At 32.8% G+C, this 111,983-nt stretch overlaps 12 protein-coding genes, 1 long non-coding RNA gene and 1 other non-coding gene across 21 annotated transcripts; 5 read left to right on the top strand and 9 right to left on the bottom strand.

Annotated features, from left to right (window-relative positions):
• Positions 1-2,142: 2,142 nt before the first annotated feature.
• Positions 2,143-4,778, bottom strand: LOC103839646 (heat stress transcription factor A-4c). 4 transcript variants are annotated; one of them, XM_033280959.1, is made up of 3 exons: positions 3,648-4,778; positions 3,159-3,399; positions 2,143-3,095 (listed from the first exon to the last, which is right to left on the bottom strand). In XM_033280959.1, the coding sequence occupies exons 2-3, from the start codon at positions 3,372-3,374 to the stop codon at positions 2,289-2,291; spliced, it is 1,023 nt and encodes a 340-aa protein (XP_033136850.1). In that variant the 5' UTR covers positions 3,375-3,399; positions 3,648-4,778; the 3' UTR covers positions 2,143-2,288. The 4 variants fall into 4 exon arrangements, with proteins under 4 accessions (XP_033136850.1, XP_033136851.1, XP_009114396.1 ...); XM_033280960.1 differs by having other exon boundaries at positions 3,697-4,778; XM_009116148.3 differs by having other exon boundaries at positions 3,159-3,408; positions 3,697-4,776.
• Positions 4,779-15,820: 11,042 nt separating this feature from the next.
• Positions 15,821-17,146, bottom strand: LOC103839649 (peptidyl-prolyl cis-trans isomerase FKBP13, chloroplastic). The gene is made up of 5 exons (XM_009116149.2): positions 16,747-17,146; positions 16,582-16,674; positions 16,427-16,487; positions 16,130-16,198; positions 15,821-16,021 (listed from the first exon to the last, which is right to left on the bottom strand). Exons 1-5 carry the CDS (start codon positions 17,080-17,082, stop codon positions 15,957-15,959), a joined length of 624 nt encoding a protein of 207 aa, XP_009114397.1. The 5' UTR covers positions 17,083-17,146; the 3' UTR covers positions 15,821-15,956.
• A 247-nt stretch (positions 17,147-17,393) lies between these two features.
• LOC103839650 (GDSL esterase/lipase At5g45670) lies at positions 17,394-20,005 on the bottom strand. Its single transcript, XM_009116150.3, has 5 exons — positions 19,273-20,005; positions 19,039-19,163; positions 18,298-18,543; positions 17,913-18,168; positions 17,394-17,824 (listed from the first exon to the last, which is right to left on the bottom strand). The coding sequence occupies exons 1-5, from the start codon at positions 19,505-19,507 to the stop codon at positions 17,601-17,603; spliced, it is 1,086 nt and encodes a 361-aa protein (XP_009114398.1). The 5' UTR covers positions 19,508-20,005; the 3' UTR covers positions 17,394-17,600.
• A 12,374-nt stretch (positions 20,006-32,379) lies between these two features.
• Positions 32,380-39,197, top strand: LOC103839651 (subtilisin-like protease SBT5.6). Of its 2 annotated transcripts, none has more exons than XM_009116151.3 (10): positions 32,380-32,579; positions 32,765-32,957; positions 33,050-33,268; positions 34,011-34,122; positions 35,858-36,425; positions 37,187-37,281; positions 37,369-37,726; positions 37,810-38,023; positions 38,132-38,838; positions 39,100-39,197. In XM_009116151.3, the coding sequence occupies exons 1-9, from the start codon at positions 32,508-32,510 to the stop codon at positions 38,671-38,673; spliced, it is 2,373 nt and encodes a 790-aa protein (XP_009114399.1). In that variant the 5' UTR covers positions 32,380-32,507; the 3' UTR covers positions 38,674-38,838; positions 39,100-39,197. The 2 variants fall into 2 exon arrangements, with proteins under 2 accessions (XP_009114399.1, XP_033136825.1); XM_033280934.1 differs by having other exon boundaries at positions 38,132-38,841; positions 39,103-39,197.
• A 244-nt stretch (positions 39,198-39,441) lies between these two features.
• LOC103839652 lies at positions 39,442-50,224 on the top strand. The gene is made up of 5 exons (XM_033280935.1): positions 39,442-42,437; positions 42,936-43,003; positions 43,203-44,474; positions 44,563-44,715; positions 44,791-50,224. The coding sequence occupies exon 5, from the start codon at positions 45,941-45,943 to the stop codon at positions 48,008-48,010; it is 2,070 nt and encodes a 689-aa protein (XP_033136826.1). The 5' UTR covers positions 39,442-42,437; positions 42,936-43,003; positions 43,203-44,474; positions 44,563-44,715; positions 44,791-45,940; the 3' UTR covers positions 48,011-50,224.
• LOC117127696 (uncharacterized protein At4g04775-like) lies at positions 48,639-49,190 on the bottom strand. The gene is made up of 2 exons (XM_033278320.1): positions 49,017-49,190; positions 48,639-48,917 (listed from the first exon to the last, which is right to left on the bottom strand). The coding sequence occupies exons 1-2, from the start codon at positions 49,188-49,190 to the stop codon at positions 48,639-48,641; spliced, it is 453 nt and encodes a 150-aa protein (XP_033134211.1).
• A 4,905-nt stretch (positions 50,225-55,129) lies between the features above and the next one.
• Positions 55,130-61,918, top strand: LOC103839654. The gene has a single exon (XM_033281000.1). It carries the CDS (start codon positions 55,367-55,369, stop codon positions 55,709-55,711), a length of 345 nt encoding a protein of 114 aa, XP_033136891.1. The 5' UTR covers positions 55,130-55,366; the 3' UTR covers positions 55,712-61,918.
• Positions 61,919-63,470: 1,552 nt separating this feature from the next.
• Positions 63,471-68,956, bottom strand: LOC103839655 (protein ENHANCED DISEASE RESISTANCE 2-like). The gene is made up of 22 exons (XM_009116154.3): positions 68,819-68,956; positions 68,590-68,664; positions 68,169-68,222; positions 68,025-68,090; positions 67,758-67,861; positions 67,206-67,273; positions 67,005-67,121; positions 66,752-66,792; positions 66,545-66,645; positions 66,137-66,232; positions 65,856-65,920; positions 65,693-65,764; positions 65,453-65,608; positions 65,110-65,336; positions 64,993-65,032; positions 64,755-64,903; positions 64,580-64,681; positions 64,441-64,485; positions 64,229-64,369; positions 64,056-64,151; positions 63,880-63,981; positions 63,471-63,792 (listed from the first exon to the last, which is right to left on the bottom strand). The coding sequence occupies exons 1-22, from the start codon at positions 68,954-68,956 to the stop codon at positions 63,691-63,693; spliced, it is 2,157 nt and encodes a 718-aa protein (XP_009114402.1). The 3' UTR covers positions 63,471-63,690.
• A 578-nt stretch (positions 68,957-69,534) lies between these two features.
• Positions 69,535-71,879, bottom strand: LOC103839656 (MOB kinase activator-like 1A). Its single transcript, XM_009116155.2, has 7 exons — positions 71,671-71,879; positions 71,205-71,253; positions 71,011-71,119; positions 70,790-70,883; positions 70,310-70,443; positions 70,041-70,204; positions 69,535-69,855 (listed from the first exon to the last, which is right to left on the bottom strand). The coding sequence occupies exons 1-7, from the start codon at positions 71,691-71,693 to the stop codon at positions 69,781-69,783; spliced, it is 648 nt and encodes a 215-aa protein (XP_009114403.1). The 5' UTR covers positions 71,694-71,879; the 3' UTR covers positions 69,535-69,780.
• Positions 71,880-77,321: 5,442 nt separating this feature from the next.
• LOC103839657 (cyclin-dependent kinase F-4) lies at positions 77,322-81,281 on the bottom strand. Of its 3 annotated transcripts, none has more exons than XM_009116157.3 (13): positions 81,048-81,281; positions 80,616-80,780; positions 79,877-80,304; positions 79,710-79,788; positions 79,557-79,625; positions 79,389-79,478; positions 79,159-79,297; positions 78,938-79,040; positions 78,779-78,831; positions 78,621-78,687; positions 78,428-78,536; positions 77,888-78,332; positions 77,322-77,808 (listed from the first exon to the last, which is right to left on the bottom strand). In XM_009116157.3, exons 3-13 carry the CDS (start codon positions 79,882-79,884, stop codon positions 77,600-77,602), a joined length of 1,371 nt encoding a protein of 456 aa, XP_009114405.1. In that variant the 5' UTR covers positions 79,885-80,304; positions 80,616-80,780; positions 81,048-81,281; the 3' UTR covers positions 77,322-77,599. The 3 variants fall into 3 exon arrangements, with proteins under 3 accessions (XP_009114405.1, XP_033136837.1, XP_018510416.1); XM_033280946.1 differs by having other exon boundaries at positions 78,428-78,506; XM_018654900.2 differs by lacking the exons at positions 79,877-80,304; positions 80,616-80,780; positions 81,048-81,281 and having other exon boundaries at positions 79,710-79,838.
• Positions 81,282-81,955: 674 nt separating this feature from the next.
• On the top strand, positions 81,956-84,999 carry LOC103839660. Its single transcript, XR_004451795.1, has 3 exons — positions 81,956-84,300; positions 84,421-84,491; positions 84,798-84,999. It is a non-coding gene; the product is annotated as an uncharacterized LOC103839660 (long non-coding RNA).
• Positions 85,000-86,832: 1,833 nt separating this feature from the next.
• TRNAF-GAA lies at positions 86,833-86,905 on the bottom strand. The gene has a single exon. It is a non-coding gene; the product is annotated as a tRNA-Phe (tRNA).
• A 1,603-nt stretch (positions 86,906-88,508) lies between these two features.
• Positions 88,509-90,277, top strand: LOC103839662. Its single transcript, XM_009116162.2, has 4 exons — positions 88,509-88,727; positions 88,938-89,066; positions 89,164-89,436; positions 89,508-90,277. Exons 2-4 carry the CDS (start codon positions 88,944-88,946, stop codon positions 90,150-90,152), a joined length of 1,041 nt encoding a protein of 346 aa, XP_009114410.1. The 5' UTR covers positions 88,509-88,727; positions 88,938-88,943; the 3' UTR covers positions 90,153-90,277.
• LOC103839661 (replication protein A 70 kDa DNA-binding subunit C-like) lies at positions 90,275-93,483 on the bottom strand. 2 transcript variants are annotated; one of them, XM_033280932.1, is made up of 3 exons: positions 92,639-93,483; positions 92,466-92,565; positions 90,275-92,393 (listed from the first exon to the last, which is right to left on the bottom strand). In XM_033280932.1, exons 1-3 carry the CDS (start codon positions 92,929-92,931, stop codon positions 90,441-90,443), a joined length of 2,346 nt encoding a protein of 781 aa, XP_033136823.1. In that variant the 5' UTR covers positions 92,932-93,483; the 3' UTR covers positions 90,275-90,440. The 2 variants fall into 2 exon arrangements, with proteins under 2 accessions (XP_033136823.1, XP_009114408.1); XM_009116160.3 differs by having other exon boundaries at positions 90,275-92,565; positions 92,639-93,482.
• Positions 93,484-111,983: the final 18,500 nt, after the last annotated feature.

The following is a 111,983-nucleotide window of genomic DNA, read 5'->3' as shown; positions in this document are numbered from 1 at the left end:
ACCGATTCAAACCGAACTAAAGTTTATTTCAAACCATTCGGTTGAAGATTTTCCCAACCCAAATGGTTCGGTTTGGTTTAAAACCGAATCGAGAAACCGATGTGTTTTTGTAATTATTTAAATTAAAAATATTAGTAATACCAATATACTAAAATTCTAATACCAAACCACATATTTTCTATTTTTTATTCATTGACATATATTCTTCTAACCGAATATGTAATCATTAAAATATTTAATTTAAAAGAAATAGAAAAATCTCTATTTTTATTTTCTTATATATGTAAACGTGAATGTTAAATATAAACCTAAAACCTGAAGAAAACTTTATTAAAAATAAAAGTTCTTCTCGAGAACGTCACATGGAAGATGATTCATTGCAGACTTTCAAATAATAATATAAAAGATACTGATGATTCATTGCAGACTTTTAAATAATGATATAAGAGACGTTACTAATGATGTTGGTTTTTTTTTATTTTTAGTAAATTTTCATTTGTTTTAATTCTTATATACTTTTTATGACTTTTTAAAAGTTTTTGTTATAGTTTTATATTCAATTTAGCTCACATAGTTTATGTTTACATAATTTATGTCTTAAAACATAATTTTTCTTTAAAAAAATTAAACTAAGGAGAACCTAATTAAACTGATCCAACTGAACACAAACCGAACCAAACCAAACTAATAACTATGGTTTATTTCAATTTAAAAAATACTAGAACTGAACTAACCAAACCAAACCAAACCAAACTCGAACAAAACCGAGAAAATAACGGAAGTGCCCACCCCTAAAAATAAGCATTCTAAGTTTTGGTTTTAACTTGCTAAAATTTGTTATATCCATATATAGGAACCTTCTCATTTTTTTTGTAATACTCCATGTATAGGAAATCAGGAATAACAATGCCCTAAAATTTTAACCACAAACTTTTGTCGTCTTTTTATCATTTGCAAATAACAAACTAGAAAATTACATTTATTTAATTAACATTATAATCTTTGCTATATTTAAGCAATTTCCTTAATTTACCACTTAACTTTTTTCTTTGCATCAACCTCTTTTTTTGTGGTCAAACTACGATTTCACTGAATACAGAAAAGTTTCGCCTCCTCTAGGAAAGGATGAGTTTACAGATACAAGCTCTGACTTTGCCACTAAGTCAGCCTCAACATTACATAAGCGAGAGATATGAAAAAAGGAGCAGGCCTTTAACCGGCTGCTATAGTAATAGATATCGGTGAGGATATTGTTCAATTCCGTCCTAGAACCCTTAGTCTTGAGTAGCTTCACTAGTGTCTGTGAATCAGATAAAACCAATAGGGAGTCCGCATTAGATATAAACGCTTCCAGCACCGCCTTCCGGATCGCCAGAGCTTCAGCAATCATGGCTGAATCATATCTCCTTGAGTCTTTAAAGCTCTGAAACTTGCCTTGCTCACTCCCTTTGAAAACTCCTGCAATACCACAGTTTCGCGTAGATGCATCCCAAGCAGCATCAACAAAGCACACCAGCTTCTCATTCTCAAAGGTTGGTAGCGATGGAGGCCCTGCGGCGAGGTTACATGCTGATGAAGCAACAACAGTCTGAGCTGATTGCCATTAGCCGGATTGATCACTTCCTGTGCCGTTACCTGTCTATTTTCAAAGACAAGAAGGTTTCTAGCCTTCCATAGTCGCCATAAGATCCACGGCCAGAGTGGGTTTATGAGCCCGACTGGTGGCAAGACGGTAAATTGTGGACCCATCTTCAAAAGCCGGTAGAAAGAAGGTATTAACACCTGAGGTTTAGGTGAGATAGGAGCCAACGTCCACACTTCCTGAGCGAAGGGGCATAATAGAAATGTGTGGAAGTCATCTTCTATCCCACCGCATTGTTTACATGGGAAAGCTGGGAGGCCTCGAGTCTCTAAATTAAGAGCTTCTTTTAACTGTCCAATCGAGTAAGATATCCAATTGATTCATTGAACTTCGTAGGCAACCACTAAATGCGTCCACAATAGCTTTCACCCAGGAGACCCGGGTTCAATGTCCGGAGCCTTTTTATTTAATTTTTTTTGTCCTCTCTCTCTCTACCCCTATTTGACTCTTTGGTCTTTATACTAAAACAAGTCACAGCTTTATAGGAAAGGTCGTGAAGGTAAAATCAATCCAGAGCCAATATGCATCTATATTACTCTTCCCCCAAAACAATAGCGTACAGAAACAGAATAAACAATGAACCACAAGACAGTGATCTCAGAAGTAGTAATAAAAAAAAAATCTATTTTACAAAAGAGCTTAAATATCAAGCTCTCTCTGCAATATCATTTACATTCTTAGCATTCCACCAAAACGTCCTTCCATCTCCAATCTTATTTGCATCAACATCTCTTCTCTCCGACTGAACTTCCTGCTGTTCAATCGATCCCGGATTCTCTGTCAAACACTGCTCCCAGAACACATCGTTAACCCCTGTCTTTGGAGCAGCAACAGCTATGGTAACAGGCTCTGCGTTCATATCAATCTTTGTTGACTTGGCTCTGTTATCTCCATTGCTTAGACTCTCCGCACAGCTAGTTGACTCGTTCACATCAATATCCATACCCTTGTCGCAAGATTCCGTGACAAGATTCTCCAAGAACGTTAAGGAAGACTCCAACTTCTCCACCTGCGCTGCGTGTGACCGGCTCGGAGGAAGAGAAGTCTCTGTCTCTTGCAGCTTTCTTTTCCTTCTCTCGTGGGTTTCTAGGTTCAGAGAAAGCCCTGGCTTTTCCAAAACCTGTGAAACGAATGTCACTATCGATCTCTGACGCTGCTCCATGTGCTGTAACCGGTCTTTCAACGCGGTTACTTGCAGCTCGAACCCTTTACGCTCAAGCTCTTGGTTCTGTAAATCCGCGAGAAGGACTTCTTTCTCCCTCTTCAGCCTCTCGATCTGATCCTTCATGCTCTGTCTTTCTGATTCAGACAAAGGACTCTGCGCTTGTAGGTTCTGTAACGAGTGGCTGTGAACCGGTTTTCGCCTGTGGATGTTCTTCATTAGGTAAGGCTGGCCTCTAACGAAATCTTCGTTTGCGAACTCCCATTTCTCCGGATCGACTTTTCTGAAACCCTATAACACACGCAAAAGGGTTAAGGACGAGCAAAAGAGATGATAGAAAGACAGGAGCTTTACATATGTGTTGAGCTGGCGGATGAAGCTGGAGAAGTTCTTGTGTTTGAAGAATCTTGGAAGAAGGTCTTTCGAAAACTCGGCGGGGCTCTTGACGATGAAGCTTTTGTTGTGGTCGCTCCAAGATATGATTGAGTCAGAGGAGGAATCATCTACCATTTCATATGTTTTGGTGAGGAATGGTGGGAGTGAGGTTGAGACTCCATTGTTTTCATCCATCTTATTAACCACTTAAAATCCAAACCTGAATAAACTAAATAAAAAATGCAAAATCTCAGTTCCTTGATTCCAACAATAAACATTGAAATAAAAACGAAAACTTTTAATTTACAAGCTTCCAAATTCGACAAATGAAACAACAAAACCAAATCTTTAGATGAATTCACATAAACCCTTTTAACTAAAAAAAAAACTCATAATTTAAGCCAAAATCAGACACAAGCGAATCAAAACCAAACAAAACCCCAGACAGAACCAATCGAAAAATCTTACAGCAACTGATTCGATGTTCTTGTCCTCTCGAATTCCTGATCAAACGTACCAGATGACTGGAGAAGACTAGGCCGATCCCGATGGGCGCAGATCGGAAAACAAAAAAGAATATTCGAAGCAGAGAGATTGATTGAAGATCAAGCAGGGATCCCCCGTGAGACTAAAGGAATCGAATTATCGAAGAGAGAAGAACGTAAAGCAAAAGGGGTGGGTTTGAGGATTAGAGAGGCTTCGGCTATGGCTTTGGCCTCCTACCAAAGGTATGAAATGGCAACACAACAACTCCACGGGTTTGGTGGTCTTTTTTTTCCTTTTTTTTTTTTTTTTGGGTGATATCTCCTCCTTTGTACTTGTTTTTGGATTTTTTTTTTTTTGTAAATGTATATAATAATTAATTTTGAGTTCAATAATTAACTTGTTAATTTGTACTATATATACTGTATTAATTTCAGGGATTTTATATTTAGAAATACTTCAAAATATTTAACTAATACTGTTTACTTTAAGGAATGGTTAACTAAATATTTAACGATATTTTTGAATATATATTTTGATTTGGAATATAATTCAAGTAACATGTACTAATTTTACCTTACAAAGTGTTAGAATAAATTTGCGTACTTTTTTTTAGTATCACGTGAAGTAAGCAATAACAGGCATCAACAATGATCAAAGCTAATGTTTAATTGATCTTTAGAGGAAAAATTGTCAATTCTTCCCCCATGAACTTATTTCTTCAGGTTTATTGATACACGGTTTATTGAAACAAGCTAAAAACCGCATGAACTAATTAACTTTTTAAAATTTAGTCATAAAATTTTAAAATATGGTCAAATGCACCAAACTGTAAATGATTTTGCTTTAATTACTGATGTGGTTCCTATGTGGCTGCCAAGTGAAAAAAATGGTTTATCTTATATATTAAAACAGAAGTCACAACTTTGATTCATGTATGATTTTTAAAAAAATGGACCCTCACTAGAAATCAGTTATCATTCATTTAGTACTAATAATATGGATTAATAATATATCATTCTTAATATAACATCGACTCCTAAAAACTCGGATTGGTTAACAAATTCACATTTATTCATGTGTAATATTTTTATTTGGATCATCATTTAATATTTGTATTAAATGTATTTCTTTAATGCCAATATATAATATTTTAACTACTTAAATCATAATATAATTTGATATATTTTAATTTAAAATATAAATATATATATTTAATTTTCTTAACAAATTTGTTGAAAAACATTGTAACAATATCTTAATTATCAAAAATTGTATATAAATATTTTCACTAATTTTATAATTAGTAATGAAATTAATGTTATTATGCATTTATATATATATATATATATATATATACTCAGTTATCTTTTATAAAATGAAAAAAATTATATCAAATTTTATTATTTTATAGTTATATCTATCATTTTAAAAACAAACATTGTATTTAACTAAATATGATAAAATTATCTTAAACTGATAAATTAATATAATATGTTGGTAGAACGGGTTAACATTAATAAATTAGATAATGTATGTATAAAATTAACTTATCTTAAACTTTATATATATATATATATAGTTATTATATTAAATGAATAAACATAAAAAAAATATTGATAAAAAGAATTTAGCGCTTTGATTTACGGATCAAGATCATAATAATTGAATAAAACAATTTTAAAATATATATAATAAAAATACCAAATATATGTGATGATTTGAAATAATCAATTAACTTACAGCATGAAAACTATCAAATTATTATATTTAAAATAATTATATATAAACATTTAAATATATAAGTAACTTTAAAAATATATTTTAATTATGTAAAATATATATATAAACATGAAAATTAATATCCGCACGGTTGTGCGGGTACAAATCTAGTTTTGGTTTTAAAAATCGATCAGATCATTAAAACGACATCACTTTGTGATCTTTTTGTTTTTGTTTTAATATATGTCATAAGGCTACTTGATTTTTTTATCGTTTTTTATATTTTATTTTAACCTATTTCGATCCGACATTAAAAGTTTAATGGTCTCCATCGTTCTGTTCCTTGCTGACTCTGTTTCATCCCTTACTTTTAATTAATATCTACCAGTTGGAGAGAAACAGATTCAATGCAAAGTTGCAAACAACGCTTATTAAATCGTCGGAGAAATCAGATGGCTTAACGGCGGCAACGAAACGCTATTCTGGCGATGGTCCAGAGGTTTAATCCTCATCGAAAACAAGCGAAGTTTACATATTCTCATTAGTCGATGAAGACCAATGTTTTTTAAAACCGGACCTACCTGATGGTTGAACTAGGTTCGATCATGAACCGGTTACATAGCCGGGTTGGATCTATTAATTGGTTCGACTATGAATCAGTCACGTAGCAGAATTGGATCTCAAAATTATTAAACTGATAAAAATTATTAAAACTATCAAAAAAACTAATAACCATCCATATGAACATAAAACTAGTTTATATGGATGATGTTTTATATTTTAAATTTATTTATATTTTAATTGTGTATCATACTTACTAAAATTACTTTTAAATTTATTTGCTAGAAATATATTAAACCAGATTATTAGACTAAGTTTGATACGGTCGAACCATATTGAACCATGATCCAAAAATTATTCGGTTCAACTTCCGGTCTGGTTTTAAAAACACTGACGAAGACATAAAGATCATCGATCCCGGAAAATTTTAACGACACTGGAGATATTTTCTTACGACGGCGCACCGTTAGTTGGTTCCGGCAAAGGTATTCGTTACCAGGAACGGAGTAGTGCTTACATTGAAATATTGTTTAAATATTTGTCTAATGTTAAAAACTTAAAAACTTAATAGCCTAGTGGACATGTATTCTTATGTCACTCTTTTACCAAGGTTCGACTCCCCTAGGTCACATTTACAAAAAGATCACATAGTTACGTTATATGATCGATGGAACAGCTTATGAAGTTCTTTACAATCAAAAGTGGTTGTTCGAATCAAGCTGAATTTAGATGGGATAGTGAATAAATTCAAAGTTCGTCTTGTGGTCAAGGACTCAAGGGGTTTAATCAAGAAGAAATCATTGACTGTCTAGAAACTGAAAGTTTCAGCAAGAAAACTGCAAATCTTACGTTAACACATTACACATCCCTGATATTCAGTTTGCTAAGAATTTCATTTGTCAACGTATGAATTTTACTATCTATCAGACGTGGTCTTCTGAAAAGAATTATGTGTTACCTAAGAGGTACAAGTTCACTTGGGATATCTATCACGAAGTCTTCATCTCTATTGTTTCTAAATAGTCCATAACCTCTCTGCCCGTTCCTCCTTTAAGGCAGCTAAAGCACAAACTTTAGACCACATAAATTTTTTAAAAAAATTTGGGCCACATCTTAAATTTTGTGTACATGCAAGCTTTTTTCATTTGTTTGAGTTGATATTAATACCAAAACTGCATGATCTTCCTTCATTTTTACAAGTTTTCATTTCATTTTGTAATGTTATAGCTACCAAAATGACATTAAAAGGAAATTTAACTTATTTGACAAACAAAAGAAATTTTTCCCAGCCGTGATTTTTAAAATACTTTGATCATTTTGATGGACACACATAATTTTGTCTTTGAGACGATGTTTTAAAGGAGACAAAAAAATTCTATAAATGTCACATTTTCTTCAAATGCTTTAAGCCACCTAATGGTTTGGGACGGCACTGTCTCTACTGGTGGCAGTTTCAACAAAACCTATTACTGTTTGTCTTCTCAACGGTAAATAGAACCAATCTCAATCCTCTCAAATCTTTATGTACTAATGATAAGTTTTCCAACTGTCAAGTGAAGATAGTGTGAATTCTGCTATATATGATTCTAAAGCAGCTTACTATAGTGTATTCATAATTGTATTAATCAAAAGTATCATTCAGAAATCATTATGTTTTTGCTTTCTTATCATCCACGGCTTCGCCGTTAAAAAGAGTTAGAGGATGATCATCGCATTGTTTGCTTATAACAACTACAATATACTAGCCGCAAATCAGTATTTTGCTTCTTTTTTTTAGAGCTAATCAGTATTTTGTTTTCAATAAAGAAAATCATATTGTTTGACTAATATAATTTACACGACCATATCTTAAAAGTTGAACCAAAACTCATTAATTATTGATATGACACGATCACACGAAGATATAAAAATAAACATTGGAAAATTTTACTAGTTGAACCAAATTTCAAGCAGTTAATAACATACGATTGAAGACATATTGAAGATAGATAAACAACACATTTATATCAGCGACAAAAACAGGATAGCCATACTCCTCCACCATCTGCTTCCTTCTGAATCTTATCTAATTTCTTCTTAATTCGATCTTCATCAAATCCATCTCCCTTCACAATTAGTGTGACGCTTCCCTCGTCAGAATTTACGAAATTAACTCCTAACAAAACAAAGAAACATTTGTAACAATTGTTTGAATTGGTTGGCTAGCGTGTTTTCATTTCATGGTAATTAGTAAAATGGTGGAAGCTACGAAAATGGTAATGACTTTGCGTACTCACGTAAACAAACTGAGTATAGAACAGTTTTTTGTATTTTTTTTTTTTTGCTAACAAATTTTTTGTATTTTTTTACACATTCGATTTAAACATAATATTCTTGACCATATTTTTAACGTGAATACCTAAATTTTTAAGACTCCACAGTGGCATTTACGTGTTGCGTATTATTGCATTCATCTACAAAAAAGACTCCACAGAAAACCATATGTTAGACGTAATTTAATAAAAACTCGTATATCTCTAGTGAATGATTTATTTTGCGTAGTATAACCATTGAATTGTGTTGGTACCTTTACAACGAGCGATAGATCGTACTGCGTCATGTCTAGTCTTTTCTCCAATATATCCAAGGTTAAATTCAACTTCCTTCTTCTGCAAACAATGAAATTAAATGAAAAGGTTTTAATAATTCATCATATAAGCCCTAGCTTCTTCGTTCAGTATGTATAATTAATTTTATATATCTTTTGTTCTGCATGGTTCTTACAAAAAAAATAGCCATTGTTACTGAAAATTGTATAAAGTTGGGAAGTTAAGAGTGATGATATATAATGTGAACTGCTCATCAACCTATAATTATATATTATTATAAGAACATTTTGGATATTTCTAATTACATAGTTGCTGGAGGTGGGTTATACCCTCCAAAATCTGGTCTATAATACTGTCCAGAAAAGTTAACTGAGGACCCATCATCATAAAAATTGATGAAGATCTAGTCTATTTCTCTTAGTCAATATATTGTTTCAAGGTCTTGGTTAAACTTTGGTCAAGGTCTTGATTAAAACATTGCTCAAGATCTTGTTGAATGGTATTGAATGGTGACAATGGTCATTAATGTGGTAATTTAGTTTTACTTAATGACCATAAATTTTGTTCATCCCTCTGTTTCAATACGTAGGTAATTAAGTCAACGGTGTTAATATCAAAAAAATTATTACATTTGAAAACAATATTTAATATATAATTTTAACCAATAATAAAAAAGCATGTATTAAAGAACATGTATTATTTGATTGGTCACACAATATCCAATTAATGTAAAAGTTTCTTTTGATTATGTACACACCTTATATTGTGAAATTTTTTTTTTTCTAAAACTAATTACATAATGAAACAGAGGGAGTATCTTCACCTAGAAATAAAAAAAAGAGGAGAGGCGACGCTAGAAAAGGAAGAGATTCCATGAGAGAAAATAGGCCTGAGCATTTGGAGTCTCAATCGGATTTCAATTTTGTCCAATCGGGTCTTGATATTTTGGGTTTATCAAAATCAATCCATCAGATTATATGAAAGTTCGGTTCGGGACAGGTTCAGGTCGGGATTAGTAAATCTTCAAAGAACTGGTACAACTGATATATTTTTGGATTCGGGTCCCAAACGGTTCTTCATTTTAAAAGTACATGATTTGTACCTACTTTGTGACCAAAACATAAGTGAAATCGATTCTTCGGTTTTAAAGTACTTTATTTGTACCTATTTGGTAACCAAAACATAAGTAAACTCGATTCAAATATAAGAAAAGAACATCAAACGTGATCATTCAAAATCAAACGAAAGGTAAACATAGTTATTGATAGAAACAAAACTAAATAAATGAAAGCATTGCAAACTAAGTTCTCATGAAATGGGAAACATTATTCAATGAAAACAGAACCAAAATCTAAAAATTTCTAGCTTCAACCGTAACCTTCAACCATCAACCTTCATGTAATAGATAATTATTTTAGATGTTCAATAATATTTTAGTGTATTTTAGATACATATTAGGAATTGATATCATGTTTGGTACAAGTTCTTTGTTGGATTTTGAATATTTCGGGTTCTATCGGACATCCATTTAGGTTCGGATTCGGTTTGGATAATATACATAACCCAAAATACCATAAAATAAGATCCATTCGGTATTTATGTCGGGTTCGGATCGGTTTGAGATTCATTTTTATCGGATTGGGTGCGGTTCGAGTTTTTGGGTTCGGTTTATTTATCTAGCTCTAAGAGAAAATGAAAAAATGAGAAAAAGAGAAAAAATCCCATGAGAAAATTATTTTAAATACCATTTCTAAATTCCATCTTGAACGAAATTCTTGAAAAAGGTACAAGAGATCAATACAAGATGGGTCTCATAAGCAGTCAGCCAATCTCCATAACCTCTCCACCAGCATCAGCCTCAACAAAACCCATTACTATTTTTTTTTGTCTTCTCAACGGTAAAGAGAACCAGTCTCAATCATGTGCAACTTCCGCAAAGTTACTTTTTCATTTTATAACAAATTTACTCTTCTCAAATCTCTATGTTGATAAGCTTTCCAACTGTTGAGTGAAGATAGTGTGAACTCTGCTATATATGATTGTAAAGCAGCTTACCATAGTGTATTCAAAGTCGTATAATCAAAAGTATTTTTCAGAAATCATTATGTTTTTGCTTTCTTATCATCCACGGTTTCTCCATTACAAAGAGTTTATTCAAATCCACGGTTTCTTATCTTCTTTTTTTAGAACTAATCAGGATTTTGTTTTCAATAACGAACTTAATTCAAATCAAAGTCAAACAACATGAATCAAACCATAACACTGTTCCCGGTACTGGAGCCTGTTGCGGGCACCAAAGCAGTAGAAACGAAATGACATTCCCGGATAAAGGAATGACATAAGAAGAAGACAGGTGCAAGACATGAAGCCCATTGTCAGACGGTGAACCTTCGGAACCACCGGGAGACGAGAAGAAAGGGAGCCTCCTTGAGTTTCTTCTCACCAAAGGCTCAAAGGAGAGTAAGGAGACAAAAATTTCAGATGAGTGGAATAATTTATAAGGAAAGTAACTTATAACAACTGAAGTTACACTCCTTCCCATCAAAATGACGCAGTGGCAGTAAACTGTAGATTTATATCAAATCTTCAATCAAATCAACATTTAAAGACAAGAGAACAAAAAGTCAAGCATGGTCTTAAAACTCCTAAATAACAGACGACCTCCAACACACCGTCCAGCTCAGAATCTGCGTCCAACCTAGACGACGAGACATATCGGTCTTCAGGTCTTCGTGGGGGTGGGGATGGGGCTATTGTTGGAGGCGGATTTCACTTCGATTCAGACTCGATCTAAGAGCTCAACCCAGTGTCACCAAGGCCCCGAAGAAGGTCCCATGAAGATCAAAGGCCCATCTCGAGCTGAGGGGACCCCATATCGAGTTAGCACAATCAAACCAGAGTTGAACTTGAGTCAAAGCATTAAAGACAATCATTAAGACCCCCGATACTTGCTAGTTATAGCACAGCTGTTATGATACACCTTTCAAGACATGAGAGAGAGAAGAAGAACAAGAATAAGGGATACTGAAATCTTCCTAAACTATAATGGTTCTTTAAGTCTTCCCAAAGTTCTTTCCTCTCCGACCCAAGATTCTTTGCGTAGACCACAGTGTAGAAAAACATGTCTGCGCATCCATTGATCTCCACTGAAACTGTGATCAACTGATCACTTTTATAAAAAGGAGTAATTCTCACTTCAGGTCTCCACACCAGCCAAATTCGACCTAAAGGATTATAGTCATAGTTAGACATCATAGACCAGCCTGGAAAAACTGAATCTGATATCCTCTCACTGCTACCTTCCTTCACTCTTGTTTCCAACACAGCACCAAATAAGAAATCTTGGTTCTGTACCCACTTCTTCATTACGGAATGTTTGATTTTCTTGTTGAATCCTCTTACATTCCAGAAGAACCCCGACATCAATAATGCTTGCCACTGATCCTATCTTATATGAGATACTAAATATGGAGGAACACTCTCTACATGCCACTGATCCTATCTTATCGCAAGGTATGAGAGATTTTCAGACTGTAGCTGTTCATTGCACTCTGTCTGATCTTGCTTGCCATGGGCCATTGTATACATGGACAAACAAAAGAGCAGAAGGTGTTATATCAAAGAAGTTGGATAGAGTGTTGATCAATGATCATTGGCTCAGATTATTTCAGCAATCATATAATGTGTTTGAAGGAGGAGGGTGCTCAGACCATTTACGGTGCAGATTTCATCTAAGGCCAGAAGTTAATCGGCCAAAGAGGCCGTTTAAATTTGTGAATGCTATCGCAAAGCTGGAGGGGTTTAAGCCAATGATAGAGAAGTTCTGGCAGCAAACAGATCCGATCCACATGTCTACGTCTTCCCTCTTCAGATTCTCAAAGAAGTTGAAGGCTCTTAAGCCAGAGATTCGGGTTTTAGCAAAAGAGAAAATGGGCAATTTATCTCTGAAAGCTGTAGAGGCTTATGATGATTTATGCACCAAACAGGAGGAGAATTTGAGGAACCCGTCTCAGCAGAATCTGGACAGAGAAAACAGAGCTTTCACGCGTTGGGAGCATGTCGCTACGTTAGAGGAGGGGTTTCTAAAGCAGAAATCAAAACTCCATTGGCTGAACGTGGGAGACAACAACAATAAGACGTTCCATCGAGCAGCAACACTTCGAGAGATTAGTAACTCCATCAAAGAATTACACTGCAGAGATGGCCGGGTTGTTCAGCAATCAGAAGATATAAAGACAGAAGCTGAGGGTTTTTTTCGAGAATTTCTTCAACATAAACCAGTGGACTTTGAGGATATTGAGATGAGCAGTCTGCAAACTCTCTTACCCTACAGATGCTCTGCTGCGGAACAGACAGAACTGCTGAAAGAGGTAACACCAGAACAGATACAGAAGGTCTTATTTTGTATGCCTAATGATAAGTCACCTGGTCCAGACGGATATACAGTTGAATTCTTTAAGTCAGCATGGTCAGTCATTGGGTCAGAGTTCATCATCGCGGTCCAATCTTTCTTTGTGAAGGGTTTTCTACCTAAAGGAATTAACTCTACAATCTTGGCTTTGATACCTAAGACAACAGTGGCCAGAGAGATGAAAGACTACCGTCCAATCTCTTGCTGCAATGTTCTCTACAAAGTCATCTCAAAGATAATTGCTAACAGGCTCAAGGCTACTCTCCCAGAGTTCATTGCTCTGAACCAGTCTGCATTTGTGAAAGGTAGGCTGCTAATTGAGAACCTTCTTCTTGCGACTGAACTCGTCAAGGACTATCATAAGGACACAATTTCCTCTAGGTGTGCTTTGAAGATAGACATATCCAAAGCTTTTGACTCAGTACAATGGAGTTTTCTGCTTAAAACATTGGAAGCAATGGATTTTCCTGCAACATTTATTCACTGGATATCTCTCTGCATCACTACTCCTTCGTTTTCTGTCCAAGTGAATGGGGAGCTAGCTGGATATTTTCAGAGTGAGAGGGGTTTACGGCAAGGATGCGCCTTATCTCCGTATTTGTTCGTTATCTGCATGAATGTGTTGTCTAAACTTCTAGACAAAGGCGCAGCAGATCGTCACCTTGGCTATCACCCGCAGTGTAAGAACCTTGGACTTACTCATTTAAGTTTCGCGGATGACATCATGGTTTTCACAGATGGAAGAGTTAGATCAATAGAAAGTATTGTCGAGGTTTTTAACTACTTTGGTAAAGTCTCTGGACTGAAGATAAGTATGGAAAAAACGACAATCTATTATGCTGGGATCTCGGGTGACTCGCTTCATCATCTTGAGCAGCAGTTTGAGTTTGCTTCTGGCAAGCTGCCGGTGCGATACTTGGGCCTACCTCTGTTGTCTAAGCGAATGGGAAAGTCTGATTATAATGTTCTGATTGAGAAAATCAGGAAACGTATTAGCCTTTGGACGAATAGATTTCTCTCCATGGCGGGGCGGCTGCAACTCATAAGATCTGTGCTCCTAAGTATTGTTAATTTCTGGATGGCTGGTTTCTTGCTACCAGGAGAATGTATTAAGGAGATTAATGGTATTTGCTCAGCGTTTCTATGGTCAGGTCCTGCCTTAAACACTAGGAAGGCAAAGATTGCTTGGGAAATAGTCACTCGGGATAAACGCGCAGGTGGTTTAGGGCTTCGATCTTTGAAAGAAGTTAATAATGTTTGTTGTTTGAAGTTGGTATGGCGCATTGTCTCAGGCAAACCTTCTCTCTGGACCAAGTGGATTCAAACCTACTTGATAAAGCGAGGCAACTTCTGGTCTATCAATGACGCTACCACAGCTGGTTCCTGGATGTGGAGGAAAATATTAAAGCACCGAGATAAGGCAAAAGAGTTACAAAGGATGAAAGTTGGAGATGGAAGCACAACCTCTTTCTGGTTTGATTCATGGTCGCCTATGGGTAGACTACATGATCTTCTTGGACCTCGAGGATGTATTGAGATGGGCATTCCAGCTAACTCAACAGTCTGTAAGGTCATGACCAGTAGGAGACGGCGGCGACATCGCATAGATGTATTTAATGAAGTTGAAACTCTCATTGATGCGCAAAGGGGGAAGATGACATTGGTGCAGGATCAGACTCTCTGGAAACAGGGCACTGATAAGTTCAAATCTATTTTTGTGACAAAGTTCACATGGGAGCTAACACGAAAGCATGAGGCACCAGTCACATGGTGGAAGGTGATATGGTTCCAACACTGCACTCCGAAGTATGCTTTCTTACATTGGGTTGCAATTCATAATAGGCTGTCCACAGGAGATAGAATGCTTGCTTGGAATGCAAGTGTGAATCCATCTTGCATATTATGTCATGACCCTTTGGAGACTCGGGATCACCTGTTTTTCGAGTGTGCTTACTCATCTGAGGTTTGGTCGCTTCTTATGTATAGTCTGCTCCAAGGGAGGTACACTACAAAATGGTCGGAACTGGTGGACCTGAGTATGGAGACAAATCAAGGTTTTCTTATAAAGTACACTATCCAAGCAACAATATATTCGTTTTGGAAAGAAAGAAACGAAAGGAGACATGGGGCTACTCCCATTGCAGCAGTAGCGCTTGCAAGAATGGTGGATCGCCAAGTTCGGAATAGATGCTCAGCTTTTCGCCAACAAGGGAACTACAAATTTGCAGCGGCGCTCTCTTTGTGGTTTGCCACAAGATAACACATATGATTTTTTTTTTTAGAAGATTTGTAGTATTTTTTTATTCTTTAAAAAACTGATGCACTAGTTGTAAAAAGGTATTTTCTTTTGAATAAATTTAATATATATTCAAAAAAAAAAATCTTCCTAAACAAATCTATACTTTTAATATATTCATATTCTCTTGTTCTTCGATACTATATGTATTCCATAATTGTATTATATTCACATTATCAATCAAATACACATTTCTCATACGTAACCACCAATACATATGCTTTCCTAGATTTCTTCTTCTATACGTAATAATAATATAGAATTGTGTACTCTGTTTCAGAGTGGATTTTGAGATCTATTAGAAATCATTGGAGCAAAATTCAAAATTATGAGTTTACATCATTTTGAAAGAAAAAAATGAGGGTTATTATCGAAGATACCCAAATAAAATAATGAAAATTTGCTCCGTTCCCCTAATAGTGTGTAACGAACAATACAAGTTCGCATGTCCTGCGTAATGCGTAAAGCTGTGTTGACTGTTGAGGTATGTTTTTTTTTTTTACTTGGACGTCTGTTGGTGTGTTTGTTTAATGGATAAAGTTTAATTTATTTTATTTTATTTCATTTCTTGAAAAAGGGCTTGGATAAAGCATATATGAACGAAACAACTTTGAAAAAGAGCCAGAAAATATTCACTTGATTACAAATAGAGTATATTTTTGTTTCTATAAAGAAGATGGTGGCTCAGCAAAGACAAAGAAAAGCAGAAAGCTCTCTCAAGCTTTACCTATGAACTCAATGTCAAAGAGAAGAACAGAAGCTGGTGGAATGAGACATGAGCCTGCGAAAAGCAGGGTTTAGGTATAATATAACATTAATTATTTAATTATCAACAACTAACATAAGATTTCGTGTAGTAATTAAGGAAGGTCTTCAGTTTACTGTTTACCTCCTTTGCAACCTGCGCCTCGATCACCATACGCGAGTTCTGGAGGAATCTTTAATGTTCGTTTCCCTCCTGAAGTAATAAACCAAAATAAAAACTTAGTCAGTCAATGATGAAAGCATAACAATGTTTTTGTATATTACAACTAAACTCGATTTTTGGCTGTTTAATTATAGGTCCAGTGATTCAATTAGCCATAACTCGACCGTTCTAAGATTACTATCAAGCAGTTTCACGTATGCAATAAAAAATTTGTGTTCAATCCTTCAAGTATCCCACGTGAACAGATATTGACTTTACCAGTAAGCATAGCAGGAACTCCATCAGAGCCAATGATTCCCTGGTCCCAACCTTTAATCACCTGTAATATATATGTCCACAATTGATTCAGTTTATGTGTTTCTGAACTTCACATAATATTAAAGTTATAATCCAAACATTATTTCCTTAATTACCTCACCAACACCTATTCGGAAAGTTAGAGGCTTTCCCCGATTATAGCTACTATCAAACACTTTCCCATTCTCCAACTTCCCAACATAATGTGCCTACATGCGATATATTCAATATCCATCTAACATCATAAAGTAATGGTAAAACTAATTTGAGATATAATTTACCTTGATTAGCTGCCCTTTAACAGCTGCAGGACCATATCCAACTACCTTATCACAAAAGGCAAGACCAGAAGGAGAAACAGAGAATTCACAAGAACTTGTTTCAGCCAATGCTGAAACGTTATCAACAAGACCAATACAGAAACCAAAACCAATAATTGCTTCTCTTCTACCACAAGAAGCTGGTTGAACAAAACTTAACTCATGATCAGAGATTTTTTGCTTGCTTCTCAAGTTAATAGCCTCTGCTTTGTTTAAGCTGCTGCTCACAAAACTTCTGCATTTTCTTTGCTCACTTGGTGGAGAACAAGTGCCAACAGAAAATCCTAAGGAGCTCATTATCTTCTCTATCCAGAAAATTTTCTGAAGGAGATAATAAATGGTTAGTGTAAGAATGGCATCTTTGGAATATCAGTCATCCTTGCTGGCAAACAAAAGAACCACACAAAAATTGGGTTTATCTTCAGCCCATTTTCAACATTCGAGGCCCAATATGAACACAATACAGAAGAGTTTTAGATTTCATATTCTAGACTACTGTCTTGACTCTTGATGATTCAAAACGAGACTAAAATTGTCCACTCTTGTTTCTTCTTGGTTTAACCTTCTTACGTTTTAACATATAGGGCAAAAAACTAATACCTTTGAAATGAAAGAATCAAATGCATAAAAGTTTTTAAAAGAGGTAAACACAGTGACTCATAATCATTACATAAACACTTATAACATCAAACACAACACAAACGAAATTAGACATCACCTCTTCTTCATGAGTCCAAACTGAGTTAACACTTAAGAACTACCGAAACACTTATACAAGCAAAACAACAGGTTTCTCTCTTTCTCCCACTCTCTACTTAGAGAGTTGCTAGCTGCTGAATATCATAAGGATGAGCATCAGAAGCAGCTTCCCGCCTAAAAGATCTTCTTCCAATAATAATATTGGCAGCTTCACCAGGATGAAACGCGTCCCAAAACACATACTCATTCCTATTCAAACATGGAGCTTGACCAGGAAGACAAGTTATCTGACCATTGTTCCTCCCAACTCCACAACATCCTGCATTTGTCACTCTAAACCCTGCCAAAAAAAAAAAGTATATAAAAAAAAAAAATCAAATATTTGAGAAAAAATATCATGAAAGAGTTTTGAAGACTGGGTGCTATACCGTAGCGACCAGGGTTTGTAACAATGTCTTGGAAGATGCCGTATGCGTTGATGTAAGTGAACTTGGCGTCTGGTGTGTTCTGGTTAAAGTGGTCGACTATAGTTACGAGCTTGCTGTTGAAGAGTCTGTTCGCGGAGTTGATCCTCTCGTCACATGTTTTTCCATCTCTACTGTTCTGAGCTAGCTCGTTTGGGCTGCAACCGATGGCTCCAACTCCTATTAACGCAAACTTCCTGGCTCCATTGTTATACAATATCTTCTCCACCAGAAACAAACATCAAAAACTTCAGTCTCACTCTAATAGTAAAAACTACCAAAACAGAGTATAACTAAAGAAACAGAGCAAAAACAGAGGAGTTTTAAAAGAAGCAGAGAATATACTGACCCGGAGTTGTTCGGTGTAACGGGCAATGAGATCGTCACCAAAGGAGTCAGGCGTGAACTGGTTACCGGTAGAGTAAAAAGTGGGCATGAAGTAGTTGTTGAGGTAATCGTTACTGCCTAATCCAATAGAGTAAATGCATTTGCTGAGGTAACTCGAGGCTTGGTTCTGATCACCGAGTATGTTCACTACTTGTGACACAGTGTTCACGTGATTTGCTACTTGACCTGCAAATGCTATTCTACCTCCCTAAAGAAGAAAAACAAATAGCTTTTTGAGAAACTCTAGAACAAGATGCTTAGGAAACTAACTATGGACATATTTAGCCTAATCCTAACCAGAGATCTTAAACGGTTGAACGGAAATTGTTGTAGAGCCGATTGGTTTATATTTTGCTGAACAAATTGAACCAAACCCAAACAAAAGTAATATAATATAACTAAACCGAACCAAATATGCTAAAACAGATTTTTTTTTTTTTTTGAACACATCTAAAACAGATCTTTTATATACATCTCGACGACTACTAAACATAGATGATAGTGAATCTTATTTATTTACAAATTTTTAAAGTATATTTTGAAGTTCTTTTTATCAGAAACAAAACTAAATCAAGACCTTATAAGTTATAACCAAATTAAACCGGACCAAAATTCTATAAAGAGAAATAACGGATCTGAAACAGTCCGGTCTGAACGAGTCCAAATTACCGAATGGCTAATCTCTAAGTGAACTAGTTAGTACCAATTGTCTGCCGGTTTCTTCTCGGATTCCGGCAGCAGCAGAAGCATAGTTAACTCCACGGAGGATGTCTTCTCCTCTCGCGGCGGCATACGGTGTAATGTAGTTGTCGAACCCCAAGAGCTCAGCTATTTTTTATTTTCAATATTACGATAAAGGAAACATAGCACTTTAGTTTCTTGTTTCAAGGAAAAAAACAGAGGAAAAGCAAGTAAAATGTAGTTAGTTAAGACTTACTGATAACATCCACTGTAGTTTTGCCGTTGCTAAACCGACCGGTTGGACCGAGAGAGAAATCAATACCGTAAGGAAAGTAATTTGCTCTAGCCAGTGAGTTAAGCTGATTATTGTTGCCATTATCGACCAAAGAGTCGCCAAATATGAAGTAACACGGTGCAATTGGATCACTAGCAACCATGTTAATGGCTATAGATACCATAATCAACATCATCATAAAACACATTTTCGCCATCTCTCTTTAAGAACCAGATTACGAAAAGGGATATGGTTTGGGAATATGAAGAACGTAAAATGGGTTTATATAATATAGTTTGAAGAATATGGGAGGACGAGAAAATTATAATATAAAGTTTTTAACGGTTGAAGATGAATTAAATGTTCACGCGGCGAGGATGCGTGGATGTGTAAATGTAAAAGTAAATGCATGTGTGTTTATGGGTGTGATTGGTAGTTATAGCTGAGCTTAGAGTAATAAAAAGTAGAAGAAATGTGAGTAAAAATTGTAGAGTAAGAAAGTGGAAACCAGCTCAACGCTTTTCCTCTACCAAAACTGTAAGGAACACATATGTTTTTTCTTTTAATGTTTTGCTTTGGAAATCGAGATGTTGAGTTTTACTAAAGTACCAAAGCTCGAAAAAGTTAAGCTTGTCTCGAGATGAAACCTGAAGAAACTTATCTTCAGCCAACACTCGGATTATTCTCAAATGACATAATTATTCTCCTATTCTATTTTTCTTTTAGTAGTATAATTCATGTAACTTTAAAGACTAGACAAGGGCATTCATGCTAAACTTGTTTGACTTATTTGTAGCACAATGCATGTGGAAAATGCAAAATGATGAATCCTTTAAATGAAGTTGGCATATTGTAACAAACATGACGACATGAAATGAAGGGTCCCAAAAAAAAAATGAAGGGTCCACACTATGCATTACATGATCCCCTCTCTTAACATATACTCAAATCGAATGGCTGAGATCAATCTGCTTGGTCAATGATGAAGAATGAAGTTGAAGCTTTGCCATGTCTTAGAGCATCTCCAATGTATTACCCATTTTTTATTCCAAAATGGTGCAACACCAAAATAGAGTAAGATTTTATTCCAATGTATTATTCCATTTTTTACTCCAAAAATAATATTTCTTAAATGATTTCATTTGTATTTTATTAATAATTTCAAATAAAATCTTATACTTATAAAAATTTACCAATTAACCCCAACTATTTTATGTTTACGATAACTAATTAAAATATAAAATTATTTGAATTAAATATTTATTATTAAAAAATACAAGAAATCATTAAAAAAACAACATATACGTGGGTTCAACAATGAGCATTATAATATTTTTTCCACAAATGATCAACTAATGCATTTCGTAATGAAAAATGAGCTTCTTTATCTTTGATATTCCTAAATCGAGCAAGAAAATTTTAAAATCGGACATTTTCATCTTCTGCAATTTCGATACCTGGAGGTGGAGCTTCTCTTCCAAGTTCAATTGGTGCATCGAGTTCACGCTCATCCATACAATATCCAAATGTTCGTGCGTATATTCAAGCTCAACAAATACAAATAATATCAAAGCGAAATGTTGAATCATAAGATCAACAAGCTCTTTCTCAGACTTCTCCGTTTGGGCAATATTTCACCGACCTTATCGGATCCGGAATGGATTTTCCAGATTATTAAATTACTTATTTTATGTTATTTTTATTTTAATTATTTATATTTTCTGTTATTTTATGCATTTATTCAAAATTATTAAATAATCCTTTGTGGAATATACTATTTTCATGTTATTGTATCATTTTAAATATTATTTAAGTAAGAAATAAAAACATTAAAGATTCAAAAGATCATTTCATAAATAAAAAAAATTCAACTTCAAAATGGAGTAATAGGTAAAATTATTCCATAAATGGAGTAACCCTAGCCATTACTCCATTTTGGAGTTGAAAATAGAGTGGGGTTGGAGAAGCTTTTACTCCATAATGATGTTTGGAGTTGAAAATGTAGTAGGTTTGAAGATGCCCTTAGGACGGAGGTACCATTAAATGAAAAATGATGGTTATCACTTAGTATCACTTATCAAGACATGACCTTAAGACCTAAATGTGAGTAGTTGAAACTTGAAAGTAACATAAATTCTCACTTGTTCTATTTTACATATGTTACTTAAACGTAAAATCTACTGGGACCCAATAAAATTGATCATAGCCATATTAAGAATTTTCTGATACAAGCAGCAGCTACACCAAAAGGATTAATAATAAGCCATGGATAACAAGACGAGGGAAAGTGGAAAACAGAAATACAATAAATATTGTACTATACAAATTGATGGACCTTCATCAATAAATTTAGTTATGACAGAGTCCATAATTTAAGCAAACATGTTCCAAAGAAAAAAAAGAAGAAATATTCAGAATAAAAAAACTGAATTTTCAAATCTATTCCACCGCTCACCAACAACATGGTTGTTGTATTTATGAACTCTTGTACAAACACTATAGAGTCAAGATTCCAGCAACGAAAGCCTTAAAACACATATAATTTCAGTCATTTTATCAATAAAATACTCACTATGAATGGAGAGATTTAACCAATCAAATAAAATGTTGGATACCTACAGTTGCTCTAGGATGTCAACAGGCTTGTGTTTTTCAAAGATTCTTCTCGTGATCTTGTCCTTTTCAATACTAATAAATAGGCTTAGATTGATGAAATCATTATGATGCAATGGGGAACAAACATCACGTTTCTACTCAACGAATCTCTTAAACTCATATAACGATTAACGAACAAACAAACCGAGTTACTTGCCTATGAATCTCTTAAACAGATATATATAGAACGAACAAACCGAGTCTCTATAGTTCTCTTAACTTAACTAGCGAAACAAGTAATGAACAAAATGGATCCTAGAGGATTTCAGCTATAATGCCTACGTTCATACATCATGCCGAAATAGTCACGTTAGATGTATATACCAAAGTTGGAAGCAACTCAGGAAGGCTAACGACTAAACGCAGCTTACGTGTATAATCTAACTAATGTTTATAAGAGAAAAGGGCGTACGTGAAAACTCTGTTATTTGTAGCCAGTACCGGTCCGGAGTAGTATGGTGCCTAAAGCGCAGTAACAAAATAATGCCCCTAACAATTTCATCAAAAACACTCATAAATTGATCTTCTATATTAATAAAACAACGATTCTTTGGTGTTCTTCTGCATTTAACAGATTATTTGATAATGTCATTGGTTTCAGATTACTCTAGTTCATCTTATATTCACCTAACTGTTTTTTTCCAGCAACACTTTATATAAATGCAAAAATTAGAATAATTTACTTTTAGTGAAAAACAGAACAAGACATGTATTGGTAAATACAACGATCACTTTGAATTCGTTTTAGATTAATTTTTCTTTACTGAATCCTTGTTGAAGTAGGAGAGAGTGGAAGAGATAGTATTAGAACCCAACAATAAACCTCATGTATGTTTTTAGTTTAAAAATACAGACAACAAAAATAATTGGTAGAAAATAGCATAATCAGTAAAACGTAAAGATATATTGACAATAGAAAAAGAGAGTACGGTCGAATTTGTTGGAATTCTGTTACAAATCAGTGTTCTAGCAAAAAAAAAGAAGAGGAAAAAAGATGAATCAATTGTTTTAATAAATGTCATCGATATAGAAAAGGAAATTAGTTGATTTATTTGATTTTATATGACTAATTTAATAGTATCATTTAATGAAAAGAATATATAAAACGGGAAACTAAGACTGGTCAATACGAAATAAAAGATTCTTTCAGTTATTATAAAAAAAAGGAAAAAAGGATGGCAAAAGCGTATATTGAACCGAACATCTCTCATTAGGAATTAAATATCTCAAGCCACTAGACCAAAAAGAACTGATACAAGTTGGCGCCCCTAAAATTTATATGATATTTGGCGCCCAAAGCCCTGGCTTTATGGGCTTTAGCCCAGGGCCGGGTGTTTGTAGCTATAAGCCTATAACTCATCTGAAGAAAGGGTTCTTCAATTTTACAGTAAAAAAGAAAGAAAGAACGGGCCGGGTTCGAGAAGAAAAGTATTTGAGAACCATCAACCATGTCCTTTGCTATATGAAGCAAACTCTTAGATCGTTACTGCCCACTTCAAGACAGTCTTGTAATAACTATCCATCGACCACTTCAGCTTGCACCATCTCCCAAAACTCCCTCAGTGCACCTTTACAATCATTACACAAGCAACAAAACAATCAACTTGTGATCTTTCAGGCTATATATAGAAACAAGAATGGCAGATGATACAACTAATTTCGGCCCATTTTATTATACTATCATCTTCTTTTCAAGCTATTCCTTCGTATTTATGATTTTCCAATCTTATTAGGATATTACCAATTCTCCTATATCGATAGTATTATATCAGTTCCCCCACAAAATTCAACAAAATCCGTAACTGTTCTTTTTCTTAATTTCTATAATAATATAAGAAATTATGAATCATGAAAAATCCATCTGAATACTCAAATCCTGTGTTTTGAATACATGCCATTATATTAATCAACAGTTTGTTCTTTTTGTTAACCTATAACATTTTTTGATTTCACCATACTTCTCAAAAATAAATAACGTGGAAACTTCCAAATTTCAGTTATAAGAAGATGAAGGTTCGCAGATAATAATGAAATTTTGTTGATGATAATCGTTTAAGATGATATCAGACTTTTAATTAAAAAAATTATGAATTAGCATTATTAACTAATATAATATACAGCTATAGATAAAGGCAGAAAACATTACATCCACAATTGAATATGGTTAGATGCACAAACTGAATATGTATAAAAAGTGAAAACAAAAAGGAAATATTATAGTATCAAAGTCAACCTTATATTCTGTTTTATCTTGTCAAGTAAACATTTCAAAGATTCAGTATGTCAATAATTGGACCAATCTAAAGATTTAAACTTTTGGGAAGTCATAACCTAAATTGGGGCATACCTATACCATCCACTATTAACAACTTGGCCCAAAATAAACATACTCGCTTACTCTACCCAGTCTAAATTTAAGCCCCGTTGTTACAAACCTAACACAAGTGTTGGATAACATTTTGATAAACATGTAAAGATTTTGTGTTCTTCTTTGCAGGTGGGTGACATATCGATAATACTAACACAACCACTAATTTGCATTTTATGTTATGATAAATAATGTATTTCAAATGTTTAGATTTAACTACTACACATATACGTTGACCGTGAATACCATTTTGTGTGCAAGTGGAAAGGTCAAACATGATTCTGATTTTTTAAAAGATAGTTTTTAGAAAAGAAAATATAAATTAAGGATTAAATTTTTAGTTTTTGATAATACATATAAATTTATGTCCTAGGATCTTTTAAAAAAATTGAACATATAGAGATGAAACAATTAACTTTTAAATTATATTATTACTTCTATAAATATACCATTAATAATTTTTTGAACCGGGTCTATAAATAATTTGAAGCACACTGTAGAGAGTTTTAATATTTACAGTTCATAATTTTCTGGCAATGGTTATTAGAATGATTTTAAAAAGAGAATAATAGTAGTTGCAAACTAGATCAGCCATACAAAGTGGCGGTTCTTATCATAAGGTCATCCAAAAATCTCTAGCTAACCTCTTCAAAAAGGAATCGTATTATTACATATCAAATTATTACTTTCTGGATATATGAAAAGAGTAATGGATGCTTTTAAGATTGAGATATAAAGGTCTCCCTTGCTTGTTATTTTGACAAACCACACCCAGTGCCGGCTTATTAGGGGGGACAAGCGGTGCGACCGCCCCGAGCCCAAGCCCGTGTCCCCCCGTATAATACTAATTAAAGGGCCCAATTTTTTATAAATTTATATTTTTATATACAAAAAATTATAAATATAATAAATAAAATTGAAAAGAGACCAAATTATTTGATATAAAGATAGTTTTATTTTCATTACAAAATATTACTGATTAAATTTTAAAAATATTTTAAACATTATCTACATATAAATTTTAGAGCGTAAAAAAAAAATATTTTTCGCCCTAGGACCCTTAACACTATTGAGCCGGCCCTGACCACACCCAACACCCATCAAAGACCGCATATACCGCATATTTACGGACTAAACAAGGCAAAAAATACTACGGTCGGGTGATACAGCGGACTTGGAATACAATAAATATTTCAAATTTAAAATGTAGCATTAAAATTTATCCATTTAAGTATTTACTAGACTTTAACCTGTACGGATAAATTTTCATTTTAAAAATACATAATTTTTGATATTTCAAAAATATTTTTAATATATAATTATAATTTAGTATTATATATTGTGTATAATTATTGTTAAATAAACTATCATTGAATATGTTCTGATTATTGAATATGTTTTGTTATTATTATAGTTTTCAAACTTAAAATGATAATATATTAGAATACAATGACCAACCTGATGATTAAAATATTAATATAAGTGTGATTTTAACTTATACAAATTTTAGTGAATTGCATCAAAAGATAAATTTATTAAATGTTTCATTTTTGGCGATTTTGGAAAGTCTTTTATGATAATAATTATCTAAAAATTACAATTAACTGATATTCCTTAAATATAGGTGTATTTTTGTTTTGAAACATATTTAATATATAAAAATAAAAGTTTATATAACAGATAAATGAACACTATTTTAAGAAAACAGATTATATCTGATATTCTATATTAAAATAATTAATGTAAATTATAAAATAAGACATGTTAAACACTAATTAAATGGTTTTATAGTGACTGCTAAACTGTAGATAAAATTAGGACCATAAATTAATAGATTAGATATACCATAAATATCTAATTCTCACATATTGGCTTTGGGCGTCGCTGATAAACCAGTCCTCTAAAAATTAATTTGGGCTTCGGCATAGGGCGCCCATGTCCGTAAAGAGAAGAATCAGTTTAGTGGGGTTTTAAGAGTGATCATTCAAGATTTCTAACTATATTTAATTTTTGAAAAGATAAGTTACACCTAATGTTCAGAAAAAAAAGATAAGTTACAAAAGGACTAATTATTAAAAAATCTTGATTTATTAATACATTTGCAGAACGAGATATATTATATCTAATTATACACGAATTCCAAGTAAAAAAGAATAAAATGCTCGAACATGGGGCGTAAGGATTTGGGACCTATAGCTTGACGGTGTAGGCTTCGGCAAGTCCCTTGTAAAATACAAACATCTCTATATAAGCACTAGATATATCAATTATATTTGTCCAATTAAATAGTTTTTGAAATATAATTAAGATGAAAAATCAAAGGCTACTCTAGCTTGATTGGAAAGTACTAATTAGTAATTAAGAACTAAAATTAAAAAATGCAATGATTGAAATGAGCGAAAATCCTCCAAGTAGTTTTCTTTTGTAATCTTACAGTCCATTTATAAAAATGCAAACTATATATCTTTTAAAATTACTTCATTTGAACAAACTTTTAAAACAAATTGATGATACAAAAAAATGAATTATAATTCCGTATTACAATAATTTATATACATATATTAAGAATAGAACAAAGATTTACACGATAAAATAGTTTCTATAGAGACCAAATATTTTAACCAGTAAAGTTTTTGTCTTTTAATTTGTTTTCCTTCAGAACAAATTCCTTAAACATCAGACTCCATCCGTTTCGATTTAATTATCAATGTAGGGAAAAAATCGTTTTAAAAATAAGTATCGTTTTAGAGTTTTAATGCAAAATTTATTAATAAGATTCTTCACTTTATTTTTCTATTGGTTGAAATATAGTTAGGTGCGTAATTGTGTTTTTATTTTGATAATATACAAAATTATATGTTTTATTAATCTGTGTGCATAAACCTAAAACGAACATTAAAATAAAACGTATGGAGTATTTACTTTCTCTTCAGCTTTTGTTTTTAAATTCTAAGCTATTATTTTGCAACTCCATCCCCTTTAAAACTAAATTCTTAAATTTTGTATCTATTTTCAGCATATTTCATATAACTTGTTAAATCTTTAAAATTTTGGGTTTAAGTTAAATCTTAAATTTATGATAATTTTTGATACACATGCATATACAAATTATTTAAAAAAAATATACACATAAGAGTTATATTGAGAGCTAATTGTTATTTTTTTGGGTAAAAAAGCTAATTGTTACTTGATATTTTTTATTTTTTTTTCTATAAATAAAAAATAAAATTGTAATACAAAACCATATAAAGTATTTTTATTTTGCAGAAAACACTTATGATGACACTTGAAAAGAAATCATGTTACATACACTATTCCCAGCTTTGCGAGAATGTACAAACTCAGTTCAGAATTTATTAGTCATAATAACAAATAATAATAAAAAATCTTATGCTTTGTGGAAAGAAATAGCTGTAAGATTTTGTTTAATCTACTGAAGGTTTGGTAGCTCAACCAAGAAATGATAATAAGATATTGTGACTCTTCGAGATGACAAAAATCAGTAGAGAAAAGAGATGTACAATATTCTAAGGTAAGGACAAATGAGTATGGTCTAATGAAATCTCTGATTCTCCAAGAATAAACGTGCAAACATAAGGTTTTTGTAAAAAAAATATCGTCTACACAAAGAAAAAAAATCTGCGAACTGCCATAAAATAATAAGACATTGTTCGTTTTTGATATTGGATGATTTATCTAGATACACATGTTCATATGATGTTTCTTTGGATAATATTGATCAGTAATTAAATATTATATGTAGATGCAAAATTCTTAACATCTAGAACTTGAGAGGCAAAAAGTAGAATTTACATATAATTTGCATATCAAAATTAAAAGGATTTAAATACAACTTCTATATAATATAAAATAATTAGTTAATATTAATTATTAATCTTATATCTAACTATAATGTTTTTCGTCAAAACTAGAAAATTAGTTTTTTTCGCCAAGATAAAAAATATTGGATTTTCTTGCCAAAAAGTAAATTTAAGTTTTCCACAAAAACTGCAAAATCATGTTATCCGCCGAAACCACAAAAGCAAAGTTTTCCGTCAAAATTACAAAATTGAATTTTTTACAAAAACTGCAAAATTATGTTTTCAGTAAAACTGTAAAATTATGTTTTTCACCAAAACCATATAATCGCCAAAACCATAAAATTGGTTTTCTCACTAAAATTTGAAAAATTAAAAAAATTTCACCAAACCTTCAAATATCAAAAATTTCCATTAAATCATAAAATCGGTTTTACTGCCAAAACCGCAAATCACATTTTCTATCAACCCGCAAAATTAAGTTTTCTAACAAACCCGCAAAATCATAGTTCCATGTCAAAACCATAAAATTATGTTTTCTCACCTATATAAAAAATATGTTTTCCCGTCAAAATCTCCAAAATCACTTTTTTTTGCCAAACCGAAAACTCATGTTTTACGGCTAAAATCAAGTTTTCTGAAAACTTACAAAATCACGTTTCCCACCAAAACTAGAAAATAATTTTTTTTGGTGAAAATCGTAAAATTTTGATTTCCCTTCAAATTGAAGCCATAAAATTGAATTCTTGCCAAAACCTCAAAATTGATTTCTCAACAATTATTTTTTCAGAAATATAGTAGACATATTTATTCAAATACAATAATTAATTAATTATAAATTTATGAATCATGTCTTTTATAGTTTTTAACTAGCTGTGTTTAAATTAAACAAACGAACAATTTGACATCTAGATGTTGTATCTAGATGCAAATACATATTATAAAAAGAAACACATTTATAAATAACATCAGATGTTTTATTCCAATACTGAATATCAATATTGCAATCAAATACCAAAATAAACATGACCTGAGCATATTCTGTAAATATGAAAATTGTTTCTACTAACATATATAATTTCGTCAGTCAATATATATATATATATATATATTTCAAAGATTCAATCATAGCACCAAATATACTTCAACTACACTTTATTATTTGGTCATGATTCATAAGGTAGATCCATAGCCAAAACCAAAACTAGATAATGCTCGCGGACTTGTTAAAATAAAGTCAAATTGTATCCCATATACACAACCTTTTCCATGATTAACTCAATATCCTAAATCCCACACCATGGTATCTTTGTCCATAGACACACAACTTATCACATCATGTGCATTTACTTAATTTCTAACTTCTTTTAGATTTTTTAACGAATTGACTCTAAAATAAAACCCATGTATTTTTTACCTTGTAAAATACTCTCTTTAGTTTTGAATAAACGTAGTTTTAAATTTATGCATTATATACTCTCTTTAGTTTTGAATAAAGTTTTAAATTTATTCATATATATTAAAAATATTTAGTTTATATATTTTCTTACAAAAATCACTAGCAATCTTCTGAATTACAGTTCAACCAATAAACCATATATTAGACACAAAGTATCCCACATCGGTAGTTGGAAGGAATCCTAAGTAATATATAAGATAGATGAACCACTCTATTTATCACCAATTGGTTTTAGGTTGGGAGTCCATCTAGCTTAACATGGTATCAGAAGTCGATCCACGAAGTCCAACCCGATCCATCGATCTGGCCCAAAGTTGGTCAATCGATCCTTGTCCGAGTATTCCGAGATTGACGCTCAAAGAGCCATCATCTCGAGTGAGCGTATTAGACACAAAGTATCCCACATCGGTAGTTGGAATAAATCATATGTAATATATAAGATAGATGGACCACTCTAGTTATCACCAATTGGTTTTAGGTTGGGAACCATCTACCTTAACACCATAAGTTCTTGATTTCAATGAATTTTGACAGCATTTAGCTACCGTTAAACTTGAAAATGTAATAATAATTAAACTTGAAACTATAATAATAATTGAACTTGAAAAATACCAATATATATATATAAACATAAACAGATGACTTAGGGTTATACCAATTTAAATTCTGGATGTTCTCTGTAAGTAGTGTAAGGTTAACCTGTCGTCTCACCTCCCAAAACGAAAGAAGATAATATATAAATCATATTATCTAAATATCAAGTGAAAAGAAAAATTGAAAGTTTCGCTGGTAGAAAAGTTCAGAATTCTCTGACGAGAGTTGGCTTAGCAAACAAAAAACGGCCAGAAGAGTTTTTCCCAAGAAAACAGAAGGCATGGTGAGCTGAATCTCCCCAATCAAATACTTTATCGTAGTCAAATTACATACGTGGATCCCTCATTTGTTATTTATTTCCCTACTTTTCTTCGTCATTTCTTGGAATTATAAATATTTATATGAAGTGATGAGTGTAAATAATGCCTATTAGCCAAGAAAAAAGTATAATATGATGGATTTGTTTTGCTAAATCATCAGGGAAATAGTTTAAAAAAAAACTATATATCTTTAAGATATTGTAACTTATTCACCAAACAATTCATGAAAATATTGTTTCGGATAACTGTTAGAGTAAATTTACATCAAATTATCTTACAACTAAAAGTTTATAAAAAATATATATTATATTATAAAAGTTTGTGAGAAAATATATTACGTTTTGAATGCACAGATCAATATCTAGTTGTTGTTATTTGAACTAAAGTTCTATTTTCCTTTGTCCTAAATTATACATTTTATGTTAAAAAATGTTCACCTCTATTAACTATTTAAAATATAAAAGTATACTTTGAAAATTCACTATCATCAATTGACAAAACAAAGAATAGATTAATTACTAATAGGGACGTGCCCGCGCTTCGTGCATGGTATTTTTTTATTGTTGTTAAATATTCCCTCTGTTTTAAAAGATGCATATTCTAGACTTTTCACTTATATTAAGAAAACTCATTAAATATGCATTGTTTTTTGTGAATAACAATTTTTCATAATTTTTAGCCAATAGAAATTCAATAAACACCATTAATTTTTTCGAAACTTACAATTTTTCATAAAATCATACATTAAAAAGGTAAAAAATGTATCGTTTTGAAACAATTTTTTTTCCAGAACATACATCTTTTAGGAATGGAAGGAGCATGATTTTTTGTGGTCAGTTTTTATTTATGAAGAGTATTATTTGGTGTTTTAGTAGGTAATATGCTAATATATTATGTGTTTTTTCTTTCTATAATGTGTTGTGTATATAATAATACTTGTTACCGGTGGTTGGCTTCCATTCTCGCTCCCTCATGTTGTTTATCTTCTCTCTTGCGTCCCTTGGTGTAAGTGCGCAGAGTTAGTCTTTTAGAACTTTGGTTCTTTCTCTGACCCATTTTTGGCTTTTTGCGTTGGTGTTTGATTGCGCTCCTTTGTGTTCGGGGGAATGCTTTGTCCCATATTTTATATTTTTTTGTCATCTGTTTGTTCTAGCCAAAATATCTATGGTAAGATGAGGTAAGTTAGTCTTGTTTGTTGATCTCTTTTCAGCTCTAAACCTTTATTGAGTTAGTGTTACTGTGATTTTTTTTTATCTCAGTTATTATGGAAGTTTTAAGTTTAGATCATGTAAAAAATATATGGAGCATGTGTCATCAAACCCCCTGTCACTTATCATAAAAAGAGAAAAAACTAACTTTATATATATATATATATATATTATCAAACTTCATACAATAATGTTTAGTGCGAAAATGATTAGATGGTACACATATTGAAAGTACTTGGGCAAACTGAAATAGTTTAAAGGAAAAAACACTTAAAATGTAAAAAAAAAAAATACATGAAAAACACGTGTCATCAAACCATCTGACACTTGCCGTAAAAAGAGAAAAAAAAATTATATATATATATAGATGTAGTTTTACATTAACGTAGTTAAATTCACATTGTTATGTTTTAAGAAAAGTTTTTGATCTTATTTTCTTTTAAGAAATGTGATGAACAAATTTTCAAATCCATTAATTATTTTGATTACTATATTGGAACCAACTAATTTTAACAAGTAAAAAGTGAGTTTCCTAACCATTTGAAACATTTTTAGTGGCCAACAGGCCCAACATGGAGTTTCAATGAGTAAGACTTATCCTTGACTTCGACAGATATGGTGAATTTTCAACCATTAGATTACCACGGTTAGTTAAAATTGTTATCTTCTAACTTTTTCTTTACATGATTTTCTTAGAGTTTTGAAACTTGCTGCTCTTTGTCTTGTATAAATAGGCTATCAACCCCCTATAAACCATTAGGTCTACAACATTCCACCAAAAAAAGGTTCAAGGCCATGAAGCTAACTTCTCTCGTCCCTCTCCTCTTTCTTGTCCCCCTCTTAGCTTCTTGCTCTGAACAAAAACAGGTTCTTATTAATTTTCTATTATAAACGTTAAATTAATCATTCTACAGTCCAAACTTTAATTTGCAGTGATTCTGGATTCCAAATATCCATGCTAACATATTGGGTTCAAATTTCAAGTATTTTCTTGATCAATTCCTCTCACATTTCTATTAAATATATTGATAGTTTTTGGGGTTTACTTGTAGGTGTATATAGTCTATTTTGGAGAACATAAAGGTGATAAAGCTTTACACGAAATTGAAGAACACCATCAATCTTATCTTCATTCGGTTAAAGAATCCGAAGAAGGAGCCAAATCATCGCTATTGTATAGCTACAAACATAGCATCAATGGCTTTGCAGCTGAGCTAACTCCTGATGAAGCCTCTAAACTAGAAAGTAAGAAGAAAACAAATACTATTTTGCTATGATTGGAAAATGGTATTCATTCAAACTCAAATTTGTTGACTTTTATGTATTTTTTATATCAGAACTGGAAGAGGTTATTTCCGTAATCGAGAGCCACCCAAGAAAATATGAAACGCATACTACACGGTCATGGGAGTTTGTAGGACTGGAGGAGGAGGAAACCGATGGAGATGAGGTTCAACGCCCCAAAAACGATGTTGACGATCGGTTTCGCGTTGGAAGAAAGTTCTTGAAGCAGGCAAAACATGGAGATGGAATCATCGTCGGTGTCCTCGACAGTGGTAAGTTAAGCTGTCTCTACTGAATATTTAGAATATTATTATTTTCTGTTAGTTACAAAATATGAAAATAGGTTTCTTTTTAAGCTGTCAGTATTTTATTTTAGCAAAGAAAAGCGAGACCATTTCCGTTAATATATTCTTTACTTGTTATTTCTGATAAGATAGTATCATAATCAATTGTCATTTGCAAAACGAACTAAAAAGCATAATTATTGACTTAATTAAATTAACACGTTATGGTTTATAGATATTTTCAGTTTTCCCGTTAACGATTTTAGGATAAAATGAATGGTAAAGAATCAAATTCATGTGAACCTTTGTCTGTGTTATATCCTTGCTTTGTATTTTTGCTTTTGTCTCCTGTTTCTTCACGCACGCACATACGGATGTAGGCGCCGAGATAACAGCCATAAGATGGGTTTTCGATATTTAGATTAATATATTTATTGAATTATGAGAATAATCACTGTTTTCATTTTGATGGAAAACGTATACAAAACTTAACTGGACCTAACTCCAACGTTGATATTTGAATCTTTACGTGACTAGAACATAAAGAGTTGCGTTATGATCAAGAAATTCAAGATTCAAGGAAAATTCTAATTTATTTTCTTACATCTTTTGGTTTCATATCATTATAATATTTAAACCATATTATTAATCCATCATTGCCACCTTGTTGAGATATAATCGGAGAATAATGTGTTTTTCTTTTCTCATATTTATTTTGGAAAAATAAAAGGGGTCTGGCCGGAATCAAAGAGTTTCAGTGACAAAGGAATGGGACCCGTTCCAGAATCATGGAAAGGAATCTGCCAAACCGGAATTGCCTTTAACTCTTCTCACTGCAACCGGTAAGATAATTTCTCCAATTTCTCTAAGCAAATATAAATATCTTCACTTTGATTATAAGTAAAATATTATTTCGTGACAAAATTAGAAAAAATATCTTAACTAAATTATTGATCGTTTTAAATATTCACTCAATTTTACTTTAGCTACATATATGTAGTTTCTTTATTTTGACTGTCAAACAAATAGATGTAGTTCTTTTGAGATACAAAGGATGTTGGCATCTGTATATCTATTATACAGACTGTAGAGTATAGATACACATACGTGGCAATTTATATCTAGTTCTATGACTTGAATTAGTCAAATATTTAAACCCCAAAAATCCAAATATGTAAAAACAAAAAAAAAGGCAAATCTTTTTGGCAAGAATTAGAAATGTATTACACCAAAAAAAAAGAATTAGAAATGTATTAATAAAATATTACACGTCCATATCATCTTTGGTTCTTTAGCAAAGATCCAATGAACCATATGCTCAGTGCGAGAAACTTCTTTCTATATATGATGTGATGTATTGTTCCGTATTGATCATCAAGGTCCTGTGCATATGAAAATCATGTATGTTTGTGAATAATGATGTTAGTTGTGACGACTGGTGAGCTTTGAAATGTAGAATCCTGAAACTATTTCACGATTTTTCAGTTATATATAATTATAAAAACAGTACGTATAATTGGCATAATAGCATCGTCGTTCCACCCATGCAATAAAGTAGACGAATATTTTCTTAAATTAGTCAGGTTGATATATTCTTAATAGAATCATCAGTAAAAAAATGGTGAAATCTAAGAGACATTAAGAACAATACATCATTCAACATAATTTATTGTTTTAATTATACAAACCATTCTGCAATACTGCAAATCTAATCACCAAATAAATTGTTTAAAATGAATTATTTCAATATTTTACAATTAAGGTATATGTAAGGATTCCATTTTTTTTGATAAAGGGTTTAGGATTCCATTTTATTACAACATGCATTTTTCCTTTTTTCAAGATATAGCAACATTTCCCATAGAAGGTATAGTTTTGTGACTTGCACTGTCCAAAACATTAGGTCGCTGTCTCAGTGTTTTGTTCGGTTGCTATAATTGATCCCAACTTTTAAGCTTCTGCGACATCGTTCACGAGTCTCTATTCTTACTTTATTATCTTAAATAATATGTAACATAAATATATGTATATATTATAAAAATAAATTATTAGAAATATTTACTCTGCAAAGTCTTACTGTTCACTTATGTAAGACTGCCATAAAATCGTACAAATAAAAAGACATATATATTGGCTATTTTGTTACATGAAATTGAAACTTTGGTATCTAGATAAGCTCTGGTTCTTTTATAACAAACTTTGGTAATATATGTAAGGGACAAAAACTTATTTGATTCTTTCTAGATAATCTTGGACACCCGTGACTTCTCCCTTGTTTGCTTTATAATCATATCTAATGTTTACAATATCAATGTGTTCCCGGGTTTACATGTCTATATTTTTAACATATCATTCATATATTACTTGTTCAAGGATTCACTATTTGTGTGCTTGTGCATAGTAAATACTACTTATAAAAACATTTATTTATCTACTACTTTTTTATATATATCCCGGTTTGGTTGTAGTTGTATGTCATATTTTGTTTTTAAATATTTTAATTATACAGTGATTTGGATTTCACACAAAAGAATTAACAATTGCAACTTTGCATGTTTTCGTTTTCACTAATTACAGGAAAATTATTGGAGCAAGGTATTACGTGAAGGGGTACGAAAAATATTACGGAGCGTTCAACGTTACAGCAAACAGAGACTTCTTGTCTCCACGAGACCCCGACGGACATGGATCCCACACAGCCTCTACCGCGGTTGGCCGCAGAGTCAAAGGTGCATCCGCACTCGGTGGTTTTGCCATGGGCTCGGCATCAGGTGGTGCACCGTTAGCTCGTCTAGCCGTCTACAAAGCCTGTTGGGCCAAGCCCAACCAAGAAAAAGTTGACGGAAACGTATGTCTACAAGAAGACATGCTTGCCGCGATTGATGATGCGATCGGCGATGGGGTTCACGTGATCAGCGTCTCCATCGGGACTACGGACCCTTTGCCATATTCCCAAGATGGAATCGCGATAGGAGCGTTGCATGCGGTTAAAAGAAATATCGTAGTTGCGGCTAGCGCGGGGAACTCAGGGCCGAAACCGGGGACTTTGTCGAACCCAGCGCCATGGATTATTACCGTCGGAGCTAGTACTCTTGATCGAGTTTTCGTTGGGGGTCTGGTACTTGGTAATGGATATACAGTCAAGGTAATATTACCCCACAATTAAAAAAGTCATTTATATATATATGCATTATTGCATATGGTATTCTTTTGTATAACACAGAGTCGTGCTTACGAGCTTTTTAAAAGGACATTTGCCTAGAGCCCCCAAAATTTGTAGAAATTTCAGGACCCCTAATTACAAAATATATTTTTACATGGTAGTTAACATATTTTCTTAGTTAGATTTTTATTTTTAATTGATTTTGAATTTGACTTATGTTTAGAATAACTAGGTTTGCGATCATTTTTGCTCTATTTTAAATAAAACTATAAAGATTTTACTTCTAAAGAACTGTAAATATTTGATCCATATTGGTCTTCTTTTTATATGCTATAAATTAGATTTATTTTATATATGTATGAGAATTTGATAAAAAAAATTATAACATTTTGAATATATAGTTTATTATATTTAATTTAAGTGCTAAGATTTACTTTTTTGACAGATACCAACATTTCAGTCAAAAAATTGTATCTTTGTTTTTATATTACAAATTCATACTTTTGATCATGATTTAATTTTTTTTTATAAGATTTTGGTGAAGAAATTTTAGAAAACGTTTATGTAATAATTCAAATCTTTTTAGTGTTATATATATTAAAAGTATTTTATATAATTTGAATTTAAATAGAACTATTATTAAAAAAGATATCATGTAAAATGTATTTTTGAACTTGCTTCGAACCTCCAAAAACCTTTGCACGGTACTGGTATAACATATAGTTTTCTTTTGTGTTATTTAGACGGAGTCGATAACAGCATTTAAAATGGATAAATTTGCGCCTCTGGTGTATGCTGCTAATGTGGCTGTTCCCGGTATTGCATTGAATAATACATCGTAAGACTTGCTCTCTTATTAAGTTTGATAGTTAATCTTATTTGGTTTTTCTATTTTAATTTGCTGGGTTTTGTTTCTTTGGTGAAGGCAATGCTTACCGAATTCACTTAAACCGGAGCTTGTGAATGGTAAAGTGGTTTTATGTTTAAGAGGAGCAGGTTCAAGAATTGGTAAAGGTATGGAAGTAAAACGAGCCGGAGGAGTTGGTATGATTCTGGGGAATTCTCTAGCTAACGGCAATGAAATTCCTTCAGACTCTCACTTTGTTGCCACTGCTGCCGTTACCCCCACCGTGGTCGAAAAAATTCTCGACTATATCAAAACCGATAAAAACCCCATAGCTTTCATCAAACCAGGGACCACTGTTTACAAAAACCAGCCAGCTCCTTTAATGACCGGGTTTTCTAGTCGTGGTCCGAATGTGGTAGATCCTAATATTCTAAAGGTAACTTTATAAGTTCTTTTAACTTGAGCAAACAAAAAACTACAACGAATAAACCGGTTTAATATATTTTACTATTTTTACAGCCGGATATTACTGCACCAGGACTGAATATACTAGCTGCGTGGAGCGGAGCTGATTCACCGAGCAAACTTTGGGTAGATCAAAGAGTTGCTGATTATAATATCTACACAGGAACTTCCATGTCTTGTCCTCATGTTTCTGGTGCAATTGCTCTTCTTAAAGCTATTCATCCTAAGTGGAGTAGTGCTGCTATAAGATCTGCTCTTATGACCACTGGTAAACAGAAAAAAGAACTTGATTATTTGGCTGGTTTTGTTTACCTAACCCAACTCTTGTTCAATAGTCTTTAAGATGTACTTAATGTGTTTCTTGTAACTGTTATAGCTTGGATGACCAATGATGAGAAGAAACCGATCCAAGATATTAGTGGTTTACCTGCAAATCCATTTGCACTCGGGTCAGGACATTTCAGACCTACCAAAGCTGCTGATCCCGGTTTAGTTTATGATGCATCATACCGAGCTTATCTTCTCTACGGTTGCTCAGTTGGTTTTACCAATATTGACCCGACATTCAAATGTCCAAGTAAAATCCCCCCTGGTTATAACCTTAATTATCCATCAATTTCGATCCCAAATCTCAATAGGACGGTGACTGTTAAAAGAACGGTTACAAATGTTGGGAATGGTAACTCAACAAGCACATATATATTCAGTGCTAGATCGCCATTGGGAGTCTCTGTTAAGGCTAAACCGAGTGTGTTGTCATTCAACCGGATTGGTCAAAAGAAGCGGTTTAAAATCATGGTCACGATACGGAAGGACAAGATGAATGTGACTGAAAAGGGTCAGTACCAGTTCGGATGGTTTAGTTGGACAGATAAGTACCATGTTGTGAGGAGTCCGATTGCCATTTCCTTAGCTTGATTGTCGTTTGCCTATTGGGGTTGTGTATTGTTTGGGTTTTAGAGGGGTCAAAGTGAAAGAAATGGGGGACCTTTTTCTAATCACTCTACGGACTTCTTCATGTGTTCTAATCAAAGAAGTGTTCTCATAGCTTACTTGTTTACTTATGCTTTGTGAAGGTGGGTGTAATTAGACCATCTCCAATGGCTTACTCTATTTTCTTACTCTAAAATAGAGTAACTCTATAATAGAGTTTGAGTTTGCTCCAATGGTACTCTATTTTAGAGTAGAAAATAGAGTGATGAACAAAAAAAAAACAAGTTACTCTATATTTGGAGTAAACCTATTTTTCACTCTATTATAGAGTGAGAAATAGAGTACCATTGGAGCATTTTTTACCCTAAACTCTATTTTAGAGTGAAAAATAGAGTGGGGTTGGAGATGCTCTAAGAAACAACACTATAATTACTTTGAATTACTTGGATTGGCCTACGAATATGATTAAGGGCCGCATTTTAGTTGACCAAGAAGCATAATTATAATTACTTCGTCACATGACTCACCTTGCATATGTATTCCATAGATTCTCGTAACAAATTATATAAGATTATATATTCTCTAAAACAGTGTTTTTTTTCTTACATTAAAGAACTCCTACATTAAACTATACTGAAATATCTTACAATATTCTTACACTCATACTCTTACTAGTGTACTCAATCTAAAGTAAAAATATTGTATGATGACATATGCTCAAAATTCCAGTGTGAATTATCAAAATTAGATATGCAAAACAAAAATAATTAGACAAATTTTAGATATGTACTAACATTATTTCTTAATTTAATCGATAAGACTAATTTAAATCGATTTTAAACCGACTGAATGGTTTAAACTGATTAGAGTTATATAAATCAGATTTTATGAAAATCATTTCAGCTATGACCAGTTTGCCGTCTAGATAATTTTTTGGCTTTAATTAGAAATTTTATTTTAATGAATTATATTAATTAGATATGCAAAAAAAAAAATTAGACAAATTTGTGGATATGTACTAACATTATTGCTTAATTTAATAGATTAGACTAATTTAAATGTGTTGTTAAAAAAGACTAATTTAAATCATTTTTAAATCGGTTTAAACCAATTAAGAATGGTTTAAACTGACAAGATTTATATAAATCATATTTTATGAAAAATCGTTTCGCCTATGACCAATTTGCTGTCTAGACAATTTTTTGGCTTCAGTTATAATTTCTTTTTAATGATTATCAAAATTAGATATGCAAAACAAAGGAAATTAGACAAATTTGTGGATATGTACTAACATTATTTTTTAATTTAATAGATTAAACTAATTTTAATCGATTTAAACCTATGAAGAATGGTTTGAACCAATTAGAGTTATATAAAGCATATTTTATGTAAATCGTTTCGGCTATGACCAGACAACACCTAAACCGATTTTTAAAACCATGGATATATCCCATAAAGCACTTGAAAATCATTAGGGTTTTAACATTTTGTTAAACCCAAAAAAAGATTTAAAAAAAAAACATGAAACAAATTTCTCTCTGACTTCTCTTTCTGCCTCTCTTAGCTTCATGTACTAAAGAGAAACAGCAGGTTTCTATATTTTCTATCGAAAACTAATTTGCGATGGATCTCAACTCCAGTTTTCAACTATGCATCGACTTTTTACCTTAACATGTTCAGATCCATATCATTTCTAGTATTATTTGTTCAAATTATTTCATAGTTTCTTCATTCACTATTCCGCACACCTTTTTTCTTTTGGGTTTTGTAAGTGTATAGCCTATTTTAGAGTCACAAAAAGATGATAAAACCAGAGGCGGACAAAAGGTTTAACGTACGGGGGCATGAGCCCCCATCTAATTTATCTTCTATCTGCCAAGGAATCAAGGAAGACGTCAATTTTTGCTATTCGATTGCTACAATCATACAAATACAGCATCAACGGTTTTCCGGCTGAGCTAACACAAGATGAAGCCTCTAGACTCAAAAAGTATATAAATCTTTTCAAATTAAAATGAAAAAAAACAAATGACACCAGATTTTTGTTTTCTAAATATTGGAAAGGAGAACTACTTAAACAAAATTTTGGGATTTTACCATGGTTAAAGTGAAAGAAAGAAATAACTTTTTTGTAACTCACTCTCTAGTATTCCGTATTTTCTTTGTCAGAAAAAATCAAAGAAACACTTTCATTGTCATCACTAAGGCTGGACATAATAACCACACCAAAAAACTGACTTAGAACCAAAAAATAAGATATCAAATTCGATTGGACCCGGTTTCAGCATGTTCTTTTTCAAAACCTGAAAATCGATATCGAATTTAACCTACATCGAAAACCGAATGAGTATCCAACATATTCAAACATAAATTTTAGTCATAATTATAATAATATTAATATCTAAAATTAAATTACAATAAGATATATTAGTTGTTTTAAGTATTTATGGATAAAATAGATACTTAAGATGGTGGAACCGTGGAAGCATCCTAACTTATTGGTTAAGGTTTAAAGGCTTCTACATCCAGGTCTGGGGTTCGAATCCCAGACTATGCAATTTATTGCAGATTACAGGAAATCCAGGTTTCAAGTTCCGGAGAGAGCGGTTTATTAAACAATTATGCAGACTACATAAGAAAAACTTACAAGGAATCTTCAACATGGTGCAAATAAATCTGGCCAGGCGTGGATCTTCATAGGACGGCTCAGGTGATGCAGTTAGGCGTATGAGAGTATTGTCGATTGTCGAATCGTCTATGTAATCTTTTTCATATCATAATTGTAATATCTTAATAAATCAGCGTAAAAAAAAAAATACTTAAGATACAAAATATCTAAATCAAATTGTATCCATGTTTCCTTTCACATAAAATAACCAATTTGAAATATGCCTAATGAGTACTTTTGTTATTTTGGTTAAGTACACGAATCCAAGGCGGGCTTAGGACATGGGGGCAAGGGGGCATGAGCTTCGGAGCCCAAACATTTTTTAACAAAAATGAATGCCACACTTTCCTCTCTTCTAAGAGCATCCACGTATGCATTTTTGATGATTGTGGGGCCGCCTACTTTTTGGTTTTCTCGGCCGAATGATTTGTAGTTTGGTCTGATTATCCATGTTTTGGTTTGATAAAAATAAGAAAATAATAGTTTGGTCTGATTCTCCGTTCGGTCCGATAAAAAGGTAAATCAAGTAAACGCCGCGTTTTGTACTTTCGTCGATTAGGGGCTTCATCGTTTTCCTTCTTCCACAGCTGAACTTGCCGTCCCCGTTTCTCTTAATCTGCAAAGTTTCTCTTCTCATCTCTTTACCTCCCCTGTCGTTCAATGTTTTCTTTAAATTCAACAATAATTGTTATTCACATTAAACTCTGTAACGATTCCGACCTCTTCGTTTCTTGTACGTAACAATCAAAATGCATTCCGTCTCTTCAGTTCCCCTCCTTTCTCCTATATATTTCAGAGGCTTCTACCTCTTGACCCATACACAAAAGAGAAGCTGAAAAAACACGATGATTGCATGGCAAAGAATCGCTAGATCCTTCGCAATGGCACATTCATCAACGGCTCCGGCTATTCTCCTTCTCAACGACATTCTTCCCGGAGGCGAGCTGAGAAGACCGAATCTGGAAGGCCTCCTAATTGGTCTTGAGATGATGTTGATAAAAAGAGGAAGATATATAGAAGCTGGTGCTGCTGATTCATAGATATTAACGATCAGCTTCGGCGCTCCATGCTTATCTCTCAGGTACCTTTTTAACCTTCTATTTTGCTTTTAGTTTTTTGATTAATATAGTTTTGTCCCATTGAATACACGTTTGAATTATTGACTGAAAAAAAGAAAACGCCTCTGTGTAGTGATTGTTTTGTGATGAGTGTTTTGATTTGATGAAATCCGCTTGGTCTGATTTGTTCATGGTCAATTGTTATAATTTTATTAGCAAAACAAAGTTACAATTCATTGTGGGGTTGCATGATTAAGAAAAAGTATATGAACATGATTCCTTGAAATTTTAAGTCATGTACTAAAAAGCTGAAGCCTTTGATGTGCTGATGGAATCCTTTAGTTGCTGGATGTTAATTTTATAAAACAACTCGCTTATGATTTGGTTTCTATATCGTGATGGGTAATATTTGATGCAGAATTTGTGTGTCAGTAAGCGAGCTACACGATAGTTTAATCTGGTTATGTGATGCATCACTGATTGTGAACTATTTTTGACAAACTTACTTATTTTATATTCAGCTTGGGAGTTGGAAGCTGCCATGGAATTGTTACGTCATGAGAGCTCCATTCTTCACCATTTACACAAGGTGAGTGGGAAAAGTTAATAAGTATATCTCTGTTATTCTACGGTTTCAGTCATGTTTTGCTTTCATAATGTAAAAATAAATAAATCGTTGATTTTCCTAACAGTTTCTTGATCTCGACTGAAAAATTATAAGAACCATAAAGCCCTTTATGTATGTTTGTGATCTTCTAACGACTTGACCCTCATCTATGGCTGTGCAGAAATTCATGCTGAGGAAGTTTGACCATCTCCAAGCTTTTGCAACCACAAACTTAGAACTCTCAGATTTGTTTCGTATTTTCGTTTGGTTATTTTTTGTATAAATTATTATAGATGATTTATTACTGAACATAAAACAAATCAGCTATACTATCCAATTTATTGTTTGGTGAACAACTCCCACAATGCTTTGAAGAACATGCTGGAAAAAAATTGTTTTCCAAATATGTGTGACACCGTTAAATTTCATCCCACACCACCGCACTTTCACTGTTGCTGGTATCAGTGACCACATCAACCCCGAGGTATTATGATATAATTCTCAGGAATTTTAATCATAAAATTCATGCTATACTAACACATGTTCATATGTTTTCCAGACTTTCAACACCAATGAAGCTCCATTTGTTGGAGGGGAAGCTGCCAAGCATCGGCTTCTGCCAGCAACGAGGTTTAAGGTCAAGGCGATGACCCAAATCCATCCGGTGTTAAGGGAAAGTAGGGTAGCCGCAAGCACCCCCGTGAGTGAAGTTACAAAACTGTGAAACCGTCAACCCAACTCTGCTTCGGTCTCTTTGCAATTCTTTAAATTACTATGCATTTCTTATTTCGGATTTTGCAATATTTTTCATGTTTCCAAGTTTTTGAAAAAGCCATTTACGGCTACATACCTCATAGGAGAGGAATAATTTCTATAATTTAATAGTTAAAATGTGTTAACGTTATATTATGCATGCTTGAAACAAAATGCAGAAGATGTTAAGGTAAGGTTTTGGACCATGTATAGGAAGGATATTGACTTGGTGTTGTTTAAAGGAGTCAAATGTAGTTGATGGTTAGATTTTGGTAGTAGTGATGAGTTGTTTTCCTGCTGGTGCAGAAGAAGATAATAATCTAGAGGGTGAAATTATGGAAGAGACAAAAGAAACAAAAACATTGTGGAAGAAGGCAACAGAGAAAAAGACGGAGCAGTAGATGTGAAGAAAGATTGAGGCTTATGTTATGCTAAGATTTTTCTAATACTATTTTTGCTTGAAAATGGTTTGTAATGAAATGGTATGAAGGACATAGTTTCAGTTTCACTTCTCTTTATTTGAGATTTTTACAGAATTAACTTGCGTCTCACAGGGAACATTCCAAGGAAAAACAGCAATATTCTACATAGTGTTATCAAGAAAATTAATGAACATAAAACAATGCCACTTTTGTGGTCTTCGACAGAAAAATGCTTAAACTCACAAAAAATAAATGCAGCTGCTTTGACTCTAAATGAGGTATGTTTTTTGATTCACACAAACTTAGTTTAAAGTATAGCACTGTAATAACCATTTTACAGCTAATTAATTCTTACACCCGCTGCAGATGAATGGTGGTCTCGGCGAGGAATTCCAACTATGCCTTGTGGAACTTGCTGGGAAATAATTTGTTTTCCAGATACGTGTGACACAATATAATTTCAAACAAAACCACCGTACCTTCACTGTTTCTGGAACCAGTGACCACATCAACCACGAGGTGTTATACTATAATTTCTCATGACCATTATCATAAAATCCATGTTAGACTAATACAAGTTTAACTGTTTTCCAGACTTTCAACACCACTGAAGCTCCATTTGTTGGAGGGGAAACTGGCCAAATATCCGATTCTGCCAGCAACGAGAATGAAGGTCAAGGAGATGACCCAAATCCATCCAATGTTAAGGACAACGAGGGTGGCCACAAACGCCACGTGAGTGAAGTTACAAAGCTTTCAAACCGTCAACCCAACTTTGCTTCTGTCACTTTAATTTTTTTAAAATTACTTACCAATTCCTTATTTGCAAGTTATTAAAAACCCATTTACGACTAAGTACCTCATCAGGGGAGAACTATTTCTATGATTTAATAGTTTAAAAAAGGTTGACGTTATATTTACTATGGTTGAAACAAAATGCATAACATGTTATATACATGATAAAATCATAACGCAATCAACATGAAGGAATGAGATATTCTTTGCCTTGGCGGCCGTTCTCTTCATATATATTTGCGTTTAATGAGATATACAAACTTAAACATTCTACACACACAATTACTCATTTCCCTCTTTTCCTCACATTTCATACTAAACTTTGACTTTCTCACATACAACAGCCTATTATATTGTTTTTCCATCTTCAACAATAGAAGAAACTTAAAGGGTCGACGACCTATTTCCACACCATAACTATCATATAGTAACAGATCCACACAAACTTTCAACCTCGTCATAATTAGACACAATTAAACTTTCTCAACCTATTTCCACCCAATTTTAAAGATCGAAACTCGTTTCCACACAAAATTAAGAAATGATCTAAAATCCACACAAAACGGTTTACTGTTGGTTAATTAGGCTTTGAATAAAACATTAACCAATAGTTAACCTAATTATACCAAAATGACCCGATTAGAAAGGGTTAACCAATATAAAGGATCAGTTAACCCAAATTTCGAATTAAACCCTCTAACCCGACCCGGAAACCCTAGAATTAAAAAAAAAAATCCCAAATCGTGTATGTCGTTGTCTCTCTCCCGACGAAAAGAAGCGCCATTGAAACAGAAGATTAAGCCACGCCATCCCTACTCCGGTTGGTTCCAGCCGTCGAAACTGAAGAAACAAGGTGAGTTCTACACCCTTCTTCTTCGTTTGTCTCTTTTGGTTTCGATTCCATACATTAACAATTGTGTTCATCATCTTCTTTTTCCAGAAATTAAGAATGGAATCTTGTGTTGATGTGCCTGTTGATTGGCATGACGTTCCTGAATTAGAGTCAAAGAGTCCCGAAGTTGAAGTTCCTGAATTCCGGTCAGAGAGTCCCGATGTTGAAGCTCCTGATGTTGACTCTGATGGTGAAAATAGAAGAGAGCGCAATGACTATGAAATTGAGAAAGAAGTAATGACTTGGGTTGATGAACCTCGAGTGAAGCATAATTTCTATCCAGAGACAGAGGATGATAGTGAAGAAGAGGGAGAGGAAATTCAAAAGACGGTATATCAGCGTAATGATATAAAGAGAGGCAATGGAGAGCTGTATGTAGGGCAAGTCTTCATTAGTGGGATTGCGTTTAAGGAGGCAGTGCTGGACTATGCTCTGAAAATGGGTCGGAACATCAAGCAGAATCGATATGATAAAACAAAGATTGGGTTTGTGTGTGAAGGTAAAGGCTGCTCATGGCGTATATACTGCTCAACCTCAGGAAAGTCTCCTAATAAATGGCAGGTGAAGATACTGAAGAAAGATCATAGCTGTGTTCCTACTGGCACATGTGAGATGCTCAAAGTACCCGCAATAGCTCGCTTGTTCGTTGATAAGATCAGAGAAGAACCTGAGTATTTTATGCCGATGAAGATTGAGGAGCTGATTATGGAGAAATGGAAGATCAGAGTAACAAGGCCGCAATGTCAACATGCTAGGAATAAAGCGCTCAGATGGATTGAAAGAGAGTATGATGAGCAGTTTGGAAGGTTGCGTGATTACTGCAGTGAGATAAGGGAATCGAATGTGAATTCTTCTGTTGAGCTTGACTGCGTGCGTAATGACGATGAGGTTGATGTCTTTAACAGATTTTATGTCTGCTTTGACATCATTAGAAGAAATTGGAAAGAAACTTGCAGGCCTCTAATAGGAGTTGATGGCTGTTTTTTAAAGTCTAGGATGAAGGGACAGTTGCTGGTGGCTTTGGGACGGGATGCTGATAACGCGATTTACCCAATCGCATGGGCTGTGGTACAAGTTGAAAACAAGGTTAACTGGTTGTGGTTTGTGAGGAAGATCAAGGTTGATCTAGGATTAAATGAAGGAGACGGCTATTTCATGGTTTCTGATCGTCAAAAAGGGTTGATTGCGGCTGTGAAGACAGAGCTGCCGCTTATTGAGCATAGAATGTGTGTGAGACACATCTACGGTAACTTGAAAAAAAAATATGGGAAGAAACCTGAGATGAAGCCAAAGATTTGGAACCTTGCTTGGAGCTACAACGAGGGAGACTATAGAGCAAATCTGTTGGACATATTTAGCTACGATCGAGACGTTTATGATGATGTGATGAAGTCAAAGCCCGAGAAGTGGTGTAGGGCATTCTACAAGCTCGGACCCTTTTGTGAGGACGTCGAGAACAACTCAACTGAATCATTTAACAACTCAATAGGTAAAGCTCGAGAGAAGCCTTTTGTACCGATGTTGGAAACAATTGCTCGATTAGCAATGGTTCGAATAGCAAAAAGGGATGTCATTGCCAGCAGCCACGAAGGTCTTTGCACACCATATGTGATTGACATGCTGGAGACTTTGCATGAGAAGGCTTCGGCATGCACGGTGAACCCGTCGACGAACATGACATATTCTTCGACTCTTCATGGATGTGCACATAGAGTGAGCTTGGTAAATAGAACTTGCAGTTGTAGGAGATGGGAGATTACAGGGATTCCTTGTGAGCACGCATATGGAGTGATGACGACAAGAGGATTGGAAGCTCAAGACTTTGTGGTTCACTGGTTTAGGACAACTACTTGGAGGCAAACATATGCTGAAGGGATTGTTCCGTTGCGGGGAGCAAAGTTCTGGCCCGTGGGACCAGAACCACCAATCATTGAACCTCCGCCACCAGATCAACCAGGCCGAAAGAAGGAAACCAAAGCAGATAAAAAGAGAAAAAAAGGAGTGAATGAATCACCAGTGAAAAAGAAGGAGAAGTTCTTAAAGCGAATCATGCATTGCGGAATATGTGGTGAAGCCAATCACAACGCCAGATTCCATAAAAAGAATCCAAAAAAGGTGAGTTTCTGATTTCTCTTGGTGTATGTCGTTTTGTGTTTATGGTGTGTGCTGTGTTTGATTTCTCTTGTTTATGGTATGTGTTATTTCAGCCTTTTTTAAGTGGTGACTCTTCTCAGCCTGAATCTTCTCAAGGTGTTTCCACTCAAAACACTCATCCTAAGAAGTTTTGAAGTGAAGAAGGAATGAAGTGAAGTGAAGAAGTGGAAATTCTCGGATTAATGTGAAGTGAAGAAGTGAAGGAAATATTTTTTTTTGTGGTTCTAGGGCCTTGTTTCTTGCTTTTAGGTACTAGGACCTTGTTTCTCGGCATTGTGGTCTTACTTTTTCCGGGTTCTAGGACCTTGTTTCTCGGCATTGTGGTCTATTATCATGGTTTTTAAACTCTCTTTTGGTGTGTTCAAACTCTCTTTTGGTGTGTTCAAACTCTCTTTTGTTAGGTTTGAAATCAATGTATGATATTTTAATTGCTTTTAGATTTTGTTTCTCGAGATTCTTATGACATAAAAATAACTAGAACATCTAAAATAACATACTTTTGTCTTCCAACATCTTACAAACACACACTTAACAACAAATTCATGGTATCTTTCATTCTTGGAAACGACATCCTAAACAAAGCACATTTATCAAACTGAAGCTATATTAGCTTAGATACCACAACCATGCTCAAGCATCCTAAAACAACAATCCCCATCACTTTCTTGTTCTCCCATTTGGCTTGAGTAATGGCATCTTCCATTCTGTTAAAAACCTCTGTCTCTAACTTCATTTCAAACTCTGCAAACCTCTTTCTCTCTTCTTCTGCACGCTCATGAACTATTGTCTGCTCAAGTCTGCCTAATTGAATTTTCAATGCTTCTGCCTCATCAACCAACGCCTCATCAACCCATTTGTATGTGTGATTATCGTTACTCAGCTACAAACAAAGACATAAGGTCTGTCACTTTATACTTTTTGATTCTATTAACCCACACATGAACAAGAACAATGGCGTTCATATAAAGGGTAAACTAACCCTTTTCTCAGCCGCAAATGCACATCGATAGTATTTCCTGTAAGGATTTGCTGTAGACTTGGACATCAACGACACCACCAATTCCCCACACCAACATCTCTTTGGCACACCAACGACCCTACCTCTTGCTCGACCGGCAGAGGTTCCACTCGAATTTCCAGATTCGTTACTCATCTTTTCTGGGTTTCTCACTCTGTTTTGTTCTCTATTTTTTTTTTGATTCTAGGGTTCCAAAAGGGAAAATCGATGTGGAGAAGACTAATAGTGGTTCGGGTCGGATACTATTCGATTTTAAGTTGGATCTTCGTCTGGGTCGCGTCGTACCAATATCAACCGATACCATCGGGTTTAATATCGGTTAACGTTATAAACTATCAAAACCAACCTCAATCTTCGTTTGTGTGGAAACGAGTTTCGATCTTTAAAATTGGGTGGAAATAGGTTGAGAAAGTTTAATTGTGTCTAATTATGACGAGGTTGAAAGTTTGTGTGGATCTGTTACTATATGATAGTTATGGTGTGGAAATAGGTCGTCGACCCAAACTTAAATTTCAAAACTACAACTACATATGTATTTGTCAACAGGGGCGTACCCACACACATAGTGGGTGTGGCACGTGCCACATGCTCAATAATATAAACTTTTGTGTAATTATGAACATGAAGAAAGTAATAGCTCTCTTGCATATTCATGTCTAAAGATGCACCACCCAATTCAAGTTCGAGCCTCCCTTTCTCATCTTTTTTTCCTTTTTTTAAAAAAAAAACACTTTTAATCACTTTCACAAACTATATTTCCTTTTTACCTTTGTTTTTGTGTTACCTAAACTATTTTTCTTTTTATAATTGTTTTTCTTTTCTTTTTTTTTTTGTATAAGTTTCTTCAAAATATATCATTTATGTAAAATTTACTCAAATTATTATTTTTATTCAGTTTGCTTTTAACAATTAGACTAAAATAAAACACTTTTAATCACTTTGTCAAGAAATATTTTTCCCTTTTACTTTTGTTTTTGTGTTTCCTAAACTATTTTCCTCTTTTAACTTTGTTTTTAGTCTTTCAAAATTTTAAACACTTTAAATCACTTTGTCACAAAATTTTTTTTTCTTTTTTTGCTTTTGTGTTACCTAAACTTTTTTTTCTTTAATTTTTTATTTTATTTTATTTAATATATGTTTCTTCAGAAATATAAAATTTATTTAAAATTTACTCAAACAATTATTTTAATTAAGTTTAATTTAGGAATTAGACTTAAATAAAAAAACTAAAATTTTATATTGAATTATTATGTGAAACATATTATTTTTAATATTCATTAAAATTAATATTTAAGCTTATAAATGATTTATTGATTTTATTTGATACATTATAATTATATATAAAATTTTAAAAATTAATTTAATTTTCTATAAATGATTGTAATTTTTCAAAATATGTTATTTAATTTTATTTAATAATATATGTATTTATTATTTATATATGGTGTTCCATGTTTTATTGTTTTCTAGATCCGCTCCTGTTTGTCAACATCCCCACAATTGTGCGGAGCCACACCCCTAGTAATGTTAAAGAAGAATCTAATTTTTTTTTTAAATAATTAGTGATAAAGGTCCACAAAAATTAAATTGCCTATATATATATATATATATAACTAAGTGTTTTTCTGCACCATGTGCAGTGATACATTTTTTAAAAGTTAAATTATATTTAAAATAAAATTTATTTATATTATATATTTTATTATTTTTGACTAATATTTAATATAACGTTGATTATTTAAGCATAAAATTAAGAAAAAAATAATTTTGTTTATTTTAAATTACATTTAATAATATATATATGTAATATATTTAAAATTCGAATCTTAGATAAACATTTTTATCCATTTATTTTGGTTAAATGTATTAAATCAATTTGTATAAAATTACTAAAAATCATATAGATTAAAAATTAGAACTAAACAATATTTATAAAATTTGTAGATATCTAAAAGAAACTAATGAAATTATGATTAACAATTTTTTAATTTTTTGAAAAAGATGTAGAAAATTTTGAAAATATTAGTAATAAAAATTGTATAATTATAAAAATAAAATTAAATAATGTATTTCAAAATTTATAATGCATATTTCAATATATTTATTTTAGTGAGGATTTATGAACTATTACCATATTTTAAAAAGTTTAATAAAAATATAAATCAATATTAAATGTAATGTATTAGTTATTGTCATATTCTATAAAGTTTACCAAAAATATATGTCAGTAATAAATGTGATTATCCATGTCATATTAACTATAAGTTATGTCATCAATCTTGTTAGCCATGTCATCATTTATTTTGTAAAAATAAGTGTAGAAAGGATATATGGCAAAATTACTTCACAAATATAGTCTAGAGATTTTTTTGCCTAAGAACACGTATATACCTTGAGCTGGCCCCTACCCGTATCAAATGGTAGTTTGGTTATTTTAGTTAAATTATGAACCTCGTATCCGGGAAGACCCAACTTTTATAATATTTGAATATGATTTTTTTCAAAACCCAAAATAATTGATATTCAAAAAATCCGATGTATATATATATGGATATTCGAATGTGCATGCCTAATCATCACTATTGTGTTTCATCAGCCTAAAGAAGAAGACACACATGCAGTAAGTGGAGTTGGCCCATGAAATGGAATTGGGCTTGGTTTGAGTTGATAAAAAAACCCGACAAATATTGTACCGCGTAACAAAAATCATCAGAAAAAGAAAAACACGTCATCCATAAAGTTATACTAGGTTTCAAGAAACTTTCTTCAAAATCAAAATTCCGCTAGGCACGCAGGAGAATGTTCAAAGCAATAAGAGAATATGGGGCTGTTCGTTTCACCTTCTTTCATCTTCATCTAAATGATTCATTTGTATGATCTGTCCAGATGATTCATTTAAATTTTTGTGACTCATCCAAATGATTCATTTGTATGATCTATCCAGATGATCCATTCAAATTTTTGTGACTGTTTATTTGTCCATCCAGATAGCTCATCAAGATGAATCATCTAAATGGATCTTATGTTTGTTTTTTTATCTTTATTTCCATCCAAATGAGTTTACTAAACAAGTTACCAAAATACCTTTGTGTTGATTTAATCATATGTTAAAATTTTACTACAATAATAACTTCTAATAAACAAAAAAATTGATAAACATGTATTTAAAAAAAAACTTTAGTTTCAAAATAAAAATAGTATTAATAATAAACCGACTATAACTTCGGTTTTGGCGGAAAACGAAATTTTTCAGTTTTGACGGAAAATGAGATTTTTCGATTTTGACGGGAAAACGAAGTTTTTTCGATTTTGGCGGAAAATGCAATTTTTGGTTTTGGCGGAAAAAAATATTTTTGCGGTTTTGGCGAGAAGACGCGATTTTTCGGTTTTAGCGGGAAAAAAAGATTTTTCGGTTTGGCGGGAAAATACAATTTTTGGTTTTGGCAAAAAAACACGTTTTGTGGTTTTGGTGGGAAACGCGTTTTTTGCAGTTTTGGCGGGAAAACAAAATTTTTCGATTTTGGCAGGAAAACGACAATTTTCGGTTTTGGCGAGAAAACACGTTTTACGGTTATGGCGGGAAACACGTTTTTACGGTTTTGGCGTGAAAACACGTTTTTGTAGTTTTGGCATGAAAAAACGTTTTGCGGAAAATGTGTTTTGGCGGTAAAATACGTTTTTGTGGTTTTTGCGAAAAAGTTTTGGCGGAAAAATATGTTTTTGCGGTTTTTGCGAGAAAAATTTGTTTTGACGGGAAAACACGTTTTGCGATTTGGGGGGGGGGAACACGTTTTGCAGTTTTGGCGGGAAATGCATTTTGATAAGAAAACACATTTTTCGGTTTTGGCGGGAAAACACATTTTGTGGTTTTGGCGAGAAAACATGTTTTTGTGTTTTGGCGAAAAAATGTGTTTTGGGGTTTTGGCGTGAAAACGCATTTTTGTGATTTTGGCATGAAAACACGTTTTTGCGATTTTTTGCGGGAAAACAAGTTTTTGCAATTTTGTCCGGAAATGCGTTTTTAGGGTTTTGGGCGTGAAAATTTTGTTTTTAGGTTTTCGTGGAAAAATGCTTTTTGTGGTTTTGTCAATTTTCGTGTGTGACAAAATGAAATTATGTTTAGGTTTATAATTTGTGAATAACATCAGGGGCATAATAAACATTATACCATATTGAATGGACGATCTCCATCCAAATTGTCCAAATTGGTTCAGCTGAATGAACTTTAAAATTAAGCTTAAATTTCTGAAAGTCATCTGGATGATCCATCAGGATGAGTTGCACTTTTAGTGGCTAAACGAACAAAACTCTCATCTCCATCCAGATGGCTCAGCCGGATGGAGAAACGAACATGCCCCATGTCTTTTCAGAGAAGCTCTTGCCACTCTTCTGTTAGAGCTCGTTAAAACTTCTCAACATTAATTTATAATCGTTTCCCACTTTTTGACTTGTCCTTTTCTAAGTTTGTGTTGAACGATTTGTTGGGATCGTGAAATCTCATGTCCAATTCTATATTATCTGATTAGTACGATATTGTCCACTTTAGGCCTAGGAGGCTGGTCCGCATGAATTTACTTTTGGTTTCCTTTCCAAAAGGCCTCGTCCTAATTAGAGTTGACCATCTCTTTATATATTAGACACTATTTGTCTAATTTTTCAATGTAGAACTTAGTTTGTTATCTCACATTCTCTCCCTCAAACTAAGAATCACATTCATCTCGTGTCCCACAACTGACTTCTAGGATCTTTTGACTTGATCTCTGCCACACACACCTCCCAATCCTAACTTGATGGGTCTCATTCCTACTCGAAAGGTATTTTGGTCTTCTTGCAGATTTTTTGTTAACCGCTCTGATACCAATTGTTGGGATTGTGAAATCTCATGTCCAACTCTATATTATCTGATTAGTACGATATTGTCCATTTTGGACCTAGGAGACTGGTCTGCATGGATTTACTTTTGGTTTCTTTCTCAAAAGACTTCGTCCTAGTTAGAGTTGGACATCTCTTTATATATTAAACACTATTTGTCTAATTCTCCCATGTGGAACTTAATTTGTTATCTCACACGATTTGCCGTCTGTGTTCTTTAAAAGCACCAACATTCAATATGCAAAAATTTCATGCAACAAAAAGAATAAGCCGTTAACTAACACCACCAAGTAATCGCATAAGGAAGTGACTGTTGCGAAAACAAACACGTGTGGACTAGAGAACCCAAAGCTTGACTATGTTATTTTTGTGGGACGTTTTAGATAACTTAGCTTGTGTTATGACAAGTGTTGGAATAAGTGTTGGATAGAATTGGATTAACGTGTAAACACGTACATGCGTGAGCCATGAGCATGACCTTGAGATGGAAAACGCGTAATGCGTTTCCTGCGGACGCGCCGCGCGAGTTTCGTTTTATGGCTTCACACCGACTCGGCTTCTTTCCTAATCATTGTGATTTTGTTGTTGGAGATACTTAAATATTGTAGCTTTAATATTCATGAATAGTTAAATAAAAAAATTATTCTCATTAACTAATTAAGATTCTCAACTGAAAAATCCATAAAATGGCAAAACAGCTCCAAGGTTCGATAAGATTTAAACAACCACACCATTTTAAGAAGCCATGTTTAGACATTCAACATTATATTTAATTAATAACTATATAATCAAAATTAAATAAATTATACTATTTTCTCTTTTCTGTACTTTAAGAAATCTATTTAAAAGATTTTTAAGTTAATTTATATGAATCAGAGCATTCTCTTAAATGTAAATCGATGTACTAATATTTACTTATTTTACAAATAGGTGTAACTTAGCCTAGTTGTTCTTCTAAAATATAATAACACTCTGGAAATCATGAATAATTAGCCAATAACCCCAAAGTAATTAATTATTAGCCAATTAATTAGTTATACATGGCAATGAGGTGAGTGATGATGAAGCTTCATGAGGATGATGAAGCTTCCACGTATTTCACATTGAAAGATCGTATCGTGACGACGTCATCACAAGCCACACTAGATTTAACTACACCTACACGTATATATTCAAACACATGTATATAGATACACATTAATATACGTAGATCATTACGTGTAAGACATAAGATTCTCTTCTTTTGACAAACGTCTCAGTGACTCAGTCTATAAATTTCATTTAACCCATTGCGATATTCGCTTCTCCATCTTCATCGATAATCTCTCTAACTTCTTTCTCTCATCTTCTCGGGGAAATATACTCTATTTTCAGTTCTTTTGAATCTTTAAATATTTGATTACTTGTGTTAGGACACAAATTATCTTTGAAAAATTCCAATGTCGGAAGAATATGAAGAATCAGACATTATATTTTCCGAGCAAGCCACGATCCAAGAGTGTAACCAGAAAACTAGATTCTCTAACATCAGAAACGACGAGAAGGGCACAAGGCAGCGTGTGGCTGCGGAGAAAACATCTCCCATGAGTATTCCGGTGAATAATTTTGGGCGTACGGAATGGGAAACGACGGAGGAGGAGGAGGAGGATAAGACTCCTCCACATGTGATAGTCGAAAGAAGGTTGAAAGAGCAAATAGCGTTTTCCGTTTGTGCCCTTAAAGGAAGAGACCTGAATCGTCACCGCAACTCCGTTCTTAGGATGACCGGCTTCTTAGAGGCTTGATTTATTTAACCGGCCGGTTCAGTTTGTACTATTTTAATCAACTGACCGGTTTTTTCTTTTTTTTTTTTTCTTTTTCTTCGGGTGTGTGATTGGATGAATCCAAGACATATATTGCAATAGAATTGTTTTAATGTGAGTCCAGTTTTTTTTTAATTACTTTTGTCAAATTTCAATTTCGTTACTTCTTTTTTGAACATTGATTTGGTTACTTGAGAAGAGGAAAACTTACCAAATATAATGTTTTTATTAAATACATATATTAGATTTTAGGGCAGTGTTTTGAAACCCGATCCAGACCCGCAGTTGAACCGGTAAACCCGGTGACCCAGAAAAAATCCGGTTTAGGTTTTGTGAAAAATCCAATATTTAGAAACCCGCAAAAACTCGCAAAAACCCAATAAACCCGGAACCCGATACCGGTCGAACCATCGGTTGAACCAATAAATAACTTTAACATTTTTTTATTAGTTTTTAATTATGTTTTTAGATTATGTTTTATATTATAAATTTTCAGTTAAGAACTTAGGTGGTGATTAAAAAAAAAGTTAACTTTTCCTTTTTCAGTTTTATATTTGTGATTTTTAGATTTTGATGTAGATTTCACTATGCCACCTGAAAAAAATAAAATGAACGATGGTAGAGAGAACCAAAATTAGTTGATGTGATTTGGTGTTAGATTATTTTCGATATTGACAATTTATTACAATGATCTTTTACATTTGGTTTATTTTGTATTTGAAGTTTAATTTATTATTCACATTAGACATTTAAATATTTATAAATTTTATGTCTTTATTTTCTTAGATGTTATACATCTTACCTTGATAGAGAAAATTTGAAATAGTTTAAACTATTTTTGGATATTTTGTATGTTAAATGAAAATAAAAATATAAAAATTAAAGTTAAGTATTTTCTAAATGTTTTTAAACATAAAATATATACATATCTAAATTATTATTTTATGTTTTTAAAAAATATGTACAAAATATTAAACTTTAGTTTCTATATTTTTATTTACATAGCTGATATATTATTATATAATAAAATTAATTCATTTATTAACCCGCGGTTCATCCGCGGTTGATCCAGTGACCCAACAACCCAGTAAGTCGTCCGGTTCAGTATCCGGGTCGGGTTTAAAAACATTGTTTTTATTAAATACATATATTAGATTTTAGGGTGGTTTATTGGTTTATGCATTTCGTCTCTGGTCGCAATTATAGACATCATGCAACTTGCTTGCTAAGCTGAGATGGATGTACTTCTTAACATGAGCGCGTCAACTATATGAATTTTTTTTCTCTGTCAAACAAAAGTATATGATTTTTTTCTGTAAATTTCCTTACCAACAAAAGTAATTGAAGTAATTAGAATTTCTTAAGAAAATGTTTGACTTCGCTTCTACTGACCAATTGCATATGTTTTTTATATATAATTTGAATATCATGTGTGTGATAAGCTTCTACTGACCAATTGCATATGTTTTTTTTATATATAATTCGAATATCATGTGTGTGATGAACTTCATCGCTAGTGTTCCAAACCAGCCATTTTAAAAAAATTCGAGTTTGTAACGATTTGTATACTATTAGTAGTTATAAAAAAAAAAGTAATTTAGTCGTTGCAAAATATTGTGACATTTTTTCTATAATTAATATCTATGAGGAAGAAGAATAGTAGTTATCGTTCGGGTAATAGATATGATTAGTTCATATGTTACAAAAATATTAGTTCACATGTAAAATCAAAAGAAGGAATTACATTGTGAATAGATCACATAATTATTATCAATATTCAATACTATTATTTCGTGAACGATTAATAGGTTGTGTCACCCTCAGGAAATTTTTGAGACCAAAAACCATTATTATAAGTTTACTTCAAATATCAGTTTAAATTGTGAAATTCGTCAGTCGTCGAACTACTGATCACAGTGGTTATATAAATACTCACAAGTTAAATGAATTCATTATCTCTTATTGTGAATTTCGAGCCATATTATATGTTGAACGTTAAAGATTTGCACTTAATTGAAATTTCCTTTCATTAATTATTCATAGACCAAATTCTCTGGCGCCAATAATGTACACTAACTTAATAACAGACATTGAATCATCGTACAGACAGGACGGTTCATGGCCATGTGATTTCTGCCAGTTTTATCACAACTGTTCTTCTCGGGATTCTTACAATTATAAGTTCTGTTGAATATACAACTCCATATAGTACAACTTCTTCTTTTCTTTAGAGACAGATATTTTTTCCCGTCTGAAAACTTACGCATAATTAAACTAAAAGCTTACAACATTAGAAACTAGAAACTAAACACATAATGTTGGATGAAAATCTCCGAAAGCAAGACAAGGATGTCAATAACATACCACCCACAACAAAGACGAAAAGTCCAAACCTTCAACCACCAAAAAAGCCGGAGAATGCAAGAGATCACGGAATCTCTAAACAAACAAAAGACAACGAGAGAGCCTTTAACCTGAGATAAAGCTATTAAATCGCAAAACACTAAAGATCCCTTAGACCAAAAACTCGATAAAAACAAAATTGAGAATCAGCGCATAAAGCGGAAATATTATGCCATAGTTAAGGCAGTCAGACCAACTCTCATACGAGCTCTTGGCGGTTCATTCATCTGATCGTAGACTAGAGCTACTTTGGATACCGCTGTATTTCCAACCAGCCAACCCATATTACTGGTGTTTTCACTCCCCACCATAACAAAATGTTTCTGAAATTGGTTTAGGACAAATTTCAGTGCTTGACCTTAATTAGAGCATCAGATGACTATTTATATAGATGATCTCTTCAAGTCAAATTACAACTTTTACCCACAACAGAGGAACCGTCCCCACCAGGCAGGCGGCCACAGGTCATAACACCTGTCACCATCAGTCAATTCACATCAATTTAAGCAGGCGTTCCTCGAAGCGGAAGTTAGGCAACAAGAAAAAAGGCGAGTTGATCAAATGGTTTCATGTTTTTTCATCGATTGGTTATTCCTCTCTGTTCGTATCTCTTTTTCCAATTTCGGTCTCGATTAGTTTACAAGATTAAGTGGCCAGTTCGGTTCTTTCACAAACGAAGTTCAGAATCAACAAGGGTTTGTACAACGAAGGGAGTGTACAAATGATTTTTAAAACCATTTTCTTGTTTGTAACGAAGGAGAGATAAAATTGAGTTTTTCACGAAATTCGAGAAAAAAATAACTTTTTTCTTATAGAGGTGTTCCAAAAATGTCTACAATCTAGTAAATGTCAGGCTAGACTGATTTCAGACTTATGGGGGGGGGGATGGGATGCGAAGCAATAGGTCGAATTACTATATAAAGATAAAGAATAAGAGCTATTTATGTGGTCTCACTTTACCACCATCTGAAATGCGCGAAACATCGATTGAGAACCAGCTAGCTCTGGGTTCGAGTGGTATTTCAATCAGAGAGAGCCGGTTGTGTACCTCTGTCTCGAGGGACCAACATGGATTTGGATTTCGGAACTGAGGGATAGAGATCCACCAAACAGTTAAGAATAGCTTAAACAGAGGTTACGACGAGGGGTTCCAGTCTTGCGACCGTACTCCCTAGGCGGAGTGTTTAATGCTCAGTTTCCGGTCCCCAAACCGTTAAAAAGCAAAACCAGTGAACTACACTTGCTTCTGGATAGATGTGTGGGACAGAAGTATACCTGACAAAGCGGGAGGTGTAGCCGCGGGTGGGTCTTGCAGTCAAGCTCCTTTCTGCCTTTGCACTCGAGGGCCAATTTATATTCGGATCTATTTGAAGTTTTGAACGACGAAACTATTGGTCTTTTTAATTTCTTATGAGACAAATGTATTTAACCCAGTTTAAATTCAAACTTTATAACCTGACTACTCAATACTTAGACCTTATGCTACGAATATCCCTGGCATTTAGGTATTCGGTTCAGTTTTGGGTAGGAACCATTCAGTTCCGGGTATATCGGATAAATCATTTTTATACCCAATAGGTATTTATGAGATTTCGATTCGGTTTTTGTTTGGTTACGGGTACCCGTTTAATATATGAACAAATGAATAAATATATATATATATATATATGTGTGTGTGTGTGTGTGGTGTGTATATACAATATATATTAGTTAACATGTTAATCTAAGTGGTCTAGTGGTTACACATTTGCATATTCGTCAATACAACCAGAGTTCGAGGTACTAAGGTGTTATTTTCATAAGTATTTATTGCATTCTAATACAGAAGTACCATATATATATATATATATATCTATATATATATAATACTATAATATAAGAGAGTACATAAAAGCTAACGTGGTATTGTAGTAACAATATTTTCATTCTTTCTGTTCAATTTGGGTTCGAGTGGGGTTGATAACATTTTATCTTATATCAAAAAAGCTGAAACTTATTTTTTTGGATATTCAGGTATCCGTTCGGTTCTTGGTTCAGTTCCGTTCGGGTTCGGTTATTCGGATATAGAAATATAAGAAGCATTCGGATATTTGAGGGCTTCAATCTGGTTTCGGTTTTAGGTAATTCGGTTCAGCTCCGGTTCAATTTTTCGATCTGGTTTTTTTTGCCAAGGGATAGCTACGAAGAAAGAAAACTTATACTATTAAGCTACCTAGTCAGAAGATAAAACAGCATTAACTATTTGTTCCTTGTCACTGCAGTGGAACTTGGTTGTTACGCATGGAACCATCAAGGAAGTGCCATAGCCATAATAGACGTTCCTACTCGGTTGTGTGTTGTTGGCTCTGCTTTAGAATCAGAACTCTTGAGTGAAACTGTGAAAGCACTAGTAACTTACGCGAACCTCGAGTTGTGTTTCAATCAGAGTACCACACCAAACATATAAAGCAATATCATCACAACCTCACATGCTTCATTTGTTCTGTTCTATCCTAGTCCAGATCTTACAGTTCATGAAGAAATCTGAAAAATGGAGGTTTGAAGTGATATCTTTAGAAGCATCTAGTAGATATTAGAAAATATCTCTGATAATTAAAAAAGACTGCTTTGATATGACGAAGAAAGAATCTTCCCAAGCTTTTATCCCACATGAGTCCAATTTCATTGCCAATTTTGTAATCTTTTGCTTTAGCGATATTACTCCATCATGCCTTAAATATGTATTTCGTTTTCTTGATTAATTTTATTGTGTAATCATCAGCTTCATGACCTTCCTACAGAATATGAATTTTCACTTCAGCACCCTTTGATGATCCCAAATTCTGGACCGTAACATTCTCAATATCCGGCATCATAGAAAACCTTCAAAATTTTCTTTGATAGAATTAACGGACCACAATAGCGGAGATCACGGTTAAATTTTTGTAACGCCCCGAGGCTAATGGACCATCCACGCCTGTTCACTCGGTCTGTGGGCTCTATTTTTTCTAACGGACGGTGCGTTAATTTTCCAAGGTCTGAAAGACTTGTTTACTGACCCTGCAATCACCATACGACTTTTTCCCGTGCTTTGACCTCCTTCGTACAGTATCGCGAATCACTTCCCGATAGGTCATTCATTTTTCCACTACTCCACTTCAAGCATGTTTAATCCTGAAGTTCTAAACGGATGTGTGACGGAAAAGGTAAGTCAACTTTGGTGATATAAGTAGTCAAATCAATTCTCTTAAACCTTTCTATATATCACAACTGAGGATATTACAATTCATCCCTTCTCAAAGAACGCAATATTTTCGGTGCGCCCCACGACATGTTTCAAGACGCCTCTCGGATCAGAACCGAGATGGCTAACTAGCTCTGATATCACTTGTACTCCCTGATCGTCCACGGCTAATGGGCCACTCACGCCCGTTCTATCGCCCGTGGGCTCTATCCCATCTGACGAGCGATGCGTTAATTTTCCAAGGACCGAAAGACTTTTTTAACGATCATGCAATCACCACATGACTTTTTTTCGTGTTTTGGTCTCACTCACACGATATCGCGAATCACTTCCCGATAGGTCATGCATCCTTCCACTACTCCAGCTCAAACACGCTTAACCCTGAAGTTCTAAACAGATGTGTAACGGAAAAAGTAAGTCAATTTTGGTGACATAAGTAGCCAAATCAATTCTATTAAATATTTTCATATATCATAATTTGGGATGTTAGCTTGAGCCATATTCTTGGTAGTCATAAGGATATTTAAAAACAAAACTGAGAATGATGTTATAAAATATTGATCGAGAAGTAAAGTTCATTTACTTTTGTATATAGATTTCAATCAACTAAGCTTTTTTGGAGGTGGATTTAACCTCGAAAACTGATCCAAGATCCGGTTCAAAAAGTTGATCAAAGGCTCATCATCACAAAAAAAAGAAAAAAGATTGAATAGCCAATTTATGAAGCTGGTGGGTTCAACTGATGAAGTCATGTCGATGCACCTAAGCAGCTCGCTCATTCCGCTGATTAAGCCATTTTCAAGCTAGTCTATGTTAAAAAATGTGTTGTAATTATGTTTTTTTTTTTTGTAACACAAACTTCGGATGTTTAGGTGCATCGACATGACTTCATCAGTTGAACCCACCAGCTTCAACTGATGAAGTCATGTCGATGCACATAATCACAATCGTATAGCGGATGCATCTTGTTCCAATGTTTCAGAATTTATCAATTTTGTATAGTAAGTCATGTTCGTTTGTACATCTAGAAGACTCATCCAGATGGTCCATTTAGATGTTTTATCCATATGCTTCATCTGGGTTTCGGCGAAAAAATGCGTTTTCCAGTTTTGGCGAGAAAATGCATTTTCCGGTTTTTGCGGGAAAATTGTGTGTTTTTCGGTTTCGGCAAGAAAATGTTTTTTTTTTTGCGGTTTTGGCCCGAAAATACTTTTTGTGGGGGTTTGGCGGGAATATGGGTTTTTGGGTTTTGGCGGGAAAATGAATTATTTCAGTTTTGGCGGGAAAATTTGTGTTTTCCGGTTTTGGCCGAAAAGTGCGGCTTTACTGGTTTGACCGAAAAGTGTGTTTTTATAGAAATATACATTTTACGTTTTTTGTGAAAAAGCATATTTTGCGGTTTTGGCGGAAAAGTGTGTTTTTCAATTTTGCGGAAAAATGTATTTTCGGTTCTCGCGGAAAAATGTATTTGCAAAAAAAAAAGAATTTACGGTTTGAAAATAATATTTTGACTTTAAAAGGTCATTTTTTGTCATTTATTATTTTGGATTGAAGATGCACCATTAAGACTCACCTTCATTTGAGTAACAATTTGAGATGACTTTTTAAAAATTCAGCTGGGTGATCCATCTGAATGTAGCATTAAATGCACAAAACGAACATCGATTTGCATTTTCACCCAGATGTCTCATCTGGGTGAGCAAACGAACATCACCTAAAACAAACGACAAATTAAGAATATGGTAGTTTAAAAAATTTCTTACTATAGTTTCTATTAAAACAAACTCAAACTATTCTATCAAAGTTTTGTATGACTAAAACAAACGACAAATCAATCACATACAAAATCATCATGGTCATCATCAATAATCATATATAGTACTAATGACACTTCTTTTTATATAAAGTTTTGAGGGAAACGTTTGAGACGAGGAAGCCTCCATGTCTTAACAATTCTACTCTTTGATATTGAAAAGTTGGGCTCATCATATATGTATTCGACAAAAGAAGAGAGGATGATAACTACTATATACTTATGCTATAAAACAGCATTAACTAGTTGTTCCTCGTCGCTGCAGTGGAACTTGCTTGAAGAATGAGGTTTGAACTTTGAAGTGATATCTTTTGAATGTCGCCTATTTTATATAAAGTAAATTAATTAATCGCTTTTACTTTCCTGTTCTCTCTCACTATAGTGTAACATCAAAAGATAAGAGAGAAACATGAAGGAAAAGAATAGACGGTAGTGTAGTGTGTATATAAGAAGAGACAAGACCAAACATGAGGTTGATATAAAGGTTTTTAAGGCAGGACATAGTGAGAGAGACCTTAAAGACTAATCTGAATCCAACTTGGGAACTGTAGCAGACGATAGCTCTATATGGGAAACCCTCACTGCCCCGATAAGTCTCTCCGGCAATTCTTCTGGTGTATTCGCCTACGAAACGCAATCTCAGTATCATTCGTAAGATCTCAAGAGAAGAAGAAGCAACCCTAAGGATGGAGTTTTGTTAGATTGAGTTACCTGTACAAGGAAAGCCATCTCCACAACCAAAGATGTGATAACACCAATGACAAGACCAAGAACACCATTTGCGACGGTGGATGAGCCGATATCTACATCTATCTGCATGAGAATGAAAACATTTCTTTTGAGTAACTTTCTGATTCTTTTTAAAAGCTAACACAATGTGGACTCACTTCCAAGTATGTCGGACCGCGGATGTAGTTGCAATCAACTGCTTTCCCGAGAAGACATGGGGTGCTTCCTACGCTTTGCCTTACTATCCATGAACCCTGCATCATTGAGGGGTTATTTTATGTGAATCAATTTGTTTTAGGACGAAAGAGAGATAAATCAGAGGGAGAGATACCTTGGGGACTAAAGGTATAAGCTTGAGCCTACTATTGCGAAACTCGTCATCACCATCAACAAACCGTTGGAAGAGGGACCCAGGTACGAGTTCTTTTGTCACGAAATAAAATACCATACTGTAGTGTGTTGATCCAGGGACCTACAAAAATAAGAAAGAACCTTTAGTTTTGTAGTTTGTACATTACGTTGTAGTTCACGGGAAAAACTTACTTGAACATTTACTACCAATGAGAAAAGACCCTTCTCTGCAGCAACCTGAATAAATTTATCAAGCCATAAATGATAGCACAGGAAAAGGGATATTAATATCTCCCTTAAGTAGGAACTTAAGCAAGATTGTATCTCTTACTTGTGCTGCACAGCCCTTGCGTCTAGCCACATGATCAATTCGTGTAGTGTCTTTAAACCAATCGACGGCGACAAGATCCATTAGATGCTTCCCAGCAGGCGTCTTCAGTGAAATGTTTAAGAGTGATCAGAAATTGAATGAGGTACAATGTCCATTAGGTGAAAAATTTACTAACCTTTCTTTTGTCTTCACAGAAACTCTGGCCACGGATTTTGAAATTGTTTCCATCCGAAATCCTCCAGCAGTTACGCCCATTTTCATTATCATCGTGTCGTAGATTACCCGAGAAGCAAGACAGATCAATGTCGAGAGCAGGTTCCTCTTCTGAGGTTTCAAATGACACGAGCAAATTCATAGCAATTAGATACATTTTCACTGGTAGAACATATCAATTAATGAACTATCAGTTTCACCTGTTTTCTTGGCGACAGTCTCTGGCTTACTCGTGTCAGGCTGAAATATTAAAAATGTTAAGGTAGTCTTAACTCGATAGAATATATGGTTCAAAAGAGAATGCTTGATAGGCCAACCTCTTGTTCTGATTCAGCTATCTGAAACTCGTCATCGTCATCCGAGTCTTCATCCATTAGCACAGAGTTTCTCCCGGCCCCATTTGTCTGATCAATAGAATGCGAAGACTTATGCTGAGGCTTTCCACCTTTACTCAAGGCTAAGGAAGAAGGTGCCATGTTAACCATAACAGGTATCCTGATCGGATGACTTCTTTCATCCGTCTGCAAGAACCACTCGCGCAAACCTGTGATGAACATGAGCCCATGACTTAGGAATGGCAGATGCAAGTGCGGTTTAAAGAAGAGCAGAAGTCATTTTCCACATGGATCTCCGTGAAAATGAGAGCGCAAAGGAACGTACCAGAGACACTGTTGAGCATTTGAAGAAGACAATGTTGTTGAAATGCTGGAAGATAACCAGCACCCCAACCTTTAAGATCAATTTGTATTAGATGTTGCACTTGTGTCCTGGGCCTTCCATTCCGGGGCTTTAGTGGGGCAATGTTAAATCCTCCACCTAAACAAGATTGTAATACATAATACTGTACATCAGAAGATTGGTGGTAATGGAGTCAGCAATAAAGATAAATACTAAACTTACTCTCAAGATGAGCCCGAACAAATCCAGGTTGTGGACCACAATTTGCATGCTCCCTAGAACGAAACAATACCACTTCACAGAAAGAGCAAGATAAATAATTAAAACTAGATGTATAATAGAGGCTGTCCAGTTTTTGCACAAGTAAAAGGGGTAGGGGAGATACCATAACTTCCATCGTCATTACGACGCCAGTAACGTACATAGCAGAGGTCACGAGGCCACACAACCCTGCAGCCATTTTTGATAGTATGAGTTAAATAAAACAGAGTTCCTGGAGAGAAGTAGGTAAGCATTATAGTGGCCTTGTAAATCCTTTCCACTGTTTTTTTCAGAAGCATGGACTAAGGTAAACAAAATAAAAGAAAATCTCCATAAATCCTAGAGCCCCCAAGATAACTGGTCTATTTCATATGACAGTAGATTATGTTTCGGGTATAATATTACATTGGAAACCAGTCGAGCAGTAGTCTGTGATAGAGTATTGCTGTGTGACCATCCACCTCTTCCACTAATCTCCCATTGTGAAAACTGCAGTCCCACCTGCCAGACCATATGAAAAGATGGAAACTGAGAGCTTCAGATCACAGATCAGAACCCACTAAAATATACTTTATCTTATATATTATTGATAGAGAGCTTTGGGCCAGACATTACGTAGGGTGTGGAAACAGAAAAAATAAAGACCCAACATTGGCGATTTAATTCTGTTTTACTGCAACAAATTATCTTAGAAACTTTTCCAGACAACAAAGCGTCTAACTATAAGAAACTGAATAAAAAAAGGACAGCCATATAAATGATCTCTTTTAACCTGAATATGAATGAGAATAAAGAAAACGGAGAAACACCTACTCATATCGAGTGCCATCCATGCTCATCACAAGCTTGAATATTTCCTCACATGTGGCCTCCACTACACCAACAGCCTTCATTGCTCTGCTGCAGCTTCTTGGCTGCATGTTTAGCATTGCAAATGATGATTTTTGATTGAATAAACTTACTATGTAATCAAGACGAAATAATGCCATAAGTATAAAAAGCTATTAAGCGCGTCCATACAAGATAGTCAACTTCAAGTAGCTCTTCAAAAATCCGAAGCCCTGCCAAATGTATAAGAGAGAAGATTAGGCCCAAATTCAACCTTTATCATTGACTGATATTTGATCTATAGATTGTATAGCAGTGGAAATTTATTCTGAAGCAGATACCAGGCACAAATTTTACAGGTCTTAGGAGGGATACAGATCCAAAAGACAACTGTAATGCCTTGCAGAAATGATGATACTTTCAGAAACCATGCATAACCACTAACCATTTTGGCACTGAAGGAGACGCCAGTGTTTTCTTGAAAATGCTTGGTTGCTGGAATTATGGTTAGACAACTCGGAACCCAACTCCTTAGTCCAGTCAAATATAGATTCCGGAGGGCCTGCACGTTTGTTTGAGGTAATTAGATTTCATTCACGATCGCTGCTGAGAATAATAGTCCATGTAGAAAAGAATTAGGAAAAACCATTTCCAATAGTTGTCCTCCTTAATAAATCAGGTCGAGAGTCATCTTCATCCTCCAGCGCACTGAACCTGAAGAAAATTGCAAATAATATTTCCGCATAAATATAAGTATACAAATGTCATCATAAGAAAACAGTGCCAAACATCAACAGAATAATATATCAAACGAAACTGGTCACTATCCACACATAATGCACTAGATTAGCATCTTCTGGCATTTGTCACATTCTTAGAAAGATGCAGAGCTAAAATAAAAGAATTGAAAAGGCATCTAATATTAAGAATGATGATTAGCTTACCATTAGTATTTAACAGGGATTAATGATCCATTTTTAAAGCTTATTTCATTATCATTATCCGTAAACCAGAACTTCCTTTTCCATAATAAAGACCACAATCCTCAAGACATGTCAGATTTACTCTCTGTGAAGGAATAGGAGAAAGTTGTACTCCAAGATGATAACTTATGAAGCAACCCAAGCAAGTGAGTTGTCGGCAGATAAAATTTAACATTCCAGCAGAAATAAAGAATAATGTTAAACTAAGCACTCACGGGCTTTCATGGTCAGAAGATGAAGCAGTCCTTTCAACATCCATTCCAGGCTTATACTCAAAAGAAACATATTGCTGACCACTAGGAACTAGGGAGTCTTGATGCTGCAACATCACAAAACACACAAAGGTATTGTTAGATAAGCACCAATCTACAGATTTAGGATAAACAACACAGGCAGATACAGAGGTTTCCCTATGGTACAAAGACAGAAACTTAAAGATATGGCAGAAAAGTTTTCGATTTCACGAGACAGAAATGACAGACCTGATCAATGACATACTCGATTTTTTCCTTCCACATTAAAGCTTCCTGGATGTTGAATGCCGCCATCTAGCAAGAAGATACACCCCCATGAACTAACAAGATTAAACTAATGTTATCTATTGTCAGAAAGAAAAGATAAGATACCGTAATTCTGTGGCTCTTCTCTTTCTTGTTATAAACAGACAACACGTAAACCATCTGCGAAAACAGAATCGAAGAAGATAAGAAATTGCAGTGACATTACAGTCAAGGATAAATAAACTTGGCACGAGGAAACATATCAACTAATTCTCAAGAGTTAGTACATTTCCCAATTAAATACACTGTTCATTTGTCCAGAAATATTTAGAACTCAGCCATCAAAAACCATCAGTATGGTGATGTAAATTTCACAAAATCAGAAGAGCAAGTAGAGTCCAAAGCCTAAATAAATAAGATTAAAAAAAGGTTGGCACAAACATCAAGCAGAGAAATTTGACTAAGCAAAACCACATTCTACAGTAAATGACGCATAAGCACTAAAACTAGTTGCCACTAAAAAAAAAAAAAAAGGAAGAAGACTGACGTGACCATGATGAGTCTTCAAGCCTCGATCCTCAACTCTACAGTTGCCATCGATCACCATGGTCTTGATAGGAAGCTACGTCAACAAGTAAAAAGATCATCCATTAGAGAATTAAGTCTCTAGCTCCTCAACAACCATCACATTCTCGATTTCGGCAAATCAGCATCCACAGAGATCTACACGCAATTGTGATCAAAAGATAATATATATGGGTGGGGGGATGGTTCACCTGATTATCCTGTGGCTTCTTCTTGTAATACGCGAGAAGACGAGGCTCCAACACGAAGTACCTCATATGAATGTACGATCGTCCGATCTTCCTCCTTCCGTATCTCACCATCCATCCCTCGTACACAATCTTTGACATTTTTCTACCTTCTCACGCCCAAAGACGAAGATATTTAAGGGACCACAGAAATCGGAATCTTAGATCCAAATCGGAAAAGTGTATTCCCGCGTGAGATCAAAGACGTGATTCGATCATCGGCTAAGGAATCTGGTGGTTTGATTCTCTCTTTCTTTTTCTGAAGATTTATGATGAGAGTGTTCGCAAAAGGTTTGAAATTTCTGTATAATCACGAAATTTTCAAAATGATAACGAAAAATTCAACTTTTATCAGAGAAAAAAAAAAAAGCTCGAAAGCTAAATAGAGAAAATTAAAAATAAAGTCGAAGAGAGACGCAGTGAATGAATGTGTCCTGAAAAAAAGTGAAATTTTAATTAAGAGAAAATAATAAGTATAAAGTGAATAAATCTGAAACTGTACAATTCATTTAAGGATTTTTAATTTCATTTAATTGACTACTCATGCCAGCTTTTGCACCCTTTTTCACGTTCCATTAACAGGCGTAAGTCCAGTGTAAGGCTAATAATGATGGTTGAAGAGTGTTGTTTGATTCGAGATGCTTAACGGTAAATATAAATCATCATTTTTAAAAAGAGTGTAAAAATCAATAAAATAATGTAAAGTTCCTTTTTCTTTCACATGAAAACACATGAATAAAGGGTCGGTAGTCGAGGACTCGACTTCGGATTTCTTACATAGTAAATGTTTAAATTTTACAGAGAAATTAGGAAGAAAGAAAAAAAACTTGAAACAAACTCGGATAGATTTATAATTAAAAACCATATTACCATTACCATTTATAATTTATTTCTTTTGATTTTAAAATCTGAAATTGGCGTTTTGCTCAGTAAGGTGAAATGATAGATTCTATGAGCTCTTGTAGAGGCGCCAGTTCTTTCTTGTCAATCAGTCCAAACTCCTGCCAATACCAACACATGAAATGGCCCCAAAGTTAAGGAGACAATTTAAACAATCTACAGAATATTATAAAGCTTTCAATACTTTTTTATGTTCGTAGAAAATTGTATTTCAGTGCAATATTTGTATAAAACATTTCCTAATTATTCACACCCTTAAAAATTAGAAAGAGGAGAAGAAACTCACATGAGTAAAGAGGATAAAGTGTTTGAAGCAAGTGTTGAGATGAGCTTCTTCTTTAAGGCTAACGATTTTCTGGAAATGAGAATGGTATATGTGGGCATACACACGGAACAGTCGTTTAAATATTGTCTTCACCACATCCTTGAAGTTCTGAGGAAATGGTGCCCCTGCAAAGTTCACACAATAAAATCAACATTATTAGGATATATATGTAGTAGTCAATATTCTCTTTTAGAGCTCATGGACAATAATTATTATTTATTATTAATTACCAAGCCTTTGAGGAAATAAAGTCTCATCGTCGAGTTGGGTCTCGATCCAATCCATCAAATACTCGACATACTTCGGAGCAGAAACCTCTATTGGCTTCTTGATCTGGACACCATCTGCCCATCTATACTCATACCTGCACAATTGTTTTGTTACTTGTCAAAAGAAGGAATCCATAGCAAGAGGAATGATGAAGCAAATAGGTTCATAGTTGGAAACGTTCATTGTATTAATAGATAAACTGTCATCTCGATTGTGAAGTCAGAACGAAACAGAAACGGTGAAATTAACATTTAGCTTTTCCTTGCATGATAACAAATGAATATGCATTATCACTCACTAAACCCAAATTATATTAATCACCGTGAGGTAAACAATATAAGCGGTTTGAAGAGGTTAATGAGTTTGCTGGATGAACCTCAGAAGAATAGATTCAATTTTTTTGAAAAAAGAGAAAAAAAAGCGAGAAGAGAGAAGCATACTTGGGGCCAGCAGTCATAGTAGGACAGTTATCAGGAGTGCAGAACTCGGTAAGGGTACCATATAGCAAGTTCACCTGGTTAAAGAAATCCACAGCTGAAACGAAACACGCAACAACAAAAAAAATAAGAAGGTAAATTATCAACAAAATTATTTAAAGAATATAAAAGCAATGATCAGCACAAAAAAAAAGCAATGGTAAAAAAGCATGAGAGAGACTGACTGTTGACAGCAAGCCATTCGTTGGCATCCTCTCCAGGAGGAAGTCGAACAGCTTCTCTCAAGTTGCCACTTCCTAAAGTCGCATCTATATGCTGTCGAAGCTGTGCACCCTATATATATACATATCACACAAACCTTAAGTGTTCGTTCATTCATTCATCTAATGACAACAAAAAAGATATCAACAACAAGCACCTTGCTTCCAGAAGGTGCGCTCTTCTTAGGACGGAACGTCTTCTGATTTCTATGAATAATTAAAAAAAAACGAATCAGTAAGCAAAGGCTGTGATTTAATCAAGAAAAATGTTCATTGTAAGATCTGGCCAAATAACAAATTAATCATCAATTTCATACAAAAACTTAAAATCAAATTATTGTATGCCAAACAATAAGAAACGAATCAGCAAACCACAGGAACTTTAGATCATATATTCTGATTCGATATTTTATTCTGATTGAAATGATTCGATCATGAAATTAAAAAAAATCACAACATGAATTGGTGATCCTGCACAATACAAAATGTACCAGGATCACAAAAGAAACAAGATCAACACTAGCTTTTCATATCATATTATTCAAAACAGATCTGAGATTGCAAACTATATCGCCTTATATCGTAATTGAATACAAAATTGACGCATAGAAAGAAGAATCTAACCTTCCCAATCCAAACAGACTCATGGCGATAAAGCGATCGAGAGAGAGAGAGAGAGAGGGAGAGTTTCTTCTTTTCTTTTTTTTTTTCCTCAGGTGAAAACGAGAAAAGAGTCTGGGAGAAAGAAGAAGACGGGAAAAGTGAGGGAGGGGTGAGTATTTATATAAAGATGACGAAATGTTCTCTCTCTCTCTTCTTATTAGCTGTCATATTTTTATAAGACCCCTTAACTTTCTGAATAGTTTAGATTTGTACCCTCTATTTTTTACTGAAATGGATCACTTCTTAGCTGGCAAAAACTGAAGTGACTACACAATGATTGGGAAAATTGGAATCTGCTTACAATTCATTAAATCTTTATCAGTATTTCTTTCTTTTTAAAACTAAATTTTGTCAATTCTTATATATTTACTTCCATTTTAGTTGATCTATAAATCAATGGATCATGTGGAGAGATATCTATATTATTATTTGAGAAGTGATTTTGCTTATTTGTTACATTATCCATGATTTTAGGCTTGAGTCATTAGTTTTAATAAATAATTTTAATTAAACTATAATTAAAATATAATTCATTATTTATTTGATTACAAATCTATATTATAAAATTATCTCAAAACAATAAATGCAAAACGTATTTGAAAAAAAGAAAAGATAATTTCATGTATTTATTTTTTGTTTATCTATGTATTTCTTTCTTATTCACTAATTTTTATAATTAGTAGTATATATATACGTATAATAATTAGAGAATTTACTTATTTGTCACATTATCTATGATTTTAGGACTGAGTCATTAGTTTTAATAAATAATTTTAATTAAACGATAATTAAAATATAAATCATTATTTATCTGATTACAAACTACTATTATAAAATTATCTCAAAACAATAAATGGAAAACGTTTTTGAAAAAAAAAGAAGATAATTTCATATAATTATTTTGTGTTTATCTACATCTTTCTTACTTTCTTATTCACTAAATTTTATAATTAGTAGTATATATATACATATAACAATTAGATTTATGATTTCACTAAAATATATAAAATAGGTTTATAAAAAATATCAAAAATTGATTTATATTTGTTTGTAAGCGTAATATGTCATGGAATATTTTTTCTAAATTATAAAATTTATTTTACTATTAAAATACTAAAAGAAGTATATAAGTAATAACAATAATTTTATTTATATTTGTTTGCAATTCGTGATTTTTCTAAATATTTTTTATTGGGAATGAATTATCTTTTAGAAATATTAGCTTTTAAAAATATTATCATTTTGTTTAAATTACAATTTATTTAAAAGACTATTATGTAAAAAAAATGTGATTCTATTTTTTTATAGAAAAAATTATTTTTACATTATTTATTTTAGTTATAATTATTAAAGTTTGAAAGTTAAAATACCATTTTGAAAATAAAAAAAAAATGTTTTTTATACTAAAAAATACTATTTTAATATCTATATTAGATGAAAATAGCATGTCTCTATTTTAATGAAAAATAGAGATTGACTATAGCATATTTTTCCCTCTATTATAGCATTTAGAATTGAATATAAGAATAGATAACAAAGGTTCTTATTTTATCCATAATATATTTAATGTTTTATTTGTTAACTTGTTTGAGTGTGTATTCAGTTATTATGGAGGTATTTCACAATTTTTTTGCTTTTGATTTATTATGAGATTTTGTAGGTTTTGGTAATTTTAATAATTTCGCTTAATAACATCACTTTGTATTAGCAGTTATATATATAGATATTGACATTGTTATCGAAAATAATATTTTTAAATTAATAAAAGATAATAATTAACAAATTAAAAGATTCATAAAAATATTATAAATTTAATGTTTGACTTCACAATTTTGATCTTTAAATTTAATAGCACATTTATCAATAAAAAAATTATGCCTGCATATGGGGGCAAAATACCTAGTCCCCCCATATATTTAAAGAAAATTCACTTAGTGATTTCTGGTGATGTGTCGCTCATAGGAGAAGTTTCAAAAAACTGTTATAATTTGATTGGTCGATTGTTTTTAATTTTAATTTATTTAATTTAGATCTACAAATTTAAGGTAAGTCTAAAATCATTTAACATCACGTGCCATATAATCTAAAGAATATTACAAATAACAATTTATGGAAACTAATTCTCTAAATTATAGAAAAATTAATAATGTTTTATTTATTACTTTCAATATTAAAAACTATAAAATATAATGAACGAAATTTATATTAGAATAATTTTAATAGTTTTATACTCTACTTGATAAATTGTATTCGAATATAGTTATATAATAACTATTTTAAATATAACAAAATCCAAACATGTTTATTAATATTATTTTTAAATTATTTATCGTTGTTTAAAGAATAAATTTATCAGAATTTAAATTTATTAAAATATATAAATTATTTATAAAAATATAAACCTACTACATATTGATTGAGAAGTCATGTAAGTGATTTTTTTATTACGTGTCGATCATAAATGAACTCTTCAAATTGTTATAATTTGATTGGTCGATGATTTGAGGATTTTATTTATATAATTATAACTAAAAGAAATATAATTCAATTACCACTTTCCAAATAATCTACATAATTTTAGAAATAATATTTATGGTAACTAATTGTTGAAACTATGAAGAGTAATAATGTGATCAATTTTATATATTTATAAATTACATAAAATAAGAAAACAAAAGTGTTTATTTGAATTGATATAATGATTTTATATACATATAGAAAGCCTTATATTTTTATATAAAGTATCATAATAACTATTAATGTCTAATAAATTTCATGCATGCTTTATAAATCATTTATTAAATTATAAATAAATTTATAAAATTATTTATATTGGCTTATCATATGTTTTAAATTATAATAAGATGTTATGTACGTTCTTTGGGAAGGTGAGCTATATTATCATTTTTTTTTCAGCTCTTTTTCTATTGCACATGTCGTTTTCTGATTTGACATGTGCAAGTTGCAAAGTAACTTATGAATAGTTTAAATGTAAGTTACCTTATTTATTTTAAACATTTTTTGTCCAAATTATTATCACATTTATTGAAATTTTAAATGCTAATTTACCTTAATGTTTCTAAATTCTTAATTCGTTTGTAATGACTTACCTCCTCTTAAAATTTTCTTCTTAAACACACAAATTATTTTGGGACGTTGCAAGTATACATATACACAATAACTGCCTCTTGATACTGAAGTTACTTTGTTCCCTTTCATCCATGTCAAATATTGAGTACGAGCTTTTCTCCATGACTGATGCTTTTTCGCAAAGACGGTGGTATTAAGATGTAAAATCCGTTACCTTTAAAACTATACACTATTTATTCTATATTTTGAATTTTGTTATGTCCGCACAGAGTGCGGGCTGGTCACCCAGTATGATTATTAAACTACTTTCATTTTTTCCTTTGTATTATGGATCCAATGCTTCAATGTGGAGATCCCTAAAACAAGGCGCTCTTTATTGTGAATAATAATATTGTCCGTATTAAATTTAAATTGCATGCTGGCTTTTCATACTACATTTTCATTTATTTCATCTTTGAAGATTCCACAAATCATTTCATTGCGGCCCTAAAATTAAGACAGCGATCTGCTCACTCGGTCTGCACATTTGTACCGCATATGCTACTCTTTGTGTTTATTTTTTAGCTTTAGGACATTGTACATCTCGTTTGGTTTTACCCGGATTAACTGAAGTATGTAACTATCCCCTGGCTGTGGCCTTGCCTCTGAAGTTCTCAGTCTCAGATTTTAAATACACACAATTAGCTCAGCACTCAAGAATCATCACAAATACGAGGAATCGACAAGGAAAAAAAAAAGAGAAAGATAATATTAGCATGGTATGAAGTTTATACTATATACTATAAACTATAAACCTGTAGTGTAACAATAACACTTGATGGTCGTTATTTCAAGACTATAAAGTAAACAATAGACATAAAAGAAGCCCATAACAAAATGCTTAAAACTTTTCATGTCTCATTAGCGCAAGAGCCTATGTAACTTCATTTGAGCTATCTGTCTCCGAGACTCTGAATAAATAAATATTCGTACTTTATGTAACTCAAATGTTTACCATAAACTGTTTGTTTTAAACAGGACTGTTATTTGACAAAGAAAAACAATCAAAGCAAAGGTCTTGTTCACCCAGACAAGAACAGAAGACCATGCCTACCTGGGATTTTACTGCAGAAACTATCTTACAACAGCAAACAGAAGAAAGAAAGCAAGTAAGATAATGTTTCAAAGCTGGTCGTTATTCAACACGCAACAAGTTCAGACACAAAGAAAAAGAACGTAAATCATTACAGGCAATGAACCGGATGCTTAGTGCAGAGTTCAGTAGATCTTGTTGCTCCCTCTACTTTTCTGATCTTCAACCTTGTGGTGATACAGAAACTTCAGGGTGCTCTTTAACTTGGAGGTTAACAACAAGAATGTTGGATTCTTTATGGACTACATCAGAAACTGCTTGAATCCGTCAGAGATTCTGTCAGGATTTGGTGATAGAAATCAAACAATATCGCATAGCTTAAAAATAAATATCACTTTTAGGGAGTTATGAAAGTTGATAGGAATATGGACTATAGAAATCATCTAAATTTTTAATATGTTAAAAAAATTTCTAAACAAACTAAAATATTGTTTAATTTCCGCTCTTTTTTCTACTGAGTCACTTCATTCTTTGATTTTCTACAAATTTACAAAAGTTTTATTTTAAAAGAGTGGCTGGTAAGAGTAAACCACTTGTGTGAAACACATATTGTTAAAACTGTTTATTTACGAGTTTTAAATTTTTTTTTATCAATCAAAAGAAATTGACAAATTTATTTACTCATTAATAGTTAGAAATTTAATCAGCATTATTATCTTATGTTTTGATACAAATTCTTTTAGTCTGTTACATTCACAATTTTCAATAAAAACTAATCAAATATGTGTTAATAAAATAAATTTAACATGAGTGTAATCTCAAAAATTAAAATCATAGCCATTTAAGCAAACTACATGATGAATTTTCTTAAATCGTTAATCTGATTAACAGATAAAATTATAGATTTTAAATAACAGATAACATTTTAAATGATCTTCAGAAAATTATATAGAGCAAAAATATTTAGAAAAAACAATAATTATAGTATAGAAAATAGTAAAGAATCTAAAGAGATTTGTCTATAAGTTACTTGAAATTTTTTGATAAAATTTATAAAGAAGATTAACAATAAAAAGTTTGAAAATAACATAAATGAATGGTAGAAAATAATGGATATGAATTTATCAATATGATAATATAATATCTAAAGATGTTAAATAACAAACTAAAAATAATAAAATTTTACAAACTTGTATTGTTTAAGAAAGAAATCTCGAGATACAAGAAATATGTTATTTTATAGATGTACGATTTTATTGTTAACAGTTAGGAACTTCCAAAACTATTTTTTTTTTTTTGGTCAAAGGGAACTTCCAAAACTATTATCAAATTATGTAATAGTTGTGCTGAGGGGGTCCAACAGGGAGAACAGAACCAACCACTCATTCTGTCAACCATCGCTGAAGTAAAATGCAGAATAAATCGACCGAACTCTTTTCTAGGACAGGAGTTATTATAACAAAAAGATGTACACATAATAGAAAGATTGGTCCAAAAGTCGAGAGCTTCATTGTGAAAATGAAACGAAAACTCCATACAACAACACTGAAATTCAAAACGTCAAGAACATAAAGAACAGAACGACGAAAGATCCATAGATAAACAAGAGAGTTTTGGAAGAAGAAACACAAATAAAAGGCAATCAACAGTCTTCAAACTTTCGACTTGGACTCTCGGGTAGTAGTAGATGACGGTGAGTGTGGGGTCATAGGAAAGACCCTTGGACCATTAACCAGCAATTCTCCTAGAGTAGGGATTGGGAGGCTGTGTAGGTCTGAGAAACATGTCACCACTATCCCCCACCCACCCTGCCTTCATCGCCGGTTGTTGTGTCTGCCTTTGACTCCATCTTCCACCTCCCACCGCCGCAGCATTTGCCACTTTATTTGCATTCTCTGATGGCCCACGAGGAAAGACCCACTTCTTGTTCATTGATGCTGCAGATGTGCATACATTTTATTAATAATCAAAACTATACGACCAGGGAAAAGAAAAAGAATATGTGACTTCACTTACGAGGACTCTTCCTTCCAGGTGGTGGTATATACTTAGCATCTCTGACATTATAACTTCCCACAGGTTTGCTGTTCCATGACGTCTCCTGGTTAATCTTATTAGACATCTCCTGCTTCCTCTGGGTCTGACAAGCACCGTAAGGAAGAGCATTCGCCTTTGGAGTAGCATAACTGTTGAACGCCTTATTATTATTAGCATTACTGGTCAAAGTCGCTGGCAACCTCTTGAAGGATTGCTGCTGATGCTCGAGAGACCCTCTCTGTCCAACAGACGGTTTGGCACGGAGAGATGGTGGAACATAGTAGCAACTCTGGAAGAACGGATGCTGCAAAGCCTCTGCAGCAGTCGGCCTATCACAGGGATCCCATGAGCAGAGACGCTCAACAAGGTTAACGGCCTCTGCACTAGCATATGGCATCAAGCTTGAGAGGTGTACACCCGGAAGCTGCACGAAAACAAACGAATTATTACTAGTAACCAAAGATACAAAGTCCGTGACACTACTTTCACCAGAAACGTTGAAGATTGACAAAACGTTACCAGAGGGAATTGGTAATTGATGACGCTAGCAAGATTAAGCCCCTCCAACCATGTCTCTTCAGTTGGGCTACCTATCACACTGCAGATTTTGTAGATCTCATCTGCCTCACTGCACACATTAAAAGATAAATTTAGCTTAGCATCACATCCGCAACACTACTTTAATCAATTTTATAAACCATTTGACAAATACCTAGCTCCAGGAAAGAGAGGACGAAGAGACAACAGCTCAGCCAGAATAGCGCCCATTGCCCACATATCTAAAACAGTCAACATTACACCATTGTTAAGAAATGGACCAACACCATATTGAAAGACACTTCTTTTTATTGGAACTTTGAGAACACTAACCAACTTTTGACGTGTACACATATGACTGTAGTAGTACTTCAGGGGCCCTGTACCTGTTAGAAATTTAGACACATTAGCCATATGTACAGGTAGCATCTCACTATAAATAAATGATTTTCTTAAGAGCTCCTTTCAACAGATCAGGGAAGTGAACCTTACCAGCGTGTCGAGACATACTCTGTATAAGGTGGACTCGAATCAATCTCCCGGGCCAGGCCAAGATCAGCAATCTTAATGACATCTTTAGAGACTAATAAATTTTCTGCAGCATGAAAAAAATGCATATGATCATTGACAAAATATTTAACTATGACTGCGTTAGAAAACCCTGGAAACTGAAAGAAAAAAACACCCATTGGCAACTCAAGGCTATCAATTACCTGGCTTAAGATCACGGTGGAAGTATCCACGCTGATGCATGTAAGAAAGGCCTTGAAAGACTTGAAAGCACCAATATCGTATATCAGATTCCGCAAAAAGCTTGGGACGATCCTTCATAAGCTGGTAAAGATTGCACTCCTGGTCGAGTAAGAAAAGAAAGAATATTTAGGACAATGGAGAAGAAAAAGCTGTGGCATCAAGATCCAATCAAAAGTAGCAAGAAGTATACCATGTACTCGAACACAAAGTATAGGATATCATTCTCCCGGATTATTTCCTTCAGCTTCACAATGTTTGGATGATTCATTCTGCTAAGTGACTAATATGAGAAAAAAGAGGAATCAGTAGATATACAAGAAAAATATACTGATAACTTTCAGTAAAGAAGATACGGTACCTTCACTTCCCTCAGATTAATACATTCTTCCCAAGAGAAATACTTCTTCTTCATTTTTTTAATTGCAACCTGTCCATCGAAAACTTCAGTACCCTAAAAAACAAGTACAAATACTAATAGTACAGAAGCACCTCTCGGAAAAAAACAACTTACAACTTCACCCGTCTGTTTATTGACAGCTCGCCAAACATTCCCAAAAGTTCCATCACCAACTTCTTTGATTAAATTATACCTGCAGTTTGCATACGGCATCAAAAAAGTAAACATGAATTATATAAACCAAGGGGTCTGAAGCCAAAGATAAGAGAAATCAAACCTACCTTTCCATCCCCACTACAGTAAAGTAAAGTATCTCCTTAAATTTTTGTATGTAACTTCTGTTTCCAGTTGTTCGTATGGTAGCAAACTCAAAGTTTCTCCCGCTAGGTAGGCTCGCCGTTATTTACTTTGAAAATCAATCGGTTGACCAGCAAGGCAAAAGAAAGACACCAAGAGAAGAAGGCAGAACATATTGAGGACTGGAAGACGCAATGAACCAACAGGAAGGAACGTTCAGAGACTCTAGGAAAAGACTATCAAAGCTACGACATGCCAAAACTTGAAAAGAAGCTTGTAGATCCTTCGTTAGTCAGCTCCCATAAGAACCAGACATGGAATAGTGGACTAACACAGTTTTTTTACTGAAAGGACCAAGTTTAGATGAGGCTTCAGGACTATGCGAAGAAGCGATAACTTGCAGACATGAGCCCTGTAAAATACAAAGACGCCACACAAACAATCAGGTTTCAAAGAATATGATGTAAAAAGAACATTCAGGAAAGAATAAGATCTCTCTAAAGTCTAAACTCTATTATTCCTTTTTGAGATTTCCTAAATTCTAGATATCAGTATTTCCTTTTCTCAAAATTTCCATATTTCTGTTTTCATACTCCCAAAAATCTTTCTAAACCTCATATTTCCTTATTATCATAATCAAAGTTAGAGCTAGGTGTCCTCAAATATATCACCATGTATTAGAAAGTTGCATCAGTAAGATGCAGAGAAGAAGGTGGTAGGTACCACTAAGTGCAGTTGACGAAAGAGCCACCAAGGAAACCAGAGAGCGCAAGAAACCGCAAATCGAGTGCTTCTTGCAACGAAGAAACCCGAAACTTGTAGCAGCCTGAGCAGATGTAATCTTGTTCCATATCTCAAAAGGCACTTGAAATGAAAGCTTAATATAACCTGTTCATTCACACAAAACATCACTAATTTAAATCAATATCACAAGAATCCTAAGAAACCCTAATTGCAATCCCAATTCATCTGATTATGATCCAAAACACGAAAACGAGTCGGATACGTCAAATTCGACTGCGTAAGATCTCCGAAACGCGACTCCGATCAAACAACAACCCCAAATCAATCGGTGAAGCACAAACGCGAAAGGGAACATCATTAACGAAGGAAACAAAATCGCAATCGGTGAAAATCGGAGAGATCTGTGATTACCTCAAGAGCCAAAAGGCATAACCTCCGTCTCCGACGACGGGAAAAAAACGTTATCGCCTACGCAAACTTACGACTCCACCGCTCTCTCTCTCTCTCCTTGCCGCGTATTTTTGTGAGGTTCTCGTGATAACTATTAAAAATGAAAAGACCTAACCTCCTTTATAATATCTCACCTAAAAAGGAATATATAATTATTGAGCAATATTATGGTCGTGGTTGTCCAAGAAAAAAAAAGCAATATTATGGTCGTGTATGTGGGTGGTAGCTATAATCGTCTGCAACCAAACGTACGGTAATACTCTACCTCTTGACCGTTGATGATTATTGAAGACGTCTTCGCCAATCTGAACCGTATATTATGGAGTTTTGATGGCCGCCTCTCCCAGTTTTCCTTTTATTCTCTCCTCTCCGTTCCAAGTTGTAACAGATGGATGATAGATACTTCCCTTGACTTTTCTTACTTTGTTTTATTATTTTCTTTTTCTACAATTCAAATATTTTCCTTCATTTTATTTGAGAAAAAGACTATGATAGCACCAAACCAAAACCAAATTTTTGTTCCCAAAGTAGCATTCAAGGCTCAAAGTCACAAAAATAGGTTTCATTAAAGAGGTAAATATACACTTATACCCCTTTGGTTAATTAATAGAAACCTTAAGGTTTAGAGTTAAGGGGGTGGGGTTTTGGAATTAGGGTTTAAAATTTTATAAAAAATAAATACTAAAATAAAAATAAAAAATTTTAAAAACAGTTTCAAAAAGTATTTTTAAATTATAAAAAGAAAATTTGAAAAAAAAAAAAATTTCGAAAAAAAATTTCAAAAAAAAATTATAAAAATTTTGAATCTAAAAAATATAATCTGAAACTATAAAAAAAATTTCTTTTTTTCATTTTTTTTATTTTTATTTTATTTATTTTTATTTATTTTTGTTTGTTTATTTAATTTTAAATCAAGGGTATTAGGGATATTTTACCTTTTAATGAATGTCATTTTTGTGACTTTCTCCTTCTAGTGCTATTTTTGTGACATAAACTTCAAAATGTGCTATTATTGACAATTGCCCATTTTATTTCTTCCATATTAGAAAATATCTGTGAAATTTAATTCAATTTGTTATTAATTTTATAACAATTTTCTCCATCAAAATGATTTTTTTATTATTAAAAAATATTAGATAAGTAAAAATTTATTTTTATGATAAAATATTATTATTTTACATTCAATATTACTTTTTATTTTTCAAATTTGTATCTATTTTACAAATCAAATCAAACATCTAATAAAAATATATATGTTTTGCTAGATATGTAGATATCAGATATTTAGAAGGTTGTGAAACGGGTAAGTTGTTAATCCAAAAATAACAAAACAGATTAAAAATATCTTGAAAAATTCTTCCATACCACTTCTAAATATATATTAATATCAACACGCTCAAAATATAGGAGAACTTCTTTTTTTTTTAATATAAGAGATTTACACCCAAAAAAATATAGGAGATTGTAACTTGGTGTCCGTGTTTGTTTACAAACACTTTGAACTGAACATGCTTTGAAAAAATCTGAACTAAGGGGATGATTGGTAAGTGCTGTAGCTTTATATTTTTTGCTGTAGAATTTAATCTGTAGATTTATTTGCTGTAGCTTTCTTTGCTGTAGATTTCTAAAGCACTAATTTTTTGCTCTGGAAATAAAGCTCTCTACAGCCATATTTTGATTTTGCAGAGAATTTTTTGCTGTGAGTTTTTTAAGGAAAGCAAAGCTCGATTGGTTGAGATATATAGCTGTAGACTAAATTTTGGCTGTCCAGAGCATCTACAGCCCCAACCAATCATCCCCTAAATCAAAATGTTGAAAATATTAATTTCCGGCAAAGAAATTCTCAGCTAGGCTATTTTTAAAATCAAAATTATTTAAAATGTTTAGATAATTTAAAAATTCTCAGCTAGGCTATTGTCTCGTGTTATGTCCATGTTTGATGACTTTTGAAGTTTTGAGTTTTGACCTTTTTTATTTATTGGGCCAGAAAATTCTTTTTCTAAATATATGGTCATCTATATATACTATATTAAAAGGGGCTGATGGAGGCTTTTTAGAGTGTCTACGTCGGACATGAAAATAGTCCAATCATAACATTTCGTTTTACCACGTCACCATGTACTTTTTTCGGTTTATGACTGTACGTATGCGCTCTCTCTAACAGTCAAGGTGGGCTTCTGTATGGGCTCTCTCCAAAAAAAATTATTGGCCCACCCAGCTCCTACTTCTTCGTCTTCAAGCTTCGGAAGTCTATCCCGACGATTCCACTTCATCTTCTCCGATCCCTAATTTTTTTTCCGCCGTTACCTTCTCATCAATGACTATGTTAAAGCGATTCTTCAATGTTCTGTTCCACCTCCCCTTCAATGTTCTAAACCCAAGAACGAAGCAGAGACCATACAAGAGAATAACAACCCGAGGAAAGAAGTGTTCGTGATCAAACACCGGAAGAACCACGAGCGATCCAAGACAACGAAGACAGGTCCGAAGGACTCAACAGCTTCCGAGGAGAAATCAACCGGTACTACTACAAACCAGACTCCAGCCGATGTAGACGCGATACTGATCTAGTGCGGAAGACTAAGCCAGAGCAACTCCGCCGCGGCGGCGAAAACCAAGAGGTATTCTGTGTCCAAGAGGAGCTTCGACTTTGACAACAACGGTGACGCAGACAAAGCCGACGAAAGACGGAGGAGCGGAAGAAGAAGCCTAGCGGCGGATTCATCAGCAGCAGCGCGGTGGCGGAGAGTCGCGTCGGGAGCGGAAGAGACGGACTCTGAGCAGCGTCGGGAGCGAAAGAGACGGACTCCTAGCAGGGAGAGGGAGGACTCGAAGAGCTACCGATCGGGGAGTAGGGAGAGAGGAAGCGGTAGCAGACGAGTAAGCAGATCTCCGGAGAGAAGATCGGAGACGACGAACCCTAATAACGGCATTGGCAGTTCTGTAAATTCGAGTAACAACAACAATATACCTGCCAAGTTCGTTTCGGTTCCTGCAACGGATAAAGAGAAGAGAAGCAGCAACAACAACGCAGATGCGTCTATTAAAAGGGTTGCTGTCAAGATAGATAACTGGTGTAGCAAATAAAAGTCTTATAGCAGTTGGCGAGACAAATCTTCTCTTGAAAAAGACTATTCACCATGTTTCTACAATGTTGAAGAGGGTACCCCTTAAGCCGAGAAAAAAACTATAATCTCTTGATTCCCACGTTAATGTATGTTTAATAATCTCCAAATCTCTGTCAAGCATATATTTGTGCTCAATATCTTGAATGTGTTTTAACTTACTAACAAAATGTGTAAACTGGCTTACTTTGTGATAATTAGTTTTTTAGGGACAGAAGAACTGGTCAATGGAACATAGCCAGCTTGAGCCTAAGACTGAGCTTTGATAGAGGAACGAAAGGTACTGATACACAATTCTTCTCTTTTTGACGTAATTGTTTGATTTGTCAAGGGTGTTTGAGCATTTGAGATCTTGAACATAGATTTATCCTTCATGAATAACTTTTACCTCCCACTTATTTATTTGCTTGCCACCGACTGATTCTATTGTTATGTGAACGTGTAGTTTCCTACATTTCTGCACCATTTGGAGATTATATTGCTTCTCCACTACTACTAAATATACATGGTTACAAAAAGCTTTTCCTGCAAACTAGAGTAATGTACTCAATTTTGATTCATCTCAATGGTCAATGTGTCTCTGAAGGTGGTTCAAAGAAGTCTGCTGAAAATGGGTTTATGACAGGAGGTGGCTGTAATAGCTCGAGCAGCAGAGTAGGAAGACAAACCTGGTAATTTATTTTTCTTTGAAATCGCATGTGTATGCACATTAATCTTTTCTTAATGTACACATTATTGAGTATTGAATAAATTTGGAGGGGATAATGTCACCAGAACTTGATGTCAAATTCGATTATCATTATTTGCCTGATTCATGGTCCAAGCTGTGGAGTAGAAGTTGTAATGCGGCTCTGGAGACAAATCAGTGTTGGGTAGATAAGGTATTGAATTATTTTTGGGTAAGCGGAAATGGTTGTTCAACTGTATACTAATATTTGTATGTTTTGACTCCAACCGTTGAACATGAAAGGAATGTCTCAAACACCTGAAAAGAAGTAAGTCACAAGATTCATACACCACAGAAGAAGTAAGACACAAGAGTTGGAAGTGGTGACGACAATGTAAGAAGAAAACTAAAAGAATATTTGTAATGGGAAGATTAAAATAGTTTATACGGTTTGTGTGTTCCTGAGGATTCGGTTTGGTGTGTTTTGTTTTCATTGCCAAAATGGTGCGCTTAGTAAAATACCATATAATATTTAAACTGAAATTATTCATATATACAATAAAAATTACTTTCTCCATTTTCTAATAGATGAGGTTTTAGAGATTTTTTTTCAAACTATATACAGTTTTTAATTTTTAATATGAAATTTATTATTTTTATTGGAGTCAAACTATATATTCTGATGGTTGAGTTGCAATTAGATAGATTGTGAAGGTGTTCTTATTATAAAATATATAGAGAAACAAACTAATACATTTAAATTTATAACTATTTATATTTTACTCTTATCATTTGTAGATGTTACTGTTAAGAACTAAATAAGAGTCATGCATTTTGGTTTAATATATATTATTCCTTGCTACGTACCAGCATAATAAAAATTAGAATATTCTTTAAAATAGTTATTAATTTAGATTATATACTTAGTTAAATATAAATTATCTACAATTTAGTTTTCATACTGACATTTTAAACAATTTTTTTTCAATAAAAAATCTTTCCACACAAAACAAATTGGAATATTTAAAAAATATAGGAATTAAGTAAAAAAAATGCAAGTTTAGTGATTTAAAATAAGTTTTATCAAATTATTTATCAATTTTACATTTTTTCACCATCCCATACATATTCAGATAGTAAAAAAAAAATTGCATTTCACTCATATTTAAAACAAACTAATATTTATATTCTCATTTAGATATATGTGTAATATATATGTATTAAATATAATGATATTTTCATAAATCCGGGCGTAGCCTCGGCAAAATCTCTAGTGTACATAAAACTTAGGTATAAGAGCATCTGCAACAATGATTTTTAAAAAAGAATCCTTAGCATTAAATTATTATAATAATCTGTGGAACCTTTAAAATTTAAGAATTTGTGTCAAATTAGTCTTTTTTGCAGTCCCTAGTTTTTTTTGTCGATGGTTAATTATGCTCTTACAAACTATGAGAAAATTACAATACGATTCTATAGCCGACAATTCTATCTGCCTTATGAGGATTCACGTCTGACTGCATCATCCTGAGCCGTCCTATGAGATCCATGTCTGACGGTACTCCTTGCGCTATACCGAAGATCTCTTGTATGCTTTTCTCCATAAATCTGCATAATTCGCCTTTGCTGAGATTTGAAACTCAGACCTCCTGATGTAGAAGTATTAATGAACCCTTAGTTAAACCACTGGACTAAGGGGGCTTCCACAAAAACTTGCAGTCCCTAGTTAAGGATCAATTTTCCGATAGACTTGTTACTGTGTGCAGGTTCCATTGCCACGTGAGAACCCACGATTGGCTCCTTTTTAATTTTGTTTTAAGCTGAAAAAAATAAAAATAATAAAATAATCTTAAAAACTTACCTGGGTTATCGAGCCGAGAGTATCGGCATTGCTGATGCTCTAAGCCCTTTAACAAATTGATCTTCAGATCGTGGAAAACTTAAAACTTAGGAATGCGGTGAGCGTGGATCGAACACGCAACCTTCAGATCTTCAGTCTGACGCTCTCCCAACTGAGCTATCCCCGCAAGCTGTTAATTGAATCCGAACTGACTTATATGTATTAGTTCAGTTTATTTGTTTTCTCACGGTTCATAAACTATATCCGTTTTCTTGTGGCTTCATTTAGATGAAGATATTCTTGCATGGTGATTTTTCATGATTCCTGGTGGAATTTATTATGGATCCTTGCTCTCATCCCTAATAATGTAACTTCCAACGCTTCCTCGTTCATTATGGCATCCAATATCAATTCGCTTAACTTCCTTGATGATTATGTGTTTGTCCCATAAGTTTATAGAGTTCTGTTCCTCTTTGTCATAGTTTCATTTTCTTAATTCTTGTTTTTGGGGACAGTTTTCACCACACCGGCTTATGGTTCTGGTCAGATTTGGTTTGTAAGAATTGCATTCAACCTGTTTAATATAATCTACTGATGAAAAAAAACAATACCTGACCCAAAATCAGATTGGTCAAGATGGGAAAATTTCTTGCTGGAGTGAGAGGTACTGATCAATTCTAATTTCTAACCTAAATGATCCACTAGGCAGACAATAGTTCAAACCTACATTTTATGGTGAGCTTGGTTTTCTTTTGTAGTTTTGTATTATTGATCTCATCATGGTCTTGTGATTTTAATTCTTGATCTCTTGCTAGCATGATTTTATGCTATACATACTGAAATTTATTACTTCGATTATAATTTTTCATGAACTAAATAGTTATGTATTCATAATATACTTGGAAGCCGAAGTATTTTAATTTTTTTTGAAAGTTCTATATAAGTAATATTCCGTTATATATCTGGGAGGCGACAAATCAAAATATTCAAAAAGGTGACACGATTTTGAATTTACATTATCATTGTGATATGATATTGACGTAATCTTTCAAAATCGATATGTTACTACTCGAGATGATAACTTCTCTGATAGATCTTATCTTTGATTGATTTGTCTTTATTGAATGCTATAGTAGTTTCTCTAATAGGGAATCTTGTGAATTTCTAATGATGGAGAAGTTCCAGTGATAGGCTCCGGAAAATCTGGCGGGGTTCAAATTATTTAGTTGGTTTGGAGTATTAAGTTCATGGGTCTAACATAAAGAGACCGGTACAAATAGGATAATCTCAAAGATCACTGGAGATAATAGCGGTTACTTTTTGTAAATAAGTAATTCATTCCTTTTTGAAAATAGATTAATAATCTGGTTGGTCAATAAATCTTAGATGTTATTTCTTTACACTTCAAGTTTTTTTTTAGTACTGATAACACATTAAATTTCTAATCCTATTAAATATGATGATCAACTATTTATAACATATGCGATATTGATATTCACACTTCAAGTTTACAACGACTACTTAGCCACTCCACTGATTTCTACAGTTGGATCAGATTATCGTAACGACAAAGGTCATGAAGATCCATCGCCCATGTTGGGATTGTGAAATCCTGTGTCCAATCTATATTATCCGATTAGTACAATATTGTCCACTTTGGGTCTTAGGCAAGCCCGCATGGATTTAATTTTGGTTTCCATCCCAAAAGGCCTCCTACTATTAGAGTTGGACATCTCTTTATATATTAGACACTCTTTGTCTAATTATCCAATGTGGGACTTGGATTGACATCTCTCTCAGCCCATTACCAAACATGCAAAATAGTCACGCTTGATCACCAAAATAGTTAAACCGGTGATCACCGGTTCTATTAAAAAGGAACAGTTATACGGTTCAACGACCCAACCGGTAACAATAATACAAACTCCTATACACGTCCGTGTTCACCACACGTTTTATCAAAAGCTCTGTAACATTCTTCCCGGCGAGAACAATCGAAATATTCTCAGGTGAGTTTCTCGATTCGATTCCGTGCTTTATCATCGTTCCGTTCTCGATTCCTATTACATATGAATGATTTCTAGGGTTGATAATAAAATCGATCATAGTGGGTTTTAATATCGTGTGAATTGAATATTTGGGTATTTCAATTTGTGGAGCTTCGCATCCTGGATTTGTTTGTTTCTTATCGAAATCAATTTGAATTTCAATTTTCTCAGGCTACAATGGATAATGAATCATCTAAGTGTCCCTTTGTTGCTGAAAGCATTATCCAGAAATGCCCTTTCCTCAGAAACATCAACAAGCCTACCAGTTTCTCCCTCTCCTCCTTGAATTTTCAACTTCCTGTAACTATTATCTTACCCTTTAAACATGAAAAAGTTTTATAATCTATTTTTTTTATTGAATGGGGGATGTAAAGTTTTTATCTTGATTTTGATTCAGGTGGTGCAAGGAGATAGTAAAGGTCCTATTTTTGAAGATGGTCCTGGATTTGATACTGCGTTTAAGCTCTTCCATGGCAAAGACGGTATTGTGCCGCTTTCTGGACATTCTAGTTTCAGAGATGATCTTGAAGACGAGACACCGCAGTTCAATCCTCTTGCGGGGAAGGTTGCTACGATAAGCCTATCAGCTTTTGGTCCTGGAGGACCTTTTAGCTTTGGTCCCTTTTCAGACAAGTATAAGAAACAGCAGAAGAAACCCAACAAACAAGAGGTAAGATTGTATACAAAGACTTTACTATGGAGATCAGTAACTTATTCAGTTTTTGCTTTGTTTATTTGCAGTCTGGGGACTCATCGAAACACGAGGCAGTTGGTGACGAGTGGCTAAAAACAGGGAACTGTCCAATAGCGAAATCTTACAGAGCTGCAAGTAAAGTCATGCCTCTTGTGGCTAAAGCATTACAGCCACCATCTGGAATGAAATTTAAATGTCCTGCTCCTATAGTAGCTGCGAGAGCTGCGCTTTCCAAGACCCCTTTGGTTAAAAGCCTTCGCCCTCAGCCTTTACCTGAAAAGATGCTTGCGATAGCTCTCATGGGGATGGCTGCAAACGTGCCTCTCGGTGTTTGGAGAGAACACACCATCAAGTTTTCGCCTTCGTGGTTTGTGGCGGTCCATGCTGCAGTGCCTTTCATAGCTATGCTCAGGAAGTCTGTGCTGATGCCTAAAGCAGCCATGGCTTTGACCATTGGAGCTTCCATCTTGGGACAGGTGATTGGGTCAAGAGCTGAACGTTACCGTCTCAGAGCGGTGGCTGCGAGTACAGTTGCTGAAACGTCTACTGTTACTGCGGGTGATGGATACAGCCAGGTTTCTGATGATTCAGGGTTTGGTAAAGGACATTGTGGTGCAGGGGAAGGAGTGAAGGAGGTTTATTACAATGTGAATGTTGGTGAATCTGCTAAATCAACTGGACTCTGCTATTGATATATGTTCTTATCAAAACTACTATGTGATGATTGGATGTTTTATGTGTTGGGAAGTTTTGTAATTGTGTAAATCAGAACAAAGGTGTCGTTTTAAAGTGCAAATAAAGAGCAATTGGAATCTGATTTTGATCATATAACTTTAGCTTATTTAACGGTGAAGAGATTTATACAAAGCACCAAGAAAAAGAAAACTAAAGTGAACGTGAAACGGTCAAAACAGCCTCTGACCTGAGTATCCAAATGTATAAAGATAATGATGGAGATGTGATATAGTTACTAAAGTCTTTCAGTAGCTACTGCCAACATGTTGCCTTGGCATGCCTCTTCCTGTGTTTCTCCCCTGTGTGCTCATCACATAGTGTTGTCCTTGTGGCTCACTCATAAAGCTTGGGCAGTTAGCAAAAACATGACCATTGCTCCCACATGCGCCACACAAAATCATACCACCTAGAGGTCTTGGGTCGCTACTGAATTGATTTGCTGCAGGTAACCCAAATTCTCTGCGTGGCACCTCCACTGATGAGGTTCCCATACCGGAGTTAAATGCACTAGACCTGTAGCTGGAACTCTCTGGGTTCATAGTTTCCGTTCTGAGTTTATGTATTTCCTCTAGGAGGGACCTGGTATCTTGAGAGTAGTCCAGCTTCTCAGCTTTCACAACTGTTGCTTTCACACGTTGTTCATCACCATAAGTTTCTTCTTTAACCTTCAGCTTGAAAATGTACTTGGTGAAAGCAGCCTTGCGGATGATGTCTTCAAATTTCTCCTCATCCTGTTCCTCATACTTCAGATAATACAAATCTTTCGCAGGCATTCCCATTATCTCCTCACCAGCTTCCTGAAACGCAGTGCCCCAGGTTACGCCTGTATGATCCTGTAACTGTAGCTGCAATATATACCTATAGTCACATTCATCCACGCATTTGTCACATCTCTCGCACCGCCAAGTCCCATCTCCGTTATTAGTCACCTTTTTGCTGCATGGACGATCTCCATTCATGCTGGGACAAGCTGTGTAGCAGAAATTGTCAACCTTCATGAATGAAATGGTGGCAGTGACTGTGATCCAGTCTGGCTTCTCTGAGGTCCCTAGATTCTCTTCCTTGATTTGAGTGATCACCTTGCGAATCTCTTGTCTGCCAACGCCGGAAGACACTCTAGATATCGAGATACAAGGAGCATTACGTCCTTCTCTCTCGTACCACTCCCTCACTTCTCTAGCTTCAGGGAAGTCTGGCTCTACGTAGAGTTGACTTGATCCAATGGTGCTCACTTGTTTCCCGTTAAACTCACTGACCCTCCCCGCCTTCACAGCAAGAACCGGGAATGCACCAGAGTCACAAAGACTTTGCAGTCTCTGTCCTTCTGCGTTGCAGAAGTTACCCCACATAGTTACTTCCACGCTTCTCCCTGAGATATCCATCAACCGAAATGCCTTCTTCTGCACCTCAGTTCCGCTCTTCCGCATGATTAAACCAGTCGGACTGATGGACAACACAATACCAATAAGATCAACGATACTATTGCTCTCCATGTTCTCAACATCACTTATGTAACAGAAACGGAATCTATTCCGCGGAATGGCCGCATCATCCTCATAGCATTGCTCTACAGTTGACCCATTCTCTAACTGTATTTCATAGTCATTAGGGAGATGATTATACTCTTTCCGAGCAGGCTTCAAAGTTCCCTTTGAGATCAGATAAACGTTACCAACAACAATCACCTCAAAGAATTTATCAACCATCTCGTTGAAACAAGTAACACGAATCTCCCCACCGTCAGCATCAAGGAGATCAAAACTGAATAGCTTCCCATCCCCATGAGTCTTATTATAAGTCTTAAGCTCTCCTTTACTCGTGACCCTAGCCTTAATAGTCCACCGACCCTGGTAAGGGTTAAGAGCAGCGATGGGAATAATCAATGGAGTAGCTTGGTTCCTAGCCACTGGACTCCTGTTAGCATACATAGATGGTGGCTGAGGCTGCACCGGTGGACGAGAATAATAAGTCTGCTCCTGCCTAGAGCTTCCGTAACCTGCATTCGAGCTGCTCACGTATGGCCTAGCAGAAGGTGATGTACCAGAAACAAAGGGTTGTCTTTGAGCAAATTGAGCTTGTGATGAATTGGCTACACTCCTTGTAGCCTGTTGCTGGTTATAACTAGTACCAAAGGTCTGTCTTTGAACAGCTTGAGCTTGAGCTAAACTGGCTACACCATTGACTTCAGTCCTTATAGCCTGTTGCTGGTGAAAACCAGTACTAGTACCAAAGGCTTGTCTTTGAGCAACTTGAGCTTGAGCTAAACTAGCTACACTATTGGTTTGTGCATTAGGAGTCAACAATTGAAGAGGATTCCCAATGATATTACATTTCTCCGCAATAATCTCTTGCTCGTTAACAATAACAATCCTGCCATCACAATACAGCTTTTAAATTGATTCGTTTCTACAATCATCAGAATCAGAGCGTTGAAGAATCATACCTTCGATTCCTTACGGGGCTGCAGTTGAATCGAGTGAGTCTGAGAATCGATCCGATTTGAATGCTCCCTTGCTTGACGAGAGCGTTGGAGGTAGCGCTAAGCATGCCTTCTTGCGACTGGATCCCGTCGGACAAGGCGACCTTGTACCTCTCCACGCTCAGCTCCTGGTTCCTCCGCACTTGCTGGATCATCTTTATCTCCGTCACTTGCAGGATCGGCGTCATCTCTTTCTCCTCCTTCACTTCTCCGCTCAGCATCTTCGCGATCGCTCCCGCCGTCAGATTCGCCGCCATCGTCTCCGATCGCACTGTAGAGAACGCGATTTTTGAAGCTGTGGTTTGGAGAAAACGAAAGAGTGGTTTTGAAATTTATATTATTGAATTTAGGGATTTAATGAGATTATTATGAGAGCTTTGAGAGGGAAAGTGGGAACGTTTCCGTTAGTTTGGATTATTTATAGATTGGGTCTTAATACTTTATACGGATTACGTTTTCAATTTAAACCCCCATATTTTCATTCAGTTTCTCCATTGTTTGTGGCGACTATACGATGTTTTAGAAAATAATAAAGATTTAGTTGTAATGAAATGAAAATCAAGGGACAAGAGGAAGAATGACATATAGTATGTAATTTTTGAATTAATTCCAGTATCATTTTGATCCTCAACGGTTAGAATCCTCAACTTTTCCATTAATCTTCTGTATTAAAAGAGAAATACCATTTTTATCTACCATAAAAAAAAGTCATACTAGCCTTATTAGGTCTATTTCATTAATTACATTTATTTAATTATTTACATTAATCTATTAAATATATAAAGATATTAATAATAAATCAATTTTAACTGTAAATTTAAATTTTATTTGTAGTTATAACAAAATGTTAACAAAAAATCTAACAAAATCTTTCTAATTTTTTTAAATATTTTATTTAAATTAATACCATTGATTAATTTTGTAATTAATAATATATACTATTATACATTAATTTAAATAAGATTTTAATATAAAACAAAATAAAATAAAAGTGTATGATATTTTTCAAATTTTATAATTATATTCTATATCTTCTTTATTAAAAGAAATACCATAAAATTCATACTAGGTCTATTTCATCAATTACATCTATCTGATTATTTAAGTTAATCTATTTAAAATATAACATTTCTGAAACATCTTATAAATTATATAGATATTAATAAATAAATTTTAACTGTAATTTTAAATTTTATTTTTACTTATAACAAAATATGTTAGAAAAAATCTAAGAAAATCTTAATAAAATTTTAAAATATTTTTAAATTAATGCAGTGATTAATTTCATAATTAATAATATAGTATTATTATAATCTATTTACATATAAAATTCCACAATATACTAAAATAAATAAATAACATAGAAAATATAAATTATGCTAAGAAAATATCAGCTCTATAGTATAACTAAATAAAATTTTAAAATGTATTGTATTTAGTCTATAAAAATTAGAAAAAATGAAGGAGATTCGCAATTTGTTTATTTCATACTATGAATTTATTTTACCAAACTGGAAAATATATTAATATATAATAACAATTAATAATAAAGTTAAATGTATAAAATAAATCATTATACATTAATAATATCGAATAAGAAACATAACCAATAACCTTATAGATTTACACAATATATAACACTAAAATGTAAATTATATCTTTAAAAGTTTTGCCATGATATTTGTTATATATTTACAAAATGAAAATCTACCCGCACGGATGTGCGGGTGAAAAATCTAGTACTTTATTAATTAAAAACAGCAACCACTACAGATGTAATAATTGTTTGTCATCAACTATTAGGAAGATGACACGTTTTCTTTATAGTCTCTAGGGGATTAGTTGACGTCTCTTCCGCGAGAGTCGATCGATCTTCATGGCCCTCCTCTTTTTTACATTTTTTTTTGTTTTTTTTCTTATCTTAATATTCTTTCCGTTCCTAAAAGATCCATATTTTAAAATTTTCACACTTTTTAATAAAATATATTAAAGCATAGCTGTAAATGCATAGCTTTTTGTAATTTTATATTTCTTATATTTTTAACCAATAAGATTTTAAGAAATACAATGAATGTTCTTGGACTTCACAATTTTTCATTATTAGTTGACAAAAATTACATTAAAAATATAAAATATGTATCTTTTTTAAAAAAAAATTTTCTCTAGAATATTGATTTTTTAGGAACGGAGAGAGTACTCACTAGGTACTCGCTGATGTATCAGCGTTGCCGCATGCGCTCGTATTTCAGGTGGGTTTCTGAAAAAACAAAAGAACCCGAAAAACACATATGTAATACAGTATTTGAATTAATGTCCAAAATAATATATTTGATACCTAGATAAATAATTTAAATAGTTAATTTTATCTATTTATTTTCAATGTGATAGTTAAATAAACTCAAATCTAAAATTTTATCAACCAATTCGAAAATTGATTCAAAATCTAAAATATATATAAACAATTATAAGAACATATCTGAATCCAAAATGTTATTAAGTGAACATATATAAAATCTGAACGGAACCTAAATACATCTTCAGTTCATATCTATACTTACTTCTAGAATTTCTTTTCTTACAAATTTACCTTTATAATATAATAGTATACTCATTTGTATTTCTTTCTGTAAAATAAAACTTTTATAGAAAAATAATGTACGATATATCTAAAGATTGTTATTTTAGAAAAATACCCTGGACTAAAATCTCATTTCTATTCTAAAAAAATTTCTTTTAAAAAAAAAAAGGCAAAATATATTAGAGATGATCAAATAGATTAAACCCAAAAAAATTCAAACCCGTCAATCAGCACAAACCAAGTGATTTTAAGAACAAACTAGATTTTGACCCGTCCTTCATAAATTTTAATGAAGGGCGGGTATATTTTTTGTTTTTATTTTTGAGAAATTTAAATTTTATATTTGTGTTATATTAATTTATTTAATATAATTTCGATAACTATATTAAATATGTCAAATTTCATAACTATACACTCGTGCCATATGCATTTCATAAATTGTTTTTAAACTTTATTCTTAAAAATTGCAACATATTATATTTTCCTGTTAGTTACCTAACATAATTAGTCAAGAATATTCGTATTAAAAAAATCTGACTCAGAATCGACTTAAAAATCAAAGTCTTATATTCTATTGAACATAGTTTATATAATCGAACAGTTCTTAAAGTGTTATATCTGAAAACCAATATCAAATCCAAGCCGCACCGAAGACCGAACAAATTTTTGAAAAATGTGTAAAAATAAAATTTTAATATAATCTATTAAATATATACAGATATATGTAAATATGTCAATATGGTCTTAACTAACTTTAAGTAAAATCACATTTAATAAATATTTCTTACTCGAATAACCTATTTAAAACTCGTTAAACTAAATGAGTTTATATGAATATTTATTTCTATTAAAAGTCCACCTAAATCCGTTAAACCCTATTTTAATATCATGTACTTTGTTAATTGATAAACTTAATGTATGTGTAAAACATTTAAAGTTTAAATAAATTAATTTCTTGTTTAATAAATCACAATTTCTTAGGCTGAGATGTAAGTTATGTTAATTTACTATGATAATGATTTTTGGAAAAATTGGTGTTCAGTTGTATTATTGCTATAAACATATGTTAAATATGATTACAGACTTTAAGTGGAAACTAGATCTCGACCCGCACAACCGTGCGGGTGTTATTTGTTATTTTTTTATACTTCACAATTATGGTTATTCATATGTTTTGATGGTTCGAAATGTTATATGCATTGATGTTATATGCATTGATGAAATGTGTTATTGATGTTTAAACAACTAAGTCTAAATAAATCATTTGGAATTTGGAGTTTTTTTAACTTTATTATTTTCAAGTATATTTGATTATGAAGCATACAATTTGGATATTTTTTATATTAATACATATAAGCTAATAAAGACACAATTTTCATAGTTTAGAATTTGATATTTTTTATATAGATCATAATTTATTTGTTGATAATGTAAGTAATATATTTAAATTGTTTATGACAATATCAAAGTTATATATTTATAATTTATTGTTTCAAATTATCAGTAGTAACTCTTTATTAAAACATGGATACTAATTAAAACCTTAACTCTCAATTTAACATTAAATTAGATATTTTACTAAAGGTATACTTGTATTTTAGATTTAGTCATACATATATGTTAATCAGATTATTTGTATGATTTAAAATTTTAAATCAATAACATACGCTAAATCTAATTCATAAAAGTCCACTTCATTTAAATTATTGTAAAAAAATTGTAGAAATTATTATTTCTTATTCTATAAAAAAAGAAATTAGTATTCATTTATAATAATATTTAATATTAACTACAAATATTACTATTTAATAGTAAATGTTTAAATAAATAAAGATACTTAAATGAAAATGAAGATGTATTAAAATGTATTATTAAAATGTAATCTTAAAAAGATATTTTTAGATATTTTATTTTAAAAATATTAAAATAATATGTTAGCTAGGGTATATTTAATAATAACTAAGTTAGTTGTAGAAGAAATAAAGGAATTTAAATAAATGTAGTGGTCCAACATTGTTATTATTTAAAATTTGAATTCTTGATTTTATGAGTGATTTTAATATTCTTACAATTAAATATTTTTTCCCAATATATCTTATATTAAAATTATTTAACGTATTTTGTTTTAAATGAATTAAAACTTAATTTACATAGATTAAATAAAGTTATTTGTTAATATTCTTTTAAAATAAAATATGCAAAGTTTGGAAACCATAATTCTATAGCTAAGATATTTTTTACGATACCAAAATTTTGAAATTTTGCCAAAATCAAATTTTCAAAAATATTTATTTTTTCGTTAAAAAGTAACGAATGTTTACCATACATGTAAGTTGAATTTGGTTTATTGATTTATAACCACAGTATTTTGGAATTGGTTTACTTAAATAGTGAATTGCTTGTGGTTATGTTCCTTTGTGCAGAGACTTCATATATGGTTGATAACATACAAATTTACATAATGTTGAACTTCTAGACCACTCTCTGAGCTTCTTTCATTATTCTCAGTCACAAATCCAAACCCACGACTCTGGTCGGTTTTCCTATATATTGTATATATCTCTTAAACTAAACAAATGTAAAAAGAAAGAATATTCAAAACCAAAAGTATGAAAGTTCCATCTAATGTTAACATATGTAGATATATTCAATCCACACAATTCTGAACACTGCAATAACTATTTCAAAACAGAGATGCTCCGACTGTTCCGACTTTCTCAAAGAGCATAGCTAAAGCCTGGCTGTCAGCATCGTAAGCCAAATTTTCAACGAACATCTTTGCTTCTTCCAGTGGCTCCAGGAATTCGCCACCTTCACTCACATCTCCTTCCTCATTTGAAAATGTTGCTTTTGGGTCAATTATCTCCTCAACATGTAAATATGTTAGCTGACAAAAACTGTGGCTAAGAAGTTACCATTCGTTGTCATTTTTGTAGCCTGCAGAATGTAGGAGCTTTCTTCCCTGCTGGGCCATCACTTGAGCTATTGAACATCAGTGAAGTTTCAAACTTTGAACGTACAGAACCATAACCAAATCAGAAGACATCATGATTTTCTCCACAAGTTAGAATCAAAGAAAAAAAAACAAAAAATGTTTCCTGGTGGAGTCTCCAACTCATGATGATTGTTGATAAGGAGATTATCATGCTCTTTCTCACGCCTCTCATCTCGAGGAAGAAAGATAGCTCTTCATCTTCCGCTATCATCATAGAAGCCCTAAGCTGTTGTCTCTGCCTGTGCAGAATATCCAGCAATAGAGACTCATGTGCCCTAAGGTTCAATTCATCTCTCAACCAAATTTACAGAACACTAAGAATCCTATCTCTATTTTGATATTCTTTTGTTTTAAAATCCTCATTGGTTGAAGAATTTAATTTTTCTTCTACCTGATCAATGGATTTCAAGTTGCTTTTCTTCAATCCATCTGCCTCCCATCCCATGGCAACATCTTCGTCTCTGGAAATACGAATCCCGTGAACTATTTTCTTTTTTACATCTTGGGCATTGGTTATAGGTTAAACCAGTTAATATACTGATTAATGATTAATGTAATTTAATTAGAATTGATTAATGATTAGTGATAGTTTATTTTCTAAAGAATGGTCCATTTTAAAATATCACACATGAAAAAAGTCATGACTTCTGTTTTAATATATAAGATGCTTTTATATACTTTGTTGATAAAGTTTTTTTTATTAAATGCTTTTATATAAACAGATTTGAATCATACATGGCTGGAACTGAATGGAGTAATATATAAAAATTCGCTTCAAATATTTTAATATATAAGATTATATTTTTGTCAACTAATATAAATTATAGGGCAATTCTCTCAAATATCCATTTTTAAGTTTTTGTCACAAAAATAGCTCGAAAAATTACCAAAATAGCCTTTTTTATTTCAAAATTTTTAATATTTGTTTTTTTTTTAATTTGAAACCCTATTCTCAAAACTCCACCCCTTAACTCTAAACCCTAAATCTAGATTAGTTAACCCTAGAGTAAAAATGTATATTTTTACCTTTTAATAAAATTTATTTTGGTCATTTTCTTTATTGAGAGCTATTTTTGTGACAAAAACTTGAAAAATGTTATTCTAGAGTATTTCTCTAAATTATATATACCATTATTATTAGGCTTGTGTAAAACTGTCAAAAAGTAAAAGGCAGTTTTAATATTTTTATTTTCGGAACAACCCAATATTTTTCAACAGAAACAAATCAAATTTATTTGATATAATTTGTAATTTTGTATTTTGCTTGTGTTTTAATCTATTCTTATTTTTTTACATGGGTAAAGATATTAGATGATAAGAAACTCGTTGTCAATCATATTGTTTGGGTCGGTCAGTGAAGAATAAGATTACTTAGCATTAATTATTAAATATATATTTGTCGACCAAATATTATGCATTTATTTCTTCTACACACAGATATTATGTACTGTTGACTATCTATATATATAAAGAAATGTTCGCCTCTCTCCCGTGAAGCCACCTCATCAATTCGTGCGTTCTGGGAGTGACACGTGTCCCATTTTATATTTATGACCAAAATAAATGAATGCAGTTAAGGGTAATTGAACCCATCACCTCTAGCACTGGTAATATCTCTTAGAACCACTAGGCTAAAGTCACTTTTTGTAAATATATGGCCGCGAAAATACTTATTATCGTGTCAGCTGGAAGTCCATGCTTCTTCTGCTTGTGGCCAGGACCGACACTAAACTGACGTCAAGATGAAGATCGTGAAGTTAAAAATTTTGCTCCAAATAGTTTTGCAATGTTTCTAACCTTTATAACTTGATGCAGATAATATATATCAAAATATATTTGTTGTATACGCTTTTATTAGTTTTGCTTTTAAAAGAAGGTATTTACAATTATAAATATTTTGTGCCAGTGAATTAATGGTTGAAAAATCTCTATACATATGTCATTTTAAAATAACACCCAACTTCTATATATAGTCAATACATATGTCCATGTTATATTCTAGACTAAATATTTTCTCTTTTAAAAATATAGAAAACAATTTTTTTAGTCTACAAGTAAATGTTGTAGAGCAAGTATGCATTATACAAAATAATATATATTTAAAATCCATACACAAAAACATAAAAATTGTTATAAGCCTCTTTCTGACACATGCACACTCTACTATGAATAAGAATTAAAAAAAACAGTATTGTCATCAAACTTTATCACAAATCCACATTTGTACATCTATAATTATGAATTGGACAATTAGTTAATTTGATAAAATACCAAAACAAGAATAATCGAAAAACAACTATACCACCACATACTAATAAGTAACACATAACAGATAACCAAATTCTTGAATCTTAAAACAAATTTCAACTCGAGCATTTAGTGAATATCAAATTAACTAATACCCCGCCCGTAGGGCGGGCCGACCCTAGTAATATATATATTAGAGTAGTGGATCCCAGAACTTTGGAATCACAACGGAGGTACAAAATATTTATGTAAATGTTATGCTCAAACTATTAAGGAGTAGTGGTTACTTTGGAAAAAGAATATCACCTGGTGGTTACTTTCAAAAATTAAATGGGCATTGCAGTTATCATATAAAAAAGTAATTGCTGCAACTGGTTTTGCTGAAATAATTGTTGGACTCTATTTTTTTTTATCAATGGATCACACTGCTGTTTTAATTGAATAGATCTCTTTCTGAATAAGCAACATAGGAGAAACAAAGGCACTCCTACAAGTGAAGACATACACCTTGCGAGCCACGAAAATAGTGAAAAAACATGAAGAATCAACGGCTAAATATTAACAAGAAACTACCTGTAGTCTTTTATATGCTCAATTCACATGATTGGTTCTAGACGAGGCTTGTCTTGTTTAGTAAAAATATGTGATTTTCCGTGCTCATGCATAGATATAAATATTTATAAAGTAATCATTTAAATTGATTTATATTTTGATTTTTAATTTTAAATCATTTTATAATTTTATGTATCATTATATAATTTTATTATATTATTTTAATTGGACATATGATTTTGGATATGTAATATTTAATCCGTTTGCTTATCACTTGCGTATAGAACTATAATATATTTTTGTACTAAATAGATTATAATTTTGACTAATTTTGTTATTTGCATTCAGGTTGGTTATTATCTTAGATATATAAATATATATTATAGTAAGATAAATGAATATAATGAATATTATTTTTAATTCTCATGCATATAGATAAAAAAGTTTAAAAACAACTAAATTGTAACAATTGGTTAGTATTTTATATTTTTATTAATATGTTTTGAGCCGTTCCATAATATATTATATAAAAATAAATAAATATTTTTATAAAAATAACATGTTCTTATTTATTCTTTCACATTCAATGTGAAGTATAATTGTTTTTTTTTAACTAAACCAAATTGATCAGTTTTATTTATCATGTCGTTCAGTTCTTCATCTTATATGTGTAAGTATATTTTCGTAATATTTTTAATAATTTGATATACGATTTTTTAAAAAATTTTAGAAAAATATTTGTGAACTTTCCTTTTTTTTTAAATCACATTAGATAAATATATTTTCAGTTTTAAATGCGTTTTTAAATTTATAAATGTTTCCTTTTTATTATATATATTATTTGGAAAAATAAATGTAATTATAATTAACAGAAATCACTAAATAAAAATTTTAATAACGGTATTTAGATATAATATTTTAATTCATTAAGAGTATTTCTGTAATTAACCCTCGTAACAAATTTGAATTAACGTCAGCGAGACACACAGGAAATAACTTCTCAAGATCTCAATCATTTGTATCTCAAGAGTTAAAAACTTCATAGGATCTTTGCTAATCTCCTCATAGTTTACCCTAGTTTTCACCTTATCAGGAACTGGCTCAAGAGGAATGATGCTGTCTCCATCAATCAAACCATTCTCAATCGCTTCAATCGGAGACGTGTACCGGTCCCTGTCAACCTGATCAAAGGACCTCCTACTACATCCAGCGATAATGCTAGTGGCACTACTCTTGTTATGCATAACTTCTTTAACTCGGATCTCAAGATCTATACCAAAGTGCTTTCTTTTAGTTCCAGCAGCGAGAATGGTCGATGCTGTTGTTACAGCAATGGCGAGAGCAATCGTCGAAACATCAGCTTGCACTAGCTGAACCACATTGTGTATAGCCATGGTTGCACTAAACAGATAACAAAAGAACATAAAGTTAGATCATTTAAAGAAGAACTAAACATAAGAAACCATAAGTAACACACAACAACTGTCAAGACGCACTTCAATTTATCATTACAAGGCAAGACTCATCGAATTATCTCTTACGACACAAATGAACGAACTAATCATATAAAAAGAAAATAAAGTTAGATAATCTGAAGCATGGGTTTAAAATGACGAAGGGCGATCCATGGCGAGCAAGTAGTCAACAAGCACCATGGCTACAGGAATCGAGCACCATGTGTATTGCTTCACAGAAAATGTAATCAAAACTTTGTATACTGCAGGTTACGTGCTTTGGATTGGCAGTAAGATTTGGGGTATGTCTTAATTCACAGGTCTTTATACTTTCTTCTCTTTTTGGCTTAGCATTTTATTCATTGCATTGACTTTGTTAAGGAAATATGTCAGGAAGGACTAGAATTGATGCCTCGGCAGCTTACAAGAAGGCTTTGGAAGCGATGTCTACCAAGAAAGGATCCTCCAGCAGAACCATTTCTGAAGATGGGACCACGATCACCGGGAGTTCAGCATGGATCAAGAGAAGAACAATTGTGAAGACAGAACCAATTTCCATTGCTAAAGGGAAGAAACTAAGGGGTGTACGGGTGAGCACCAGGTCTGCGTGTAGCAATCACCTGATAGTTCCTGCTCTCCTGTTGGTTTGTTAAAATACTTAGTCAACCTAAAGACCAAGGTCTTTCTTCAGGACAAGGTTCCTTTTCCAAAAGGTAGTCCTTCCGTTATGGGTCAAGGGGTTCATGATGATCTTCTCAGGGTGAGTGTAGCAAATAGATGTTCGTGTAAGTACTTTCCCCTTCTTTTTTTGTCATTAATATTTTATTTGACATAGTTTTAAAATTACTTTTAGAGATATTTAACGTTTGATAATTATGCTGTTACAATTATTAATTTTTATGTATTATAAGGATTCACGAAAAATTGAAAATTGTGTCATTAAAATCATGGTTTTCACAAATTTTCATTAGTAATTTATGTTTGATATATATCGTTAAAATAATTTTTACAGGATTATTTTCTAGATTTTAGAAAATTATGTAAATATTTTCAATCTTAACCACTTTTATTTTGATTGATGGAAGGCCGAAACAATAATATTTTATTTATGGAGCTTGGATGCACATAATGTTATTATTCTCTTTTATCAACGACGAAATAAATTATATACATATTTTCAACATTGAACGCAGGGAAATTTTAAGTTGTTTTCACATTTTTGACATCCAGGACATACATGCTATGCTTTTTGTTTTAGATTTTCTGTTTTACATTTTGTGATTATCGCGTGACAAATATTATAGATAAAATACATAATTAAATATATATATATATTGTAGAAAAATGGTGAAACTCATAAAAATTAAATTCTAAATATAAACACTCAAATATTACAATAAATTATATTTAGAAGATTTGTTTCATATGTTTTACAAATTTATATAATATGGGTTTTGTTATACACACTTGGACTGCTCCGCTGTAACTTTTGAGGAACTTTTAAGAGTTGATAATATATTTAAACCCACTTGGACTGCTCTCCTGTCAATCATTTGTTACTCTCTCCGTATATAAATATTGATGTTTTACGTTTTTTTATTTGTATAGAAAAGATTAATGATCTAGTTTTATTTATGAATATTACTTGAAAATGAAATATAAATTAAAATACTAAAATATGAGTGGTTGAGATTGATTAAAAACATATAAAACAAACAAAAAGAAATAAATCAATATATATATATATATATATATATATATATATATATATATATATATATATATATATACATATTTAATTAATATGTGTACAAATCTTAAACCATCAATTTTAAACCTGGAGGGAGTATTTGTTAGTGTACTTACACCGTGACAATGAAAAATGGGTCATAAAATAACTAGTATTAGTAAACATATTAAATTAATAATAATAGTTTTATAGAATAAAAATACAAAAAAATAGTAATCCATAATATTATTAAATAAATAAATATTAGCACACATATTTGTCAACAAAAAAAGAGTAAAATTATGTTTAGTTTGATTTGATAAAAAATTAATTTTTAACTTAAAACAAAATATTAGTTTACTAAAATCAACACTTTAAGTATGAAGATCATATTAATAAAATAAATTATGAAGATCATTTTTAATTATATGATATTATTTACATATAATTATACTATTATATTTTTATTAATTGGTTTTATCGGTTTATATGCCCAACAATATTTATATACTGTTGTTTCTTTAAAATAACATCTAAGTATATTCGATATTACCAAATCTAAACCAGTTTTTCTAATTTAATTTTAATTGGTTTGATTTTACCGAATTGAACATCATCATCATTGTTCCACGTAAATATCTTGCTTTTTCCGAAAAGGTTAAAAAGAAGAGAGTTGTCAAAAAAAAAAGGTTAAAAAGAAGAGATTTTGTATGGTCTGGTCAACTCGAAATAAAAAGAGGTCATATTTAAGAGAACGAGAAAGCATGTCCTTGATTAAGAAAATGTGACATGAATCACGCATATCAACTAATGGAAAGTATGATGATGCCTTTTTCATAAAAGAATGAAAAGTATTTGTATTGCGATAATAATAAACAAATAATGTCATATATAACAAAAATGAGAATGTATTGAAATAATCTATACGAATCTTTGACATCAGAAGACTATGAATGAAATATACTAGGTTTGCCTTGGTAGCATTTGCACGCAGACCCAATTTGATATGGAATGTATTGAAATATGTTTTCATTTCTTAAACTGATTGACACATAAACATCATCTTCACATAATTACTATTTTCACCATTTTTACCTGGTTTTATAATTTTACATTGTTTACATTTTATTTCACATTAGTTTTCCATAAAAGTATTATTTTCTGATTTGTTCTGAATAAAGTTTATAACTAATTTGAAGATTATATCGCGAATCTGACTTATGATTTTACATTATTTATATTTTATTTCATGTTTTGGTTTTAGGTTCCAAAAAATATTATTTTGCGATTTGTTCTGAATTAAGTCTATAAATACGTTGAAGAATCTATCGAGAACCTGATTTATGATTTTACATTATTTAAATTTTATTTCATGTTTTGGTTTTAGGCTTCCATAAAAGTATTATTTTGCGATTTTTTCTGAATTAAATCTATAGCTACTTTGAATATTCTATCGAGAACCTGATTTAAAAATATTTAAAAATATTAATATACATATATATAATAAATATTAAATGAGACTTTCTACTTATGTAATTTCGTAATCATTTGTGTCTTGTTATAACATAAATTTTAAATCATAGATTACAAAAATTTCAATGTGAGATTTTTAACAACTTTGGTCATTTTATATTCGTTTTTTTTAAATTCAAAATATAACATATACGAAAATATCTAAAATTGTATTATATAGTTAATGTGGTGTTTAATTTATTTTAATAAGTAAGAATTTTTAAAAATGATAGAGAATAGACTAATTTTTATCAAATGTTTATTATTTAAAATCATTAACTGTCATATATATATTAGCCACATTAGGTAATTCCGTAATTTTTATTTAAGGAAACAATAAAGAACATTTATGATAAATTTATGGTTAGTTTAATAAAAAATTATTATATATTTATATCGACCAACATATTTTTCTAAGAATTCTAAGAATGATTGTGGTGATGATATGTGGTTACAAAAATATGTTGTAATGCTTTTCTTTTAATATATAGGGGATTTTATTTCTATCCAGTTTAATATTCCAACTAATAAAAATGTTTATTTTAATATACAAACTTTTAAAATTGTACCATTTTTAACACCCAACTTTTTCTATTATAATTGAAAATACCTATTAGCTGTGTATGTGTACTATGTGGGCCAAGTACCTGAAAAAGGTATCTTAATATGACTCGTAACATTTCTAAAATCTACACTAAATGAGTAAATTAAGAAAAAATGTTTTAGCCTTTTTCTTTCATGTATTTTAAAATTTTACATAATCTGAGTTTTGTATAAACAATGTTGTAATATTTTATTATATATAATATGTCCGAGTTTAAGGCTCCGAATGGTAACAGCGGATTGAGCGGTGCGGGACAAGCGGTTTGACTGCGGTGTGGTTTTGACAGTTATAAAAACGTATATATATATATAGTATATGTAGAGATTTTTGTTACTATTAGCAGGACAGATGGTACCATTCGGGACCTTAAGCCAACTTGGACCGCTCTCCTGAGTCCTGTCAATCATTTATGATTTGTTAGTGAATGATTCATAAATGATCCACTAGACGAAAGTATCTTGCTTTTTTTATTTAACTAAAGAAAAAGCATTTGTATAATCATAAACTCGAAATAAAAAGAGGTAATATTTAAGAAAACGAGAAACCATTTAAGAAAATGTGGCAGGAATCATGAATATCCACTACTGGAAAGTACTATTGCCTTTTCAAGATGCAATGATTAAGTGGACAACTTGAATCAATTGGAAATACAAGGTTGTCGGTTGAGTTTGCGAATAGAATGATGACGATGTGGTAGAGCCGGATCGATATTCGAACTAGAGTCAATATGGAAATTGTTTGGAGAGTAAGCAGCTGAGGTATCAGAGGACAACATCGCCCACTTCTCCCGAGCTTTGGTCAAAATGGCCTACTTTTTTTTTTGGTAAAATAAATTTTATATCAGTTTTTAATTTAACAGAAATACAAAGACAATACGTTACCAAAATCTAGAACAATAAATAATACACTAGGAAAAAAAACGATACAAGCACAATGAATAACTTGCGTTCAGTATCAAATGGCACCTAAAGCGTATCTGTAAAATGTTGCCCTTTAGTTACAATTATTTTTTTCTTGCATTTTTAATATATTAAAGCTTACTTTGTTTTTAAATAAAAAAATATATATATATATATATATGTACAAAACAAATTTCCTTTCTTTCTTGTAAAATTGTTCATGAATTTTCTGAGAATTTAGAAGAGCAAAACTATGTTATAATTTTATGTCTGTTTAGATTTCAAAATATCTTGAAGGTAGTAACAATCACCAAAATGGATAAGAGAAAATAAGAATTACACATAAAATTGAAAGATGCAGCAGTTCGAGCAATACAATCGACAATGGAGGGCATCGAGATTTCTTGAAAATGGCCAAGTTTCCTAGTTAGAGTACAGTAAATAATTAGATTTGTATTTCACTTTTTATGCTTTATATTTAATGTATATGTATTAAAAAGAAACAAGGGTTATGTTAAAAAGCAAGTGTATCTCGATCACATCTCATTTATTTGTTACTATGTCGGCGCTACGCGCGGAGCGATTGTATTTTGGTGTGATTTGTGTTAGTTGGTGTAGCCATATTTTGAGCTATAGAATGTTGTATAAAAATGTTAGTTGTTGTTGTTTTCTCTTATGAAAAAGCAATGGTGAAAAATAAAAATATATATTAACGAGAACAAATCATTTATAATTATTTTTTAAAACTAAAATCAAAGTAGAGAATAAGACATAAATGATATTAGAATTAATACCCAATAAATTCTTTTTAATTTTTTAATTAAATTAGCATCATAGATTACTTTCTTACATATCAGACAACTTTTTTTTTACGAAGCCATTGATCAATGCAAGCAAAATGGAAATTATGGCCAAAAGTAAGAGAGCAAAAATTGTTTCCATCCTTGTAATTTTGGAAGCATACAACGCATATATCATTTTCCTCTTCCGTAGTTGGAGGCCTATTACTACCCTCTAAATCGGTGATGATCAGATCAACGTCTAGTCTTGATGTTGCGTTTTGGTATAGTCTTTGATAATTAGAGTAACTTGAAGATCATTAGCTAAGATATTTCTGCCGTCTCTTACTTCATTCATCACTATTGAATAGTTTCTTCAATGAGGAATGTTGAATCGAGGTAATGAATGTCATGATATGTGAACATGTATTTCATGCTCTCAGTTATTAAGTCATTAAAATTACCTTGGCTGTCAATGATAAATGGTAGCTGAAAATCAATGATGGATTGTTGTGTGTTGGATATGTGGATTTAGTAGTGTTTGCTTTGGGTTATCACCTGAAAACTTGATTGATGTGACAACCGATGAGATATAAGTGGTTGGTTACTCATTCTTGGAGTATCTGTGGGAGCATAAGGTATTGTAGAAATGTATTATATAGGGTGAGGTTAAAAAGATGAATTTATTGTCTTCTTCTAATTTTGGCTTTAAAGATCATTTTTTCATGAGTGTTAAATTTTTTGGAGTTATTTGTTTGTATTGAATTACTTTTTTTTAACGTTTTGCAGTTTTTTTTTTCAAGACTATGTATTATTTTCATATTGTGTTTATTTTGAAGAGACTTTCATAGTATTAGTTGTTATGTAGCGTTTGGCTTTAGTAATAATATAACTTTAATTTTAAATTGTTAAGCAGTATTTGGTTTAGCTAACCCAAGACATTTGTGCTCTTTATTGTAAAGTTTGTATAGGAAGTGTTGTTTTATAACTAATTGAGTCATATCTAAGCTTTGCATGAATTTTATATAATTCATGGTTATAATTAAATATTTTTGTTTTTGTTTTTGCAGAGGATGTGTGGTAGATATATATACCGTTTTGTCATTTTTTGAGTTGCGTTATCTGTAAATATGAGATATTATTTTTTCATGGGACTGCGAGAAAGATTAAAGAGAATTGTTTAAATGTAATTTATAAGGTATTTTGGGAGCTTAACTTGTCTTTTTGTACTTTTCAATACAAGATTATGAATATATTTTATTTTATTTGTGCTTTTATATATGTGATATGTACTTTTTCATATATGTTTTTCTAATTATTCAAGACAGTTAAAACAACATGGATTTATTTGGAAAAATTAAAATTGCCTCTTTTTTTCTCATTTATTCTTTAAAATCAAAATACATAAAGCTTAGAGTCTAAACTCTTTGATGCAAAGAAATAGATAAACTGGTAGAATTGATCCCTTTTCCAAAAGGAGATAATAACCCACTTATTAACTTAAATCTTAATGGCGCAGATCTTCATCACTCCAAAACACTTATTTATAGCTCGACTTTGGATCTGTTACAAATACCGCTCGCTAATAAGAATAAATGAGACGGAGTGGGAAGAGAGGTGGGGTGAAGCTTAATGATTGACTTAAAGCTTGATTTTAAGAAACATGGAAGATGTTACACGAATGCGCGATTGGGGACGATGGAAGGCGATGGCTTTCAGATGAAGACGACAAAGCTAACCTTAAAAAAGGGCCGCTCAATAAATAAACAGAAAGCCCAAGAAAGCCCAAAGAGAAAAGAAGGAGAAAAACCGCGTGTTCGAAGCAAAAGAGTAAAAAAGAAGCTGTTTGTGCTCGACACGTGGCGCGATATGGAGATAAGAGAGGTGAGGTGGCAGCATGTGGAGCCTTTCTCTTCTATTTTATTAGTATAGATCATTAATTAAAAAGATTTAAGTGAAAAAAATGAAAATTGAATTCGAACCTGCGACTTGAAGGACAAAAAGTCAAATAATCAAACCATTATGCTAAAGAGAACATTTCGAAGATGGTGCCCCTAAACCAAATATATATTTTGGCGCCTAACGTTCAGGGCCGGCCCTGCTTGCGTTAGAACGGTAGGCCAACGAGAGACCCTCTCAACAGCTATAAAAAGGTAGAAAACTCCAACTACATCAATCTAGCAATGACAAAGACATGTCGCAGCTTCGCTGGAAAAGTATGAAGCTTCAACCACATCAGACTCGCCACAATAAGATTCACCGCAACATCGCTGGAAAATTGCGAAGCTACAACCACATCAGTCCCACCGCAACGAAAAACGCCGCAGCTTCACTGGAAACGTACGAAGCCACAACCACATAAAACCAGCCACAACGAAGAATCACCGCAACTAGGGGTGTCAAAATGAGCTATAGCTCATGAGCTGGCTCAGCTCAGTTCGTTTTTTCATGAGCATGATCTCCATATTTTAAGCTCATTTAATAAATGAGTTTAATGATCGAGCTTAAATTAGATCATGAGTTATATGAACGATCTTTAATGAACATGAGCTGGCTCATGAGCTTGTTCATTTTTATACTTACAATTATATATAATATATATTTATATATATATATTATATTATATATTATATATTTGGATAACTTCTATTTTTTATGTAAAAAAAAGATAATTTATGTATTTATCATATTTATCTTCTAAAATTAAAATGTCAAACCAAATCTTCTTAAAAGATAATTTCTAAATTAATCATATTTATCTTCTAAAATTAAAATGTAAAGCATACATATAAGTAATATGCAAATTAAATTTTTAAAAGTTATCTATAACTTTTTCGAAGAAATTTAAAAATAAACTATACCGTTTAGGAATTATCAAAATCTTCTATATAAACCCATGTTAACCCTATCAAAAAAAAGAAACTATACTGTTTTTTTTTGTCATGTGTTGGTTTTTATTTAGCATTTAATATTAGTGTTTTAGATTTTTAATATTTAAATTTTGAACAATATTATAGAAGTTATTTTATCACTATTTTATTTTATAATTATATTTTTATTTAGATCACGAGTTAGCTCATTTAACTCATGATCTAGATGATTTGAGTTCAAGTTTACATATTGAAGCTCATATAATAAATGAGCTGAGCTAGCTCATGAAAGAGCCGGACTCATTATGAACTGAGCTGAATTGAGCGAGTTACCTCGTCGGGAAAATACGAAATTACAACCACATCAGTCCCGCCACAACGTAAAAACGCCGCAACGAAGATCGCCACAGCCTCCCCGGAAAAGTATGATGCTACAACCACATCAGTCCCGCCACAACAAAGAATCATCACAGCTTCCATGGAAATGTACGGATATACACTACCACCACTAATCAAAGAGATGAGCTGCCTTCTACCATCTCAAACCAAAATCGCCCACTTCTCTGAGTTTTGGTTAACGTCACCCACTTTTCCGAGCTTTGCTTAACGTCACTAAAGTTTGAGAGTTGTTTTAAAAAGAAGAACCAATATAAAATCTATACTATTAAAACATAACATATTTTTTGAGGTTCTCTTGTATTTTGCAAATTTTTACGAAATACCATCCCCCTATACATTAAAAGAGAAGTCACTTTAGTGATTTCTGCTAACATGGAACTCATATAGAGCTTCTCAGGAAAATCCTTATAATTCTATTGGCTGATTTTTTGGAATTTTCTTTTTTCATTTATTTTTTCTACTCTCCTCTACGGATTTGAAAACGTCGTCGTATGTCATGAAGTTTTTTTTTGTTTCAATCGCGTATCAATTGAAGGGGGATATGGTTTCAAACCGATGAAGACAATTGAAGCGACAACCAGACGAGGTGAAGTTTGTCGATACTCTCGGAGTTTACAGTTTTTTTGGTTTCTCTGATTGGATTCGACTTTTAAGCTATAAGGCGAAGATTTTTTGGTTTCTCTGATTGGAT

The sequence above is a fragment of the Brassica rapa genome, chromosome A09 (assembly GCF_000309985.2).
Source record: "Brassica rapa cultivar Chiifu-401-42 chromosome A09, CAAS_Brap_v3.01, whole genome shotgun sequence".
In the NCBI taxonomy this organism is placed as follows: Eukaryota; Viridiplantae; Streptophyta; class Magnoliopsida; order Brassicales; family Brassicaceae; genus Brassica; species Brassica rapa.
The sequence above is the reverse complement of the archived record's forward strand: the minus strand, read 5'-3'. Positions and strand labels throughout refer to the sequence as shown.

Excerpts from the sequence above, each read along its gene's own strand:
- LOC103839657 (XM_018654900.2), bottom strand. The coding sequence starts at position 79,823 with ATGTTTACTTTTTTGATGCCGTATGCAAACTGCAGGTATAATTTAATC. Across the intron at positions 78,333-78,427 it reads TCAATTACCAATTCCCTCTG|CTTCCGGGTGTACACCTCTC; the intron begins GTAACGTTTTGT and ends GTTTTCGTGCAG. Across the intron at positions 77,809-77,887 it reads ACCTGGAAGGAAGAGTCCTC|CATCAATGAACAAGAAGTGG; the intron begins GTAAGTGAAGTC and ends GCACATCTGCAG.
- LOC117127696 (XM_033278320.1), bottom strand. The coding sequence starts at position 49,190 with ATGAGTAACGAATCTGGAAATTCGAGTGGAACCTCTGCCGGTCGAGCA. Across the intron at positions 48,918-49,016 it reads CATTTGCGGCTGAGAAAAGG|CTGAGTAACGATAATCACAC; the intron begins GTTAGTTTACCC and ends CTTTGTTTGTAG.
- LOC103839649 (XM_009116149.2), bottom strand. The coding sequence starts at position 17,082 with ATGAGCTCCTTAGGATTTTCTGTTGGCACTTGTTCTCCACCAAGTGAG. Across the intron at positions 16,675-16,746 it reads TTAAAGGGCAGCTAATCAAG|GCACATTATGTTGGGAAGTT; the intron begins GTAAATTATATC and ends TATCGCATGTAG. Across the intron at positions 16,022-16,129 it reads AGGCGCAGGTTGCAAAGGAG|GCTCATGTCTCATTCCACCA; the intron begins GTAAACAGTAAA and ends TGCTTTTCGCAG.
- LOC103839661 (XM_009116160.3), bottom strand. The coding sequence starts at position 92,931 with ATGGCGGCGAATCTGACGGCGGGAGCGATCGCGAAGATGCTGAGCGGA. Across the intron at positions 92,566-92,638 it reads AGCCCCGTAAGGAATCGAAG|GATTGTTATTGTTAACGAGC; the intron begins GTATGATTCTTC and ends TTGTGATGGCAG.
- LOC103839654 (XM_033281000.1), top strand. The coding sequence starts at position 55,367 with ATGTCGGAAGAATATGAAGAATCAGACATTATATTTTCCGAGCAAGCC.
- LOC103839646 (XM_033280959.1), bottom strand. The coding sequence starts at position 3,374 with ATGGATGAAAACAATGGAGTCTCAACCTCACTCCCACCATTCCTCACC. Across the intron at positions 3,096-3,158 it reads TCCGCCAGCTCAACACATAT|GGTTTCAGAAAAGTCGATCC; the intron begins GTAAAGCTCCTG and ends CGTGTGTTATAG.
- LOC103839655 (XM_009116154.3), bottom strand. The coding sequence starts at position 68,956 with ATGTCAAAGATTGTGTACGAGGGATGGATGGTGAGATACGGAAGGAGG. Across the intron at positions 67,122-67,205 it reads GAGGACAACTATTGGAAATG|GCCCTCCGGAATCTATATTT; the intron begins GTTTTTCCTAAT and ends ACAAACGTGCAG. Across the intron at positions 64,682-64,754 it reads TCTGTGAAGACAAAAGAAAG|ACGCCTGCTGGGAAGCATCT; the intron begins GTTAGTAAATTT and ends ATTTCACTGAAG.
- LOC103839656 (XM_009116155.2), bottom strand. The coding sequence starts at position 71,693 with ATGAGTCTGTTTGGATTGGGAAG. Across the intron at positions 71,254-71,670 it reads AGTCTGTTTGGATTGGGAAG|AAATCAGAAGACGTTCCGTC; the intron begins GTTAGATTCTTC and ends AATTATTCATAG. Across the intron at positions 69,856-70,040 it reads ACTTTATCCTCTTTACTCAT|GAGTTTGGACTGATTGACAA; the intron begins GTGAGTTTCTTC and ends TGGTATTGGCAG.
- LOC103839650 (XM_009116150.3), bottom strand. The coding sequence starts at position 19,507 with ATGGCGAAAATGTGTTTTATGATGATGTTGATTATGGTATCTATAGCC. Across the intron at positions 19,164-19,272 it reads AACTACAGTGGATGTTATCA|CTGAGCTCTTGGGGTTCGAC; the intron begins GTAAGTCTTAAC and ends AATAAAAAATAG. Across the intron at positions 18,544-19,038 it reads AAGAAACCGGCAGACAATTG|GGAGGTAGAATAGCATTTGC; the intron begins GTACTAACTAGT and ends TTTCTTCTTTAG.
- LOC103839652 (XM_033280935.1), top strand. The coding sequence starts at position 45,941 with ATGGAATCTTGTGTTGATGTGCCTGTTGATTGGCATGACGTTCCTGAA.
- LOC103839662 (XM_009116162.2), top strand. The coding sequence starts at position 88,944 with ATGGATAATGAATCATCTAAGTGTCCCTTTGTTGCTGAAAGCATTATC. Across the intron at positions 89,067-89,163 it reads CCTTGAATTTTCAACTTCCT|GTGGTGCAAGGAGATAGTAA; the intron begins GTAACTATTATC and ends ATTTTGATTCAG. Across the intron at positions 89,437-89,507 it reads AGAAACCCAACAAACAAGAG|TCTGGGGACTCATCGAAACA; the intron begins GTAAGATTGTAT and ends GTTTATTTGCAG.
- LOC103839651 (XM_009116151.3), top strand. The coding sequence starts at position 32,508 with ATGAAGCTAACTTCTCTCGTCCCTCTCCTCTTTCTTGTCCCCCTCTTA. Across the intron at positions 32,580-32,764 it reads CTTGCTCTGAACAAAAACAG|GTGTATATAGTCTATTTTGG; the intron begins GTTCTTATTAAT and ends GTTTACTTGTAG. Across the intron at positions 33,269-34,010 it reads CGTCGGTGTCCTCGACAGTG|GGGTCTGGCCGGAATCAAAG; the intron begins GTAAGTTAAGCT and ends GAAAAATAAAAG.